The sequence below is a fragment of the Pieris napi genome, chromosome 17, assembly GCF_905475465.1.
Source record: "Pieris napi chromosome 17, ilPieNapi1.2, whole genome shotgun sequence".
In the NCBI taxonomy this organism is placed as follows: domain Eukaryota; kingdom Metazoa; phylum Arthropoda; class Insecta; order Lepidoptera; family Pieridae; genus Pieris; species Pieris napi.
Window position 1 is genome coordinate 11,785,648 of NC_062250.1, and position 123,878 is coordinate 11,909,525.

A 123,878-nucleotide genomic window follows, 5' to 3' on the forward strand; every position below is an offset into this window, starting at 1 on the left:
TATTTTGGAATAGTTTTAATTTTGTTTTAAAAGATGCATACTTTTAATAATAAAATAATGAGCAAACTCATCATCTTAAATATCATTCGATATTAAATTCAGCTTTGGAAATAATTTGGCTCTATTTTCGTAAAAGCAAAGAATTTAAATGAGAAAATCAAAAAGTTATAGCAGTGGGCGTATTTAGGCCTTGGACAAAACTTTAAAATTATTGAAATTTGTATAACGAACTCTATTTTCTTCTGACCGACCAAGTAAATATCAAAGCTTGAAAATTCTTCTAGAAATACATTTTATTACACCAACATTGGTATTAAGTCCATATTTAAACAGACGTATTCTACCTAGTGTTTTATACCAATTTTCCAGTGGATCCAGTCCATTTTGTCGCATTCCTCGTTGGAACAAGTATTGACTTCGTCCACACCCAAAACTATGAGCACAAATTCATTTAAATTTTCATTATTATTATTTTTATAGAACAGGGGGCAAACGGGCAGGAGGCTTACCTGATGGTAAGTGATACCGCCGCCAATGGACACTCAATGCCAGAGGGCTCGGGAGTGCGTTGCCGAAAAAATATATATTTAAAATTACATAAAAATATTCGTTATATTTATTTTATTACAAAGTTTATTCCCGTTTGAAATATTAAAATATTCTAGAACTTTTGAGTTTTCTCTGTCTGTTTAGGTGAGCCATTACTCAATTGTTTTACAACTAGCCAAAAATATAAGCGATGAAATTTTGACGAGGGTCTCGACATCAGGTATGCAAGGATAATACTGCATATTTAATACCTCATCTCAAATACGGCGTTTAACTGAATATGTAGAAATTCTAAATTAAAACTAGCTTTCAGCTTTTACTGTATGCAATCTTATTTAGAGTCCTTTAAAGTCAAATTAATCTTTAATAATGCAACATTTTATTATTAATACATTGCAATGGTCACATTAAGACACCTCTTATCTCAATTCGTATCTCTTTTCACAGCGTACAAACAGAAAGAGACGAATGAGAACTTTAATTAGAAAAATGTACGAGTAAGAGTATGGTAAGTGGCAAATTTAAATAAATTTAACTTCACAGCATTGTTAAGTGCTTGTATTATAGGCTTCATATAAATAATTGATTTAGACTCAGCCAAGTCTAGTGTTTTTCAACGAAGTTTACAAAATTTTCAATTAAATATTATTTTCAATTGTAAAACTTTAAGTACAATTCAACCTTAATTTCAGGTTAGATAAATCGCTTTGCAATAAGACACAAACGCTTCTATACACTTTACAATTTACACTACATTCATGAATGATAAGAAATACTGTAAAATATTAATTAACACTTCGTTGCCTTAGGTGTGCAAAACAAGCACCTGCAGTAATTAGCAAAATAAAAATACTACAAGGACTTGGACTCCAGTCAAATCCACGTCCCTATTAAATATATTATAGTATATTTCAAATTATAAGAAAAAAGAAGAGCTACAATTAGTATAAGTATGTGAATAATGTAGGCGAATAATGTTTGTCTCAGGAGACAAAAGGGTCCAAGACCCAAAGAAGATTTTCTCCAAACTATCAAATCGGATAACCATAATAATGAAGGGTTGGATCGCTTTGTAATTTATTAATAACGTTATAATTTTCTAGTTCTCATAAAAAAATAACACAGTAATAGGGGAAAAAGTTATACGCCTTCTAGTATTGTTTCATAACACAATTATTCGTCCATTATTTTAAAACCATTGTTTTCTCATTTAGTAATTATTTTGTTGAGACTTGTAATTAAACTCTGGCTTGCTATTGACGTTTCAATTCGATATCGAGGCGGTCTTAATTGGAATATAATTAATTCTCATAAAAAATAGAAGAAAGTATAATTATATGCATTTAAAATATAGTATTTAACGATCATACGGGAGAGTTAATTATTTTATTGGCTAGCATTAGAGATAATACAGCTCCTACTACCATTTCGTGTTTGATTAAAAAGTGAATTATAAATGCAGAATTAAAATTTAAAATGAAAATATAAGTATATAAGAGCTTTGACATAAACATACTATTATTTTGGACGAATTAAAAGCTTCCCACTCGTTAGAATTTTAGTGAGCTCTACGACGTTTTCCTTTTTTCAACTTTCGCCCTTTACAAGAAACAGGCCATTGGCAAGACATGGCATTATAAATATTAATATAACATTAAGGCTTTACGGGTGCGTCGAGTTAACAGCCGCAGGTGGCTTCGCTCTGCTAAGGAGAAATAATTTTATTATAATGACAACTTCATAAAAAGCTTTCTCGGTGCTATGTGTTTCTGTATTTACTCCATTTAGGCAGACACATAATTAATGGTAATGTTAAAATTGCTTTCATTATTTTCATATGTGATACGATATACTTTGTATATCTCGTATGGCTGCGAGCGAAAAGCCCACACGCGCGTGAAGTCACATTTTTTTAATGAATATTATATCTTGGCTATGGTAAGTCAAGTTCCTGAATTATAACGAAGTACATAGTAACATAATATAACATCGTGCAATAACGATCTTATATGTTAATTACATGTAAGAATGATCGATCCATATCTGTTCTATTTTTATTACATAACTTATTTAAAATACATATTCATATTTATCTATATACATGACATAATTTTATACTTAATGATATCTTATTTATTTAGAATAAGGAAAACAACACGTAAACTACTTTTCCTTTAAGTTCGTTAACGATGTAAATGTTCTTAAAATAATTTGAGGAAGTTGAATTCAATCTAATTATTTTTTAATAAACAAAGTTATAAGTGTTATTATAACTTTGTTAAGGCTTTTAATAGCTTACATTAAAGATTGAATACTCTTATATAAAGAATTAACTAAATACGAATGGGCGAACCTAGGGTATTTTTTTAGGATGGGCCAGCGTCTATTTTCTTAGGTGTTTGATTAGAATTTTTAATCCACACGTTCCTGGGTCGGGTCAGTACCTAGTGATAAAGCTTCAGCATTCAGCGGATTTTGTTTTTTATATATTTGTTATTTGTGTTTTTTTTATTATTTTAAAGCAAAGAATTGTATCAAGTGTAGTGTAACGAGATGATTTAAAGCTATAGACCGTTTTCCAGCTGAGCGGCTCTCAGGCACTTTGAACGAAACAGGGTGACCAAGAAATTTTCAAATAAATCAAACTTCATGTCTTGAAATGTACCAGATTTGTTTCGCGCTCATACATTTTCTCTTTTATTTATTTATTCATTTTATTTTCATTATTTCGGATTTTTACAGTAACTTAATACTAATACAATAGAAAACTAAACTAAAAACCTAATATAAACATAACATGTAAAAACTTAAAACCTAAACCTTTTTATAACTAATTATAAATAATGCAATTCTTGTGAATTCAGCCAGTGTGCAACTAAATATATCCGTCTCACAAGCAATAGTGTTTAGGGTACGCAAGACACGCGTAAATGGTGCTTCTCTGAGTAAATTCGTACGCGCCCGAGGCACTGTCAGCAATTGCGACCGCTTACTACGCCGAGTGTGGTTATTTGGCACACGCAGCCCCAGTCTTTTCGCATTATGTATTTTCTAAGGACCTTAAAACTTAATCTTGTAAGATTTATAAAAAATAACCTGATATTTCTCTGTCATCTATAAAGAAAGGTTAAAGGTCAAGTAGGTACTTAGTAACAAATTAAACAATCTTTCTTGAGACTTATTAATTAAACGAAATTTTATCAAAAATAGGATTTAATAACATTGTAAGTATTAACAAACTTATGGGCCGATGGCTGGCCATGCGTCATACTCGTGTACGGGTGCCACTTGTGGTGACTGGTCGTACTTGAATTCGTGTATGCGGTGATGTTAGTCATTTCGACTATGTATTTGCGTGTTGTTCCCACGAGAATGTAAGCTCTTATTTCACCATGCCTCCTGCTGATAGAGGACAGGTCATTGTTTTTTATTTATTTTATCATTATTAATTACTTAAGATGTAAAGTGAAACATGGTGTAATGGTTGCAGCTCCTTACAAACGTTGTGTAAAAAAACATGGCGATTAAAAATAGTGGCGGAGAGTTTATTGCCAGTTTCTCTCTTCCGTTCTACGCCCTTGATTTGAGAACTGGCATTAAATTTAAAGTTATGGCATTTCTTCTTTCTTTCTTTTTTGACGTTCATAAGTGTACATTGTGTTACCTATATGAATAAATGATTTTTGACTTATGATGTCTATATAAATTGTAAAATACTTAAAGAGCATGTTTTTAATTTGGACTAAAATATGGTAACCATTTCTTGCCCGCATCTCTTGTCCATTCTGATATCATTTCAAGCGGAAAGAATTCATGTTGAGCCCGACTCAAACTTATTTGATATCAAACGAATATGACACTTAATTTATAGATATTATGGCGTATATTTCAGTGGATAAAATACAGAGAGTTGACGAATTGCAAAAACGTTTGTGTTATGGCTGATTTGACAGCGACGTCTTATTCAAGATTAGCAGTTTTGGGTTCAAAGTATTGGGAGATTCGGATAAGTTTCAGGGCTAATGATTTTTGGAGTGTTTCGTATCACTAACATAATTTGATGAAGTTAAAAGCTGTTTTAGGTATTTGATACAGGAATTGACACTAGCACATTTTAGGGGAAACCATATCATATGTTAAGTAGAAACCGCTTCCCCATATATATACTTACTCGATAATGAAAGTCGGCTTAAGCTTATATTAATGTGTTTAAATATCTTTAACTAGTCCATATTATACTGCGGAAACAACAGTAAAAGTAAACATCGCAAAAACTAGTTAGACCCAAAAAACGACGCTTATCAGGAACAGAAACCTAAGCTATAGAATACAAATTGGCATAGAAATAGTTGCAATATGCAATCAAGACTGGATTCATTAATATTTTATAGAAATAATCTGGTCATAATCATTGATCTTCGTCTTTAAAATATGTCGGAGCAATGGAATTACTAGTTAGATCTATAAATTTGGCAATTTATCGTTAGTCAACTGACGTTACCCTTCTTAATAATACAAATGCCGTTCTATATTATTATATATAAGGTACCTACAATATCTACTAGTTTTCAAAAACGCCATTTCATGAATCGTATTATGTCTACCCAAAACCAATTCGTACAAAATAAAACATAACCTCGCACGGTCCGTAAATGAATAAAAAACATCATTTGTATTTGTTAAATTTGAATTTCAGATATCAGGCTGAAAGCGCAATACTTTTTCATGATATTTGATCGAGATTTAATGTGTTTTTGATTATACTATCTCACACTTGTAACTTCGTCTGTTCGAAATAAAGAGTTGGGGTTTCAAGTCCAGTAAGTAACTTACCTATGGAGGAAAGTTTAGAAGGAGGTAGGTAGGCTTTTGCGCTAACCCGTACCCAAACTTACCACGAAGCTACGACATAGATCAGCATGCAGTAGATGATAATAAGTTGTTTATTCATTTGAATATTATGGGTTTGTTCTCGCAAGTATAACATACATTTAAATAAGACTTCCATAAATAATAAGAATACATTCGCGTTTATATACGTTACATAATAATAAATGTTAAATAAAATAAAATCGTTGAATAAGGAGATATGCGTTTTAACTAAAAGATAATATTTAATTTTAATTAAGTAATAACTGTTGACCCAATTAGGGCTATCTCGCTAGCTTGCTCTGTACAGTCCACCCGGAACAGCTACTCGTATATGTTGAAAGTCAGAAAGAAAAGAAAGTATGTAAAAATGATGCAATTATACCCTAATATTAATTATTGTGTTGGCCTAGTGGATTCAGCGTGCGCCTCTCATCCCTGAGGTCGTAGGTTCGATCCCCGGCTGTGCACCAATGGACTTTCTTTCTATGTACGCATTTAACATTAGTTCGATCGGTGAAGGAAAAAATCGTGAGGAAACCGACATGTCTTGGACCCAAAAAGTCGACGGCGTGTGTCAGGCACTGGAGGCTGATCACCTACTAGATTTAAAAACGATCATGAAACAGATTCAGAAATCTGAGGCCAAGACCTAAAGAGTTTGATGTTGTTGAGTTGATGACTGTACATATACGTAGAAACGAATAAAATAAAATGATACCCAACTTAGATCGCTTATAAGTACAAGTTTACAGTGATTTTACATCTCGAATGTCTAATAGAAAAGTTAGCAAAACAAACTGAAGTTTGGATTCGAGTAAATCTTATTCCTTTGATTTTCTGACGATCCAACGACTTTGATTGTTCAGGATCTTGCTTTTTATAGCTTTTTAATTGTGTTTCCGGAAGAAGAAATCTGAAAAATTAAGTTTTAATTACTTATTTTAATTTATTAATTTTTGTTTTACAAGTGACCCGCTGGTTTGGGTTCGAAAAACGGATAGTTTATAATAGTAATAAATCGTTTATTTGCAAAGAATTTGGTACATTCAGATGGATTAATAATTAAAACACTGCTCAATCAGCCATATAAAAATTGTTATGCAAATTTCATATTCATTATTTATTAATAAGAACAGGTTAAGATATTTATAATTGTTGTCAAAACTTATGGTGTAAATACTGTCCCATATTATAGAGGCACCTTTTTCTATCTAATCACATTCTCCTTGAAAGCAATACAGGGCAGTGGTCTATAACTTCTGCGAAGGTGATTAGATACTTTGATAGCCATGGTGTAACATTTTTTTAAATACATCGTGGTGTTACATGCAAGCATCCACAGCCGTGTTCGATCTCTCGGTAGATACAGTCAAATTTCTTTAGGTAAATGTTTTTAATTGCTTTGGATGGTTTTTTTACAGTAAACTTCTTCTAGGATATATAAACTTGGTACTGTAAAAAGACCCAGTTCGTAAAGAAATGGCCTACAGATTTTAATTAGTTTTTGGAATAATAATATTATTTTCCTTCAATTAGGCAAATTTTGGCCGATATTGCTAATATTAAACTAACTAACCACTTAACTGAAGTTATTTTTTTTGGTGTTTGGGTAATATTATAGGCACATTATGTTCTCCTTCTACAAAAGCTATAGCTTTTCAAATTATAATTTTTAAAATGGATTCCAGAAGATTGTCCAACTGAATAAAAAAAATTATAATCCATTAAAATGGGGGAAAATTCACGGGATTAAAAGGTCTTTCTGAAATGAAAAGAATTAAATTAAAAATTAAACACAGTTCCGATAATGGAAAATGAGGAAAACCGCCCAAATTGTTTCGATTTCCCTTGAAATTGTCAAAGCCTGGAAAATCGTTATTGTCAAAGAACTTTACGCTAATGGCTTTGTGTGAAATCTTTGAATTGTATTTGAATTAATTTAATTCGATTAAGAGTATAATATAACTAAAACGTGTTAGGGGTGATGCTGAAACAAGAAACGTCAATAAGGGACCTGGGAGTACAACTGAGTTTTCGGGATCACTTAGTGGAAATTTGCAAGAAAGCATACAAAAGAATGGGGTTTGTGCTTCGAAAGGCAACAAGGCCATCTCATGCTTGTACAACGCAATGGTTAGAAGTATGTTACGAGTAGATTGTAACCCGTCTGTTTTGGCTCCGCATGAAAATAAATACCTTTTTATGTTGCATACAGAATAACTTTACACGATTGCTTTACAGACTGTAATACTAGAAGGATAGACTGGCGTCTATCCCTACTATCCCTTAATGTACCCAACATTATTTGTCTTAGGGATGGTGGGGTACAATTAATTAGGAACCACACGGGACTTAGAGTTGACAGTTGGGCAACCCAAGTGTTCTTAAAGAAGGTCTCTTAGGGGTTATGCGCGATGGCGAAGGCCGAGGTTGTTTGCGATACCAAGGGTCAGAACCAGTCTGTTGCACAGAACCCCCGTTAGCAAAAACGTTGCGCCTGAATGCTTTTTCCACACAATCGACATCTTTATGTATTCGAATAGTAAGTTCAGAGTAGCGATATTTTGTATATATATTAAATATATTTTCGACATTATCGTATTGGCTTAGTACTATCAGGATAATGTTTGTATTTTTGTGATAAATAAAAATGATTGTCATTTAATAACTTGAAGCTGTCTCAAATTGATAAAGGTCTAAAGTTCATAAACTACGTAAGTTCATAAACTATTAAAGGTTCTATCTAAAATTCCAGTAGAATATTGTAAATCGCCACTTCGAGGCAATGAATGGCGTCAATACATCTAGGCTCTTATCATAATATCGCATAGCTATCTGTCACCTTGGTGTGACAGTCTGCTGACCATGATTGCTAATATACTAATAAATAATATTTTAAAGCCGTTAAATTTTTTTTTTGTTTTCTGTTATCGTTGTCAAATGTAATAACGGCCTTTTAGGAGCATTCGCGCGTAAACAAGATTTGAACGGTATTATTCAGAAACCATGGGAGCTTTTTACCTATATGGGTTTATTTGGAGTACAATAGCGGCGTGATTAACGGTTCCACATGAATTCCTGATTGCAAGGAATGCTTTTATGTTTCCAGTCAAGTATTTTTCTTCACACAACTAAAGAATTTTTGTCGTATTTCCTGAGCATTATTCAAGTTATTATGATTGATGATTGTCTATGAAACAAATCAAAATAATATGTTTTTATATAGATGGCTTTGGAATGGACATCGCCCCCTCACCACATTGTAAGGTGAAAATACTATGCCGTAGTATTCCAAATACACATCTTAGTTTTTTTATATTTAATTTTGCTTATATTCTAGTTTAACCGTATGTATCCATCATAATATTAATCATTGTCAACTGCCAGATCAACAGAATAGGATCGCAGCAATATCACTTATCGAATAGCAAAATTGCATATTGGCCTGCCAATACATGGGACAGCTGGCACCAGCGGACACGTTCCGTACATAAGTAGTTAAGTTTGGTGAATCGAATTGGCATATATGGCAACAAAATAAAATGGTTATATAATATCATTATTTAATTTTAAAAAACAGCATTTTCTTAAAAAGTAAATAAGCTTTTGACATGCTTCACAATTTGTATAAGAAAGGAACAACGCAAGTTTTTTAAAAGTAATTTTTGAAAACCAAAGGATTTCACTTCACGAACAAACACAATAATTTGAAATGACTTTTCTATTTCATTGCACTGAGACTCTTTGAAACTCTTTAAAAAAGGAAAAAATACGCCACCTCGCAACGGCTCCATTGAGGACGCGTTTATTACCTAAAGGTACTTAACTAAAGGTAATCAGCAAAGCGTTTTTTCTTATTCTTTTTCATTTACTTCAATACCTATTTAGAATATAGACGCTGCCAATGTTTCGTCAGCGTAGGAGGATGAGAATGAAATGGTTTGACATCTATTATCGATAGATATTTTAATTTCTTGCTTTAACTCTTGTCAAGTTTCTTGATAAAAAGTGACTGAAATATTTAGCTTTTGGAGAATAATTACAGAGCCAAATTTTCCTTTTACATTTATTTCTGTATAAAAATCGATATATTTTTTGTAACATTTATGTTTACCATAATTGGTCATATATTTTAGAAAAGATGGTTTGTAACATATACTATAGATATAGGTTTATTGTATAATGTGGCGAACTAAAATAAATAAATTAATTAAAAAAAATCTGTAAATATGATCGATCAGTTTAAACAAAGAGGCGTGTCGATTAAACACAATGATGAGTTTAATCTTGTATTTTTTTATTTTAATTAATATTAACACAATCATAACATAACTTAATTATGTTGAGCTCCATTAGCATCACTTAATTAAGACTAAGCACCTCTTCAATTAGACGAAGAGTAATATTCCACACGCAACAACAAAGCAAGCCTTTCCTTTAATTCACTAAATATAAATTGAGGTTCAAATGTCTAACATGTCGACCGGAAGTGTCCACCCTTTCATTTCCGCCAGCGCTATCTGAATACCTTTGTTTGCTTACCTTTGATGTAACGGTCAGAACCATGATTACAATTAACAGAATACAGAAACATTTACACAAGTTTAATTAACTGATAGCTTACGTATCATTAACATACGACGTTGCTAAATCAATTATAAACATGGTAGCACCTACTCTAGCTGTTATTTTTAACAACTGTATTGACCGTGGTGAGTTTCCTGATCTTATGAAATATAGTAGAATAATACCGTTATTTAAATCGGGTAGTGCATCTGACCCTACTAATTATAGACCTATTTCAGTGCTACCTACCTTTAGTAAAATTTTTGAAAGGGTTATTTTAGATCAACTGCAAAGATTTTTTAATAAACATAAATTATTACATAACAAACAGTTTGGTTTTACAAGGGGTCGTTCGACCACTGATGCCGGTGTTGAACTTTTAGGCCATGTTTATAATGCATGGGAGGATAAATGCGATGTTTTGGGCATCTTTTGTGATTTGTCCAAGGCATTCGACTGCGTTCTTCATGAAACATTAATCAGGAAACTGCATCACTACGGAATCCGGAACGCCTCTCTGGATCTCCTCACTTCTTACTTAAGTGATAGGATTCAAAGAGTTGATGTTAACGGGAAAAGATCACCCGGATCCATAGTAACAATGGGTGTCCCCCAGGGCTCTATTCTGGGCCCGTTTTTGTTTCTTATTTATATTAATGACTTGCCTTACCTCATAAAGGATAACGTCCATAACGTGAATTCTAGAAACAAACACAAATTTGTTGTCCCTACAACCAGGCTTAAAAAAATAAGTGGTTCGTTTAGATGCCAATGTATACGTATTTATAATAAACTACCTAGCCACATTCAAGAACTAAGCCTTAATAAATTCAAAAATAGTATAAAGCGGAAACTTTGTCAGAAAGCCTTTTATACTGTCAAAGACTATATTGAGGACAAAAAGGCTTGGGATTGAGCTGCTCCAATAAATTTGCACAATTAATGTTGATTTAAATACCTTTTTACATACTCTATGTACAATTAAATGAATATTTACTTTGTAAAGTATTATTTATACAATTTTGTATTATTGTGAATGTGAAGACTACGTGGATCATTGTTTTTTATTTATTGAATCCTTTTCTCAGTTTTAGTCATAGTCTGACAGTTTGAGTAATTTTTGCGGCCTACCCAAATGTCTTGTCTTTGGACTTGACAGGTCCACTCAATCTATGTGGTTCTTTCCTCAAAAGACCATTTCAGACAACAATCTACATGGTCTTCACATAATCTTGTTAGTTATGTCTGGACTTTAAAAGAGACTGTGACCTCTGAGTTTGTTTCGGCGTTTCTTCTCAGAGTAGTCAGATAGGAAACGTCGATCTCATCTAGTTTAAAAAAAAAAAATGTTGGACGTGTAAAAGTGTTTGTAAAAACCTACTTACAGAAATAAATCATTTATCATTTATCATATAGAATCTATTCTAACGTAGCATATAGTAGGCTATATTATATTATATTCACCTTGTAATTTTCTCTTATAAGTTAAGTATGATATGAAATCTCTCAACATTGAAATTTTTTTAAGCATGCATAAGATTCACGCTGGTGTTTTTAAAAATGTTTATATGATTTTATTTACACTTTGCACTGCTGAAATTGAACGCACGACCTCAATCTCATTATACTGTATTGGCATAATAATACTATATTGGGATAAATCTGATTAGAGCAATATTCATCAAAGGATAATAGTTAAATACAATAGAACTAAATAACTTTTTATGATTAAAATAAGTAAAAATATTTTTCTTTATATATTTTGCTTACTATATTATTTGAAACATAAACCAAATTAAGGAGTTAACAACGCATGCATCGTTGCATTTTTTTTTACGGTTTCGCGATAAAAGAGGGACAAAGGAAATGGCTAGCCTCGGTAAGGTACTAAAAGTGAATGGATCGGACAACGGAAGAGCAGCCGGCAGGGCATTTTGTGGGCAGTACTCAATGCTTGATATTTATACGGCTAAAACATATTTTAGATCCTATAACTGCCTTAAGAGTCTTAGTATACTGAAACAGACTTATTTAATTTTAAGACTAGTATGTATAAACCAAGAGACGAAGCACTGTAGTAATAAATTAAAAAAACCTACGTGTCTTCAACAAAAGATAATATTGTATTGTCCAGGAACTTTTTTATAACACTTTCGTTTGTCTGTATGTTTACTTTAAGCCGTAAAAGTACTCAACGGAGACATATCACTTCTTATTACTATATATATATATACTGAAGTATTCTAAGTAAAAGTAAGAAACATTTATAAATTTACAAACAGTAACTTAGCTCAGATCTAATAAATTTTGTTGCAAAAACTTAACTCCATCCAGTATTATAGCGCAAGACTTTCTGGCCTACATTTAACGATACTAGCTACTAAATGAATGAGTCTGATACTTCTTTTATTAATTCGGCCTCCTGACAAAAGCATTGTCTTCGATTGTATTCATATAAGGGAAATGAGCATATATTTCAATTATATGTATTTAGGGCTTTAGACACAATCGCTCCTAGCTCCCAAGGAGATCTCATTAATTGATAGGTGAAGGAGTTTGTGTAAATGTCACATGATTGGTTTATCTGAGTTGTCTGTGATGGCAGCTCAAGCTCTTAGATTAACCATTTAGACGTCGTGGACTCCTCTTGTGAATGTCATAAGCCATAACAAATAGATGTCGAGCTGTTAGAATTAATTATTACTATTTTATAATATGCCTATAACGCTATATCCATATGAATGTCAGCTTTAGATATCTATTTAGACAAGCACGTGATACGCCTTCTTTGCTTGACACCTAAATTTTTGGGTGTAGGTGTTTTCCTACACGTTTTAAACAAGTATTCCCACACAAAATTCGGACGGACGCTTGGATTATATTAAACATTTTCCATTCCAAGATAAAAGTTATAGCAATAGAAATGCGATTCCAACGGTTGAATAAACACAAAGTAGAGGAAATTGTCTACTTAGAAGATATTTATATAGATGGATATTGTCTAATAACTCTGATAAGGAGTAGGAAAGGTAAACTGATAATGTTAATAAATAAATATTTATATTTAATATTTTTCTCAATTATTTGGAGATTCAGAATGCTTTGTATAATTTAACGAAGTGAACCCTCCTATGCCTCCATTTTACTGTTTGAATTATCACCCACGTTGTCCTGGAATGCCAGGCTGTGGCTAACCACCTCACAGAAATCCTTGGCGCGTTGAGATCGCTCTGTGAAACATTCGAAGTCCCCAGGAGACTTCTGTGCTTCTGGAAGGAGCTAGGCTGGCTTAGTTAGCCAAGACTTTACTCACAACGGACGTAATCAGAGTCCACCAACCTTTAACCTTTACTGTATGAATTGCATTTTACTGTTGTTGTATTGTACATGTCAATCTTTGTCTGTGAAGCTTTGGCAACCCTATGCATGAAGAGAAATAATAGAGTACAATTTACAGCCAAATCCAATAAGTAAAAAAGATGAGTTGAGCGAATATAAGGGACTAGTCTCTGGGGCCCGAGTGATTTAACGCAGACGATTTAGGGACGCCAACCTGTCACACCTAAGCGGGCTATTTAACGAGTTGGATGCAACATTTGTAAGGTGGGAAGTGGCGCAAGTTAGGGAATCATGGAAGTGCCTAGTTTAGAAGTAACATACATATCTTGTGTCCATTATTATGTAACACTCGACAACATAATTATATGCAGGTGCAAGCCTAAGTAAAATCCCAATAAATATACTTTATTAAAACGTGATTTCAACATAAATATATTTAAACGTCATTCATGAAACCTCAAACCTGTATTTTCTATTGAAGTCCTAAAACGCGCATAGATCCTTCGTTTGCATATTCCGATGGTTTTTCATTGAAACGAGCCGAGGTCTTTTTGTTGAATGTTAAAAGAATTACAGCACTGGAGGTAGAGAATTCTCGTTTACAATTTCAGTGCTGAAAGCACGCTTTTGAGTGATTTGTAACTTAAATCTTTTGACTAAGATATTTGCTGAAAAGTGTATTATTTAAATAGTATTTGTCCGATTTTTATATTCACTTCTTTTTACCAAAATATTGTGCATAATGTTCTCGACGCTGCGTTCAAAACTTCAATGCCACCTGAATGGGCAATAAATTTGGGGATTCCGTGCGAAGTCAAGTAAATAAAATAGTTAATTTTACGGTGAGATAGGCGCTCAGTGACAGCGCTGAGCTTTATTCTAAGATTTACGCATATAATATTGCCTCTTTCTAGCCTGAAAAGCGATTTACATTCTATGTTTACGATGACAATTTTAGCAAGAATATGCGGTAAAGCGTTGTGTTTCTTATGTTAGAATATTAACTTTACAATTGTTTGTGGGTATAACCTATGAACTAGTTGCGGAAGGTATAACTTCTAAATATAAAGGATGTAAAACAGACCACAAATCTCAAATAATTAAAGCGAAAATTAAAAATGGTAAGGGTTTAACAGTTTTTCCTTCTTTCTCTTTTCAAACTCATTCCATGAATGAGGGTTCTCGTCGAAAACAGGTTTCTTTCATCGGCTTTCTATGAAGCGTCGTTTCAATTGGTTTAAGACGTTTTAATGGCGCAATTTAATAACTATATTGTTTATTAATAATTATTTAAATCTGTTAGACGTCTTAATAGAAAAACTGTGTCCAGTTTGTGTTTCCACCACACTAGACACTTCTTTTTTATTTAAGATATTGTATACAATAAAAAAATAACTAAATAATTAATGGTCATAAACTAGAAGATACAGAAGCTAAATTTACTTATTATATCGTATTATATGTTCTAGTTTCATGTTATAAAGATCTCCCATTTTTGGTCAATAAAAATAATCATTTGCACGTATTTCTGACTATTATGTACTAGATAAGACATTATTTAACAATATTAACTTAAAACAATTTAACTAACTATATTACTCTAGATTTATTCAAGATTTATATAACCCCTAATTAAAAAGATGTATGTGATTAAAACTGAAGGATATTCCGTATACTTTATTGTCCTCTCACATTAGATATATTGCCTAATTAATAAGTTAAATTACCAACAACCACAGAGTATACAGTTGAGATGTTCTTATTTGTACGCAAACATTTCCTATTAATTAAAATTAATGTTTAAATAGTAATAAAATGTGTTGGTTAAATAACAATTGTTATTTTGAATTCACGTCATTCACGAAAGCGTTAGTGTTGATAAATGATAGCATAAGTTGTTATTCGAGAAAATTATAAATGAACATTTATTAAAGTTTTGGTTCACAATTGCGTCACTTTTCTAATAAATAAATATGAAATGAAAATTAATTAAATTCAATTTCATTTTAAGTAAAATAAATCATGGAATCAAAAATTATTTGAATTATTTTTCAAAATTTTATAAGGTATAATACCTGTCGATATTGATTGGACGGTTTGCTATAGAAATAAATAATAGCTACGACTTTGCGTTGCCAGCGATGAAAAGGTCTTAATTAGGTGTTAAATTTGTGAAAGATATCGTATTATTAAGATTCCATCCTCGCAGCTTCTCGTATCTCCAGAATAGGCTGGCTGGAATCCTCGCACGCAGGAGCCCCAGAACCATGCCTTTTGTTATGCCAGAGTAATATAAAGACACAGACTAGGCAGATGATCATGAAGAAGACCAGCATGAATAGGAAATAGAGCTGAAACATTTTATTTAATTCAAGTAAGTCAAGAGTGTTTTACAAAGATTTGTGGACAATTTAAGTTAAAATGGCATAGCTATCTGTATTGAAAATAATGAGTAAAGCTAAATTGTGTATTATGGTATACAGTTTTGTTTAGTACTATGAAAGGTATACATTTAATCAATAGTAAATTTAATCTTAATTTCACCGAATATAAAGTCGTTTGTAAGTCATAATGTATTATTTACTATAAGTATTTGATCTAACTTATTTTTCCACTGTCTGCGTAAAGTTAATATTGAGGTTGTTCTATATTATTGATGGAATAAAAGGGAGAGCGGTAGAGAATTGGAACTTGGTGGCGTGGACGAGAGAAAAGTGGAAGAATTTGGAAGAGGCCTTCACTCGAAGGTCGTGTACTAATGTCAAGCCAAGTCAAATCATTTATTTAAATTAGATCACCTAAAATACCACTTTTGAACGTCAAATAAAATATAAAGATGATTCTAGTTGCTCCTTCCAAAAGGTTTCGTGTGGAGAAGAATGGGCAAGAAACTCAACGCTTACTCTTTTACAATATTTTGTATACATTAGTTAAATAATTATATGTGAAGACAATGTTCTCCTAGAATAAAACTACTATACTAAAAAAGTTTGTATATAATATGTTCCTCACATATTTATAAATATAGAAACCGTAGAATATTATACAATAAAGAGTAATGTAAAACATAATGACATGGAATTAATGTAATCCTGATTAAAGCACTCGAATAAAGGATATTTTTATTTTATTCTTTGTCATAAAAAAAATTATATAAGCAAAGCAAACACACAGAGAGAAACTTATAAATTGATCATATTAATTAGGATAAATGTACCATAGAAATGTGTATTGCGCATGCGCGAGGACCTGCTTTCTAATGATGTCACTCATTCAGATATTTGTTTGCTCAGTAAACTTTTATGAGGCCATGTTTGCTAGGAGTAGTATAGACGTCGAATAGGCGTTGAATAAAATCAGAACATTCTAAAAGCACACCTACTATCTAAGCAATGTTTTTAAACATTTCATACGGATTTTTGTCATTTAATACGGATTTAACACATACACTGTAGTATAACCTTTTTTTAAATAATATTATGATATAATGATCATTCAAAGATGTGAATCTAAAGTAATTTTAACTACTAAGCATGAAAAAATAGCGTCAAAGCTGTTCACTATAAGTGCACTACGCACTTTCCCCATTCCTTGCACATGAAGCCTGCCAACATTCCCAATTATCAAAGACACGTACCCCAAAGTAAACCAATAGTTTCTCGTAAGGAGACATGGTGTCGGTCGAGACATCGATGGTATACTGCCGGTTTTTAGACAAACAGGGCGATCTGCCAAATTTTTTCCCCTATAATGTTATTATGTTATACAAGATGTACCTCTGGGATATTCGCCATATAAACAATGAATCAAGAAAACGTGAAAACGCCCTTTCTATTGCTCAATGCATTTTAAAAAAAAAACATTGGCGCTACAACCTTTGAGGTCTGGGTATCAGATTTCTGTATCTATTTCATTTTTTTATTGATAAAAGCTTGCCAACGCTCGGCACACTGATACATTGGTAAAACATCCACAAAATACAATTTTTAATGTGATAAGCACTTAAAAGCAAACACAACATACATGTAGAGATTATACAAATATTAAACAAAACAAACATTTAAAAAAGAACATTACTAATCAAATAAATTAAAATTACAAAAAACTAAACAAAATTCGATTTTATAGTGTGAGGGGAGCAACTATGGATATCCAGAGCTAGCTCGTTTATCAGAATCCTTAATCTGGATATCAGTGAGCTTTGACCAAAACGCGTTCTACGGAAAGGAGGGACAAATTGAATAATGGGATGCCTGGGGTATAGAGAGGGTACACGATACTTAAATTTAGATAGAAGGTTCAGGCAATCAATCTGATTATTAAATATCTTAAAGGCAAACGATATATCAATTAATTTTCTGCGATTCTCTAATGACCACATCTTAAAATTCAAATTCAAAAATCATTTATTCACGTAGGTAACACAATGTACACTTGTGATTCATTAAAGAAATACATATTACCTAATGCTTCTAATTTTACATTTACTGCCAGTTCTCAAAAGTGCATCTTAATCTTAAATTACATGATCATTTATTAATAGCTGAATGCATTTACTGATGTTTATACTAGGAGTAAGATTATAATTGTGTTGAACCAGATTGTTGAATATTTTATAATGGATCTGGGTGTATGGCAGAATTATTAAGTATTAATTCACTTGAAAATATGCGCTGATCGCCGTCAATGCATCTGCATTGCAGGTTTGGTGTGCGTTTTTTTTAAGCCTTGTAACATATCAGATTGGAAATACCTCTGTTGGCAGTTGGTATACATGTCTCATAAGTTGTCTGACTGTACCTAAACTGTGCAAAAGATTAGAACTTTTTGGTTCTAAGGTAAGCTGGTTTGCTCAAGTTTACCTTTACCGTTCGAGCCAATGTTAGATGCCATAAAGTCCATTGGTGCACAACCGGGGACCGAACCTACGACCTCAGGGATGAGAGTCGCACGTTGAAGCCACACTGCTATATTATTTATAGCTAGTTTAAAACAATAATCGTTTATTTGCAATGTAAGTGGTACATTTAGATCGATTAATTATAAAAATCTGCCCAATCAGCTATATAAAAATATGTAGGCAAATGTCATATTATTTTTCATTGTCATTTAATAAGAACATAATGTCATAAAAATAAGTTGAGTTACTTATAATGTTTATCAAACTTATAGTCTAAATACTCGCCCACGCTGTAAAGGCACCTTGCCTTAAAAATTTAATGACCTAAAAAACTTTTAAAATATAGAAAAACTTAAAATATTTTAAATCAACTTCAAGACTGACAATTTTATACATTCGCATGCTTTATGGCCTTCGTGGCTGATATCTTCATGCAGGATTGAAAACACACGTCGCATTGGCATATAAAATAAACATGTTGTTCTTGTTACCATTTACAGTAAAACCTCCTTATTCGCGAAAACGCGGACTAAAAAAATGCGAAATTATTCCTATATTCGCGGCTAAAGATTTCTTTATTCGTGGATCTAATCAGTACATACATAATAATCCTGATATGAATGTTATGGAATACCGGAAGAAATCTAATTAAATTGACATAGCAAAATGCATCGTAAACACCAAATAATAATTGGAAGAACTGAACACACATTGAAGTCACGCTCGAAAAAACTGTGGCCTGTTCTGATTGCGGAAATACGAAGAATCTGTGCAAATTCAAACTTTGACTGCAAACATAGCCGAAATTGTCCATTCGCAATTTGATAAATAGGACGAGATGGGTTCGAACAGATAGAATCAAGTGACATTCAGGAATTGCTTGAATCGCAAGATGAAGATTTGACTAAAACCGACTTCGAATAAATGTTTAATTCACAGCCCATTGAAGAAGAGGCTCAACAAGCACTGGAAACGTGACAATTAATATTAAAAATCTTAGTGATGGTTTAAGAATTGCAAATGAGCTTTGTGATTTCTGTATGAAAATTGATCCGTCTATCTTATTTTTAAGAGGCAAATTGCCATACGGAATGGTAATTTTTATGGGATACACTCCTAGGTGAAAAAACAAAAAAAAATCAGTGGTGCTACAATCTCTTTTAGGTGTGGGCCTCAGATTTTTGAATCTGTTTCATGATCATTTTTCAATTTAATTGGCAAGTAGGTGATTAACCTCCTGTGCCTGACACACGCCGTCGACTTTTCGGGTCTAAGACATGTCGGTTTCCTCACGATGTTTTCCTTCATCGTACGAGCAAATGTTAAATGCGCACATAGAAAGAAAGTCTATTGGTGTACAGCCGGGGATTGAACCCACGATCTCAGGTATAAGAGTCGCACGCAGAAGCCACTAGGCCAACACTGCTAAATGGTGGAAAAACAAATATTTAAAAAAAAATGAAAAATCATCCACCTAACGTTGCAAAGCCATGATTTTTCCTTCTACCAACACGCTGTTTATCCTGGATTTTACCCATTATCTTTAATGGAAGGACCACCGTAGCGGTCATAGCGTGGCCGAAGTACGCAGCTTTCCGTTGTTTAATTTTCTGCATAAGTATTATCGACTCACATATTAAGTCTTACTTAAAGGCCTATCGACCAAGTTAAATATCTCATGTAAATTAAATATATTTGTATTTGACGTCATGGGTTTTTTTATCTGCCTTACATTTTGTTTAACTATTGTGCATCATGTTCCGAGCAAAATTTTATAAGACAAAAGATGAGATAACCTAAAAGGTTAGACCTTATCTTTAAAATTTAATATGAAATACAAAACATAATTAAAAACTCAAAGTTAAGGAGAAATTCTTCAACAATGTCAAGGGCAGTGTTTTATTAAACATCTTATTTAAATTCCTCTCTCTAAAGTTTTGAGTTATGGTGTATTAGAACATACCTTACTTTGTATTTAGTGTATAAGCAATCATATATTGTAATGTAGTCACAACTATTTGGGTTTCAGCTATTTAACATCGAGAGGAAACCGGCATGTTTTAGAATCAAAAATCGGTGACATGGATCAGGCACAGAGGGCTGGTCATCTACCTGAACGAAACTAATAACTTTGAGGCAACTATGTTTGATAGGATAATTAATAGTGAGATACGTAAGCAGTGTGTGTTAAAAGAGGACTTAATGACAAGGATACTAAAAAGAATGCTTAGGTGGTATGGTCATGTAGTAAGGCGAAGGAGCTCATGAGTAGGAAATACAAGGCAAGGCGATGGGGAAGTCGGGTTGGGTAGGCCTTGTCGTACTTACCTGGAGAAAATCCAGGACGTACTAGACAAGTGCTATGTTAAAAGTACCCATAGCTGAGGACCATGCATGGTGAATGTCATGAAAGTTAATAAAACAAGAGAGGTTATGACAGGACGCAAGTGGTGATGGTGTCTGCCCACCCCTTCGGGAAAGAGATGTGAAGTTAATATACATTAATATGATATGAAATAATATGATAATGTTCGTAAATATATGAATGTTAATTTTAATAACAAAAATACAAAAAATCTATTCCCAATAAATCGATTATTCACTATGTACTTATAGAACCTTTAAAATAGTAAACGAATTAAGCTTCAAGAGGTTTCCTTTTAGCGAGGAAACGGCCAAATTATATAGCGAGTGGACGTCCGGAATTTTGGGCCCAAATTACTGGAATTTAGACCTTCAATGTATCCAGTTTTCCACTTGAAATACGACATTTTAAATTCCTAATAGTCAAATTGAAATGAAATTGTTAAGCAATGCGAATTGTTAGCCCCATATTTGATTCCCTTTTTTACATAAAAATCCTCTTTATCTGTTTATGAGTAAACGACGGAATAAATGCAGTAGATGGCTCCACTCCTTCTATAAGTCTTCAAAAAAAAGCTCCTCTGAACAAGCGATTTGAGATTGAGTTTTAATTGTAAAGAACGAATGTGAATTTTTTTTACAACATTATACCCTCGGCAGGTATCCTTTCGCTCTTTAAATTAATATTTAATTATTGTTTTTTGTCCTAAACGATGTTGATTCGAAGTCACATAAGAAACGTGGCAATAACTACGTTTGGAAGCACTTAACTACTGACTTCTATGCTTAAAGCATCCGACTCTTTTTGGACCTAAAACATACTAGTTTGTTAATTGCGGGTATGTAAAGACAAACCATTGATGCATTGTCGGGATTTAAACGCGCGATATCATAGTTGAGCGTAACACGCTAAACCAGCTTGCCAACAAACCGACATACTGCTAATAATTATTGCTTTCTATACAACATTTAAATAAGCTTTTATAGCTGGTCATAGCTACAGTAGTATAGCTGGCCAGGCGTTTCATACTAATATCTAAACAGACTCCAGGATTCAACCGCAGTTACAGATATGTAGACTAGAGCCGGGAGTCGGGACTCAGTCAATCTCGGCTCGTCGCGGGAACTCGTCGCCTGCTGCCGCCCAAAGTTCGGGAGCGTGTTCCATTTTCAAAGTAATTGAAAACTTTAAGCTTGTTTAATTTATACATTTTATTTATTGAGTGAAATTGAGTGAAGTGTTGAGATATATTTTGTGACTTTGGTGAGAGGGGGGATGTAAGTACTAAAATTAGATTTATATAGCTTTTATATTTTATAGTAATGATGTGAATCTCCGTGTCGGAAAGATATTGAAATATTTTATTGAAATTTCACAGAAATATTTCTAAATATTAAATACATGTAATTTAATAGATGTAATTAATATTATATAGTAAACAATTTATTTTATGTTACTATTTTTACGCAGCAAATAACCAAAGTCACCTGTTGAACTCACCAAGCGATGTTTGATAGCAAACCTTGATTAACAAAAACAAATTATTTTTCATTGTGATTAAACATTATAAATTCACTTAACAAATTTGTTTTTTTTAATTTATTGTTGTAAAAAAGAGGATATTATGTCATCTTTCAAATCAAATTATTATTTAAAAAATCATCTAAATGGTACTTGTAAATTTAGTAAACAAATTGTAATCCCAGTTATTCATTTCTTATGTCTGCGTAGAAAAATAATACAATCATATTTGGTTACTAAATTGAAACAAATTAATAAATGTATAAAGTATTCTATATTATAATTATTATTTCTAATCAATAAAATAATTATAATCGACGCAGCCATTACATGGGTAAGGAGCAATATATCTCTCTTAATATTATAATTCCTCCGATATTTGAGTATTTCGAGTTTAAGTAGCGGCAATTAGCAATTCCTTGTTTTGATGTTGAAAACCTTAAAATATAGAATTAACCGTATCTAAAATGGTAAACTAATAAAACAAGATTTATCTTGTAAAAGCGAATTTATACTGTGTTAAAATAAATCCTTTTTTATATAATCTTAAAACGGTCTTTCTTGTTAATTGGCTTCAAAAGCTCATTATCCGACACTTGAGTATTTGATTAAAATTAAATTAAATATCGCAAGACCAGAATAGTCGTTCTGAGTTTGATTAAAGTCCTGCCTTGTCTGACAGGAATAGCCAACAGACAGCTTAAATATAGTACTTTAATTAAATGAACTTATGTCATACCCTTCATGTGTTACATAGGTTTCCGGCGATAGGAGCATTCGCTCGCTGTCAGAAGTATTGTACGCTCTATAATGTACTACAGAGCCTACGAAATATTGAAGTAAGAATCTGTAATATGAACCATTTCTGCTAAATTGCGTAGAAATCATCACGATACATCACAGTATTTTTCAGTCCCTGCGGCATTCTTTGTCTATGATTTATTTAAGGACATACGTTAGTATAAAAACTAATATGTGGGCTCAATAAGAACCTAAGTAAACGATTACAAAATCCTTATTATATATGCGTAAATGGAAGCTGCATAATAAAGCCAAGTAATCGACGAAAAGTTTTCCATGGCGATTACTGTGCTATTCGAATATATGCTTTGTCAGATTTAAGTATGTGAAAATAAATGATTTTTATGCTGTTTTATTAACGGACAATGTTAATCCTTTGTAATCTCAAAGCGTTAAACATTTTTTTTTAAATTTTTTTGTTGTCAATAACTGTAGGTTACGTTAAATTTATTTTTTTGTTTTAAATTGGTACTAACAAAAGTGAACGTGGTACATCAATTTAATGATAAGGTATTCATTCAGTAGTAATCATTTAAACATTTTCTTTTAAATATCTAACTACATAAAAGGCAAAAAGTATTTATACAAATTTTGTTTCTCTTATTGTATGAATATTGATCATCAATATATTTTATGCATTAAATAAAAATGTATTACTGTAATTGCTGTCATTGTAAATTCCGGAATACGACATCCAAGTGTAATTAAATGAAAACAAAAGATTTTCAAGGACCCTTCATATTATTCCAACTTGAATTTGAATCGGAAATACCTTTTTGTCCGTAGCTTCGCAATTAAAACTTGGTATTTATAAAAAAATATTCACATTCTTCAATGACAAAGAACATTTTATATTTTTTTAAATAAACATGATCCAATTTTGATTAATTCTACAAAGTCCCACAGAATCGTTGAGATAGGAAAATATATATATTATGTTGCAATGTGTTAATTTCTACAGAATTTTTATCAGCGTGATGGAGGAAGTACATATCTGAGTTTGATTAAAGTCCTGCCTAGTCTGACAGGAATAGCCAACAGATAGCTAAAATATAGTACTTCAATTAAATGAACTTATGTCATACCCTTCACGTGTTACATAGGTGTCCGGCGATAGGAGCATTCGCTCGCTGTCAGAAGTATTGTACGCTCTATAATGTACTACAGAGCCTACGAAATATTAAAGTAAGAATCTGTAATAAAATACATAAACAATAAATTAGGTACAATAAATTCGAAAATTCACTTTGAACTTATATAAACAATCAACCTAACGAATCAACAACATACAATTTATCATCTTTTTAAAGGCATTTATAGAAATCTTTTTTTGTGTAACAGGAGGCTCACCTGATGTTAAGTGATACAACCGCCCATGGACACTCACATTGCCAGAAGGCTCACAAGGGCGTTGCAAGCCTTTAATTATTTGTACGCTATTTTCTTGAAGGATCCTAAGTCGAATTGGTTCGGAAATACTTAACTGGGTAGCTGGTTCCATAAAGTAGTGGTGTGCGGCATAAATTGCCTTAAGAAACGCTCAGTTGTGGAACGACGGACGTCGAGGTGATATAGATAAAGTCTTGTCCACCTATCTCTTAATACATAATGTATAATATATAAAGTTGTTTATTTTATTAAAATATTTTGAACCTATTATAAATCAAGATGTATCAAATGTCACAAAACAGGAAATCTGCATCAACTCCAACACATCCGTGTGGAACTTGATAACTTACCAAATATTCCCCGCAAAGTTTTCAACTTTATTCGTTCAGTTTCATTCTATATAGGTCAAACTCAGACAGGTTCAAATATATACTTTATTTCGATGAAACAACACATGTGTCATATCAAATGACTACGAATGTTTGTTTGTTATTTCCATTTCAAATAACCTGATTCCTGTTTAAGTTACGGCAATTAACAATTTCTTGTTTTGATTTCGTAATTGAGAACCTTAAAAAATAACCGTGTCTATAATGGTAAACTAATAATACGGTGTTAAAATAAAGTCGTTTTTATATATATTAAAATCGTCTTTCTTGTTAATCGGCTTCAAAATCTCATTATCCTATGTAACAATACCAGTCTGGAATATAAGATATTACTCCCAATTAAGTCTAAATTACCCAAAACGCCATTTTAACTTTAAGTATACTGTAGTTCTAGCTTATTTAATAAAAAGTTACAGTCTAACATAAAATACTAATATCATATCATAATATACTTTCTTTCAATAGTTTTAATAATCTATTTAAAGTCCTGGAAATTGTAAAGTCTTTAAAGAATTGTCTTACGAGAACACCTAGCACTTATATGTTCACAATATTCACTGTACCCAAAACATCATGAACTTGGACTTTCAAAATTGTAGGGTTCCTTGATTCTATCTTTATGGAAAAAAGCGAAGTTTTGCAAATTATATTGCTCCTGGGATATCCTTATCAAGGATATCCTCAACATTATTGTATATATACAAACGGGACATACTTTTCCCAATCACCAAATAAACTTAGTAAAGGGTGTCCCAAACGGCTTTTTTATGGGCATTACAGAGGCGTGGATTGTCTTTCCCATGAGATATGAGTCAAAGATAAAAGAGTAGAGGGGACAAAATATTCAACGCTATGTACTTTAACGCTAGTTTCCTTATCTTAATATCCCAATAGTAAAAATAATAAACCTTATTATTTAGCCCCAATTCAGCGGATAACATTAAATAGGTAAAAAAAAATTAAATTTTTATCATTAGGAAATGCGCAGATGATGTTCATCAAAATCATGATCTTCTACAACCACTGGGAACCAACCTCCTTAATGATGTCGTCAGTCCACCTTGTCGGTGGGCGGCCGCTCAGGCTCTTTTTCTGCCGAGGTCTCCATTCAAGGAGCCTACAAGCAGATGATGTTACATCATCATAGATAGTTTTTTGATTTAAGATTTTTTCGAGATACAATAACTGTAGAAAAACGTTTGGCTAATGGTAGAACATCAAAAATAAGTGTATCGCCTATAAAACAAATGTTAACAACGTCATAATTAAGGCGTCAAAGATTTTTACGAGTGGTAATGAATTGTTATTTCTTCGAGGCAATAAATTCGCAATGATCGACTTAGGGCTTATACAAACACTGAATAGTCTGTGGAGCTTATAGCTGTGTAATCCTCACTCAAATGGTTTAAGAGTTAAAAACTTTTGTTTGGGTTTGAGTCCAACAGCTGAGGATCAAACGATTATAATCAGTAATGGTAAGTTATATACATAAACGTGATTTGGAACATTTCCGGTTTTTGTACACCTTACTGTGAAAAGATAATTTGGATTTCGCAGTGGCGCTACAACTGGGCAGATTTCTTGTATCTTTTTCATCATCGTTTTCTAATGGGCACGTAGGTGATCAGACTCCTGTGCCTCATACGCCGTCGACGTTTTTGGTCTTAGGCCTACGGGTTTCCTGACGATGTTTTCCTTCACCGTTCGAGTGAATGTTAACATTGAAAGAAAGTCCATTGTTGCACAATCGGGTATCGAACCTACGAACTCAGCGATGAGAGTGGCAAGCTGAAGCCTACTAGGCTAACACTAGTAAAAAAAAAAAATTACAGTTTTTAATAAACATACCCAACCATGTGGATTCAGCGTGCTACTCTTATCCCTTAGTAGGTTCGTGTCCCACCTGTGCACCAATTGACTTTCTATGTGCGCATTAACTTTAGCTTGTACCGGCAGGAACCGATCCAAAAAGTCGACGGCGTGTGGCATGTGTCAGGCACATAAGGCTGATCACCTACATTAAGAGAAAAGGAATGATCAGGAAACTAATTAATAAATCTGATATCAAAACCGTAAAGTTTTCATAGTCTAAAAATTATATATCAACAAATATATCATTAAACGTTCTTTGCGTGGCTTTATGGCAATATAATCGTCTCAAATTAACTCATTCTCTTGACACCACAAACTACCAATTTGTAACAGAAGTAAATTCATAATAAATGTGCTATTTTATTGCAGCGTACTTGTCATAACATCAAACGGCGTAGAATAAACGAGTCCCATCTGTATGAAAGAGGCTTAACCGTCAATTTTACGAGGAGACAATTTTAAGAGGCGCGAGTAATGAGCTTCGAGTTACTGCCGAGAGACTGTCTGCAGGTTTTACTTTCAATACTTAAGCTTGCTTTATTTCATGATTTTATAACGCGGTGTCCGAGGGATATAATCTTAATGTTGAAAGGAAACTTTATTACTGAGTTGTAGCTCACCGGTGTTGCTTAAAATGTTACTTTCCTTTAATGGGAATATTCGTATATATCGTTATCAGAGGAGTTGTTCGGACGATTACCCACAGCTGAGTTTCGTTGTCGGATGTTAAGGTAGAATACGAAATTCCACCCGTATCACCTCGACGTCCGTCTTTCCACAACTAAGCGTTTCTTAAGGCAGTTTTTGCCACCACCTCTATGTGGAACCAGCTGCCCACTGGAGTATTTCCGAACCAATTTGACTTAGGGTCCTTCAAGAAAAGAGCGCACCAATTCTTAAAAGGCCGGCAACGCACTTGCGAGCCTTCTGGTAATGTGAGAGTCCGTGGGCGGCGGTATCACTAACCATCAGGTGAGCCTCTTGCCCGTTTGCCTCCTGTTACATAAAAAAATCTATTAGCAATCAGCAAGCTGATCTAAACTACAATCAGTTCATTAAAGTAATAAAATCATTTATAAACTCCATAGAAATCGAAATTGGGACAGTAAAACAACTTTACGTTACGTAACAGATGTTACATTGATTTTACTTAAAAGATCGAAAGTCAATCTATACCAATTTATCCCTTAGGTAAATCACGACAAGATACAAAGAACGAGTACAAATTAGTTAATTCTATAAATATAAAAATAAATTGCTTTTCGTCTCGCTAAAACTCGAGACTGATTGGACCCATTTGGCTAATTATGATCTTGAAATATTTGTGGAAGTTCAGGGAATGTTTAAACGGGGGGAAATTTAAAAAAAATGAGTCAAGTACTAAAAACTACAGTTGGATTTTCCAATAAAAACTGTTTCCAGCTGGGAAATATTTGATTCACTTGGTTGTCATATAATAATGCCATCAGATGCTTTCGGAAATTGGTGTTTCATACTACAGCTAGTCAGTCAGTCAGTCCGATCTCTTTGGTCTGTTTAAAAAAAAATATTTGACACAAATATATGTAGGTGACATGATAATGTAGTATATATGTAGTTTAACGAATCATATAGTAAAACTATATATTATAATTATTATGAATGTCCTTTCAGGTGTATCTAATAGAAACTGTAAAAAATAACAGGTATTTAATGAATTCAAAAAGGAATTGAGGACCACATATTCTTAGCTCAGAATGAAATAAATAAGCTTCTTTTTCGGTTTATTCGAAGTCGGTTAAAAACTGTACGACATATTGAAAGTGACCATGATATTTTGACTCACATTCACGCCAAAAAATATATCTGACTTTAATTGTATACTCAAGAAACATTTCTAGAATGTATTTATCGTTGCACTTTGTTAGCTTAAATAATAGTCTTATAATAATAAACTGAATCCTTTGACCTTAAATACTTTCCAACTAGGCCGCAAGGAGTGCCAGAAATAGGCACATCACACATGAAGTAATTATAAGCTAAAAGGAAATAAAAAAATATTATTACACACAGCCTTAAGCTAATTCGAATCTTACGTAAACAAAACGGGTTCAGTATTTTGAGGATAGTAATATAAAATCTGGGCACGTTCCTGTCTAATATAATTGTTTAGGCGACGGAATTCCAGATTATATTGGGCTTGAGCTGTAGCCATCAATAAGAAGGATATGAGCCAATCAGCGACGCCGATCGACAATACGCTCTGAGATGACTGATCAAACACATTCATAGCACATTATTGGTACGTCTCTATGATATGATTATCTTTTGATGTCTGATTGAGCGCTATAATTATGGTTGTGTATTACTAACGCATTTTTAGTTAGATCGCTAAGTAGATTTGAGCACGTAAATAATTTGTTTTTCATTTTATCTAGATTTAGTTTATTATAATCTCTAATCACACATAGTATAAATGTTCAGTTTGACAGCACCCGTGATTGTTGTGCGTTCATAAACCTGATTTTATTTTTCGGTGAGTTGTGTACATACGTACTATGTAGGTTCTTTATGAAAGGCAAACTTGAAGGTAACTACTGTTTTCCCCTATTAAGTTATAGACTTGGGTAGTACTATAATACAGCCTCGGTAAATACGTTAAGCTATGCAAGGTTGCAAATATATAATTACTCAACGTGGGTTATATAATGCTGCTATATATTTCATCAGAAGAGAGTCAAGTTCGGTGGCGGTTTTTGTCAAATATATAAAGTCGCACGCTAAAGCCACTAGGGCAACACTGATTCTCAAATATATGTTAAATAAAACTCTTTGTTTAAAGCTGGGTATCAACTTGACTTATTGAATTACTATTATATTCAATGGTTCTAAAGTCTATGTGATACTTATGTTACCTATAAAAAACATGTGTAGTTGACTAATTGGACATAATAGGAAACGAAAATTCTCACTTTGGCTTCAAATGTGCGATGATTGCTAACATTTGGTTTGTGCTCCTAATTATTAACTAATATATGTAACTTAACTAACGTTAGGTTACATTACTTTTTCGCAAGTTCGTTTCACAGCCTGAAACGAACTTGCTTATAAAGGCCTGTCACACGCCGATTATTTTTTAGTGCTTTTTAAATTCTAAATACATCTTAATCAGGTTCCATCAAAAAGTTCCATCTAATTCTAGAAGCAAATATTTTATTAATTAAGCGATATCGGCTTAGTTTCGATCAAGGGCGTATCATTAAGTAACCGAAATGAGTAAAGTGCTCACTTAGTACAGACAGGGTGAATTATCATTATTGACACCAGCTAGTACAGTTAATGGATTTTTCCGAGCGCTTATCACGTTTTATTAATCAGAACTTAATTTGCTTTTAACGGAGATAAATGTATAATGTATGTAATGAAAGAGCTTAAGCTGGCGAACCTCTTTGTTTGAAGCTGGGTAACAACTGGCTTTAAGTGTTTGAAACATATGTTTTTAACTAACATAAAATTAGGGTTGCGACGCTGGATTAACAAAAAACTAACTTGATCTACTGAAAACTATCGGAAACGACAATTTTATATTACATTTATGAGTGTAAGAGAAACCAAAGGACTCATTTATGACTAAACTGACGTATTAGCATTTATGAGCTACAAGTGCAGGTTGATTGCTAACATTTGGTTTGCGTTTCTAATTATTAACTAAAATATATACCTAAACCGCCACGTGTACGAAGTATGCGTCGAACGAGTTATCTTGCATTACCTAAGCTGTATAATAAACTACCCACAGATATAAAAAATATTACTTCTATCAATTCATTCAAATCGAAGCTAAGTGAATATGTTAAACAAAATTACTTTTAAATTCATTTCTTATAATTACTTTTAATTCATATTTCTTTGTTTACTTTTATTTTTAAATTTATTGCATGTACGGCTATATTTTATTGTGATTATTTTAAGAACGACTACAATGTTATGTTATCTAGAGTATTATTCTCATGTAAGTGACATTTATTGTCTTTTTTGAGAAATAAAGTCTTTAAACCTGTATAAATGCTTGAGCTTGCATACTCAAGGAAGAAAAAAACCACAATCAAACTCATTAAGAGCGTAATACACAAAATTGGTAAATAGGAAGATTGTTGTAAATTTGCTTTGGATATTAAAAAAACTACACCGAAATTGAGTTTCATCATTAGGGTCCTAATATCTAGGGAATAATGCCAATTCATTACTGATTATTAAAGAAATGATCAACGATCGTTCTTTCAATGGATATAATAGCTTTAACATTAACAACATTTAACATAGCAAGACGTTTTTGTCTCATTTATATAATTTTAACAAACGTATACATTAAAAAAAGTTTTATTAACGAATTACGTATAAGGGGTGTCACCGTAAAATTGTTAATTCAATTAAAAATAAAATACTAACGGCCCGTCCCGGCTTCGCACAGGTGGACATTTATTTTTTAAACATTTTTGTAGATATTATGTTCTTTAATATTGTGAACATATTTTTGTTCTATCATCATTCGTTTTTGCAGCGCATGCGATGCAAGATATTTTATGGGCATTTTTTTTACACCTTGGGTAACATTATTGTAATTTTAGTAGGGATCCTTATTTTTCTTGCAATTAAAATATCCTATATTATTCATTGATAATGTAGCATTCAAGCGGTGATTTTTTTTTAAATCAGTCCAGTCCTTTTTGAGGCAATTTGTTACAACCATACTTACATACAAATCTTTCCTCTTTATAATATTAGTATAGATAATAAAGGTACAGAACTCTATACTCTGTCACTCTGTCCCCCCTCTACCCAAAAAGGTATCCATTGTAAAATCTTTTGTCTTGCATTGAAATGAATTTCACTCAGTTGAAAGTCATTGTTTACCCTTCTAACTGTAACTTCTAAAAGGGTAAAGGTGATTTACCTGACCCTTACTTAAATTTCAAAGGGACTAAATTCTTTAACGGGTCAAGGTACACGAATTCAAATTCACCTCTTTAAATATATTGAACAGTGCTCAACTCAGGCGATTTAGTTACTAGTACCTACATTGTGAAGTAAAGCAATAGCAGTGAGTGACCACGTTACACTTGGCACCAGTTAAAATTCCGGCTGCACGACAGAAAAAAACATTAGGATACTAATTGTATTTCGCGCACTTAACGGCAATTTAGCCGCAGCTTCATAAACGGTACAACACTTTGGCGATATTCTCGTAAGTCCTCGTGCGGCCAAATTTTAAGTGCTTTATGCCTTACTCTTGCTAATAGCGTGTATAATTCACAGTCGACTGGTAGCAACCCAATTGGTTTTATAGGGTCATAGTTCGCACTAAGTCTCGAGTCTGAAGTAAATGAAATTATCGCATCGAAAAAATGAGTCTCACTTACAATCGTAACATATTTACTACCAGTAGGAATATGAGATAGGTATAGTCTATAATCGCATTTTCCATATAGGCAATAATTGTTTCAATTGGTTCCCAATTGCAGATTTAAAAAATGTTTCAATATGTAAGCTATATGGGATTTGCTCAGGTTCAAACAAAGAGACTGTATGCGTTACTCAACTTTCTATAATGAGAACAATTTTAGTACTTATTCCCCAAAGGAAAGACGCCAAATCCCTACGTCACTGTCGGTTCCATTATTTTTTTTCGGCAAGTAATTAATTACCATTAAATATCTGACACCAGTTATGTAACCTAACAATAGTTAAGTTACATATATACATATTTTAGTTAATATTTAAAAGTGTAAAAAAATGTAAACAATCATCGCACACTTGAAGACAATATGAGCTCTTTAGTGTTTACCACACTCATAAATTGTAATTTAACATTTTCGTTTCCGATAATGTCCAATAACATAAGTGTCACTTAGCTTTACGAACTATTCAATAATCAAGTTAGTTTTTTGTTAATACAGCGTTGCAATCCCACCACCCCTAATGTTATCTTAGTTATAAGCTTATATTTTAAACAATTAAAGCCAGTTGTTACTCAGCTTCAAACAAAGTGTTTAATTTAACATATATCTCAACATATCCATACAATAACCACCACCAAACTTAATTGACACTTCGTCAAAGTTGGATTTAAGTGATATTGTTTAAACCTTAGAGTTTAGACGCACATGAAAACTGGGGTATTTAAATGAGCTGAAGTAATAAATGTCACACAATTGAGAGTAAACATCATAAAAATATTTTCGTACAAATATCCCGAGATAATCCGATCCAACTACAAAATATCTATCCTACAGGATACAATCCGTCTCCCATTGTTATAATAACAGCTGTACCATTTCAATATCTTATTGAATAGTCAATTGGTAGAAGAGCTCGCCCGGAAAACATCTATTTACAATAATAAATCGACCTTCTTTTGCATATTGTATATGTCGGAGCAACGGCGCTAATTTCAGCTGCTATTGTCATTATATGTCAAGAGAGCATAAATTAACAAAGTCAAAGACTAATTAGTTTATAATAGACCAGTGCCGATAATTTTTGAAACCAAAAAAAATTACAGTAGGATGAAACCCATTAGAAAAGCAGGGGAATATGATCAAAATGAAAGGAAAAATAAATTACGGTCGATCTGAGGTCGGGAAGGGGTAGGGGGGGAAGGTTTAAGGGTAAAAAACTGTTTATCTCGATTTCCGGCAAAACTAAAAGTCCTATCGAAGAAAACCAAATGGCAAAGTTGTAGGTCATAAAAAGATCTACAACTTTTGTATTCACACATTTTTCACATAACCTCAAAATTTATGTGAAAAATTCAAAAAACCAACTTTTTGGTTTTTTATTTCTATCTTTTACAAAAATTTATTTTTTTAAACGAAATTTGGTCAAAACTTACCTTATTATGTCCCAAATATACTGTAATTTATTTGATTAAAAATATTTATTTTTTCACCTTATTTTGAATTAATATCGAAAAAACACCCTAATTTTCAATCGAAAATTCTGACGTCAAAATTTCAGCTTTTTTCAAAAAGTTGGTGTGCTTTCAGTTCGTTGATATCTCTACTTTCCTATGGTAAAAAAATATATATATATTACCATAGTAAATCTTCTCAGAAAATGCAAAAAACCGTATGCAGTAACGCCCAGACCCGTCATCACCTTCCCTACTTCACTATGAAATACGAAAATTTTAGCCCATCTAAAGGCTAAAAATTTTTTTTAAGGTCACTCAGGTATATATAAGTTATCTTAAAATAGTAATAAATAGGCATCTTATTATAATTTAAAGAAGATTCATAGTGAAGTAGGGAAGGGGATGACGGGTCTGGGCGTTACTGCATACGGTTTTTTGCATTTTCTGAGAAGATTTACTATGGTAATATATATATATTTTTTTTACCATAGGAAAGTAGAGATTTCAACGAACTGAAAGCACACCAACTTTTTGAAAAAAGCTGAAATTTTGACGTCAGAATTTTCGATTGAAAATTAGGGTATTTTTCCGATATTAATTTAAAATAAGGTGAAAAAATAAATATTTTTAATCAAATAAATTACAGTATATTTGGGACATAATAAGGTAACTTTTGACCAAATTTCGTTTAAAAAAATAAATTTTTTGTAAAAGATAGAAATAAAAAACCAAAAAGTTGGTTTTTTGAATTTTTCACATAAATTTTGAGGTTATGTGAAAAATGTGTGAATACAAAAGTTGTAGATATTTTTATGACCTACAACTTTGCCATTTGGTTTTCTTCGATAGGACTTTTAGTTTTGCCGGAAATCGAGATAAACAGTTTTTTACCCTTAAACCTACCCCCCCTACCCCTTCCCGACCTCAGATCGACCGTAATTTATTTTTCCTTTCATTTTGATCATATTCCCCTGCTTTTCTAATGGGTTTCATCCTACTGTAATTTTTTTCACTTTTTATTATTTTTAAAGGCTATCTGCACTGGTCTATAACCGTTAACAGTGGTTTATTATATTACGTCTTGTTGATAACACGGGTCAACACGAATTTTGAGTCCGCGTTCTGTACCGCTGATTTTGATCACTTATGCCTTATTAAATTAAGAAAAAATATTTTTATCTATTAAAGTTTGCTTTTGTAGTTACTACTACGAAATTTATTTTTTATGAAAGAGCTCTATTTTTTAATTTCAATTATTACATGTAAAAGGAAAACAGTTTTGAATTCACATTTTTTTATTGACTTTAATTATACAAGACGGCATATATAAACACACAAATACAAAAAATAATACAAATAAGACTTTAAAAATGAACAGACTTGGTATTTCTTCTGTGTAAGTTGGAACTTTTTCGTATGAGCCCCCAAATGTAGTCACCCATCATGTTTTCATTATATTGTCCTTGATAACGCTTTCCAAAGTTTATTACATCTTGGTGGAAACGTTCCCCTTGCTCTTCCAAATATGCACCTAAGTTGTCTTTAAAGTTATCCAAATGAGCATGTATCATGTGGACTTTCAATGACATTCTGCAACCCATAACTTTGAAGTTGTGAAGCATATCAGTAATAAGCTCCGTGTAATTCTCTGCCCTTCTGTTGCCAAGAAAGCCATTAATCACTGCTTTAAGGCTGAGCCACGCTTGTTTTTCGTGGGTACTGAGGAGCTGTAGGAATTGTTCACTGGCCATTATTTTCTTTATTTGTGGACCAATGAAAATACCAGCTTTAATTTTAGCCTCTGACAATTTCGGGAAAAATGATTTTAAATATTGAAAGGCCTCAGAGTCTTGACGCAGAGCCTTTACGAACTGCTTCATCAGACCTAATTTAATGTGCAATGGAGGCATTAAAATATTATCGGGCTTCACAATCTGTTCATTTTTGACATTATGTTGTCCTATTTGAAACTCGCTCCGTTGTGGCCATGAGTGCTGCTGGTAGTGAAGTGCATCGGCTCTACTGTCCCATAAACAAATGTAACACGGATATTTAGTGTACCCGCCTTGCATTCCCATCAGAAATCCAACCATTTTGAAATCTCCTATCACTGGCCAGGCGTACTCTTCATATTTTAAAACTTGTAGCAACATTTTAACGCTCTCGTAATTTTCTTTAAGCATTACAGAATGAGCAAGGGGAAGAGATGGAAATTTATTTCCATTGTGAAGCAGAACTGCCTTTAACAGTTTGTCACTCCCGCTACACACCTACAGCCCCCCCTCCCCTCTCCTGTATCTTCTATGCAACGGCTCCTAAAAAAACTGCTAAAACACTATAATATTCGTTTTACATTGTGTAAAGGTACAAAAGCAAACTTTATTTATTATAAATAGAGTTTCTGCTTCTTTTTCGATGTATACAATCAGAAAATATTCACTAAATAACAGACTCAAAGAAAAATATTTTTTTTGTTGACTTGTGTAATCTTTAGCAATAGTAATTTCATAGTCATTATTATTAAACAATATTTATCATGACGGAGCAATGGCGTTAGTGTCAGCTTCCATTGTCATCGTTAAGTGGTTCATTTGATTTGTTAATGTTGCTAGATCTATAAATTAATGACTTTTCAATGGTCCATAATAATAGTGACTCCGTAGTCATTATTATTATAAAAAGTAATTTATCATAACTTTAAACCTTCCAGACTTAAACAAATGATTTGACATTCGTTCCTACGACTGCCGTTTGACTTTGTAGTCGATTCAAATTCTGTCGCGGGATGACACGAAATATCACGAAATTTGTTTATAACAAATTCGAGTTGCCCTCAGTTCGACTGAGCGGTCGAACCATGTAGAAGTCTTTAAAAAGAACCTAATGACGACGTTAAACTGCTGATGCTAATAAACTAATTTATCTAATATATCTCGTGTCACAATGTTCGTTCCCATATTCCTCCGAAACGACTCGACTGATTCTTATGAAATTTGTTTAGTATATTCAGTAAGTCTGAGAATCGGCTACTATCTATCTTTCAAACCCCTAATTGTTAAGGGTGATCCATTTTAGTTTTATTTTTATTTTTTAGATAATTTTGTTTGTTTTTATTTTTTTATGATACAGCATCCAAAAATACATACAACCCTTAATTTTCACCCCTCTACGATCATACCCTTTTTTATTTGTTAGTTAAAATCTTATGACTTGAAGTCTGAGGTTTATATAGAGAAATTCACAGAAAAACCTAAAACTTTTCATTCTGGAAAACCGAACAGTCTCTGGTGTAGCATAGCAAAATGTTCCATGTTGGTGTGTACTAAAAAGGTATGGCTAAGTAAAATTACATTAAGGAGAAACAAAGTTCGCTGGGGCAGCTACTTGATTTATAAAAGATTATGTTAATCATTGCTGACGTCAGTATCTCCAATAATTTAGCTGCAGGGCCTGTTTTTGTTATAATTCAGGTCGTGCTTCTAGTCATTGTTCAGGTTCTTATTTGCTGTTTTGTCTACAATCGGTTCCTGTTTGTCTTCCTGTACTTAGACGACAATATTCATATCACCGATTGTCAGTTGCCGATTACTTTCTACCTTCCCTTCTGCACTCGTAATCCTTGAACTTCCTGCACCATTATTTAGGTGCTGCCCTCGTTCACCTGACTCCGAGTCTTTAATTTATTTCTTTATAGACTTTTAAAAAAAAATCTATAATAGGTACGCATTATTTTATTATATTACTTTGTAGCCTACAACACACTTATTTAAATCAATTATTTTAATTACAGACTGAATAGTTATAATCTGAAATAAAATAAATATTATTATTATGATTATAGTAGTATGTTGAATGAAAACAGTCACATTTTCATAGTTTTAAAATGGCATGTTATTTTTGTAAATTTCCCGCTCTCGTAGGTACATCTAACATCACACAAGCTAAAATTTTATTCGATTTTTCACTCCTGGCAATCCTATCTTTTTTCCATTTTGCATTGGATTGGCAGTAGCTACATAACAAGTTTTGAAGGCATTATCTACATACGATCTGTTTCATTCAAATTAACTGAATTTTAAACCAGGGTTTAATCCCTTGCGATATGCACTTAAATGTTGGTCTGTTGAAAAAAAAGAAACGTATTTTATAATATATACAATATTTTATTACGATTCTGTACGTAGTTTCTGAGTAAGCCGAGGCCTCTGCCCTGCGATTCTGTAACTCACTTTCGAACTCACACAGATACTGATAAACAATAAACTACAAGCTCCCACCTTTTCAGAATGCCAAATCATAAAATGACTGCTTCACGACTGATTTGAGAGCGACCGCCGATGCAAAAACCGCTGTGTGAGTTCGGAAAGTGAGTTACAGAATCGCAGGGCTGCTCCCTCTAAACTTCCGTTGTTCTTGCTTATTGCAACCGGGCTTATATATTTTGAGAAAACATTACTTTATCTTATATAAAACAAATAGTTAATTTGTTATTAATTCATTATTATTTGAATTTATATTTAAAACTTTGATCCCCAGCATGCAATGCCCAATGAATATGTTGCTTGTTCGATGATTGAAACCGGATGTTAGAGACCCGGCCATATTTCAAAATCTAATAAATTCTTGACATCCTGGTATATATATTAATATATTTCCGGCAACGCACTTGCGAGCCTTCTGGCAATGTCAGTGTCTATGGGCGGTGCTATCACATAACATCAGATGACCCTGCCCGTTTGCTTCCTATTTAAAATTAATTGCCTCCTATAAAAATTCATACATTTTAGACCAACGTCAGAGATGTGTTAGGCCTCATCTATAAAAGAATAATAATAGTAAAACAGACGCATATACGTATTACTCATTCGGAAACTTCATAGTTATTTTTCCTATCAGTTTAATTGTATTTCCGTAAAAGGAAATCTCCCCTAACCATGTACTTCACTATTCGCCCAATCGCTTTGATCGGGCGTGGTGCCGATTGTACTTTTAATTAAACTCGCGTCTAGAGAGCAGTATTATTTGGCTGCTCTTTATTAGGATGCTTTAATAAGTCCAATTGTGGTTCTAATTATTTTTTGTATGTACGTGGTGTAATAAACTAATTTTTAAATAAATAATTCTGAATATTTTGTATTGTGATCCAAGGATGGTGTATCTTTTAAATCGAAAGATGTCCGAGCTAAACGCCTTAAGGGAGCTAAGTGCGTGACTAATGTTTCCATAAAATTAGTCTCTACGATAATCTTATAACTGCATCACAAACTGTTTAAAGTATGATACATCTTACTTAAAAAGAGAAAGAAACAAAACCATAAACTAGCAGAGTAACAGAGCGATCATGCGTACAATGACGTCACGGCCACTAATTATGCGTAAGCGATGTGCTTGACATATGTCACGCCCATAAACCCCAACGCATCGTTGAACACTTGCTGCCAATAGGGAAGAAGGAACTGTATCGAATAAAAGATACGGAAGTAAACACTTAAAATTGTATCATTTAAATAACACCACTTGGGGGTCTGAAACAATCCAAACTAAAAACAGTAACTTAATTCATTAAAGTTCCATCTAGGGTGTCTGAATTCTAGCTAAGCCTGGCCGAAGATATAGAGCTAGGAATTGCAAACAGTGTAAATGTGTATAAAATAGTTTGAATTGTAAATGACAGCTCTGACCTTTTTACTCTTTAAGATTCCTTGAAGCCAATTAGGTTTGATGGGTGTATAATGGCCAAAAATAATAAACCTTGTTAGCGATTAATCAAACAATTGTTTTGTTCCCGATAATTGGATGGCAGAATTGTTCTGCCAATGTTTTCTTCGTTGCTATAGCTTGTTAAACACAAAGAAAGTGTCAGTCAAAATAATAAGGATAAAATGTTAATATTTATTTATTACTTTCTTTCAGTAGTAAATATTGGATCACAGCTAAATTGTATATTTTCTGAAAATCAAGAAAAGTAAGTTATATTGAATAATATAGCATATGTGAAATATTATATAAAATGAATGAATAATCTATATATAATAATAATAATAATAATATAATAATAAGTCATTTAATCATTTAGGTACAATTTGTACTCTTATGCATGTCAACTCCCCATCTTACAGCGGCACTAGTGCCCACACATTGTCATCGTCTATAAATTCCCGAACAGTGTAATATCCTCCCTTTGTTAGGATTTTCTTGATGCAAAGCTTAAACAAAAAAAATATATGTATATATAAATGTTATGTTGGTTTGTGTACGCTTCAAAAACTCTGCACCGATCGAGCTGAAATTTTAGCATGATTATAATCCGCATCAAGGATTGTTTTTATCTATCTTTTTAATCATTTTTTTTGTTTATTTTTTATTTTTTCCACAAGTATTGCAACATTAAACATATATGAAATGTTTTATTTGTTTTGTTTCTCATTTCTCAACCATTCAATCACAATGTGCCATCGAGAAGCGTGGCAGGGAACAGCTAGCTTATTATAAAAAATGAATGAATATGAAGTGCAAGTGATAACAACAGGTGACAGGCAATAATTAATTAAAAGTATTATTTTATTATATTTTCTCATGTTGGAGTCTTCCGCGTTATTAGAAAACTTTATAAAAGCAACTCTAAGTGACCTGATTCTAAGTGAATTACAAAAGTATTCCAGGTAATAACTGGACTGAAAACAATCCACAAAGCATAAAGGAGTTATGTAATAGCTACTGATAAAGTTTCCGAGCCACGTAGCTCTTGAAGGCTCTTTCAAACAATTGCATTTTCTCCTAAGATGACAATAGTCGACTACGACGAAATGTTTACGCGACAATTGTCAATTATATAAACGCTTTATTTTCCAAAGAGTTATATAATTCAGTTGAGACATTATTTGACGTTATGATAAGAAGAATGTTTATGCCTCGATCGAGTGCGATCGAGTCATTTAGTGAGTTCAAAATCATATACATATACATTTACCTAAAATCAGAACTGAATACCGTCGCAAACATATAACCTATTACGTCTTTGCAACAGCTTGCCTCCTGAGATACGGGGAATAGTAAGCAGTCGACCCGTTTCGAATACGCCTGCTAAGTATTTTGGTAGGTGGACTCTAACGCAATACGACGCGACGCGCGCGGTGGCGTGATATAATTTACTTTGTATGTTATAATATTTTTTTTCTCTTTTTCTGTTTTTAAATTTATTGTTATTTCAACATTTATCATGATACGATAAACTAATGTGTAAATTACGATAAAGTATACTCTTAAGCTTTGAATTTCTTAAAACAACTACAATAGTCCAGGGCTTTATTAGCAGACACAAATTTTAAAATAATAAACTGTATATTAAAAATATTTCATATCCGCAGTAATTAAGCACTGCAGTACTTGTTAACCTAATTTATACCGTATGACATCGATTTAAGGTTTATTTCAGCGTACTTGAAATAAATTAATATTTCGTAGACATTTATAGTTTTACGAGTATCTCACGTGACACGGAAGACTCAAAGGTCTCATTACGCGGGTTGTAGTATAAGTACAATTTCCATGTATTTTTAAGTTTGGACTTTGATTCTAATAAATTAGTATGCTTTATTTAAATTTGTAACATTTGGTCTTAAATTATAGAAGAAATTTTGCGTTTTAACCGTTATTTCATAGAAAAATGAGCCATTGTTAAGTAAAAACAGTCAAATAAAAGTGCATTTCAATTGTATCACTTTAATGCATACTTCGAATATTTTGTTGGCCTTTCCTTAATACAAATTAATGTTATTGACAATTTGGTGAAATTTACCTTGCTCTGTTAATAGATAGAATTATTGAATATGTTTAACCCGGAGATTAAATTTCCGGTGAAACATTAATTAGTTCCGGCATTAGGCTATATATTAACAGTCGTTAAACAATTTAATCTTCCTCTTAATTAAATATTCATCGTAGAAATAAGAATCTGCATAAACACCTTATTGTTTCTTAGCATTCATGATCAACGCAAGTACTATAAAAACTTTTGTGTGTCCAAAGTAACGACGACCTGTATATAAGGTATATGTGTATAAAGACTCTTAAGATTCATAAACTATTATTATTATTATTATTTATGTATTTATTAGTAAATAATACACAATTTGCTGGCCTAGGAGTTTCACTCGTAACTCGTTGTTTTGTTAAAACTTCACATACAAACAAATCAAAATAACTTTTAGCTTAATCTTAATTCCTCAAGCTTGTAACACGATAATTCCTTGGAGTAAAGTTAGAGCGTATCTTTATTTAAGTTCCGTTAGCTTTGACACAAACAAAACCTTTATCAACAAGTACTTTAACTTTTAGAAGGGATAAACTTTTTGGACTCACTGCCATTAGAGCTACTCTACGTACTAACTACTTTAATTTAGTCAACAATAATAGCAATCTAACCTAACTGCATTATTTAATTTTTTTAAAGGTTAAATAAACTTTTAACATAAATACTGAGATAACTATAATAATAAATAAATAAATAAATAAGGTTTGAATTTAAGCTTTAAAAAAAAGCCACGTGTCATGTTAAACAGCCTGTAGCCTGAAGGTGGAATGGTGGTCTCAGCTGAGCGTGCTCCAGGGTGAGGACGCTACCCAACTTGTGAGGGTAGAAGTCACAAGCGCGGATAGTCACGACACGTAGGAAATCAGCGATTCTGCGAGGCCAGCATGCGTCAAGAAGAGGTGGAGATCTCTCGCGCTTTGTAATCCTCGGTACGCAGGCGTTTCAACGGGGTTGTTCCCCCGGTCCATATGTCCAAAATAAGGGATGCTGACGCACCCTTACAAGCATTGCACCCGACTTCCCCCAATCTACAAATCAGGTTGAATGGGAATTTGAATGGTCCTCGCTGTGCCAAGGCGATTGCTTAGCGGGATGTGGACATGTGTGTGTATCCTTGATACACTATTACAGTGTCTCCCCTCGGGTGATTGCTGGAGGTGCTACTTTAATGGGTATGCACAGAAGCGAGTCCCACATAACCCTTCACAAAATCTCTAAAGTCCTACTCGAGAGTTAAAAATTATTACCCTTCTTCTTTTAGCATGCAAATCATAGAGTTAACATTCATTTTTACATTTTAATTTATTAGCATTTAAGCTTTGTTGTACGTAAGTGGACCATCAATAGTGAATATTAATTATTTCTTTATAGCATCTTTCAAAGCCTTGTATATTCTTTTATGTATCTGACACTTATTACCAATAGAGATATAGTGGTAAGCAGTGTTGGACTAGTGGCTTCAGCGTGCTATTCTCATCCCTGAGATCGTAGGTTCGATCCCCGGCTGTGCACCAATTGACTTTCTCTCTATGTGCGCATTTAACATTCGCTCGAACGGTGAAGGAAAACATCGTGAGGAAACCGGCTTGCTTTAGACCTAAAAAGTTGACGGCGTGTGTCAGGCACAGATGGCTGATTACCTATTTGCCAGTTAGATTGACAAATGTTCATGGAACTGATACAGAAATCTGAGGCCCAGACCTAAAAAGATTGAAGCGCCACTGATTTATTTTTAATAGAGGTACAAAAGGCCTTTAATTTTGCGTCGCACCTTATCTTTTAACTCCGACAAAACATGCCCGCAGCCTCCATTTACCGCTTCGAACTTTTAACATCTAATGCAAACTATTAACACAAAGACAAGTCCCAACTTTAAGCTATTACAAAAGCTTTTAACCAAATTTTAAGCCATGAATTTCTATGAAAAGGTTGTAAATTTTCCCTTGAAAAATGTTACAGTGAACATCGTTTATTGGTCTCAGGGCAGCTTTTACACGAGTTAAGTTAAGTTTCAGAAGGGATTTTCATTTCGATTGGTAAGATTATAATGGTATTGCTCAGTAACATGTCATTGAGTTATTTAATTTTTTTATAACAAAAGCAATATTTTACTACAAACTTAAATATTAATTTCTATTAATACCAAACTTCTGTGAACCCAGTTACTAGTAATTCTTATTATTTCTGTTCCCTGCAACAGAATCTAATAAAATGGAATTAAAATACAAGCTAAAAAAATACTTAAAAAGCTACTCTTCGTTCTGGCACGCTACTTAAATAGCTCCATCGCGTTTTGTTTCAAGTTCTTGATTAGCTGCCATTATTTCGCTTAATTTCCGTACTTTGATTGATTACGACTGACCGTGCGCGATTATTAAGGAAATGTGTTAGTTGTTACGAAGCTTTTACGTAAAACATATTGTATTTTAATGGCTTTTATGTCAAGGTACTTTATCTTAAAACTAGATATAAAATTAATCTTATCAGTCAAACTTATGGAGGCGGATTTCATATTTTTTCGCAGAACGTCCTTTGAAATCAAAGCTTTCAGTTCTTCTAATTAGTAAGTTTCTTTTGAAACTCAAATTCAGTTTGAGAGTCGAAACATTAATGATGTCAGATAGGGTGTCCACATTGAGATATACCAGCCATGGTACCGTAAAATAGTTATATATTTGTTTAAAAATCTTTGTTATTGATTTATTTAAGCCTAGAGGCTAAATAAGTGATAATTTCTTGATGTCGGATTATAATTATAAATAGTATATAGTTGTAAATTTCTCATAATACATTTATTTATTTTGTCTTGATAGATATCCGTAAACAATTACAGAAAGTGCTAATCACACCTAACGTCTCATTTTAGTCTCGTCATATCGTTAAACCGCGAACATATTGATAAATTTCTCAGAAACAATTCACAAATTAAAGCCAGGCTTAAATAATGTCTTTAAATTAATTTTCACTAATGTTAGAACAGTCATTTTAGCAGCTGTCAACTGGCTAAATATTTGGAAGTGATTGCATAACCACACCGCTTGGGACACACATTAAATTAGTGCGGGGCTCTGTTAGGCTAACGAGAAATGTAACCGCCAGCTTAAATTCGCTTTGACGAAACTGTGATTGGTTGCTGTGGTCTTCCAATCATCAAAATTGTTTCACTGCAGTCATTAATGACTTTTAAAGACTATCAGTACATATACATTTCTGATATGCGATTTAAATCTCTGTTCGACTATTTCGAACGGTATTAGAAAAGTATTTTAAAGCATAGATTTATTTAATTTATATATGTATAGTGTATACATCGAACACAATATTTCAGAAATGAAAGTTCAATATAAAACAGTTTGTAAATATGTTTTTTTAATGTAACAGGGGGCAAACGGGCAAGAGGCTCATCTGATGTTAAGTGATACCGCCCGCCCATGGACACTCACGTTCCCAAAAGGCTCGCAAGTGCGTGTGCGGCCGTTCAAGAATTGGTACGCTCTTTTATTGAATGACACTAATATAATTATAGTTTCCATTCCATATAGTTTCATGCGGGTGACTCAACTACATTATAAAAGATTTTTACCTCCAGTTGAATTCAGCTTAATTAAAACGTATTCAAAATATGCAATGCTTCAATAAAATAAGTATTAAAAAGTATTTTAAATGTCCTGTGGCTGTGAAGTACGAAAATATATTATGCATAAAATGAAAAGGCAAATTCGAAAACTTTTACTATGTTAATGAGGGAGACTCCTACAGTTAGAAAAGCCTGAATTTCGACATGTTTTTCACATATTTTTCACGAGTTTTTCTCTCAGTTTGGTAAACAATATTGTTGTAACCAAATAAATCTGTATTTGTTTACTCGTTCGAAACTATATTGCTGATTTTTACATCCCATACTCCCGAACTTTAAGTAAAAGAAAGTTAATGCAAATGATACCAAATTAATCTTATTCACATATAGAAAATTTCTTCATCTACATGGCGATACATTTACCAGGAATGGAAAGAAGGAAGGAAGGCCAAGGAATTTAAGAAAGCAGTCAAAGTGATTAGTTTTTGTTTAACTAAATGAAAAGAAATGGCGAACATTATTGTTTCGTCCTTTATTTACATAATGAAGTCATAATTTCATTATTTTTAATTTCCCGTCTTTGTCCGGGGAAGTCTTTATCATCTTTAATTAAGAAAATTTATCTTTTGTATAAATCTTGGTTTTATAAAAAGCTTAGAATTTAAATAGCAAAAGGACATTGACTACTACATGTAAAATACTAAAATGGTAATGAAATTTTAATTAATCAAGATTTTATTAAAAGAATCAATTTTAACCATGCCAAATGCTATATTAATTTTATTGCTGATTTTAATTTTAAATCATGGTAAATTGTATTCACTAATCAAACGTAATTGTGAATTGACCAAAATAATGTAGCCAGTAAATTTAATAAAAATAATGAGTACAATAGTAGTTTATAACGCTGGTATATTTGTAAGGTCGAAGTATATATATATATCAATACTACACAAATAAATACATGATTATATAAACAAAAGTGCATTTCAATGGCACTAAGGCGATAAGGGAGACATAAATCACTATGCTAAATTACTCAACATAATTTTCCATGTATGTCCCGGATGACTCACCAACGCGAATTCAAAACTACAAAATCAAAATTTACGCAGTAAGCGAATTTTATGACGCCCGTTTTTTTGTCAGTGCAAGGCCGCAACTCATTGCTAGTATGAAATTATCACGTACAATATTTTCCATTTTAATTTACCTGGGCCGGCTATTACACGCAAAGTGGTATCAAAAGCGCAGTCATTAATAAGGTCCAGTGATTTATTTCCGCCCCACCGTGAGGGGGTAGATGTGTGCGACGGAAGATTTATCATACTAGCGACCGAGAAATAAATTCTTCTAGATTAAATGTGAGTTTTTTTATAATTTCCGCACGCAACTTTATCTTAGTCTTTTATATTCCATTCCAAATATAGACATCGTTGAAAAAATATTTTTGTAAAAATTTACGAACACCGCGAAAAGTTAAAAAGTCAAAGGTTAAAAATAAAATAATTCGCTGGCGCTGTAACCTTTTTAGGTCTGGGCCTCAGATTCTGATGATGAAACAGATTTTGTCATTTGTCAATCTCATAGGCAAGTTGATCTGCCTCCTGTGCCTCCTCACGCCGTCGACATTTTTGGGTCTAAAGAAAGCCGGTTTCCTCACGATGTTTTCCCTCACCGTAGAAAGAAAGACCATTGATGAGAGTCGCACGCTTAAGCCACTAGGCCAACACTGATGTATGATATTTATTATCATATTTTTATAATAGAAGTAAGCATAGCATAAAATACTGTTCCTTAATATTGTATAAGTTGACTGATAAGCTATTTGTATATACGTAATAGTATTACTATTCCATTTAATAAAAACTAGACGCTTTCGTTCTAAAGCTTCAAATCTCACTTATTGTTTCAAAACTGCATTTGTTTAAACATAGAAAAAATACAATTTTAAACGATATAACATACAAAATTAATAGCTATCAACTAGATTGTTTAGGCTTCAAAGTGAGAAATAGCATTGGAGTGTAATGACGGATTTGTTTGCACACAGCGCCAAAATTAACTGCAGCCAGTTTACATACAGATTTATATTTACCAAACAGACTAAACCACTATACATTTAGCAATTCGATAAATAATCAGTATACATTTCGTTTTATTCGACCTTTACAAACACTTTCTCACTTTTAATCTAATTTTATCATTACACACATAGTGTTGGAAATAAATAATATTTCATACAAACATTATTTAATCCATATTCCAAATGGATATCCGTTCTAACTTTTGTTTCATCAAAACTTGTTCACTATTCACGCCTTTCTAGGGGAAACAATTATCTCCGGTTTCTGAGAGTCGGTAAAGTAGTTTTGTTGCCGTTACTGAAATTAACGTTACATGTATCTTTTGTCTAAGCATAATAAGTGTTGGTCATAATAAGATCAGGTATAGCCAACAGACAAAATGTTGATATTTGAAGTTGTTGTTGCAATATTTGAAGATTTGATAGGAGGTACAATAGTAAAGAACACGCTAATCCTAGAATGTGAGGTGTAGCGATCATCAATAATAATACTTGTCCGGCCCACAGCCATTAGTCAAACGGTAATGTGCGGCCAATATTACCTAGCCTAGGGCGTTTTCTGCTCACTCAACTAATAGATGATTCCGCTAACATTAAACTAGTAATCATTTTGATATCCCTGTATAATTGTGCCCGAAAGAAAACGAGACACGCTGATTAGATGACGTATGCAGACATTTATATATTTTTGTATTTTTTTATTCTTAGAAATTTAAATTATGGACCTTCTAAGGTCTTTTTCATCAAATGAATTTAACTATTTTGTATCTGTTTTAATATCTACAGTATTAGGAATGACCGGAAGGTTAGGAAGAATCGGGTAAAAATAAATCGCAAAGTCAAAGTCAAAGAGCAAACTACGAACAGTAATTAGTTGGAAAGTTTATAAATATGCGGGTTGTTCGTAACTTTATCAATTATCCTGAAGGATGACATTTTGCAAAATAATTATGTTAGCAGTTTGTGGTTGTGAAGCACGACAACTGAATAAAACTATTCATTAGTTTGGATTGATGTTTTAATGACATATACCAATCCGGAACACAACAACTGGTGGGGTTAGCACTTAAAATCGAGATATTGGCGTAAAGGAGTATAAAATCTCTATTTGGAGATGTTTTGTTAAGCTTAGGTACGTGAGAGGAGATGAGGTCTGGTTTTTTTAAGTAGCAAGTTTGTTGCTTTCCTTTAAGGAATGGTAAATTGGTTCGGAAATACTTAGCTGGGTCCCACATAGTGGTGCTGCGCGGCAAAAACTGCCTTATAAATGTTCAGATGTAAAACCACGGACGTCGAGGTAATATGGATGGATTTCGTGTTCTTCCTCGACGCTCGATGATAAAATTCAGCTGCAGGTAAATGCGGTAGAAGATGCAGAGAGACTTAAAACTTCTACGCAACGCCAAGGGCTTACAAATTGTATAATGAAACAGTGATCAAGCATGCAACTTTGCTCCATAGTATCGTAGGATCGATTCGTTTATTTCGATATTTTCCTTCTTATCGCGAAATTTACGGTACGCTGACGGAAAAAATCGTAGTGGAACGGCATGTTGTTAGAACTTAGCCTATTAAGACAAATTATCAATAGAACTAATTCTGAAATCAGATAATTATTTTGCATAAAGCTAAAAGGTAAGCATTTTACCCTTATTTTAAACAGAAATTAATGACTAATTCTTAAAATTATGCATGATGAAAATTTTAAGATATTCAAATGAATATGTATCAGGCAACTAGTAGGATGGAAATAAGGTTTTTCTTTGAATAAATTTTATGCGCAATTTCATCGAGATAAGAATCTTTGAAAATTTAATGCTATGAGTAACTCGACATTGATAGACGACTTTACACTTTTACAGACACTAGAAATTAAGAATAATACTGTTATTTACATTTTTTATATATAACATGGGGCAAATGGGCAGGAGGCTCACCTGATGTTAAGTGATTCCGCCGCCCATACACACTCACATTGCCAGAAAGCTCATGTTACAAAAGCTATATTCAATATATAATATAGTAACAAATCTAAATTTCTTATACATAAGTTGCAAATATTCATTTTTAAAACTGATTTAAATTGGAGACTTAGATATTTTTATATAGAAAATGCTATATGCTAAGCTTTTATATATAACTGTATCTTAAGGATACTAATCGTTTAGCCATCTCAGTCGTTTCTAAAAATCAATACCTCAAAGAGCCACCTTAAACTTTAATTAGTCAAATGTTGGAAAGTGCGGTGCAGACGGAAGGAAAGTTTTTCGAAAGTCTAGCATAACGTAGCTTCTGAGAATCAATTTGCGTAGTACCTACGGTGTAGAAATTTTCTACGCCACTGCCGGAGGATATTAAAGGGTTTTATTGCGCTAGAAACATTAATATTTTCTTTGCGATGAATATGAAAACAAGCTCGAGAGGAGCATGCTGCAGATTCAGACAAACATTTTCTAAAAATAAAAGAAAAGATTTAAGAACAAATAGAATTCACCCACATGTCTTGATACCCTCACAACCACACAGGGTTTGATGGAGTTTTTAGGTACGGGCTCACCTATCTGCATGAAATAAGATCATCAATAAAAACCACTGACTGCTTATAAAGTCTACACGGTCAATGTCCGGATGCAATAATTTCATTGAATCGTACGATAATTGAAACTAATATTGAAATCGAATTGAAGTTTAAATGAAGTTCGTTAATTAACTAAATAAGAGCTTGTTATTAAATGAGGTTCGTTATTAGTTCGGTAATAATTTGATTATTTGTGCACGAGTAAGAGGCAAGTTGCGCTATTACCGGAGCAGAGCATATGAAAACAGTTGGCTGTTTATGTTCTTCTACATGTTTTAAGTCAAGCTGTTTGCTATTAGAGACTAGGTTTATGCTGTATTTTATCAGCAGCCGTAAAGTTTAAACGTATTGATATATATAACTATATATAGGAAACATATAATGTCTATTCGTCGATATATAATTCACGCGTAAAAAAAACACTTTAAGTATTACAAACAAATGCCGTCTTCATCTACAATATTTTTTGTAATAATATCTGCTTTGAATTATAATAAAACCGATTTATATTAAAATTCGAGTTTTTCAATTAAAATAAAGATCAGTGAACCGAAACAATAATCCCGGAGCAGATGCCAATAATTGTAAGTTTCAATTTTGTGCGCCAAATAAAGTCGAAGGCTTTGAGGGAATAAAAATAAATGGGCCAGTGCGGAAGCCTGGTTGCCTCTACTATTTTATTAAAGTGAATTATATTGGAAGTCCTTTATTTATATTTACACTAACCCATTATGTACTCTTCAAACGAAAATATACGTTTCTATGACTTTGTATATTTCATAACATTGCGCAGTTTACGACAAATATAATTACTCACTCGTGATTTGAGATACATTTTTTAAGTTTCTATTGTTAACGATCATGAAAAACAAATGTTAATTTACATTAATCACACTTTCTCTCTTGATTTTGCAGTTAATAACGACGTTACAAAAGATTTTAAATATAAGAGAAGAAAATATAATATACAGCGTGTGAGGGAAAGCTGTTATCTGTCGTAAACAATCAGATGATTTAAATTTTCAGAATGGTGCTACAAAATACGTTCACTGTTCCGGACCTACTCTTTAAATTGCATTTTCTATTTCTAAAATAAAATGAACGTTATTTGCAGACACTTAAAGAAACGTAAATAATTATTTTAGAGATTAACAGGTGCTGTATTATTTCTCCATATCTGGTCTTATATTATTGGTGAATGCATAAAAATCTTGCTACAAAGAAGACAACGCTTTTGTATTGTATTGTAATCTAAATAGTAATAATTCAGTGATGCTAAAACCTTTTTAGGTCTGACCTCAGGTTGCGCACGTAGACAGAAAGTTCATTGGTTGGGCGCAGCCGGGGATCGAACCTACAACCTCAGAGATGAGAGTCGCTGAAGCCACTATGCCAACACTGCTCTATTGTATTGTGATCTAACTTTCGATAATAATATATTTGTATAATATATTAATATATTTGATGAACAGCCGAAACCTGAAAATAAAAGTATTTATATAAATGTAAAACTCTTCTACACTAATAACTTTTACTCAAATAATGCAAAGATTAAAAAGCATTTCAAATAATATCTTAATTCCAAATAAAGCAACAACATTAACTAATACTTATTTTTATTGATATAAACATAACGAATTTGCATTGTCACTGAAGATCAAATATTAATTTAACTTATACCCAAACGTTGTGACAATGGCGAAGTTTGAGTATTAATTTCGTTCGGAAACTTATTAAAATGTGGTTACCAAAGTTATAATGTCATAATAAATTTTCTCTCCGTTATATTACGTTATTCTTTAGTAAGTTATACCAACTGGTTTTTAGTGATAACATTAACTTTTATTTCGAGAACAAACAGTTTGATCATACATTTATTGATAGCTTTTGATATTCTTTATTCTCTAATAACATTGTTTATACCCACTCTCTCCACCTTTTGAGAAGTTATCAAACTATTACAAACCCTCCCACTTGAAACTATTTGTTATTTTACTGTTTTAAGAATGATGACTTTCAAGTAGTACTTAAGTTAATACTGCTAATTATATTTCAATGGATCAGAGTCTGAAATAGCTTTGCTATGCTGATGTTCATATTCGTTTTATGTTTAATAAAATACTTTAAGATGTTTTATCTTGGTTGAATAATACGAACATAACATAAAAAAATAGCTTAAATTCTTCTTATGTTTAAAAACCTGTGTGCTCCTAAGGCATATAATATTTTAGATATTTTAAATAAATGAACCAGTAAATATAGTATTAAGAGCAGTGTTGGCCTAGTGGCTTCAGCGTGCGACTCTCATCCCTGAGGTTGTAGGTTCGATCCCCGGCTGTGCACCAATGGACTTTCTGTCCATTGGTCTGAGTCCCAGACCTTAAAAGGCTGAGCGCCGCTTATTTTATTTTTTTAAACATAAATAACACGATAGATAAAAGATATTTAAACATTTATGAAGTATTTCTTAATGTATTATACGGTACGTAGTTTTTATATCAACTATCACATATATGGGACACCCATTGTTGGTACCACAAAAAATGGGTGTCTATGGGCTGCGATGATTGCCCTTTTTGGGCGTCCCATTGTCCCTATTCTATTAAAAAAATATATAAATTACTTGTAAAACTTGAAAATATCTAAGTATGTTATTATAAGATATAATGTGTTGCTATTAAGATTCGTGAATCATTCTGAAATGTGTCTAGGCCACTTTAACCACTTTTGTGAACAAAAACTTAAATCATCGTAACATAAATGAGTTAATTTTTGGTTTTTGTTTTAACTAATGATAGATACATAGGTATAAACGTTCCAATTAAACTTTTGAACTAATGTTCTCTTCAGTCAACTGACAAATTGTATTTATACTGAGATGAAAAGAGACAGGAGAGTGCTTTATAGAAAATGGTGTAATTAGGCTAATTTAGTTTTATGCATAAGGGAAAACCCCTTGTTTAAAATAATGTATTATAGAAATTCCGAAAATCGGCTTGCTCCATCCAATTTGCGAAGATAAGAGCTTAAGTCGTGTAGGTACTTTTGTATTAGGAGGTCATTACCAAAATATGTTTCATCTTGAATAATAAAATAAAGCTCCATTAGGATATAATTGAGTTCTTTAAAAGATGACTCTTTCCCAATAATAATAATAAATATTAAATAGTTTATTTGCAAAGAAATGGTACATTCAGACTGATTAATTAAACACCGCACAATCAGCCATATAAAAATAGACATGCAAATGTCATATTAATTATCATGATGACATAATTACAAGAACAGTCAAGTTATTTATAACTGTTGTCAAAATTAATGGTCTAAATACTCTATAAAAGGCACCTTGCCTTTAAGAATTAAATCACCATTCCCTTCAGCATTACATGGCAGTGATCTATAACTTCTAGGAAGGTGATTAAAAAGTTTGCTAGCCATGGCGTAACAATCTTTAATAGAACGTGGTGCAACATGCAGGCAGACACAGTCGTGTTGGATTCCTCCCTCCCACAAAGCTTTGATAAAATCATGAACCAGTTACCTATAAATAATTCAAAGTAATTTTAGAACATTAATCACAAAGTATGCAAACAGCAATTTTATCTACAGCGCTGGAGCACTCAAAAGATTTTTTGTAACTAACAATACTCTGGAGCATTAAGATGCCTCATAATTATATTTCCACGCTACGTTGTACTCATTTTTCATTTTTCTCATTTTATATCTGGAAAGGTTGCTTAATTTTCCTATTTAAAGGTTTAATTACCGCCATTTTGTCTGTCTTCGCGAAGCTCTAAATGAATTAATTAACGTTGTTCTCATTTTATGAAATGTTTTTTTCATTCGGGTTTTTTAAAAATGTTTTTTGTAAAGTAATATGCCTGCTTTTGCAAATTAAATAAAGAAATGCGATTTTGATAAATTTCTTCCATATGCTCCATAAAATGGTATATCGAATAATAGGTATAGAACTATTCACTACTATTACATAATTTTATCATGCAATACTCTTTTGATACATCATATTCAATAGATGTTGTAACAGGCAACAACAGTTGCATGGTAGTACGAGTGCTGTACCTAACTTCTGCTATCTGTAAAGTTTCAATGTAACAAAGCCGCATACAGCTCAAAAATTTTAAAATAACAATGTTTCTTTCTTATCAAGAGTTTATTGACATAATATTAAAAAAAAAATCCTAAAAACTTTTGCTTCGAAATCTTGACGTCTTACTAATAACTGTATAAATATTAAATATACATTTTGTATTACGCTCATTAATAGTACTATTTTTGGGTGTGTTAAATCTAATATTTTCCCAATTAAAAGTTTTCTAACGCTAGTTATAAATTTATCAGAATTTGAGATTTGGTCTTTTTATTAAACTTTTGTTCGATACGACTTTTTATTAAAGATTTAACGAAGAGTTTTTGAGGCTAATCATCATACATGGAAGATTTCATTGCGACCATGAGATAACCACATGGCGCCACATCCAACGGGAATATTGTAGCTGCTAATTTAGGTTGGTCGACATTTCGAGACTAAAGTAACTATTTATTCAGTATAATCTACGTTATATACGCCTGTTATGTCAAAGCTATACTATTAATATGCTCAACACAATACACTTAAGCATAAAATCCAATTAATATCATGAAGTTACGTCGTTACCCCGACACCTCATTCTGGCTATATGCCAATAATGTAATCACGTGTTACAAGTATTAAAAAACAATGCAATAAATTTTTGTGATGCAATTATTAGTTGAAAGCCTCGTGAATTTAAAACTATATTTTTTGAGCACGATTCAATCATTTTAATTCGGGTTCAAAAGTACATAAACCTTTATGAGTCTCTTTTGTAGCGGTTCCACGCCCCGTTTACAGAAATGCAAAGTCAATCAAATTAAAATAAATACATTACTGGCGCTACAACCTTTTTTTTATTTTATTTTTTTATTTATTTACACTTCGGCAAATAAAAGAAACACAATACATAAAAATTATAAGGGATGCAACGGGTGGCCTTATCGCTAATAAGCGATCTCTTCCAGGCAACCCTTGTTAAAGAGGAAAAAAAAAGTTTTTTGACCTTTTTAGGTGTGGTCTTCGGATTACTGTATCTCTTTTACGATAATTTGTCAATCTAGTCTAATAAGGAAGTAGGTGATTAACCTTCTGTGCTTGGACAAACGCCGCGCCGTCGACTTTTAAGGTCTATGGCAAGCCGGTTTCTTCACTGTTCGAGCGAGTGTTAAATGCGCAAATAGAAGGATAGTCCATTGGTGTTCGAGCCGGGGATCGAACCTACGACCTCAGGGATGAGAGTCGCACAGTTGTTCCTGTTCGTTAAATCCAAATATTGTTTGTGACAAATGTCTTCGTAAGAAGTACGTATAAATAAACATAACAATATAAATTATAAGAAATAAGATAGGGATTAAGTATCGCTTTCCAACAAAAAATGTTATACAGAAATTGATACGGCCAGCCGTCTTGGATGTCTCGATACGTCTCCGCTGAGACAGGTCCAAATATTTGTCCCGAAACGAAGAGGAAATTCAATTTGCCCAATGAAGTGTTTGAGTAACAAGATGTTGGGAGCAAATGACACGAATCTTTTCGTAGATAATAAATAATGTTTTTAAGCCACATACACAAATATTTTATCACGATACAATAGCTACATATTATATTCCCGTCTATAAGAGATAAGAAGAACACACATATTTAAACACATTTATATATAATTCAAACAAGTGACGATCTTTCACTGCTCGAATCATTGCTGCCCTAATGCTGTCATCATTCCCTTACAGAATTGCGATGATCTAGATATTTAACTAGCCTATGCCTTTTCTTTCCTGTCTATTCTCTCAATATATCTGTAGTATCAATATATACGTATAGAAACATGAAATAATGTGATGGAGCATGCTCTTAACCCCATACAAATTAATTAAAACATCATCATTTGTGAAATTAATGAAAGAATATACAATTTTTTGGCTTTAATCTAACCTAACCTGATCACAAACGCCACTTAGAATAAAAAAGAAATAAAATAAAAATCGCCGAATGAAATTCACTGGAAACTGAGATAATATCATTTACATTATGCGTGTAATAAAATCAGTTTCTTTTTTCATTTTTTTAAGGAATCCAAATCCGTGCGCCTCCTTAATATTACTAGAAACAAGTCGTGATAGAATTTTATTTAACCTGTGTTAAGGTGGAGCCGTGATTCCTCAAATTGGAGTAATCCTTAATTCTAATTATTCATATTTAAGGTTCATGATATAGAATTTATTTAAGTCCCAAATATACAATTCAACGCTTTGGCAATATTGCATTTCCTATAGCTGAGTATAGTTGAAGTTTGCGTGCAGATTGGAAATAAGCAGACAATAATTATTATAATTTATTCTGGCGCCATGAACGGGTTACTAGTTTTAACGCTTAGCGCTCCATCATAGTTGAGATAAAATATTAAAATAAACTATAAAACTGTTAAGTCGATTGCAATCGTTTTTGTTGATTGTCTTATAAAAATGGTTCGTGTTTTGTTTGCACTTTGACCTATCAGTATAAAATATGTTTAAGTTAATTGTGATGGATGTAACTTTATCGAGAAAGGTACCATAATGTCACCAAGTAAATAACACAGATGACAACCAGTGTATTATAAAAATGAGCCTGCTATTTTATTTATATGAAAGTCAATAGTCAAAAATCATCTATTCATGTAGGTAACACAATGTCTACTTATGAACGTCAAAAAAGAAATATATATTAAATGCTTCCAATTTTACATTAACTGCCAGTTCTCTAATCAAGGGCGTAGAACGGAAGAGAACAACTGGCAAAAAACTCTCCGCCACTCTTTTTAATCGCCAAGTTTTTTTTGTTTTATACAACGTTTGTAAGGAGGTGCAATGAATAATGTAGTTTATATTGCGAGGTATTTAAGGAATATAATTCTATAAATAGCCATAACGACGAAAGATATTATTATTAGTTTGTTTAATATAACCAAAACTAGTTATATTTGAAATAAAACATTGTAATAAATTCTTAGAAATAACGTAATGAATTGAGAACTATTGCGGCTTTGAAGCCTCACGAAGTTTGATTCAACTCAGACAAACAAATTAAACTCTATTGAAGTTTAATATTCTTTAAGGGTATATTGAACCCACGCGTAGAAAATAAATTGATTTACCTCAACTTCGTTTAATTACAATTTATTTTACAGCGAAAGTCAAGTGATACAAACTGCCACGTTTTTCTTAATTATTTTCTATTTCTAAATGCTACTAGACGTCCACGACGTCAGTCGTGACATGATAGCTAACAAATGAAGGTTAAATCACTTTTGAATTCTGTTTCTTTATATATTCAATCTCAGATTCATATAGAATGTATCGAAGTAATATGCACATAGTGCATTGAGTATCTGTTAAGTATTTATATATTTATTTCCAACACACAAATATAATAGTATTCACAATCTACTATACCTGCATAGTAAAAATTGATAAATAGAAAAAAGTTTGGTCCCGGTGTCAGTGTACCTTTAATGATAGCAGCATTTCCTTAAATTAATGTAATGTAAGAGAGGTTCTATTTCTGTAATCATTACCATTAAGAAAAGTAAAAAATATTACTTTTCTTCCTTCCTTAGTGTGTCACTAACTAGGTATTGTCTAGATATTTTAAAGTATTTTTCTGTAACATAAAATTGAATGTTAACAGATAAATTCTCCTATCTTTCGAAACTGCAATGCGTTTTGGCAACTGCAATGATGCTGCAGCGTTGAGGGATATCGTTGATCCATCCTTTGGGAGTAAACCTTGATTATACCCTGTGTTGAGTTTTATTTCAGTGCTCTAGTATCCCTAGTTAGTATCGCAGATTCAAAATCTGTTTTAGTTTCACTGATATATAAAACATTTTTTGTGATATATTTATGTGATATTATATGTAGGAGACATATAATTATAATAATATATTCTAATAATAGTATATATTCTATATCCTGGCTACCTTCAGTATCGTCGATCGGAACCTCTTCACGGGTAAATACCTCCATCTTTTTCCAACTATCTATGTCCATGGATTCCTTTCTCTATTCCCTTCCTGCTAACGCTTCTATTTCTTCTATTCACCTTTTATTGGGGCGTCCTCTTCTTCTTCTTCTCCTTGTTCCTTTCCATATAGTTGCCTTTAAAGTCCGCCTTTTATCTGTGCATCTTGCTATATGCTCTAGGGCATAATAATCTCCAATTGTGTACAGTTCTCTCTGTGTGGAGCCTTTAAAATTGTCTGTTTCCATGAAAACGATGGCTTCATTAGTCTTGTTAAAATAATTATTATATGAACTGATGTAAATTTAAAGTGCTATAGAAAAGTTGTTCAATTTGAAACATTTTTTAATTTTACGCTCCATTTTTCACGAGTCGTTTAGGTAGAAGCTCAATAAAACGTAGCTATATTCATCCGTAAAATTTTAAGGTCAGCTGATTTTGTGATGTCTTCCTTCTTGCACTTTTGGTTAGAGTCTGGGCAATCTGGCTGGCGGTAGCGGTTGCGTTCATTGGTGCGCATCCTATCTGCCTATTAGGATTTACTTAAAATTCGTGTGTCTGGAAATTAAATCTGATTTCGACTGAAAGAAGTTAAAGCGCCACTAGACTATACTGGCAAATTGAGCGTATTGAATGAAAAAGATTAACAATAGCAGTTAGTACGATGCTACTGTTTATTATTTCCACTGAATAACAACAATCTAAAGAAATATTAGTCTAGTCGACAAGTTGAAAATGGAACAAAATAGAGATACTACTCTTAAAATTATGTGCGATAGCTCATTGGATCCGGAATGACGTCTAGAAAAATGTGCTAAAAGCGTGTATTAGCACATAAAAAATTGCAAAAGTTATAGACCATTAAAGATGAAAAAATAATGGCATTTAGTTTTTTGCCAATATTTAATAAACTATTAATATTTAAGAAATTTCAAATAAAGATTCTGAAAGAGGAGGAAATTTCTAATAAAAAACTCCTGACTCCCAGAACTCTATCTCCATTGTTTATAATGTTAATTTAACGCTGAAAATAGGTCTGCGGTTGACATTTTTAGGATTCGCGCGTGGCGTCAAAAGCGACTACGGCACATTAATTAATTTATTTAAGGTATTGAATATTTTTTTTTAAATTTGAAAAAATTATGGTGTGTTCTGAACACTATAATTAATTTATTCCCGTTGAAAATTTTACTTAAAGTTAATTTTTCAACAAGTTAAATAATTGTTAACTAACGAAATTTTCTCGAACGACCGTCTTAATTGTAAGTGAAAAAAAATGTTTAAATAATGGTCGTAAAAATATTTCGCTTCGTAGAGCCTTTCTTACATACATACTTAACAAGATCGTGCCATAAAAGTTAAAAAAATATTTACACTTTGTTTATAACAATTTTTTTACTTAAACAAAAACTTAAAAATCCATGTAATGATGTTAAAAAAAAAAATTTTTTTTTTCTACATCATCATATAATCGTTTTTTTATTAATGCAAGATATTTATTGATTTGCAAAAAAAAAAATTTCCGCCATTTGTTGATAAATTTTTTTTAAACAAATTGATTAAATCAATATTTTTTAAAAAAAATTTAACACAACTTTATTACATTAAAAATTTTATGATTTTTAAAAAAAAATTTTTTCCTTAATAACAATTTTTAATTGTTTATAATAGTTTTTTTAATTTTCTATTGTTTAAATAATTAGTTAAGAAATTTTTTTTTTCCTAAAAATCATAATTGACAGTCTTCTATAAAGTAACAGAAATTTTTTTTTTTAATCAACAATTCTATTGTTTATTAACTTACCAATTTGTTATAAACAAATATTCAACTTTTGTTTATTTTTTCTAAAACTTCTAAAATTAACAAAAACAACCATATATAACAAAGTATAATAAATACAATGTAAGAAAGGCTCTACGAAGCGAAATATTTTTACGACCATTATTTAAACATTTTTTTTCACTTACCATTAAGACGGTCGTTCGAGAAAATTTCGTTAGTTAACAATTATTTAACTTGTTGAAAAATTAACTTTAAGTAAAATTTTCAACGGGAATAAATTAATTATAGTGTTCAGAACACACCATAATTTTTTCAAATTTAAAAAAAAATATTCAATACCTTAAGTAAATTAATTAATGTGCCGTAGTCGCTTTTGACGCCACGCGCGAATCCTAAAAATGTCAACCGCAGACCTATTTTCAGCGTTAAATTAACATTATAAATAATGGAGATAGAGTTCTGGGAGTCAGGAGTTTTTTATTAGAAATTTCCTCCTCTTTCAGAATCTTTATTTGAAATTTCTTAAATATTAATAGTTTATTAAATATTGGCAAAAAACTAAATGCCATTATTTTTTCATCTTTAATGGTCTATAACTTTTGCAATTTTTTATGTGCTAATACACGCTTTTAGCACATTTTTCTAGACGTCATTCCGGATCCAATGAGCTATCGCACATAATTTTAAGAGTAGTATCTCTATTTTGTTCCATTTTCAACTTGTCGACTAGACTATATTAGCGTATCTCTAAAGCCGTGATATTGTAAAACATATTTTAAATGCCAAGATTTTTGTAAAGTGATAAACGAATTCTTTAACATAATTTTTTACTATTTTTGTCATGCTTTAAAGTATTATATTTCTCACTGTCAGTTTGATCAGTAAATCATTGAAACATTTGCGGAATTTCGTGAGTTTTTTTTAGATCGTGGAACTGAAGAAGGCGTTCACGATACTATTTTTATAAAATGAAAAATGAAGCATCGCGCTTGTGTTGTAACTTCGTTAGAGTTAACTATAATGATGTCACTTTGTCTAAAAGCACAGGTGTAGTCTGTCTCGGGAACACGTGTAGCTAGCTATTCAAGGCGTTATTAATATATTGTATATAAGCTTTTACTATCTGCTTCATTTGCGTTCAAAGAAAATTTTAAAGAACTTCAATCTAAAAATAATGAAATAACTATTTTGTTTTCAAAAGAATAAGACGCATTTTTCGACTTCAATTTTTACGCTTAAAACTACCGACTACGTCAAATATTCATATTTATATCAGGTTCATAAGTTTTTTTTTAAATTAACAAGACTCCCGTAAACGAAATACGAAATTACAAAAATCTTCTGTTACTCAAAGGGATAGAAGGACAAACATAGTACGTTCATGTTTATGCAGTGTCATTGAATACACTTTGGTATAGTCATACAATTTAAATAATTAACAAGATATTAATAGTTCTTTATTGTACCTTATAAACTACTTTTTTAGATCACTGTTGGCGTAGTGGCTTCAACGTGCGATTCTCATCTCTGAGGTCGTAGTTGCGATCCCCATTTAACAATCGCTCGAACGGTGAAGGAAAACATCGTGAGGAAACCGACATGCCTCAGATCCAAAAAGTCGACGGCATGTATCAGGCACAGGAGGCTGATTACTTAACTTACTTACTTACTTAACTTACTTGCCTATTAGATTGACATATCATGAAACAGATACAGAAATCTAAAACTCCTACCTAAAAAGGTTGTCGCCACTCATTTAATATTTATTTTATTAACTACTTTAACTGTTCATCCAAGCCCCAGAAAACATTGAAAAAAATTGGTTTTTCGATATACGTGGGTAACACTGAAAATGTTTAGAAATGGCCAGATAGAAACATTGCTAATGAAAACCTTTTTTTGAATTCCAATTTTAGAACTCTTTGGTAACCTAATGTAGTATATTGCATTATTTTGTCATTTATTTTTGTGAATTGGCGGCAAATCTAAAACTCTATACGTGAAAATGAACCTAACGCGAGAAAATTTTCAGTCAATGATTTATTATGACTTTCGTTGTGGGCTTACTCAATAACGAAGCTATGATAGGCTCCGATTAGCATTTCTTAATGAAGCCCCATCTCGTGCTACTTTTTACAATGAGTACTATTAACTAGTTTATAAAATTATTCTTTTCTAAAAAATATAACCATAATTGTGATATTTTTTAGAAAAGATAGCTAGATGGATGTAGATATAGCATTATGTATGATGTGGTTAATTTTAATAAATATATACATATAGTAATTACACCAGACGTTATAAATAAACATTCAACCCTCATTGCTAGAGGCAAAAATAATACCAACTCAAACTACAATAATTGACTGTAACACTTACAGTTGGTAAAGTTTAACCATAAACAACGGTTAGCTTAACCCGATCCGCTAACTTAGTTGCAGTTTCTGAGGATTTATGGATAAAATATCGAGTTGGGATTACTATAGTCAATTCGTAAGTTTATCTGTTTATTTGATTTGACGAAACTGTTTCGTCATTTAAAAACTCATGTAATTTTTTAGTTAATTTTCCCACAGAACATTAAAATACTAGTCTTTCTAGGACCACCCTTCATTTTACTCCGTAATTTCTGTATCTCTTTTTTTCTTAATCAACTTGTTTATAGGTGATCTTTCTATGCTTCTTATTCTTCTTTCGATATCTTTCATTCCTTATTTGTTTGACACACTCCACGATTGAGTGATACGACCTCCAATTGTCTAAAGTAAGAGTATACTCCTTCCTCAAAGGCCGGCAACGTACCCACTAAATATGGGTGTCCATGGGCTACGATGACTGCTATTTTTGGCGTCCAGTAGTCTCGTTTATCCTATTCCGTAAAAAAATCATCTGTGAATGTTAGGCGTGTAGGTTTGCTCACGATGTCTTTCCTGTCCATAAAATACTTAGATAGTGCAAAGCTGGGGCTCAAATGCAAGATGCATAAGAGTCACGCATGTACTTTAAAGTAACACTGCTGCAAAGATTTATGCGTCGCACATAATTTAAACCAAATTTAAGAATACAATGCAGAATACAAAATACTATCCGTATCACCACGACAGCCTTGGGAGCCTTCTGGCAATGTGAGTGTGCATGGGCATTGGGCGGGTATCACTTAACATCAGATAAGCCTCCTATTACATAAAAAATCGGTTGTCTGTAAAGTCGGTTTACTGACGATAGTTGAACGTGATAACGTCAACAAGAAAATACTGATATTCCATCAGTCGGTTTCGTTTGGTTGCATTTTTCAAAATTTTAATTTTATTTGTTTGATAGATATTTTGTATGGATATAGAGGAGGTAAATGGACATCACAATTGAATTGATCAAGTTACATGTATTTGTACGCATAAATACAATTATGTCAATTTTTTGTGCCTCTTTGTCGCTCGTTCCGCGCTCGCGCTTGCATTTCAAGCCTTAAATGGAACGCCTCAGAGGTAACGCCGCGCCGCGAGGTTACTCCGCATGAGTCATGTTTTTTCGTGCGTGCAGCCGGCTCCATCGAATTATAAGACGTTGTCACGTCAAAAACAAATTACAAATATATAAAGCCTTTTGATTTTAGCCACGCCTGGGTATATGTGCTATATTTACGCGTCTCTTCATTTAAACATCGCCGGGGGAAAACTGTGAACGTACGAGTTTTCCAACAATATCACATAAATTTATTAAAGCAATGCAACGAACGAGATGGCGTCCCCTTTTAACTGATTTTTCTTCGCTTGTGTATCGAATGACATCTTTCTTTTAAAAGCTTCGGTTTCTACAAATAAATTATGTTGGTTTAAGAAGTACAAATACAATTTCCATTATACTATTTGAAGAATATACCAGTCAATATACTACAAAATAATTTTCAAAGAAACCTTTATTCTTTTCTGTCAAACCCTCTTAAATCAAATGTCAAGGAATAAAATTACGTATTCAAAAGAATCTATCAAGTTATTGAACCATCAGCACAGGTATTGAACCATCAGAGTTTCAAAGTTAACTCGACTTTATGAAAAGTTAGCATTCTTATTGAATGGAAATCTAAGAAGTCGGGGTCCTTTGAATGTATTGAAATCAAAATATTCATGGAATTGGTCTGTTGTTATAGTGACTTAGTTGGTACTGTCATGGTTGTGAACAAGATAGGAGATAATGTTTTAAATAAATGGTATTTATCACCGCCAATTAATGTATTATTTTGTTATTAATGGCTGATTAAACATAATATGTTTTAACTTATATATCGAAACAATATGGCTACGAGCTAAGGGATCGGATAAGAATCGCAAATAAGTTGAAGGGTTTATTTTAAATTAATCAAGAGGAATTTAATTGTAATAAAAAGACACAAACTACGCGAAGAAATGCGCTAGAAAAAAAACCGTCACTAATTACTTTAGTAACCGCGCACTTAACAATCTCAATTGATCACTTAACACAATATTCGTACTTTAAACTCTTCGCTCTCAAAACGGAATTAATTGGCCGCGTTTCAGCCCGCATACATATCCCTGGGAATAATCGTGAACGATATTCGAGAACTTTCAAGTCAGGAGTGGTACTAAGTAGCTGGAGTGCTAGCATTATCGTACAATTCTAGAACGTACGTTCTCTTTATCTCCATATCCCACATCGCACGTCGCTCTAGAATGTTCAGTCTGGCTTCGAGAAGGTTCCAATCTTCCCACTCTTTCGCGTATCATTCCGTCCTTGCCTCACTCCTAGCAAGTTCACTGAAGAATATTCTTTCATCAAAGGGGTCCTGAAAACGGGTTTATGACAACTGTACCACTTTATATTGCTCTTTAACAGCGTGAATAATGTTTCATCTTCCTGATAACGACGTAAATTCTAATTATCTTGTATGTAGGCTCTCTTGAAACGGTCATAAATCACAGTTTGCTGAAAACACCTCTAACTTGTAGTTATTACAAGTATTTTATATATGTTAAATTATTAGAAAATGTGTTAAAAATGTTTAATCAATAGGTAGTTCTATAGGATTTCTGAACATTCAAATTGTCACTTTTAACATAAAATTATTTCGATTTATTTTTATTTTATTTCATATGACCTAAATAATCTCTTTCGAGCGTACCATTTGTTATATTAGCTAAACACCTTTTTATGCAATTTGTCAATTGGTACTTGACAATTGCTAAATGTCAGACGATTAGATTCGTGACAAGTACATATTTTTTTCGTTTGTCAGTAGGAATGGAATATATCCTCCGTCAATTAGTGCCAAATAGTATTATTTTTATTTGCTAGAAATGTAAAATAGTTTTGAAATTAACACAGGAAAGAAATTGGCTCGTGTTAAAATGTTACAAGAAAAAGGCGGGAATTTGCAATTCAGCCCTTTGACATTATGTCGCTTACAAGTGACAGCGCGTTGACGTCTCCACTTACATTTTACATTTTTATTAAAAAGGACTTTCTGTCTTCAAAGGGAAAGGCAAATATTTCTTAGTGTACACAAAGGTAGTTTTGTAGATGCCTGTGCTTTCGTCCGCTTAGGATAATAAAACAAATAATTTAAGTAAAAAAAAATATAAATAGTAAAGTAACATAATTCTAGGCTTTTATGATTTTAAAAGTACATTTTTATTTATTCCTTCGAATCTGTTCGACTAATTTCGGTAGGTCACGGCTGTCAAATAGATATATTATATGTATAGATGTCACTTTTATGTATGTGAAAGAATGGAATTTCTATATGTATGTATACTGACAATTTTTTTCCTTTATAATAAGTATCGCAATACAGCGAGTAAATGCTGCCAGCATTAAAGGGATACTGCCACAGAGACCAAACTTTTTTTTTGTTTCCTATTTATTCACTATTCATTATTATTCTTAGTATGTATAATATTGTACATATATAATGTTAAAATACATTGTCGCTTTTTCTTATACCACTTAAGATTGTACGAATCTTGTGTATGAAAATTTATACATCACAAAAAATGCACATCTCCTACAAATATTTTCACCTAGCAGAAGAGTAATCCCAACAGATGCCAGTTATAATGTAAGCAGCTTAGTATTCAAAAAGCATAGGTGGGTGCAAAATTCATTTTAATTTATGATTATTAAAAATTCTGTCGGCACCGCCTATTAGCATAACGTGTATTACGAATTTTTATTCAGAGCGAATCCAGATTGTGCTGTTTTGACTAAAATGTACGAAATTGAAATGGAATCCGAATAATTATTATTCGCCTGTTGAAATTTGAGAACGATGTTATGAAAAGGCTTATTCCAAAGTGGGCTGGAATAAACTACATCCTACGTATGTGATTTGCGTATTTTAGTTGTATATTATATGTTAAAGAAGTTTTGTTCTTTATTTATTTAATAGTTCTATAACAATGTGTATGTGTCGCAGCCAACTAGCTTAATTAGCCGTTCAATTAACAGCCTAGCCGTTCAACTAAACGGTGCCAAATAAGGAGTTAAAATACTAACCATATTTCATTATAATACATACTGAGTAACTTTACAGAATTGTTTCCTTGTTTATTACATAAATATAAGCTAGCGTAGGTTGTTTATCACTGTAGGCGATGCGACAGATCAAACCAATCAATTGCCGTCCACAATACTCTCGTAATTAATTGTCTATTTTTATTTTATCGCAGGCTAAGATACTAGTACGTATATGCACTCACACTCACAGCTATACAATAATATGTCATACAATACTTTACGGCACTGAACCTTGATGTTCTTTACTTGGATTGGCTCTCTGGTGAACTCTAAAACCCTTGCTAAACTAAGGCTTAAGTAACGTTAATTCTCAAACAACTCTAAGTACGTCTCATTTATTTAGGCCCTAGATTTAAAACGTCTCTTGGTATTTGGAGAATGTCTAAGTCCCTATTACAAAATATGCAACTATTGCTTGCTTATGTGAGAAGTTCTGGACATTGAATAAGCGGGGCTAGTGAAATGTCCCATCAGAGTTGAATTTTTTACCTCGCAAGAAGTTATCCAAATTTCGCAAAAAAATGGTAATCTGTTGGAGCAAGGTCCGGAGAGTACGGTGGATGTCTCAGACCTTCCAATTGAAGCACCTCTAATTTGGTAGCAGTCAGTTGTGCGATGTGTGGTCAAGCGTTGTCGTGAAGTAGCAGTGGCCTAGAGAGAGTAGGATATATCGAAAATAATATTAGAAATGGGATGTAAGTAATAGGGTATACTCGCCGACGTATAAGATTTCAATAAGTGCCAACTTTTATGTCAATTGATATAAATAAAAACATCCCTTAAAATTTACTTATCTTCTTTTCTTCATAAATAGATGGAATTCAGTACAATAGGGGTGGTTAGCATGGTGTGTAGTTGTCATCTGAAACAAATGACTTTATTGATAACTTTTCTTTATAAGCAAGTATTTACTCTTAAATATTCAATATGTGCTTTCTAACATGAATAATACATTTGCCGGAAAGTGAATCCAATAGATACTGCAAACTAAATTATGATTCAGTACATAGTAATTTACGTTATAATTTCAAAATATAATAAACAGAGCTAAATTAAATCGGCAAGGGATCTCCACATCAAAGACTGGAACTTGATTATACTTAAAAGTAATTAATGTAATATTCGATATTGGAATGAATACGTCGAATTAAAATTAATTAAATTTAAATTACGTTTTAAAGTAATATATTTCCTGCCAAATATATAACAATATAGTTACTTGATTGTAACTATCTTAAATATAATATATAATAAAATCTTTAACAATAAAGTTTGTAAACGTGTTCTTTTGTTAATAATACAATGTTTAAGGTGAATTAAGTGATGACACAGAATCAAAAGGATAATAAATAAGCTTTACTGTGAAGTTGAATATATCAACTGAACTTAACCCATTAAGAAAACTTGAAAGTTGCAGTAACCAGTTTTGAAAACCGCTCCGCATGTTAAACTCTTTTAGAAGTAACTGTCTGACTCATGCTAGGATTCCACTGCGGAAGTAAAAGCCGGAAAATTATTTTCAGGTTAAGAAGCAAAATGTCCCCCTCGGTTGGCACTGAATGTAAATGAGTGGTTATTAATCGTCTAATATAAATTACATTAAGATATCGGGATGCTTTTCAGCTTAAGTCAACAAATCTTAACGCTACTAACCGACAAAAGATGGCATTACGTGAGTACTACAAGCGAAGACTAGCGTACCTTTATAATTAGACGTTGGCACATCAAAGTATTAAATATTTTTGTAATAAAAATAATTATTTATTTGCAAGAAAATTGTACAAAAATATTATGGTGGTACAATCTAAACTAGTACTTTTCTAAAATTACTACGTATATTAAGTCGATTTTTAAAAACTCTAGTAGGAAGATCTTTGAATGTTTTTGGTAAATAATTGTCTTCTGGAATTGTTGTAAGTTTGTATGTTAATCTTTAAGTTTTTCATAGCTTGAATCAAACGGCGCTTTAATATTTGTGCAAGCAAGTGCATTGCCAGCCTTTTAAGAATTGTTACGCTCTTTTCTTAAAGGACCCTTTTCTTAAAGATATAGCGATGCTTTCAAAAAATCCTTATTGTACTAAGCGTCACAAAGATGTGGTTTTTTATTATTAAGTAAGTAATACAATCCTTGCACGATTAGCATGACAGATTATTAGATCTTGGGCGTTGGCACATCAAACGGACGTACTCATGGTGGACGTCCTAATAACCTAACAAGAAATTTCATCTTTTGCTTAGTATTCTGGATACTCTATGCGATCCACAAGGCGCACGCATCACAGCATAACCATCAAAATTATATTATACAAAACATAAATTCAGCCTTTTATAATATTATCAAACCACACAGTCGAATTCCCTTCTGTGATCGTATAATCTGTTAAAACGTACCTGAAGTTTATAATCTAGTTGTAATCACTATAAACTCTTGTACTTGAAGGTATATCTTTAAAGCTTTAACATTGAAATATGATTTATTAAACCAAAATGAACATTGGTTTGGTTAATAAATAAAGATAGCCCCTTGACCTAAATAACTTTAACTTGAAGTATTCGAAGGACCCTTACTGATTCGTTTTATTTTTGTAAATACTTAATTAATGTTTGCCATGGAAATGTAAACTTTGTATTAGATTAACGAAATTTTCTGGTGATCGTGTTCGACCGGAGATCCGAATAATTTAAAATGTAATAACAATTTTTCTTAGGAAGCTTTTTGCAGCTCTGGATTAGGAATTTAGCGGTGTTTGAATACATCTGCCATACGTCATCAGCCTACGCACTCCATCTCACACGCAGCCACGAAATCGGTCTTGAGGACTTTTAAATTTTATTAACGTGAAATCATATTTCTATCAAGTTATAAAAAAATATTTATTCGTTATTATTCATTGTAATGCATTGTTTATAATTTTCTGACAAACATAACGAACTTTTCCACAACAAACTTAATAGTACATTTCAGAACAATATATTTAGTTATACGATAAATCGGGCTACCCAATACGTGTTATACTTTAAACAAAAGAAACTAATTCTAGTGCAGACGCGGTCGCGTAATCAGCAATTAATAATTGTTTTGACATTCCATAATGGTAAGCAAATATGGAAATCGCTTGTGAGAAGCTATTTTAGGGCCTCGCAAGAAAACTATAAACAATACCAGTATTAAATATTAATAAAGGTTCGACCCAAACTCCTTGGAATATCAGTTATGCATGCTTTAGGATTCCATATAATTTATGAGAATTGCAAATTAACTATCTGAAACTCAAACTCAAAATATCTTTATTCAAGTGGGTAACCAAGTACACTTTTGAATTGTCAAGTTTAATTAACTGTAAATTTACATTTACAATCGCACACAGTCATTATCAAATTCTGCAACGGTAGAAAATTTAATGAACTGCCGACTTAATTACGCATAGGTATTAATTATATAACATGAGAAATAAATTAAAAATCAGTGGCGCTAAAATCTTTACGTCTGGGGCCTGGGCCTCAGATTTTTGTATCTGTTTTATGATCATTTGTGATCTAATAGGAAAGTAGGTGATCAGTCTCCTGTGCTTAACACGCCGTCGACTTTTTGGGTGTAAGGCAACATTTCCTCACGATATTTTCCTTCACCGTGAACGTTAAATGCGCACTTAGAAATAAAGTCCATTAGTGCACAGCCGGGGATCGAACCTACGACCTCAGGGACGAGATGTGCACAGTGCTCCATTATTTTTTCTTACATAACTTATAAAAAACACTTCAAAATCTTCAGTTCATTATAAATATATTGTACATTTAATAAAACAAATTTTCGAAGTTACGTAAATATCTTGCAAAATTGTCGGATAACATAATAACAGTAGGTAAACAGCACATGATTGATCAGAAAGATAATTTGTTTTTCTGAGAAATGGTATTCGATATTGAAATATTAAAGAAATAATTGTATTCCAAAAGAAGCAATTAAATTCTCTATACACTGGATCGAAAGGTCTAGTCTAATTCAAGTGTTTATTAGTATCCAATAACATATGAGTAATCATAAAAAAATATCAAACAATTTCCCAATCTTTATACAGACAAATGATTCATTTAGCAAGACTGTTGACGAAAGTTAATAGTCTTGTTAATTGGCCGCGACCGTTTACGAGTAGTCTTGGTCTAATGTCTTCAGCGTGCAACTCTCGTCCCCGAGGTCGTACTGGGCGGATGTGCACCAATGAACTTTCGGTGCGCGTATAACACTCGCAAGTACGGTAAAGGCAAATATCGCAAGGACACCGGCGCGGCGCATCTAGAACTCCAGACGTCGACGGCATGAAAAACAATCACGAAACTGATACAGAACAGAGCCCAGACCTAAAAGGTTGTGACGCCACTGTTTGTTTTTCCTATTAATGCAATAGGTTTTCTACGTTTTTAAAGTACAAAGTAAAAAAAATATATATATATGTATTTATAAAAAAAAAATATATAATAATAAGTAAAAAGTTTAAACTTTTTTAAAAAGTTTAAATTAGTTTTGGTTTCGAGGTTTTCTTGACAAGACGTCTACAGCCGCCACTACTTCTCTTTTAATCTACATATTTTAAAGAGTTATACATCAAAATTATTACCAAATTATTATTATTAATACGCGTTTATTTTACAAATCGCTTCCCTATTACCTATATCTATGAAGAATTGTAAATAGTTTATTAAAATAATCATTATTAAGTATTTATTAAGGTCTTTTGCTTATTTTTGCATGACTGTGTAATGTGTTTAAAATCCTTTATGAATGTATATACATTCACCTAAAGAAAACTTCATTATAAAAATAACAGCAATGGAAAATGTTTTCCTAATATAAAAGTTGTGGACAGATTTGTAAACAAGAAGTTCACAGGAAAAGTATGTGCTCTTGGAATATTATTAAGAAAGATTATTTTTACAACGTAGATAATCCATCACCGTCCATTACCATTGATCTAATTTAAAAAGGTCCATGGAATACTTACTTGTTTATAAGTTTCTCAAGACTCAATATATAATACCTAGAACTACTATTAATTTAGTCAGCATCGGAATACTGGGCGTTGACATATCTAATGACGTTCAGTTTCGGTCATTCGGATGGGAAGGCTAAATTAACCTCCAAGGTGGTCCAACCTTGGTGGAGAAGGGTAGCTTCGCTCCGGGCCACCGCTTGTAACTACACAAAGCGCAAATTCTCACTGCTGGGCGGGAGCTCCCCAGTACCAGCTCCTTCCACTTGTCTGTATTTAACGAAGATTGATTCGAATCGTACACAACCAGGCACTTTCCGAGCTGCTCAATCCCCTAGCGTTGCTTAGAGTTGTGGATCTCTCTGCATCATCTTCCGCATTCCATGCAGAGTGTTCGATGAGTTCTTCAGATTAATGCCGTAATGGCCGTCGAGGCAGAATATGAAATTCCACCCGTCAATCGTTCCTCAACTGAGGCACTTTATGCCGCGCACCACCACTATGTGGAATCAGCTGCCCATTGCAGTATTTCCGAACCAATTGACTTAGGGTGCTCCAGTGGGAGTGTCTATGGACGGCGGGGCAGTATCACTTAATATAAGGTGGGCCTGTTACCCGTTTGACGACAGTTCTTAAAAAATCTATATATATTGTAGTAATTTTTGTCTTTAAGCAATGTATAAAATCAAATAGTGTTCGATTTCAGGTCACATTAAGTTAAAGCTATATACTTGCCTATTAATAAAATAAAAAATAAAGAATTTGTTTTAAAATAATACCGTCCTTATAATAAACCATTGCTTTAAGATTATATAATTCTTTTAAATACATAATTTATACAATTCCGGCATCATAAAATTAAATACAGCAACAAAATTTATTATATTAGCGGCTAATAGCAATAAATCAGTTTTATTTAAAGCACTTTGTATTTATAATTCAATCATTTAAATTTATTTGTCTGTGTAGAACTATTAATGTTGGAAATAGTTGATTCTTTACTTTGATGGTTTGGTATTAGTGACTGTTTTATAACTAGCGATACTAATACTATCAATACCTCCGATTCGCACACAGCACACACTCGCAGTATCCGAATCAAACTTTAGTCAAGCTTACCGTGGGACTTCAAAGGGGATTCCGTTCCGAATCCAACTTCATTGAGTTTTCATACCACACTCCAAGTTTGCGACAATACCGCTACGGATATTGAAATAACATCATAATATTTGGGTTTTGTGCTTAGGTAACTTCATCCACTTTGTTTGGCAAATGCCTGTCTATTTTTCTATTAACTTTGAATTAATTAAAACGTAATTGTTTGTTACTGTATGTTAATTCTGTTTTCCTGGCAATGCAGATTTGCTTTTAAACCTATTATATGCCCTAATTAAATTGGCAGAAGTTTATAGATATTGCAACAATTTCAAAGATCTCGTACGAAAACGACAGGGAAAAATAATTATGTAATTGATAACGTGTAAGTAATATCAATCTAATAGGCAAGTAGGTGATCAGCCTCCTGTGACACACGCCGTCGATTTTTTGGGTCGGTTAATATATGTCGGTTTCCTCACGATGTTTTTCTTCACCGTTCGAGCAAATGTTAAATGCGCACATAGAAAGAAAGTCCATTGATGCACAGCCGGGGATCGAACCTACGACCTCAGGGATGAAAGTTAAACTACTGTTACACTACACTAGGCCAACACTGATTGTAATGATTGATGGTTGTAATAATAGTTTGACTAAAATAAACCAAACGTTGAATTAATTTTAATAGCAGTCAAGTGTAAAATATTTGGCAATTTAGATAAAGATGTCGGCGGCAGTAGAGTTATAAGTGCCCATTGGAAGCAATAACTTCTCATAGGCATCGTTGACGTTAATGTTCGTAGTTTTATTTGTTTTGATACTGACGTTTTTATCGTCTGTAATACGCATTAATATTGGGTTTAACCTTGTTATAATAATGTATCTTTTTGCCATAGAAAAGGGAATACAGTCTGCAAAATACCTAAAATAACAAATAGAATCCTACGGGATGACTCAGAGGTTTACGAGTTGGGATCTTTAAGCTATCAGGCAGGCTCACCGCGAGAATTATCCCTCAAAAGAGGTTTGTCAGTTTTAGTGTATGTGAGAAATAACCTGTTCAAAATAAACACACATTGTAGTCTGTATTTACAATATTCTTAACCTACATTGTTTTAATAATTAAATATTGAAAATTAAACATTTTAAAAGTTTGATCCCTGTGCCAGTGTACCTTTAATGCTGGCAGCATTTTCTCGCTGTATTGCGATACTTCTTTGTTGAGTGAGGAAAGCACCAGCTCCCCAGAGCTGGTGCGGTACCGGTACTATCTACCAGGCAACGGTACTATCTACCAGGCACCACCTTAGCGCCTATGCACTTGAACCCCACGGCCCAAGAGTGGCTCTACTACAAAATCTAAGTTGGAGGAAAGACTCTTATATATATACTGATTATTTGTGTTTTCGAAATAAATATTTAAAGAATTAACACATACACCGTTTGTTGTCAAGCAAAGCGTTTGTCAGTAATTTTAACATTTACCATGTTCAATTCGTCTGAACATATGTCTTTAATGCCAGTTAGTTGATAGAACGGTCTGCGCTATAAGAATAAATGAAACAACAAAATTATGGTTGTACAATTATTGTCTAGTTTCGTAACACAGCTTTCATGACGCCACCTATGCTTTGAGTACTAAATAAAAATAAAATAATAATACTTGATTACCTACATGAATAAAGATATTTTGAGGTTTTTTTTCAGGTAAACTTTAGTTCTTAAAACACCATTAAAGGATATTCTAAAAACCATTCACAATATATGACGGAGTGAGATAGGGAAACAGATTAAAGAGCGCGAAGTCAGAGAAACAAAGAACTAGGGCACCTACATAATTGTGCAGTAAGGTCTAGGATTACGCTTGAAGAAATGAAGATAGAAAATGAAGGATAGGAACTGATAATGAGTAATATGAATATTGTCTAACGACAGGAAGGCCAAGGCAGGTAACGATGGTCGACAGAGCAACTAACAATAACCTGAACAATTACTAGAAAAAAAACGACCTGAATTTTAACAAAAACAGGACCTGCAGATAAATTATCGAATATAATTTATCACTAACTAATTTGTAGATCTAGCAACATTGACAAATTAAATAAACCACTAGTATTAACAGCTGTTTCGATCTAATTTGACTTTAATGTTATTTAATTATAATGACAGCTGATACTAACGCCATTGCTCCGACATTATTTATAATGACAACGAAGTTACTATTACTGCAGACTATCAAATAGTCTGTTTATTTGTAGACCTAATATTGGCAAATCGAATAAACCACAAATATTAACGATTATAAACTGATAAGACTATGACTTTGTGAGTTTACGAGCTCTGTGACATATAATGACAAGTTGGTACCAGCGCAATTGCTCCGACAAATATATAATATTTTTTGTTGAAATATGTGGAGAGCTGATGGTATATGCATCGGTTCATTCTTAAATCAATAAATAAATTGTGTTAGTAAAAGAAAGAATGAAAAGTAAAGCAAAAAATACTGGCATAAACGCAATAACTCCATAGTTGATAACAGCTCGTGTACTAGAATGCTTATATGAATGCAATTTCGAGTGGACGTAAACGGATGTTCAATGTGCATGCCGACATATTGAATAGGACGTGTTGTCTTGTTAATTAAATACCACAGTAATTATGGACTTTTCAAACATTCATTCGAGTTAGATATGAATGCAATATAATGGGATCGCCATTGTTTGAAGTCTTGTATTGTTTTTTATTTTTGTATAATAATGACGCAAGTCATGGCCTTTAGATTATCTTCACTGTACAAGCGAGTCTTAATAGGCAATATAAAAAGAAAAATGCATTTGTGAACAGCCGAGGTACGAAAGGGTTATTCGTATGAATTTATAATGTGACATATATATCGTCGGTTTTTTGTATTGCTTTAACAACATATTTTTCAAGATTTTACTTAGGAATTATAAAAAGTGTTAAAAAGACCTACTAGATATATTATGTGGCGACTTTATGAGTTGATGGATTTATGTTAGTGCGTTTAAAATATGTTAAGACAATCATACAAGCCTCGATTGGTGAAAATTCTTAAAATTTTAATTTTATTTAGACAGAGCACGGGTTGTTCTTAATATTGTATACCTATAAGAGGACTGAGGTACAATAAGGTAAATTTTATTTATTTATTTATTTATTTATTTATAACAACACTCCTGCCCTAACAGGCGACCCCAAATTGACAAGAGTGAACAAAAGCTTACAGACGAAACAAAAAAAGCAAAAACAAAATCAATCAGGAACAACAAAATTACACAATAAAAAAAATTAACTAACTACTAGGTATAGGCACTAACAAATAATAAAAGTTTTGCCAGTTCACTCAACGGAGAATGAAAAAGGTCCGTTAACCTATGCAGTTCATTAACTAAACCAATACACCGAATCATATGTGCCCTTTTCAGAAGGTTAGTCCTAGCGGTGGGCACATGGAGTAACGGTGGACGATGTCGCTTTCTGACGTACCCATCAGGTACATTAAAGCTAATGTACTGAAGTACTGCCGAATTACTGTCCTTGCCATGTAACAATTTTATGAAGTACATCACAAGCGCGAATTCTCGGCGTACTATTAGCTCATTGTAGCCCACAGAACCAAGAATCAATAATGTCGGATACATGAGTGGGTAAAAAGGGTACACACCGTACATCTTAAGATAAATGTATCTCAAAAATTTGTTTTGTACCCGCTCCAACATCACCTTATACTTAATTTCATATGGAGCCCAAATCGCTGAATTATGCTCCATATGACTCCTCACAAGCGCATCATATAAGACTCTCACAGTAGTGATGTTCATGAAGACTTTGACTTGTCTCAGTACAAAGCCAAGTTTTTTATAAGATTTTCGACAAATCTGTCTTATGTGTTCACGAAACATCAAGTCCGGCGTAAACACAACGCCGAGATCTTTTACTTGCGTCACCCTTTTGATGGATTCCGATCCTATTGTGTAATTATATAGTATAGGCACGTTAGAGCGGGTAAAACTCATGATGGAACACTTTGCAGCATTAAAACTGAGTTTATTTAAAATACTCCAATCAAATACCTTCGAGAGATCGCTTTGAAGATGCTCGCAATCAGATTTTTTTTCAATATTTTTGAAAATCTTCAAGTCATCTGCAAACAATAGGCATCTGCTAGAACTCAGGACCTCCGGCAAGTCATTAACCATAAGGACGAATTCGAGTGGTCCGAGATTCGAACCCTGACTTACTCCAGATGGAGTAAAATACGGCGCAGACTCATGGTTTTTGTAGTCTACATACTGTTTTCTTTCTGTCAAATATGATACCCAGAAATGCAGCAGTTTTGGTGTACAGCCAAACTCCGCTAGTTTCCTGAGAAGAATGTCATTGTCCACCGTGTCAAACGCTTTTTTTATATCCAGGTAAACTACATCAACTTGACCCCCAGCATCCACTACAGGTATCAAATACATCATCAAGTCCAACAGATTCGTAGTCGTATTACGTCCTGGTCTAAACCCGTGCTGTTCATCGCGCAATTGAGCCGCTACTTGTGAGAATATACTACGCTGTATTGCTGACTCAAAAACCTTTGCCGGCGTAGACAATACAGCAATTGGTCTATAGTCACGTACATCCGGTCCCGGGATCCCCTTTGGAACAGGCGTAACCCTAGTGGTTTTCCATTGTGCTGGGAAAATACTTGACTTTAGACAAGTGCTAAATATATGGTGAAGAGGCACTGCCAGTAGTCTATCACAGTCCCTAAAAAGAAAAGGTGGTAGGCCATCAGGACCGGCCGAACGCTTAGGTTTGAGGCGCACCAGTGCTTCACTCACTTCCCGCAAGGTGAAATCATCTAAGTGAACACGGGCGCTGCTCGTCCCATATGCTGCTGCCGCATTCACATCAAGTTGTGGCGTCTCGGTACTGTACACACTTTTGAAGAACTGGGCAAATTCGTTAGCACTCTCCTCCTCCGTTAAATTTGTTCCATCTTTTACAATACCTTCCCTTTTTAATGGTCGTGTGTGATCCTTAACATGTTGCCAAAAAGACTTTGGATCAATCGAGAATTGGTTTTGTATTTTATCTAAATGGAATTTATATGCACTTTCTATGCTATTTTTTACATCTTTTCTACATTTAGAAAACTCCTGGTATTCACACGTCGTTTTGGTTTGTTTGTATCGTTTGTGGAGTCGAGCTTTCTTTTTGATCAGGTCAATTAAGTCTTTGGTATACCACGCTGGATATTTATATCTTGAATTTCTGTTCACCGTCAAAAGAGATTTTTTAGGTACACATTCATCCAAAATACCATAAATCACAGTGTAAAAATATACAACCATCTCATCCACGTCGCTCAGGCTGTATAGCGTACCCCAGTCTACTGATAACAAACGCGTGTATAATAAATGATAATCTGCTTTATAAAAGTTCCATTTTGACCACTCATTACCAATTCCAATGTGTCCACCAGAATATGATTGTGCCGCCCCGGTCGTAGAGGACACTACAAAGCATGCATTGGAAATAAGGCCCAAGCTCACCGCCAGTGGTGGGTGTTGCACGTCTATCGGCACCAACGAACCATCCGCTTCTTCTACTACAACCTCCAGGCGAGAACCCGCGGCCAGAACCAAATCCAACTGCCGACCTATGCAATTAGGCACAGTATTATATTGAGTGAACTGACAATAAGACATTTAGTAACATTCATAATAATAGCTAACATTAACAGGACATGAATACATATTGAAATCGCCAACTATAATGACGTCTTTATATTTAGTACATAAGTCTTCGATTATTTGAAATAATAGCATATAGTCATTTTCCGAACTATTCGGAAGGATATAAGCTACACAACACAAAAATAATACATTATTTTTAAGGCATACATTTGCACAAACAAATTCAAATGGACAAGAGTCAATTGATACAAACGGTGTATGTACTTGTCGTAGCTCGAATCGCTGCGTACTAACGAGAAGCACGCCGCCCTGCTTTCGACCATCGGTACGGTCACTGTGCACAATGTTATATCCCATCAGTACAATCTCAGTGTCGTTTATAGATTCTTTACAACCGGTTTCCGTAATGGCATACAAGTCATAGCTCAATACATCCAAATTGTTTTTAAACTGATTTAATTTTGTGCGCAGTCCTCTGACATTTTGGTAGTATAAACTAATTTCTTTAATTTTTTTTACTTTGTTTGGCTGAGTTACGAAACCAAATCCATTCACTAAATGCAGCATTAATCGGCCATATTTCCGACTGATTTAAAATATCAAAACAGGCCTGCGATACGCTTATAATGAAAGATGCGTACTGACGCTCCGTTTTATGCTTGATTTTGTCAACTTTTATGTCTGCATTCAAACTACCACACACGTTTTCTACATGACTTTTGACATCTTCCACACTGGTGTCCGGATGCAAGCGCCAAACATGCAAGAACTTTGTGTGCTCAACACCAATAGACAATAGACAATCAGTGTTTTTTCCTAATCCTACTACGTTTGTCTTGCTGCGAACGAAGCCCTTCTTTCGTCCTGTCACCCGATTTTCTTCCTGCTTATCATTCTCTCGCTGCCGTGGCGCAGATGTTGATGGGGAGGGACTTTTAACCGCGGCTGAGTCGGTTGCCAAAGCAATAGAGATAGTAGGTACAGCAGACGTGGTGGAACGTGGGCTTTTGGACGACCCCGATGTCTGTTTCCTTTTTTCCATTGATTTTGTTACACTATTTACAGAGATAACGTTCGAATTTTGACTTTGGTTTGAAATGTCAAGGTTGCTATTATTATTCATCTCTGGAGAAAAACTATTGGCCTGTCTAGAATTAATTTTTTCTTCTAATGTAGTAAGGAATTTTAATATAATTTCTTCTATGTTAGAACTTTGAACCGGCATTCCTACCCCCGGTTCTTCTAGCAGAGTAACTCTCTCCTCCAGTACAGACAACCTTACGTTAAACTCATTTATATATGTAGAAATCCTGGCTATTTCATTGCGAAATTGAGATAATTCATCCCTTAACAGTCCTATATCATCTTGACTACTATCGTGGGATTTTGGTGTGTGCGGACTTTTAGGCTTATCAGAAACTTTTTTATTTTGTCCCTTACATTTAGTACAGACCCATTTTTTTGGATCAGAACCCATTGTTAGGCAATGCTTGTGATACGACCCTGAACATTTCACACATTTCACCCCATCTATTGTGCTGTTAAAGAACTTGCTGCAGACTTCACACTTTTTTTTTTTTTTTTTCCTTTATGGCTCTGGCACGGTTTGTGCATTAGCCAGTGACTTCACACTTATTAGCCATATTGACTTTTATTGTTCACCCGCTACTTGTCAATAGATGGCGTTAATAACGTTACTTGATTTTTACTTGGACAAATATCTTTTATTATATATTGTAATTGTAATATAATAATCACAAATTAAATTTGATTTTTTAGTCACAACCAGTTATAAATCTGTGTGCTGTAGCTCCATAAAACACACAAGCAACGTACTCGCTTAAAGATCGCAGTCATGCGTTGCACAATAATTTTGCGTTTTTTTTTGGCTTGTCACTGAACAGTTTCTGTTGATAACACTTCACGCTACACTGCGCCAAAAAATAATTAAATGTATATACTCAAAAAGACTTTTAAATAACTATAAACATTTAAATTCAATCACAAAATTTTTTTTCAATATTGACTCGGTACCGTCATCTACGACGTATATACGACGGTCTAAATGAGCCTTAGACCCTAAAATCGAGTGAACATCAATCATCTATAGAAATCTGAGGCCCACGCGAGGGTTGTAGCACCACTGGTTTTTATTCAAATTCAGGTGAGAGATTTCACATTACGAATAAACCGTAACTACAAATTTAAAGTTTCTTACATTTTTTTAAATGTCGACAAAAATATTTTTAATATGAAATTTCTTTTTAACTTTTAGTTCCAGCATTTTCTCTCTACACATTACAATTTAGCCTGAGCAAGAACTCAGGTGCGGAATTTTTAATTTCAGTTTTCCGTTTTTGTTTTGTTTTTTTTTGTGTAATTAAATATATATAATGCATATTTTAATGTCAAAATATATTAAAAATAACTTAATTACAATTCTCAATTAAAACAATGATAAACCGTGGTTTTATTGCTTCAAAATGCTTATCTTTTAAATTGAGCTCAATTAATTATAAATTTAAAAGTTCACTTCACTTTCAGTATAAGAATTATGAAGCAGTTAATTATGTTAATTGTCATTTTGGATAATCTGTACCGAGTTTGCAAGTTAGCTACACGTACGTCGAAGTTTTGACATTCAAGTTCTATTTCGAGTAGAAATTAATTAAGCAGAACAGGAATTATTATACTCTTCTTCACATTCATTTAGAACTTTCGAAGAAATATATTTTCTAATTTAAATATATAATACAGAATCTTAATCTATAAACATTGAGATCTTAAAACAATTCTTGCTATGAAATATGTTTTATTAAATTATTTAATGGTTTGTTAATTAATATGCGTGATTAAAGCATGTCATTTATATATTCGGAATAACACGTGCAGCTTTACGGTGAATAAAAACATCAAAGTTCCACACAAAAGGTTATTTATCTGCCTATGAACAAAACAATGAGGTAGATGTTTAAGAAAAACACGGACCTTAAATGTCATATTGATTGCAATTTATAAAATGTTACGGTTCAACGATCTTAAGCGATTTGCAAAAATTTAATTACATCTGATAAGCCAAACACAATAAATTTATTAGTATTCACTACATACAACATGTTGTATGTAGTAAATATACAGTGGATAGTTCCCATTGACAATTTTAATAAGCGATGTTGGCGTTGAAGTATTGTTAAAGTAGGTATGCTAGGCAAAAGACGCCGCACGGCGCGAACGCTATTCCCTGCCCTGCCCTACATTGGTTACCCTTATTTAATGCACTCGTATTAATCCTTTGTCTTACGAATAAAGAAATTGTGATTTATAAAAACACAATATGTTTTAAATAGTGATGTGATAATAGTGGTCGTAGAATAAGTACCGATGAATAGAAACACCGATAATCTATAACTAAAGTACAAATATATGTGAATTAATGTTTGCTCACAACAGATAGTCTTTTTAGAAATCACTAAAAGTTAACCGTTTAAGTTAATTTTCACAAAAAGAACTAAAAACCTTTTCAGAAATAGCAGTAAGTTGCTTAAAACCTTAATATTTTATTAGTGCATTTTATTCTAAAGACGATTTAAATTTTATGTAACAAAAACTCATGCATCTTAAAATGATAATGTCCATACATAAAATATTGTCGTACATAAAGTAGATCGACCCATTTGATAGGTTATCCCATTATAAAAAAATTATAACATTGCTCAAAATTCTTTGATATCGCCGACAGCTCTAGTTCAAATCTCGCGCACCGTTTCGTGCACTTAATTTACCGTTCTTGCACCCCAATAAGCGGCCATTTTTAACCGTCTAGTATGAAATAATGTTTTTCTATACATATATGTTTGTATGAGAAAATAGGGTTTTTAGTAAATACATTTTCCTTGTACTGTTACGAAAATATGGATATTACACCTATATTATAAAAACCCATAATGATTTTACTACGTTGTAGATATATTATTGGACGCTTTATAATCAACTTGTCGTTACGTAAGCTTAATATAGTTATGTATCACTCATTAGCACTAATAATGTTATGGCAAAGGTGTATTAATTATATGTTATAGCGGTAGAACCGATACAACTAGGTATGGGATACGGTTGAACGCATTCGCAAAGGGTGGGCGGCACAGGCCATTAATTATTACGCGGCACCACAATGCAACAGGACAAAGTTTTTCACGTGACGTCACGTCATTTCAGTTTGTTAAACCAATTTTAATTATGACTTAGTTTGATAACATACATTTAGTGCGTTGTAATTTTTAGCTTCTAGCATTACAATTTTACTTGATATGTGATAGCTAGATATCGAGATAATATTCATTTTGATATGCAGGATATAATAGAAAGATGTTTATTTCCCTCGTTCATATGTTACATTATGTCTTCAGGTCGATGGTGTGTTCGGCCTGTGGGTGGCTACTTACAGTCTACCTATGTTTGTCTTAGACAGATCTGTATAAGTGTCGTGTAGTGTGTGCTGTGAGCTTGTTAGTGTGTAGGTACAGAATAAATTTATATAAGTTCATAATTTTGTTATACCTGATGGTATTTACAGCTATGCAGAATAGCAAGGATGCTGGATGACCGGTGGATGTAAAAATGCTGTAATTCTTAAAAAAATATGTTCAAAGTCTTGTTAATTGATGTAATCCTTTCATAAAGGAATTTAATTCTAATTACCCATCGTGATATTACAATGTCATGTATACAAATAATATAGACATATCATCAAAGTCTCCTTTTACTTTGTTCTTATGTCACGTAAAAAGACTTACACAACAAATATAAAACATTTTCCATTAAACAAAAAACAGAGAGATTATTGTGAATATTTAAAAGTAAGACTCCTTTCGAGGCACTTTTGTTTTCCCAATTTTCAGTCGGTGAAAGATTTATGGCGTTCGTTTGAATTTTCATTATGTCTCTTGAGTTAGGCACATTTGCGAAACTTTTTTGTATTTCCTCAAAATATTTTTGCGAATTAAATTAGTTTCTGGTTACATTTATTCAGATGTTTGCCATCTAAGTAGCTTGGTGAGTCTTAGACCCAAAAATCTGTGTTGGGAACAATACAATTATCACCAACTAATAAAAAATATCAAGGAAAGAAAATTGTTGCCACTAGATACTTAGACATCTATTTACATTCGCAATATTGCTTCCGTACAATTATTTACTAATGTAATTAATGTATTACCTTACACAAGAACAAATACTACCTTTAATTGTAGCTTTTAGAGTAAAGGCGGGGGTGTTAATTCTAAATGAGAACATGAGGACAATTTGCCAACTTCAAAGGACATAAGAGTCTTAGAATATTCTTTGGGAACAAAGGGAAACTCGGGTCAAATAAATATTACACTTTAGACACAGAAAAGAGAATGTAATAAGCGGCTTATACCCATCCTATCCGAAGATTTCCGGTTTCATGGACGCCTTTGACTGCTAATCCATTTACTAAGTAATTGAAAATACAGACAAAAACTGAGTTATTAGATGCTTGAAATTTAGAAAGAATGTGACTTACATTATGTAAGTTTTTTTTTATGTAACAGGAGGGAAAAGGCCGCACATTGCCGGAAGGCTCGCAAGTGGCTTGCCGGCTTTTTAAGAATTGGTGCGCTCTTTCAAAACCTACATTTTTTTTTTCAAAACTTAGAGGGAGTGAAAAAGGAAGATATGTTAGAAATTTAACTGTCATTAAAATATTAAAAATGTCGAAAATTAATACAAATAATACATTTAATTTTTTTAATTTATTTCTTCGATAATAAAAACACGTGGCATTTTAATTTACAATTCATCATTTCAGATTGCAATAAATTATTTTGCATAAAATATAAAATACTAATATTTCATAAATTCTCTTAACTCTATCTACATCTACTTAACTAAATCTTAATTTTAAAAATAGAATTTCTATAAGGTAATTCGCCCTTCTCACTCTGTCTCTCAATCGGTTTCAATCACTCTCTCCCTTTTCTGCGACAAAAACGTGACATCGTCGTGACGATCCGTAAAAATTTTACCCTCATGCGCCAAAAGAAGTTTCACTTCAATAACTCATATTAATTGGAAGACCACAACTAGCAGTATGAGTTGTGGACGTTAAACAAGCCAGTGGGCTTGCAAAACCCTTGTTTAAAAAAAATACTGATTTGCGAGTAAAAGTCTAAATAAATAAAATATGCATGACGTCATGTTAGAAGCCAGGGAGCAGGAGCAAACGCATTCACAAGCTTCGGGAGCCATGCATCGCGGCGTCAATAATAGCTAAATTATTCATTCGGCGTCAGACTATTTGCATTTTAATGAAGTGCGGTCTTGCACAGTTTGGAATTGTTTGCGGCGGTATAAATATGATAGGCGATAGCTACCTACTTCATACTGTTCGAAATATTTGTAGAGTATTTGATACGTCAGTCATGCTTTGCGTATATGATGAATTCTAGATGATAACTAACAATGAGCAAACTAATGAATAATGGACCAGTTCTTAAAAGGCCGTTAACTCACTTGCAAGCCTTCTGGCAATGTGAGTGTACATGGGCAGCGGTATCACATAACATCAGGTGAGCCCCCTGCCCGTTTACCAGCTGTTCCAAAAAAATTCAACTTCGAACATAAAGAGGTCATGTACTAAAATTGTTATTAATACAGATAAAATATCGCTTCTTCTTATAGTGGCATCTCCTGTCGAAGGTTGGCGATCAACATGGCTACTTTAATTTTGGATGCCGCGTTTCGGAACAATGATATTGACCAAACCATTAACTAAGATTCTTCAACCAAGGATTTCGACTGCGCCCAGGTCTCCTTCTACTGCCTTGTATGATCAGTAGAAGGAGCTCGTATTTTTTGTGTTACGTAAGATGTGTCCGAAATATTAAAGTTTCCTTTTCTTAACCGTCATAAGCACTTCTTTGTTCTTCTGAATTTTGTCCAGCACGGTTGTATTTCGTATGCGGTCTGTTCAAGATATTTTAAGCAACAAGCATTTCGTTTAAAAAATAATAATAACGGAATGATGATCGTTTTTATTAACGGAAACAATCATACTATGTTAATTAAATAAAAATATTGGATGAATTCTGAATGAACGCATTTTTGTTCGTGAAAAATTGCTTTCATAAGTCGAAAATGAGTTTTTGAACAATTCGATAAGAAATTCATTTCCACGCGATCGTTATTCACATCAAGTGAAAATGAATTGTTAATAACACAACTTGACTACGCCTTTGATATGAGATGCTTTTAAACTTGACATGAATATTACGAAGAAATTCGTTGATTAATTCACTTACTTTAGGTACTGGGAATATATATATTTTTTTATACAAACGGGCAGGCATAAGTCGAATTGGTTCGAAAATACTTCAGTGGGGAGCTGGTTTCACATAGTGGTGGTGCGCGGCCACTGTCTTAAGAAAAGTGGTGATACGGGTGGTATATTTTATTCTGCGGTGACGTCCAGTGATGAAGATTTATCATTTAAATATAACACAAAACGCGAATACCTATAATACATAAATAAACAGTTAATTGTATGTCCTTTCTTAATACCCTATCGATAAAAACCGATTAGTTAGTAGTATTTATTTTTATAAACAAATAAGGTTGATACTACGTGTGGCAAGTCGGTTTCCTCACGATATTTTCCTTCACCATTCGAGTGAATGTTAAATACGCACATAGTAAGAAAGTCCATTGGTGCACAGTCTGGTTTCGAACCTATGAGCTCATGGATGAGAGTCGTACGCTGAATCCACTTTTTTTTTTTTTTTTTTTTATACGAGGTGAAAATGCGCTTACGCAGGCCCGCATCAAGGATGTAGAGCTTGACGCGGGGACTGCGGGGCACTCAAAACTCTCTGCTATTCAGAGGGGTAGCGAGACCCCACCCACTAAAAACACCTCAGCCCTTCACATGCCCTTAATATGGGCCCTCGGGGTTCACTAGGCATTCTGCCCAAGGGACCAGGGCTTATATCCGACATAGAGGGCTCATTCAAGACCTGCGGTTCCGGGCCACTCGAGGTCGAGCCCCCAGCCTTGAAGTACCGGTCAGTCTACGGTCATCCCCAGACCTCTCCCTCAATCGCTCAGCTGCCTCCTTCTGCAGCATTACATGCTCACAGAAGGTGACTATTGCACTCCAGGCCTCCTCACTTCCTAGCATAGCTAAAATAATACCCGGTAAAGAGAGGTCCGACCCTATGACCGATACCAGGTCATGATGCTCCCTTGTCCAGGTGACACACTCAGCCACAGTATGCTCCGCCGTGTCATTTGGAGCGCCGCAATGGTGGCACAACGGATGCATCTCCCTTCTAGGCACCTTATGCAGATACCGCCCAAAGCATCCATGGCCAGACAGTACCTGCGAAAGCCGAAACGTCACAGCACCCCAACGCCTATTCACCCAGTCTTTTAAGACTGGGCGAATTGCCCCTATTGTCAATGCACCAGCGCGGGGCGCTGCTAGATCGTCAAACCACCTTTCGAAAAGAATTTCTCTGGCATGACGCCTCATATGCCCCGCAATTTCCCCCCACGTGACGTTTCCGTTAACTATTACCTCGGCCTTCGCACGGTATAAGCCAGCGATAAGTTCTACCTCCCGCTCCCAAGGAGGAGTACCAGCTAACACACAGGCCGCCTCGAACGATACGGTACGGTAGAAGCGAGCTGCCCGAACCGCAATCACTCGTTGCGGCCTCCGTATAAGGATACGGTTCGTCCGCCTGATCAGCGCGTCGTCCCAAATGGGGGCCCCGTACAGGGCCATACTGCGAATGATTCCGCAGTACAGCCGGCGCACGCTCTGGCATGGGCCTCCAAGATTAGGCAAGAGCTTGCCAAGTGCTCCTGCCGCCCTCACAAGTCTCCCCTCGAGAGATTTAAAATGGGGCTCGAAATTCCAGCGACCATCTATAACAAGACCAAGATACTTCATGGAGGAGGCCACTGAAATCCTAACGCCTTCAACCACCAATGCCGCCCCCGAAGGAGGACCCATCCTCGGGCCATGAAATAGCAGGGCTTCCGTTTTGTCAAGGGACACCCTGAGACCCAGGGCCTGGATCCGCCCAACAACGCTGAATCCACTAGGCCAACACTGCTCATTCAAATCATTATCTACTATACAGAATAGTTTCGATCAAATGCCAAAAATCTTAACTTTTCAATTTCCTTTGAATAAACCTATAACGCGTCTCGACAGTGACACTCTATCAACTAAAGTATATCTTTTATCAGATAAGATCTTAAAATATTGCTAAGGGATCGCTATATATCGTGCTCACCTTACCGAAGCATTGATAGGTACGTGCGGCCCCTATTCTTTAGAAACTCGTATAATCTGTCACCCATGTAAAAATTGAGAGGCTAATTCTGATACCCAGACTTTGAAAATATATTCATTTACATATTTAAATGACTCATGAACCGGATTTGAAATGTTCTTACGTCGAGATTAGACTAACGTCTCTATCTTGTGAAAGGAATATATTATATATTTAAAGTTATATCTGTACAATTTCGGCAAACAAAAGCTTAATATTTTAATTGGGATTGTGATAGAATTAATTAAAAAACTGTTTGAGTCTTTTACTTGAGTGGTAACGTAACTTGGTAACGTTAACGTTAAAAGACATTTACCTTAAATTAGATTATCTAATTATTTCGCTGAAGTTTAATTAAATACTGGAAATAATTACGCTTTCGCGGATATTATGTATTATATAACATACGGGAGTGACTGTTGGGTTTGGCATAGAAAGAATTAAAGTAGAATAAATGTCGTGGAATGCCGTTAAGAAGTATGTGTGGTACATTGCATGATAGGATAAGTAATAGTCTGGTCGTGTCCACATGTTACGTATAGGGACGGCACCGCTTTTTATATTTTTGTTTGTATGCCAATTTATATCATGTGTTTGTCATAATTTTGTGGTCCAAATAAAAAATAAAAAAAAATAGTTAAGTAGTGTGGGGTTAAAAGGGGACGTTATGACAAGGATACTAAAAGATGGTTTGGCCAAGTAGAACGGTTGAAAGAGATCCGGTTAACAAGTAGAATATACAAGGCAACTGGTGAAATCGGTTGGTTTGGATTGTCGTACATACTTGGATCAAATCAAAAGTACTAGAGAAGGGACAAGTTAAAAATATCCATAACCGACGACCATACATGGTAAATGTCATGAACTTTCGTGATGATGATGAAGCGAGAGATGTATGTCAGGGCCGTAGCAAGTGAAGATCCGTGGTAAAATTAAAAAAATATATTATATGGAAAATCTAGAACCATACTGTATTATTTGTTAGATGACTATATAAAACTAAATCCAATTAACTTTCAAATTGAGTTTGTACTGCAATAACAAAACGTAATCAAACACTTAATACATTGGCTTTGTCATGTTTCAGTAATTTGATCAAAATATAGTTCTATTTCAAATCGGCCGATATTTTTCATCAGTGTTTATTAAATTAAAATGCGTAACTATTAGTGTTGTATGAATGACTTACCAAGGAAATTATATGTTATGTTTATTTAAAAAATGAGGAGTTTTGGGTACAAGTGCTATAAAACGAAATATAGTTAAAAAAAAATATTTATGTCGAATTTTAAAATATCACAATTTTTATAATCTGGTAACCGAGATTTATTTTATTAAATGATTTAACGAATGTAATGCCTTCCCTGTCTGCAAGTTATTATAGAAATAACGATAAATATCGATTGTCGTAATGTTTCTTCCCTGAAATTGGATAATATATCTTTGCAATAATACTATGTTTTTTTTATATATTTAAAAATAAACAAATCCTGTTGAAAACGAATGTATTATAATCTGTGCTTCACAAATTTGACAGTTGACAATTTTTATTGCGCGCTTGTCAATTTGTTTGATCTTCAGTATATTCCGTAGATAGAGTATAGAACTAGATGAGCTTCTAAAATAACAATAATAACTAAAGAGAGAAGGCATTAACGTGAAATACTTAAGTGCGAGTGAAACAGAGTATCAGTTTTTCTGTCTCTATTTGCGTATCGGGTTTTATTTATTTACCACCGAGCCCTTGGTGGTAAACAAGTTTCCACCGCTTACTGATAAATCTGTAAAACCCAAGTCAAACCCATATTTTAAGACTTTATCCTTATAAGAGGTGTATTTAAAGTGTCAGTCATGGTGAATTGTTGCATAATTGGCTGTAAAAGCTATAGTGAACGTAAAGAACCAAACATAACCTTTCATCGGTAAGTAGCTTATTTTGACGACTCAGTAACTTTGTTCAAGAATTATTCATTCGAATGTGTATTTTGGTCAATAATAAGCAATCTTCGATGAATTAAAACTGTAAATACGACATATTATGTCGATCATTCGCTATCTCACACGCTGTACGCTGATGCCTGGTCTATACCATAGTCCGCCTACGGTATATTCTCATTTATATTATTGAATTTATTAAGAAAAAAACAACTCTTGACATTTTACTACAACGCTTTTGGTGTTACCACTAACAAATTGTGTACCATCAGTGAATAAGTGAATCGTGAATTTATATTGTATGGTTATTTATAATGCCATGCATTTCAAATTCCTTAAATTCAAGCAAAATTGTCGAGCCGAACTTAAAGTTCTTCTTATAAAAAGGTTTTGTATCGACACAAGAGGAAGTTATTAAAAATATTCGCGTGAAAAATCCAGTCGAGAACAAATGTTTTTTGAACTTTCTGTTGTTCCCTAAGGATACTTCACATTGTTTACGTATTCGGATAAAGTGCTATAGCACAAAAAGTCTGAGAGTTTGTAGCACAGATACACTAATGATTTAAAATGTAATCTATTTACAATACAAGACATAGAGAGTATACTCCTCCTTTAAAAGCCGGCAACGCAACTAAAATTGGTTCCATGGGCTGCGATGACTGCCCTTTTTAGCCGTTCCTTATTCTCGTTTGGGGGACAAATACTATAAAAAAATCTAGTTTCGTGCCTTTAAACCTAATGTAACACTAGACAACTCATCAGAAGAATATGTTGACCAAGTTCTAAGTCAAGACCTTCAAATGGATCTTCCCCCTAGACCTGTGTCGCCTGCAGAAGTCATAAAAACTATCAAATGCCTGGACAGTAAAAAGGCACCAGGTTACGACCTGATAACTAAAGAAGTATTGATGGAACTACCGAGAAAGGCTATGATCTTCATCGCTATACTCTTCAATGCTATGTTACGAATAGGCTACTTCCCAGTTGCGTGGAAAATTTCAGAAATCATCATGATTTATAAGGCTGGCAAACTGATGACCGAAAAAACATCCTACCGACCAATCAGTCTGCTGCCTACTCTTTCAAAGGTATTGGAAAAGACAATACTTCGTAGAATTGTGCCAAGCCTTGTGGAGCGCAAAGTAATACCAGATCATCAATTCGGCTTCAGACAATACCATGGCACAGTGGAACAAGCTCACAGAGTATGTGACGCCATAAGAAAGTCCTTAGAACAAAGGGAATACTGCTCATCAGCGTTTCTGGATATCCAACAAGCATTTGACAAGGTCTGGCACAAAGGCCTACTATGTAAGATCAAGCAGAATATTTCCCACTCTTACTTTCTAATATTCAAATCTTACCTAGAGGATCGCATATTTTATGTAAAAGAAGGTGACGCCACTTCGGAATTTCAAAACATTGCTGCCGGGGTACCACAGGGATCTGTTCTCGGCCCCATGCTCTACACGTTGTACACTGCTGACCTACCGCTATTGCCAGGAATAACCACAGCAACATTTGCAGATGACACCGCTATATTAGCAAGCAATAAAGACCCAGGACTTGCATCAGAGGACTTGCAGAAGGGCCTTGACAAAGTTAACGAATGGCTGCAAAAATGGAAAATAAAAGCTAGTGCCGCGAAGTCAGTACACGTGACCTTCAGCCTTAGAAAGTTGGACCAATGTATTCTGCCCCACAGCGATCATGTAAGATATCTTGGCTTACACATTGATCGTGGATTAACGTGGAGGCACCACATCAAATGTAAAAAGCAGGAGCTACAACTAAAGTACAACAGCCTTTACTGGATGCTAGGAAGAAACTCAAGACTTTCTCTAGATAACAAACTTCTTATATATAAAGTCATCCTAAAGCCCATTTGGACATATGGCCACCAACTGTGGGGCAGCGCAAGTGATACCAACATAAATATACTCCAGCGACAACAGAACAAGATCCTAAGAGCAGTTGCAAAAGTACCATGGTACATAACCAACAACGAAGTTCACGAACACCTTAAAATTAGAACTATCAAAGAGGAAATCCGAAGACTGGCAGCTTAATACAAAGAGCGGTTAAGCTGTCACCCGAATGAACTTGCTCGCCAACTCAACATTAGACAGTATGTGAGTCGACTAAAACGTCACCATATTCTAGAGCTAGAAGACCGGCAGTAGCTCTAGACAGAAGATGAGTAGATGCTTCCAATGGGAAGTCACTCCACATGACAGCACCACAGAAAAAATTCGCTCATAGCCTTGGGGCTGATTGCAAATAACCGCAGAAAAAAAAAAAAAGTTTCGTGCCTACATTTTCATCTTTATATCTATTTTAAGTGTTAACATCGTTTATTTATTGAAATGGAGCTTTAAATTGGAAAAGGATACATTATGTAACAACAAAGCTATATTTTATATTTATCTATAAGTATTAGCATATAAATTGTCCCATGTCAGAATATTTTCATATGAAACAATGTTTTCTATAAAATTAATTATAAAAAGTAATTATAATTACTTTTTAATATAGTAATTTATTTATATACTTCAATCAGTTAGACCTTTGCATAATAAATTTGTACAAAAAAAAATTCATTTATTATATTAATACGTATTGATTATCTTTTTTTTAATAAGGTGGTGCAGGTTACTAGTTTATGTTAGTAATACTACATATCTTTGTAAGACTAGTTTATATTAAAATGCTTAATACTGAGTCTCATTTAGATTTCGAATTGTCTCGCATATATTGAACAATTCGTAATACCGTACACTTAATTAATAATTTCCTCTTGTTCAAATATAATTTTAAGGACTCTAATCCCAAAGGATTATTAATATCCAAATATGAGAGAGGCTTCCAAAACTTTATACCAATACTCTTGATCCTCCCCCCCTGACGCCCTTTTCAGAAACGTACAAATAGGTATTTTTAACGACATGGCATGCCTAGATTTTTTTATCACCGTTTACCATCCGTATCACCTCGACGTCCGTGTGTTTCTTAAAGCAGTTGTTGCCGCGCATCACCACTATATGCAACCAGCTGCGCTCTGAAGTATTTCCGAACCAATTCAACTTAGGATCCTTCAAGAAAAGAGCGTAGCAATTCTTAAAAGGCGGGCAACGCACTGGCGAGCCTTCTGGCAATATGAGTGTCCATGGGCGGCTCTCACCTAACATCATGTGTGCCTCATGTCCGTTTGCCTCCTGTTACATTAAAAAAAAACAATACGTCAGAAATGATTGGTAGCTTAAAATAAAAACGTAACTCTTAAAATAACACCCAAAATGTGAATACATTGTAAAATCAACATATTATTTTAGAAACACCGAGCAGTACAAAGGAAAGTTCGCAACAATTTTTAATATCAACGTAGACAGTATTCTTTTAGGTAAAATTATTATTACAAGCTGGGACAATATTTTAGTTATTCCTTGGAATTGGAATGTAATTTTAATCAACATTTATTACAATCTCCTATATTATCCTATTAATTTCATCTTCTTATTGGATTACTTTGTCCTATTTATAGAACGTTTATTTGGAAATTCCAAACATCGTGTTTGAAAATTGTACTCAAAGTATACATTTGTTACAGGTAGTAACTTCATGCTGAACAAGATCATGAACTAAGTCATCATGGAGTCTACAGAAGACGAATTCTACAGCATATGCCTGAATTTGACCAGCGAAGAGATCGCAAACATCGGAGGCTGTAACTACAGTGCCGAATTTGAAAATGGAGAGCTACTTGAGAAAGTCGTTTCTAGGGTTGTGCCAATTTTCTTTGGTTTCATCGGAATCGTTGGCCTCGTTGGCAATGCGTTGGTTGTTCTCGTAGTTGCTGCAAACCCTGGCATGAGATCTACCACTAACCTCTTGATTATAAACTTGGCTGTTGCTGACCTACTCTTCGTTATCTTTTGCGTTCCGTTCACGGCTACAGATTATGTCATGCCCAGATGGCCTTTCGGGGACTGGTGGTGCAAAGTCGTTCAGTATTTCATAGTTGTCACAGCTCATGCATCAGTTTATACCCTCGTGTTGATGTCTTTAGACAGATTCATGGCAGTGGTGCACCCCATAGCGTCTATGTCAATAAGGACAGAGAGAAACGCGTTACTTGCAATTGCTTGTATATGGGTTGTTATTTTGACCACTGCAATCCCCGTGGGCATCTGCCACGGTGAGAGAGAATACTCCTATTTCCACAGAAACCACTCTTCTTGTGTGTTTCTTGAAGAGCTGGGTTATAGCAAATTAGGCTTTCAAATGTCATTTTTCCTTTCATCATATGTTATACCTTTGGCCCTCATTAGTGTTTTGTATGTATGTATGTTATCGAGGCTGTGGAAGAGCGCTCCTGGAGGCAGAGTATCTGCGGAGAGTAGAAGAGGGAGGAAGAAAGTGACCAGGATGGTGGTTGTCGTAGTTGTAGTGTTTGCGGTTTGCTGGTGTCCTATCCAGGTAATACTAGTAACTTAATATTTTTGTCTATGCCCAAAATTGTTTTAATGTCATAGTAGTGTTAAAGCCATAAAAATATTAATTCTTGACACTTTATTTATTTACTACAAGTATTTATTGTCTTAATACGAACAAAATAGTTAAAACAGACCAAAGAGGTCGGACCTCGGACCTACAGCTATGAAACACAAATTTCTGAAGTTATCTATAAATAAGTCACCTAGTGACAATTTTTGACGTGATAACGTCTTTAAAATCGTTTTAGTCGGGTGACATGTTCAGAAACTTGTGTCACACCAAAACCTCACGAGCGCGATCGCAGGTATAACGAGAGAGAGACGGACCGATCTCCCGTCTCATCTCGAGCGCTGCCAGTCATTCCGTGAATGTATGAAGAAAAATGTATATCATAGTCGAATAAGTAAACTTGTCATTTTACACCCGAAATTTATCATCAAAAGTGTGAATAAAACGATAGATGTAATTTAAAATTTGAAAAAATTGTTATCTTCATTAATTCCTTACTTCCCAAAAACTTATATCACCAATAAGACGTTATCACGTAAACATCTCGATCGTAAACCTACTTTACAAACAACCAATATTTTTTATTTCTAAAAAGACTAAAGATATCAAATATTTCCCAGCTAGGAACAGTTTTTATTGAAAAATTCATGTGCCGTTTTTAGTATTTTTTTATACATATTTAGTTTCCCACCCTCTAAACCTTCCCCGACCTTGCACAAATATTTTAAGATCAAACTTTTTTTTCGGTCCAGCCATTCCCGAGTTTTAGTGAGACAAACGAACAGCAATTCATTTATGTATGTAAGCTAAGTAGATGATAAGAATACTCTGTGAAGGAATTTCATTCGCTTCAAGTTTCCACTTTGGATAGTAAATAGATTTTCATACCTAATCGACTCCATAAAGTCAATATTGAAGATCCGATACTCCTTGTTACTTATACCAAACAAACTTATAAATTAATTAAAACACTCCCGACTTCATTAATTTATATTCATTGATCCGTGATCGTTTGTCTACCGTTTTAACCAAAGTTTCATTATTTAATTGCATTTGGCACATTAATCTTCTAAGCATTTACGAAAGTAAACTGTCACTTATAGACATTTAAATATTTGCTTTATATTACAGATATAGAAAGTACTTAGTACTTACTTATTTAATATGGAGTAAATGTATAAATATTCTTAACCGACTAAAGTTCACTATGGATTTTAAATATGGTCTATTGTATATTTCATGCAATATTTACCTTACTTAAAAGTGTATAATTTAAGACTGCGAAGCTAATAAAACGAGACTTACCGTTATCTTAAGCCAACACCTGATTCATTAGATATTCCGCTAATCCTTTATTATAAAACAGACTGCTTAGTATTAATCTTCGCGCCTGTGCCGTGCTTCTGATAACAGTTTTAATATTAATTGCTTTCACGTCTATCACCTTAAGTATTAGTTAAATATATAATTTAGGATTCGTGGTTTATAGCTTACATTAGTTATTTACCGATCTATTTAAAAGCTTTTTATGCCTACTACGTATAAGGATTATCTACTAAGCTTTAATTCTGAGCCAGCTTAATCCATATAAAGTAAAGGTGATGGGCTATTAATTTTCATTTTATACAATAATAATTTACAGATAATACTGCTGGTAAAGGCGTTGGACGCTTACAATATCACTTACTTTACGGTGACGGCGCAGATCGTGTCACACGTGCTCGCCTACATGAACAGCTGTGTCAACCCCGTACTTTATGCCTTCCTCTCGGAGAACTTTCGCATCGCATTCAGAAAGGTAATTTTCGTATGAGTCTCTGTTATGAATAGTCTTAGAATACTCGTAGCGCGATTATGGCTCTACGACAAGACCCTGCGTAGCGCTACAAGTATTCGTAGAACTTGTTTTACATTAACATATAATATTAATAAATAATAATTTGAAATTATATATAAGTAGGAAATTTTAAATCATTAATAAGGTATTTGAGGCATAAAATGAATTTATAAATAACAATAATATATGTTATAAAATGCGCTACTTCGAAATGAGTAAACACAATCAAAATCAAAATCAGTTTCTGACGCCCTAGAGATAAGTTTAGCGTCGGTTTGAAATTGTTTTTTTAAATGAAACTACTTTATTCAGTGTGAGATTTAACAACTGGCTATAATTGAAGCTGCTGGACACACAACTATTGTGTGCCACTGCTCCAATTTTGTCAAATCGGTCGTAGCGAGATATTTCTCAATAAGTGGACGTCGAACACAAAAAGGGCGCGTAATCAGCGCGTACTAAAACAAGTTCTTGGGATTTACAATATCAATTTAGATTTTAAATCGCGACTCAAATCAAATTTTTCACAATTAAATAAATTTAAAATGAATATTTTAGTTTTAGTAACTATTATTATCAGCGTACGATGGCTCGATTTGATCATACTTGCAGAATCAACCTCGAAACGGAATTTTAAATGTTCAAGCGGAGCAACAACAGTATAGGGCGAAACAAGGTTATGGCGTACGTCTACGTATTAAACTTCCATTCCATCGAAGAAATTACAACGTTAAAAATGATCACGTAGGTTGTGAGTGGGCAAATTTTTACGATTTTACATTCGTCTTAATATCATAAAGAAATAAAACCATTTAAATTCAATGAAAGTGTATTTTCTTTGAAAAATATCTAAAGAAGCAGACAACAAGGCGTTGGAACGTACAATGCTCGGCATCTCCCTTCGCGAACGCGTTCAAACGAGGTCATTCGTGAAAATACCGGTATAAGCAACGTAGTAAGGGCTGTCGCAACATCTAATTGGCTGTGGGCAGGTCACACAGCGCGCATGGACAAGAACCAATGGACCCACAGGCTCCAAGAATGGAGATCTCAGCAGAACAATCGCCCCATCGACTGGAACGGTGGACTGACAACATCGTCAAGGAGTATGGCTCCTAGTGGATACAGAGAGGCGAGACAGGGCGTACTGAAGGGAAATGGAGGAGGCCTACGTCCAGAAATGGACCAAATAAAGATGATGATGATGTGCTTTCTTTAAAATATCTAAGGTGACAACAAAAAGTTTACCATTGAGGTCGTTGCTCGGATTTATTTATTATCCAGAATATAGTTATAAAAATCCGTCTTTATAGTTTTAGGATAATGGAAACAACTCACACTTACTGCCAATAAAGAATTTCATTTCACTCATCAATACAGTTTGAAGTACCTCGATATTGTACAACGATAAATTTTGTAAAAATAAATCCATCTTTTGTTCTTTGTTCGCGTTCCAATGTTTATACGTTTGGAACGCGAATTTTAAAAGTACCTAATTTATCAAACTTCAAAGAGAATATTCTATTTATTAAATATGGTAAAATATATTTGTAAAAGAATGAAACGTGATAAATCAAACTTAGTTCAGTCTAAAGCAAGTTTGTAACAATATTTTTAGATACATACATTTTAGATTGATTTTATTTTAATGAAATTGTTTTCGCCTTCAATAAACTTTTAGCGAAAAGGATTCTTATTTGACGCAAACGAGACAATCGGCTCCTTGAATAACTTAGCCGAGGTTTAATTAAATGAGTATAACCCGGATATCGGGAATTCCTGGGTTCTATTTCTGGTGACACTTTAATTGTATTTCTCAGTAAAAGAAGGTAAACAAAATCATAAACAAGTGTAAACAATTGCTTTTTCTTTAAAGTATAAATACTTTCAGACAGATTTCATAAAATTTCATTAATAAAATTCATTGATTAAAAATATTAAATAACCGTATTTAATTAAATGACGTGGGAGTATATAAATATAATTTGATTTTATTTCGATGTTATTAGCTTTATTCCCACAAAAGACCAAACTGGATAAATATCTTTATTTGGATAGTAAATAAATATCGTCTTATTTATTAGATTGATAATCTTTCGATGTTATTTTTTAACGATCATTTTAGCTTAAGGCTAAAGGATTGGATGGCAATCGGCAGAATAAATTTCATATTCAAATGAATATTATTGTTCCTTACTAAATTTTATTTCTTAATTGGTAATAAAAGGTTTGTAACTTAATACAATATTATTACACCTGTAATAGGATCAATTATAATAACTACATTGCTTTATCTTGTTTTGAAAGATATAATCTCCAGAGACATCTTCTGTGTAACTCAAGTGTGAAAGAACATATTTTCAAACAAAAGAACTCCCATTACCAGTTAGGTTATATAAGTTTAACTGACCGTTATACTATATGACAAGATAGGAGATTAATCTTCTGTGTCCACGTCATTAAATATAACATAAAAAATCCAAAGTAAATATATAAAGCCCATTATTAAAATTTCGTTACGCTCAAAATACTACCGTATCGGAATGTCGAATGTAGAAACTAGTATTGATAGCCAAAGGATGTGTAAATACCAGCATAATATGTAACATCTAATAACTTTTTTTGACATATCGGTGTCATACTCAGCGCTATGAATCTTAACTACAAGTACAACGAACAAAGTACACGAAACTTATAATATTTTTACATCTGGAACCGTTTCTACCACAAGGCCGTGACTGGGCCCTAATTTATTTAAAATCGTGATGATTAATTAAAGCCCCTCTTAATTTGATTGCCCTGATTAGAAGAAAGGTCAAAGCCTCTAATTAAACATTAAAAGGCTTCGCTTCTAAACACTGAGTTTCTCTTTACTACGAGTAATATTAGGTTTTATTTGAAATATTACATAATTCCTAGTAAGAGTATTTCATAAATTTGTACGGGACCGTTGAATGGAGCTTTATGCTTTGAATGTTTCCCATTAGTTTGAGCACGATATTCTATACTAATAATCTGATTTCGAAATGTATTGAAATGGTAGTAAGGCATATTATCACAAGAGAAATATTTTTATATAAAAATCTTTTATATTTCGATTTAATAACGATAAGATAAATAACACAAAAGCGGGCACGGCCGAGGAGCAGGCGGAAAATGAAATTCGGCTCAAATATAAGAGTCTTTCCTCCAACTATATTAGTAGTTAAGGATATGCTATATAACCTGAGACAATTTGATTCATGAAATAATTATAGGATTGCTATGCACATGCTCCTTAAAATATGATCAGTTATTTATTAATAAGATATCAAACTGTCTTCTTCATGTCCCATTTTTAGGTTACCTGTCATCAAACATGTCTAGTAATCTATCATACTATACACACACGTGGAAACTGTAATAAATGTGGTTGTGAGACAATTTTAAATACCTTTTGAATTAGAACATATAATTTTAACGTACCGTTAACCCCTTTATAACACGGTACTCTTATAACGCATTTTCATATTACGCGATTTCTACGGGTAATCTACCGTATAACGCGGGGATTTCACACGTTTTATTTCTGTATTGTATTGATTTGTACATAGTTTTTTTCTTAATATTCGGTCCCCTATCGTTTTAATCCCCTTTAACGAGAAAAGTTAAACGTGCATCATTGGTACATAACGCGTTATATGGAGCCATACGAGCCTTATACGAGAATACTCCAACAACGCGTTTCCTATAACGCGGAACCAATCTAGCGTAATATGCGAGGGATCACTGTACATAGATGTTGCCGAATTCAAAGCTGTACTTATTAAACTCATTCTCCTTCCTCAGGTAATGTACTGCCCACCCCCTTACTCCGACCGGATAGGGCGTGGTCAGCCCACTAAGACAACACGGACTGGAAATGGGAACTCATGCCATGACATCGTGTGAGAGTCGTTGCGCAGTCGCACGCATATCGCCGAACAAGCGACCATCGTTTAAATGTGCGACTGTTTGATTGACTTTTATATTGAAACCTTCATTTATATTACTCAGCAAACGTTAAACATACAATTGATGTAACCGTTAAAACATAGTCAGATTGCTTTGTTAAAGAATAGCTGTTAATAGTTTATAGTCATTTCTATAATTCTATGTTATCGTCTAGGAGAAGAAAATAATTGTATTAGTGTTAAGTAATTCGTTTGTTAAACTAATCTGGGTCGCTAGAGGTCGCTACGTACAAAGTTTGGAGTAAGAAGCTCACAAACTTTTATCTACTTATCGAAACAGCTCTCATCACTAAGACCGTAATTTGTTCAAAATGACAGTCTATATTGAAATGGAGATTATGTATTATAAAGCCAATAATACGCTTGTGAATTAGATGTATAAATGTCTGTAATTTGTAGGAAATATTAGATAAATATGTTATTTGAATGTCCGTGTAAATAATGTGTAGATATTAGCTGATAAGTTGTGTAAATTGTAAATATATTAACTTGAGTCCATATTTTGAGCCCAAATATGGATTTAAGTTGAACATGGGTAATGTTATTACGTAGATTGTGTAGCTTACATCGAAGTAACTGCTATTGATAGTAAACTTTGCAAAATGTAGTATATTATGCATTAAATGCGTTTTAATAGGATTAATAAATTAGTGTTGTATAAATTACATCTTAGCTCTGTTACATTGTATCAAATTTAAATCTATTAAAATTTATTGAAGAAGGTGCACGGAATATCTGTTACAGTTTCAGTTGTCTCTTATGTATATATTTGTTGAAGTGGGTACAATGATGTGCTTAACATAACATGAATAATCATTGTAATTGAAAGCTTTGTATAAATTAAAATGCACAGTAAATGTTTCAGAATGTTTTTATTTATCGCACCCTTTTATCTGATAATTTTGAAATACTAGGCAAACTCTGTTGTTATAAACGTTTTAAACACAATCAAAATAAAGTATTTGCTATGATCACAATTATACTATAGTCGAGAAAGCTGTTATGGTAGAAAAGTCAGTTTCACACTTACTATACACCTTTTACAATTACAGTTATACAACTACAACGCGGTAAACCCGTACCGCGTTATAAGAAATCGCGTTGTAGAAGTATTTCTTAAAACCGTATTTTTTTAACAATTCAAAAAGCTAGAAACCCGAATTTAATAAAGTTATATGGTTTTATTTTATAAGAACAAAGGTACGCTAAACTCTTCTCTAATTTCACACTACAGACATGTTACTTGAGAAATCTCCGCGCTATAACGTTATATGCAGGACAGAAATCGCGTAATACGTAAACGCTTTATATAGAGGATTTCTGTACTATAGTTAATATATTAAAAGAAAGTACATACATACTTTAAACATACAGTAAAAAATAATAAGGTTCAAAAAACCACCACAAAGAATAAATTGAAACAGACGTAAAAGAAAAAAGCTCTCTCAACCGGAGATGAAATCTCAGGGAATGCTAGAATCATGTCAAAAAGTGGTTGCTATCACCCCTTGGGGGGGGAGGGGTTGCGATTCATTTCCTACGTGCCGGACGATCGCTCGTTAACATTCTATGTCCAGACCAGCAACCCAAGAATGTTTTCAACAACAGAGTTCTAAACTCAACTGAAACAAATATTATTTTTCAAGTATCAGCCAAGAGCATGAAATAATTAGGTACCTTTCCAATTTTCTTAAATCAATTTCGTAAGCAAATTTGAAACCGAGTGAAACAATATCTTATTTTCCCTCCAATTTATGTGCAACTCGCTATTTCAATCTAGAAATCCTAATATCAATGTCTTTCAATCCAGATAACCAAGGAGGTGAGTGGGCGAATGCTTTATATGCACAGAAAGGTTATTTTTATAATTATGTTATGGTTTCCCCCGTTTATTTATTTTCAAACTACGCGATTCATTAAAAAGTTTAATTTTAACAAGCTTATTTCTTGTTTTATTTATTTTTGTGGTTTTTATAAAATAAGGTTTTGTCATAGTAGGGCCACAGCATAATAATACCTAAACGGAACACCATTTTTTCTCGTTTTTCCGATGATAGATTTACGATTATTGCAAAATGTGTTTAATATTGCATTCAGCGATCGCAGCGTAGCGTATATTTTTATTTTACTTTATGGTTGATCGTATGGTCGGATTTTGTATGTAGGACAATTTATTTTTACTACCTTATAAACCAAAACCGCAACGTATTCTGCTAAAGATTAGAATTAAAAGTGGTTTAATTATTTTGTATTCAAGAAGCATAGCAAGCAAGCTATACAATTAGTTACAAAATGTTTTTTTCTACACAGGATGATAAGATTAACCACAATAACAGTTTGATAAGCAAGCGTGTTTTAACGCCGCTCAAAGGACGGCAACGCATCAATTGATAGTTATAAAAAAATGGGTCAACGGGGGCTGCGGCTTGTTTCATGTCTATTTTATAAAAATAAAATAATGCCAAATTATGTGTTTGACTATTTACATGTATTTTATAACAATGTTAAACGATATAGTGTACATAGGTATCAAACAATAAAATAAATAAATCAGTGGCGCTACATCCTTTTTACGTCTGATTTCTGTTCCTATTTCATGATCATTTGTAAATCTAGTAGGCAAGTAGGTGGTCAGCCTCCTTGGCTGACACACGCCGTCAACTGTTTGGGTCTAAGGTAAGCCGGTTTCCTCACCATGTTTTCCTTCACCGTTCGAGCGAATGTTAAATTGCGCACATAGAAAGTCCATTGGTGCACAGCCGGCGATCGAACCTACGACCTCAGGGATGAGTGTCGCACGCTGAAGCCAATAAGCCAACACTGCTGATTATTATCTATCATTAGGTATCAAATAAATACCTACGTAGATCCTCTTCGCGTGGCACAATATTATGATTATTGAAAGCGCCCTGATCGCTCTTTTCTTAAATATTGCCAGTAGGATATTTTGAATTACATGAGTAGTATTATGGGAATCTAATATAGGAAAACTAATACAATAATATAATAAATACATATCAGAAAAGTAAATCTTTAACGTGACAGATTTGCCAGAAATCAAAATATCTTCAAACGTGTTTCTAGATAAAAAGTATTATATATAAATTTAAACTTTCACAAAGCATAATTATAAGTATGTTTTGGAACATTCTAGTGATTAATTAGTTTTTTGTTACTAAACAGTATAAAAACTCCAACTATGCACCAATTGATTATTCTTTCTATGTCTCAAATAAACATTTTCTCTAAACGTTTGTATTTATATGTTTAATAGCAATTTTAAAACGCAACATTTTCCACATTCTTGTTTCAGATCCCTTAAGCCGCACACAAGGAGATGTGAAGTTCTCGGTATTGATTCAATAAGTATTACAGAAATATGATAGACTTCATATTATTTTTATTTCATGAAATGGAATTGAGTTTATGAGCAAATATATTTAAAATTTTATGGGATTTCATGTCAACTTGAAGAAGGTATAATTGTAATGATTTGAATTAAAACACGTCCAAGTCGCCTTTCCTGTGGTTATGATAATAACCGAATTTATAAAAAGTTCCAATCTAAAGGGTCCAGAAGACTGATTATTTCCTTGCCTCAAGGGAAAACACACAAAATACGCCCTTATTTGCGTCATAAATTATAATTAAAAGTAACTTGTTTTCGGAGAGTTTATTGCCAGCTCTTCTCTTCCATTCTACGCATTTGATTTGAGAACTGGCAGTGAATGTAAAATAAGAAACATAAGTGTACATTGTGTTACCTATATGAATAAACAATTTTGACTTTGACTTCGGCTGATTTCATCAAAAGCAGAAGAATGGCTTGCCTATCTTCCCGTGATCTGCGAGAGCAATGAACCTACGTATATCATTCTTCTTGAAGAAAATGTTGCCATTATAAAAGCTTTTTTATTTATACAAAATTGTTAAATCTAATAATAAATAACAGCTTATTGAAATACGTAACCACAAATGAGGTTTTTAAGCCCCACAAAAGTGTGTGGGCGTTCCTTTGATATTTCACCTTTGAACCTCCCACTAACCTTCAATACTTATCTTGTCTGTTTAAACAATGTCTAATTTCACACAGTTTGCTTTCATCTATCAGTTCGGAATGAGTATCAGTAATTATTCTTTTTTTTTAAAACAATGATTCAACTGCTTTTCATGTTTCTTTATAAGAAACGTTCAGAAACAAATCTGCTCTTTGCCACTTTCAAAGTACTACACTTACACTCATTTAACATTCATTTCAACATTTATCCATTTTTAGGAAAGTTTTGTATACAAAAATAATTATATTTTTTCTTATAGAATATAGGTCTCCTCCAACTGGTCCCATCTTTCTCTATCTTGAGCATTTTTCTCCCACTCTTCTCCACCTTCACCTCCAACTTCTTTAAGCTCGTCAGCTGCAAAAGGACGACTCTCTTCCTTTTCCCTGGTTTCGTTACCCTGTTTGTCCATCTGCCATTGTTCGTGCGAGCGGTGTGGCCCGTCCACTCATTTAAGTTTTTTTACTTTCATATATTATATTTAGCAATATTCATAATACTTTGCTACAATTTGTGTATTTCATTGTACGAACAAAGTAGCAAGCAATTACAATGTGTTCGGCAATATTGACGTGTGAAGTGATTAACGTTATTTAATGCGATTCTAATGTGTTCGAGTAAAACGATGTGTGTGTTATGTGATTGAAGATTACAGAAATAGAATTCAGTACTGTAAGTACTGTTTTCTGTTTTAAAAATATAGATGTTATTCACGTACGTTGCTTGCTAATATATATCGAAGTATATTATCATTATATATTGAAAACTTCATATAAAATGTTTGTCTATGTGCACATTTAACATTCGCTAATACAGTGAAGGTAAATATCATAAGGAAATCGGCATGCTTTATACTGAAAATTTGAGTCAGTGTGTCAGGCACAAAAGCCTAAAGTTGTCAAAAGCCATGACTCGTAGCAAATATATCAAATTCCCCTAATGGAGCATATTCAGACACATCTGTCAAATCGATAACATTCTTATGGGCAAGAAGGTAAGCTCTGTGTCTGACAGACGTCGTCGATTTTCATATGCGCAATTAGGCACATAAACTTAAGAATAATTATAAGTAATAAAAATAAGTGCACAACCGGAATTCATAAGTAGGTAGGATTCATAAGTAAACCCGATTACACTTGACCATTATGCTAAGACATTTTTAAAACATATCCTACGCAGCCAAAAACACTCATTCAAATAAGATCTCTATACTCAAAAAACAAGTCTGGCAACGCCGTATCGTAAAAAAGTTGTGAGATTTAATACATGTAATACCAAGTCGGTCAATTTATTCAGTCCCTACTTAAAGGACCTTCTGTCATAAATTATTACGTAATTAGCTGACCTGACAACATCTTATACTCAATTTAGTATTATTACAAATCTTGTATGTTTTTAATTTATACATTCACATGGCCACCGCATGGTAACACAATGTCTCACAAATAATACATATTATATTAAATAAGATTGTTTAGTGCGATTGCCAAGTCAATCTAAGATTTGTAATATTGATGGTCACTATATCTTATATATCTCTCGTATAAAATATAAAAATTAGCTCAAATGGTTGAAGCATAAAATTGGGATTTTACGAGTGACTAAACGATTGTAAATAAAACATAACAGATAGGAATGGATATTCATTGCACTCGAGTCTAATTTCGTATGTAAACAGGCGTAACTAATGATGTTTAGTTAACTCTAAACTAATTCACGGCATCCTCTTAATTTTCACTTACGTCAGAACTTTAGCAAGATAATAATTTTTAGCTAGAAGAGCTCTATACTAATTTAATGAAGTTAAAAAGTTTGTTGTACTGATAACGCTAATATCAGGTATAATATTAATACTGGTTCGAATTTAAATTACCAAATATATATATATATATATGCTAAGATTAGTACTTTGAACTGTTATGATCTTAATTAATTACAAGAAAGGATAATTTGTGAATATTAGAAAAACATTAACGTTGTCGTCTCGTATTAATTTCCAAGGTTAAAAATCAGCAGAATTTTACAAATACCGTCAGCAAATACCAACCTAGAAGTTGAAGCACCTCTTTTTTCGAATTCTTCGCTATTATAACAGAACAAATCCGGAGCTGGATATATTCGGTAGTGGGCTGATAAATTTTAAAGAAAGCATTCCTAAGTGCCTATCCGCTGTTTTGCTGTTATTTTTTTTGCATAAGAATTAAAGCAAAAAATACTAGTATTTTAAATTTTCCTTTAACATTTTTTGAATTTGACATATATATTAGAAAAGTTAGCTTGTAAAATATACTATAAATTTAATATGATGTGGTAAACTTCAATAAATAAATAAGAACATGGTTTGGTTTGGTGACCACAAAAGAACCTGTGAAGCTTCTAAATCTGGGAGGACCGATAAACATAATACAAGTATTGTAATACATATAACGCATTAAATATTTATATGTTCAGAACCTATTGATTGAGTTAGGTTAACCTAATTAATATTCACATAGTAAATTAGTTGCAAGTTCAATGTTTAACTAACGTGTCGCTTCATCACTTGGTTTTGTCCATACCTTTGAGGCTTCGATATCTGATCTCTTCTTATTAAGCGATTCATAACATAATGGAAATGCAGTTTTATAATATACAGGTTTTACTAGTATATTTAAACAAAATTTTCGACAAACATTACAATATTTAAAATCGCGAAACACAGATGAATATTCTACATTTGCAATGGATTTTAAAACTAACAACAAACAAGTTTTAGCTAATCTATCATTAATAAGAGTCCCAGATGAAAGAAATCGTACGCGTGTTGATTTATCTCTTGTTATTTATATACAATGAGTACTTCGATTTGAATCACTATAAAACTATTTAGAACGCGCATTCAGTAATAAAAATAGCCAATTTTACGATGGATATGAGATTCTTGAGAATTTACGTTTAGTACCGGAATTTGAACTGACAGGAAAGTGTTAAATTACGGTAACATGTAGATACTAGATACTAATGATAACTAACATTTAAGGTCCTATGCAGGGTCAAGACTTAAGCTAAGTACGACCCCAATGTGTCAACGTGTTAGATTTGACATACAGAAGTCTGGATACTAAGGGCCGATTTACATTTTCTTAAGCGCTAGTACTAACTTGCATCTGTTTTTTATTTATAGACAAAAAGATGATCTGTTCCTGACACCCCCCTCTATAGTTTTTCCTTCTCCATACAAGCAGGAGAATTTTTACTGCCAGAGGGATACTGTATATCTATTTAGTTTCAGATCAGTTAAAATTATTAAAATAATATAACTTTGTTTTAAACGATCTTAAAAAGACATATTGATGTCTTAAATTGAATAAGTCCTATGAACTGGAAACAAATGAAAATTTGTTGAATTCAATTTAATATTTTTGTTTCAATCTATAAGAAGGTGAAATTTTAACCTCTTGGTTACGGATAAACTAAGTGTTTTAGTACAATATTGGTAAAACCCTATTTTATCTTAAGAGTAAACTCAATCTTACAACGTATATTCTCCGTACCTCGTAAAGAGTGAAGTTTAATAAAATTTAAAACGAGTTTAAAACTCAAATTGACTGAGTATTCAATAATTCCACCGTGTTATTTTACTTTGTTGAGTTAATGACTCGGAAACAGCCAACAATGAGTTTGTTTCAAAATTATTCGGTCGGTTAAAATTATTAACTTGTTTTACAAAATTTGATGAAAAATCCATTATATCCGCCTCATTAACAATCTAATTTGTGGTCGATGTTTTATCTGATGGACTTTATTGGTTGTGGCAATTACGCTTTATTAACTTTTGCATATTTGCATAAAAGTAACATCACCGCATCAATGATTTATCTACACTATAATATGATACACTTCCAATTTAAATTTTTACCAGTAATTTACCTAATTTTAATATAGTAAATAATGCAATGAAAACTAAAATGACAGTAACAGACGTAACGTACAGGTATAAATTTATTTTATTAAAATACTGCAATAAAATGTGTCTATGTCGGCCTGTCTTGGTTGGGGGTATAGATGGTAGGACTGTTGAGGAAGGAAATCGCCATCACTGAGGCGTTCTCAACCACTCATCTTTTATGGTTTTTATATGGACACAAACGTGTGTGCATAAGCTCAATATATATATAATTCATAATTTGAACAGACAGATTAAAAGGATAACCGTTGGTAGTTATAATACCGTTAATATCTACCTAAATAAACAATATTCCTCTGTTATTTATGTAAATAATGCTCCAAACTGCGTAATTACCTCATGAAAAACACTCATAACACAAATAATATGTACTGCTCAATACATTGGGGTACTATCAGCAAAATAAAACGATTAGATTTTTTTTCACTGCTTATTTTACTTCTAAATTGTAAATTAATATAATTCTTGTTTATGTGTATATATATCACTACCCTCCAACATAATTAAACTATTATAGTAGACCCATCAAGAGCTCTTAGAAAGGTAGTGAAAAATGTATGCACAATACGGAATTATATTAGTTATAATACAATTTGTTTGGGACAGTTACAATGTTAAAATGCGCCTAATTAGGCTAAAGTCGTGAGTTTGGATTCCGGCTTTGCTTCAATGGATGTTTCTTTCTAAGTAATCAATAGTTGCTGGTAAGGTTACAGAAATTATGGTAACGTCAAGTCTTAGGTGCATAAAAAGACGTACGTCGGTAAAATAGGATGACTATCTATCAAGAAAACTAATCAAACCTATAATTTATTTCATATTTCACACTGATACATTGGTACAAGAAAAATAAAATACAATATTTAATGCACATAACAAACACAAGGCGTGAAAAATAAAATTATAAAAACTAAGGAAATTCGATTTCAAAATGTGAGAAGAGCAACTATGGATATCCAGACCTAGCTCGTTTATCAGAATGCTCAATCTGGACATCGGTGAGTATTGGCCAAAACGTGTTCTTCTGAAAGGAGGGACAAATGTATACGATTAATGGTTAGCACCACTAAATTATTAATAAATTAAACACTATTTTAATAAAAAAATTATTCATGCAGTTACTGAAAATTATCTCTGTATTACTGTTATTCAAGTTTTGCTGATAGTACATATTATTTTTATTTTTGTTTTATTTAACATTCAAAATAATGACGATTCTGTGCGCCATGAGTTTATTTTGCATTTTCTGTGTTTAAATTGTTTGGTTATCGGTATGGGAATAGTTGCTGAATTATATATATAAATATTTTTAAATTAGTTAGCTGATGATTTCTTTTACAAATTATTCCATTGGTCTTCTGGTTATCCATGTTTTGTTATCATGATGATATTATTAATTACCATGCGAGTGAATATTGATTGCGCACTTAGAAAGAAAATTCGTTTCTGTACGGACTAGAAGGACCTTTGAAAGCGATACAACGATTATAGTGGTGATACTATTTTTCGTTTCTGTAGTACAAAGTCACAGTCAAAATCATTTATTCATATAGGTACACAATGTACACTTATACACATCGAAAAAGAAATACATAATAAATGTTTCTTTTTTTTTTTTTTTTATAAAACAGGGGGCAAACGGGCAGGAGGCTCACCTGATGTTAAGTGATACCGCCGCCCATGGACACTCTCAATGCCAGAGGGCTCGCGAGTGCGTTGCCGGCCTTTCAGGAATCGGTACGCTCTTTTCTTGAAGGACCCTAAGTCGAATTGGTTCGGAAATACCTCAATGGGCAGCTGGTTCCACAAAGTGGTGGTGCGCGGCAAAAACTGCCTTGAAAAACGCTCAGTTGTGGAACGGCGGACGTCGAGGTGATACGGGTGGAATTTCGTACTCTGCCTCGACGTCCGATGACGAAACTCAGCTGCAGGTATTAATCCGAACAACTCCTCTGAACACTCTCCATGGTAAATGCGGTAGAAGATGCAGAGAGACCCCACATCTCTACGCAACGCCAAAGGATCAAGCCGCTCGGAAAGGGATTGGTCGTCGACGATACGAACCGCTCTGCGTTGAATACGGTCAAGTGGAAGGAGCTGGTACTGGGGAGCCCCCGCCCAGAGGTGAGAGCAGTACTCCATGTGGGGCCAAATTTGCGCTTTATATAGTTGCATGCGGTGGCCCGGAGTGAAGTACCGTCTCGCCTTACTGAGCACACCAAGCTTTTTGGAGGCTAATTTAGCCTTTCCCTCCAAGTGACCGCGAAACTGAACGTCGTACGATATGTCAACGCCAAGTATTCCAATGCTGGCTGTGGCTTTAAGAAGAGTGTTTTCGAAAAGAGGAGTAGCGACAAAGGGTGTTTTTTTAGCGGAAAACGCGCAAACTTGTGTCTTCTTGGGGTTAAATTGGACTAGGTTTAGTCTGCCCCAGTCTGAGACTCCACGTAGAAGAGTTTCGACTTCAGACACAAGTTTGTTCCGGTACTCATCGACAACTGCCCGAGAAATACCTGCCCGGCCAGTGTAAAAAGTATCCCCAGTGCTGTCATCCGCATAGCAATGAATGTTGCTAAGTTGCAACATATCATTGATATGCAGAAGAAACAGGGTCGGGGATAGAACACAGCCTTGTGGGACCCCCGCGTTCACGGGTTTAAGGTCGGAGCATGCTCCGTCGATGACGACCTTGATGCTCCGATCGGCCAGGAAGCTGGAGATCCAATTGCATAATTTCTCGGGTAGCCCATAGGCTGGAAGCTTCGAGAGCAGTGCTCTGTGCCACACCCGATCGAAGGCTTTCGCTATGTCCAAACTAACCGCCAGCGCCTCCCCCTTGGACTCAATTGCCTCTGCCCATCTATGTGTAAGGTATACAAGAAGGTCACCAGCCGAACGACCACGACGAAAGCCGTACTGATAATCGCTAATCAGCTGGTGGCCCTCTAGATACCTCAAGAGCTGGCAGTTAACAATGGATTCCATTATTTTGGAGAACAAGGAGGTTATGGCTATTGGGCGATAGTTGGACGGATCAGAGCGATCGCCTTTTTTAGGGATCGGATGTATCGAAGCGGTTTTCCAGCACTTCGGGACAGTGCCAAGCGAGTACAGGTACCGGAAAAGGCGCGTTAAGACCGGAGCCAACTCAGGAGCACAAGTACGCAGCACAATTGGGGGGATACCATCCGGCCCGCTCGACTTATGAATGTCCAAGGAAGATAGTGCTCTGCGGACAGCACGTTGCCGGAATGTGATTTCCGGCATCGAAGAATCACACCGCGAAATGGTCGGTGGTGATCTTCCTCGGTCATCCAAAGTCGAGTTGGACGCGAAGAGACAGCCTAAAAGGTCGGCCTTCTCCTTCGCAGTGTGGGCCAGCGAGTCATCCTCCCTGTGCAGTGGTGGAATAGCGGGCTGACAAAAATTCCCTTGGACAGCTTTGGCGAGAGACCAGAAGGCTCGAGTACCTGAAGGGAGTTGGGCCAATCTCTCGCCAAATCTGGCAATGTGCTCTGACTTTGCCTTAGTGATTTCCCGTTTGAAGGACCTGGAGGCTGAGTTATATGCTTTTTTAAGTTCGCTGGTATTGGCATCACGAGATTTCGCCGCTTCCGCCCATGCCTTAAAGCATTCTCGCTTTCGACACGAGGCCGCCTTGCAAGAACGTTTAAACCAGGGCTGAGACTTGCCACCGATCGGCACCGCAGAAAATGGAATAAAGAGTTCCATGCCCTGTAGAACCACTTCGGCGACAGAGGCAGCGACGGAATCTGGAGCTTCCGACGAAAAGCACATAGGCCCCCAAGGGTAGGACGCAAAGAAAGACCGCATCCCGTCCCAATCTGCTGACTTGTAGTGCCAAATACGGCGACAACCCAAAAAGCGGGGCCGTGAAGGGCGCGTAGAAGGCACAATACTCCGGACCACACAATGATCTGATGAACCCAATGGCGGGTCAACAGAGACTTGATAGTTCTCCGGATGTGAAGTCAGCAGAAGATCCAACAAAGAGGGTTTATGACCATCCACATCTGGTATTCGCGTAATCGCAGGGACCATTTGTGTCAGGTCGTAGGCTAAAGCAAAGTCGTGAAAGGATCTTCCCGCGTGATCGGTGGTATCAGAGCCAAGCCAATCGGCATGGTGGGCGTTAAAATCGCCAAGTATCACGATTTCAGCGGTAGGAACCCTTTCGAGCAGGGAATCTGTAGCCGTTTGAATGTGCTCGATGAGTCGGTTAGTTTCGTCATTTCCGCTATGGGACCTATACAGGCACGCATAGAATCGCGGATGGTCATCGCAGTCTACGCGCAGCCAGAGGTTAGATAGGTCCCTTCCTTCAAGCGTCCCGAGGCGACGAGAACAGATATCCTCCAAATGAATGTTCCAATTTGTACCCCGGGTAGGAGAGGTAAGAAGTATCAGCCGGGGAGGATATTTGAGTCTCAGTAAGGAAGAATAAGGCCGGCTTCGCAGTTTCTAAGTAAAAGTGAACCGCGTTTAGGTTAGTTTTTAGCCCCCTAACATTTGTAAAGTCCACCGTGAGCGTGGAAGGGGTTGCCTTAGGTAAATGCTTCCGTTTGCCCCGAGATCGAAACCTATTAATGCATAAGTTTTTAGAGCAGTTTTTGCCCACCCCAGAATACGAAGGGCAGCCTGTGCATCCACCATCGAATACCAATTGTTCCGATGATGGACGCCCAGAAGGGGATTCTCCACAGCGTAAACGTGTGGTACCCCCCTGGGGTAATTTCTGTTTGAACTGCATCTTCATACTTTTGGGGGGGGGGGGGATTGATGGGCTCCGGGAGGCTTCTAGTGCCAGTTCACAAATTAAGGGCGTAGAACGGAAGAGAAGAACTGGCAATATACTCTCCGGCGATTACGATTTGTCTTTAGCCTCATATTAGACTTAAGTTTCATGATCACTTAATCAGCGCAAAATTTCGGTCCAGCGAGGATTCTCTTGAGGTCTGAGAACAGGAAAAGTCGCTGGGGGCCTAATCTGGGGAATTCGGTGGATTCTGATTTTTATGGTGTAATTTCTATCTTTGCCAATAAAAAATAAAAGTTTCTACGCATAATGCGCGTTTAACAAAAAGGTATTCATAATATTTAGGAGTTACAATTTTTAAAACCTTGAAGAAGCTTCGAAACACATTCGATGCCAAATAGCAAACGAAAGTGGTTCATAAAATTCTTTTAATCGCGTAAATCGTAAACATTTCAAACCATTTCCTCGCAGATAGACCGAAATAAATAATTCTACGAAGATTGTGTGCAATATTGTGTAAATTATGTATATTTATTGCTGCAAAAACTTAATCCCATTGCAAATAACTAAAGCAGAAATGGGCTGGCCACACCGCTCAACAATGGCAGATGGAAAAACAGGGTAGCAAAGGGCCTCCAGAGAAAAGAAAGAGAGGTCACCTTCTTGTACGGCGGGCTGACGTGCTTAAATAAATTGTTAGGGAATATTGGGAGAAAAATGCTCAAGATAGAGAGAGATGGAGTCGGAGGAGACCTATACTCTAGAAAAGGTCCTTGAAAAAAAATTACAATTATTTTTGTATAAAATTTTTAGTGTGTATATCTTTTGTAAAGATGGATGAATGTGTCAAGGAATAAATGAGGCTTAATTATTATTATTATTATGTATATCGTATAGCTTTCAGTTCTATCTATTGTATAAAACTATACCGCGTTCTATCTTATTATTTATTGTGTAAATTTGTTTATATCTTACAATTTTAGTTCCTATGAGTTAATGAAGTTGACTTTTCAAAATTAAATACCTATTCACGAATATGTGTTTTGTAAAAAGTTTTATCGTATAATTAAAACTTAATTGAAGTTTTAACGACACTAATAATTTGTCTCTTATTATCACAGTGAAACAATTTCACAGAAAGAGACGAAAGTGTACTTTAGTTAGAAAAGTGCAAGAGTGGTTAGACTCTTAAGCTTCCAATTCTTATATCGGTAACAAGCCAAGGTTCGATGCCACGTTTCTAAAAAGGGAACTTTAAAAATGTCATAGATACGGTAAACACAGTGTGCGATGCGTTTACGTGACGGGAATAGAACTGGCGACATCACGTACTGCGATCCCTCATTTGCATAAGAAGATCGTAAGTTGATGTTGACAAATGTTCCGGGTTTCGAATTACGCTGAGTTCGAGAAACGATTGTGTTATGCAACTGTACTTGTACTGCACCTGTTATTATTTTCACAGTCTGTTATATGCTATAGGACATACATGTGCGTAAATGTTTCTCAGGCCCGATACTTCAGTAACACCTTCCAATAACGACTTCGAAAGCCATCTTCATGTTATGCGCGCTTGTGAGCCTTCTGGCAGTGCGAGTGTCCATGGGCGGCTTTATCACTTAACATCAGGTGAGCCTCCAGCCCGTTTGCCTCCTGTTACATAAATTCAAAAGTCAAAAGTCAAAGTCAAAGATCATTTATTCATGTAGGTAACACAATGTACACTTATGAACGTCAAAAAAAATATACACATTAAATGCTTCTAATTTTACATTTACTGCCAGTTCTCAAATCAAGGGCGTAGAACGGAAGAGAAGAACTGTAAATAACTCCGCCTCTCTTTTTAATCGCCAAGGTTTTGTTTTAAATTACATGGATGGTACATCGGCACTACGTCATTATTAGGGAGTGCCAATATCAGCCGATTATAATATGTAAATTAAAATTATTGAAATACGCTTTGGTTTACAGAGGTGCCTTTCCCAGAATCAGGTTTGTAACATTCATTTAAGTTAAAGTAAAAAGTTTACTAGTATAGAAAGTAAAGTCGTAAAAAGTAAATTATGTCTCTGTGGGCATAGAACGTACCACAGACAGACATTTGCGTGAGATGTGCGCTAACTTTAAAATAATGTATTTAGCAATCCAGCAAGCAGATGTGTCAATCTAGCATTTGGCAGTTTGACAGGTAGAAATACTGGTGTATACATTTGAGTGAATCATTTTATATTTGGTCTTGGTTTTTAATTGATAATGTTCACGTCAATCACATCGTCAATCGGACTGATAAATGAGGGCCATACTGGGTACTATGAGCATTTATTATAATATATTTGAGTGGATTTGTTCGCTCTCGCTTAGAGCGATATTCAGAAACAAAACATAGCGCGAACTATGACTCCCATCTGTAAAAATCCCATATATTTTTGACGTACAGGAGTCACGTTTTTGAGTCTTATCCGTAGTCTACAGATTAGGTTATACGTAATCCCTCCTATAACGCGTTTTCGTATAACGCGATTTCCAACCCTCAATTAACGCATTATATTTATGTAATGATTTGTCAACTCCATAATTAGTTTTGCGTACCTTTGCAATTGTGTTGTTATAAAATTAAACTAAATATTATAGTAATAGTTTTTCAATTGTTTAAAGAACGGTTTTACGTAATGCTCCTACAACTCGATTTCGCGATCCGAGTCTACCGCGTTGTAGGGGGGATTCGGTGTCAAGGAAATTTAAGCTAGACATTTGATAGATAAACTAACTGGTTAGGTAACTTAAGCTAACTAACATCATATTTGCATTTTTTAAAGATTTATTAAAATATCTGTTCTTTAAAAACATCTTGGTCACTTCGTGAATGATTATGCTGTCTAATAAACATACTTTATCCCATCCAGTCATAGTTCAAGGCCACCCTTTGCCTTCTATGTCTACATCGGGCAAATAAGTCCACAAACATCTACAACGCCTATACGTGACACAATATCGTATCACGAAAATATTGCTCACACGTTTTCTATTAAATCCACTCACTGTTTACCATTCAATATAGTTTTCTTCAACCTTTGAATATATACAGATTCTGTCATAGCATTATGTTTATATGATTACGCTTTCATTACACTCACAATTTAATTATTTTTGGGTTTTAGGTCTTATTTTGTTGTTGGTTGTGTCGCTGTGTAACATTAAAACTTTATAAAGATGACTGGTTAAAAACATTCTAAATAATAAATCAATTTTTTACTTTAAACTTGTCCTTGGTGATCCCGTATTTTACGAGCACCTACGTGATGTACCTTTTCTAGGACTCTGTCGTACTGGCGCCCCCTTACCATGGTTTCAGTCACGGTTCGAGTTCTACCTCGGCCTAAAGAGTCGCAAGCCTAGCCACTAAGCTAACCGCCTAATAAACCTGCATAAAAACGGTTATAAGCATGTGTATAATTCAAAAAGCAAATGATATCAGCCAGTACACGCAGTTTGGATTGTAAGTGAAATCTTTTTTTAAATATAAAGTACAAAAAATGAATACAGTAAATCTGTCGAAGCGGAAAAGTATAATATTCATCAAACGTGTCACGGGCAGGTCGAGGGCGGGGCTCGGGACTTCTACACGATTTATTGTACTCGCGATATCAACCAAAGATAAATTAATAATGTACTGAGTTGGGTGAAAAATTGAAAAAGGCTATAAAGAATTCAAATCCAATATGACAGTTCAGTACTTTGTTTTATACTATAAGTAACAATAATAAAAGCCAGTTTAGCTTAGCTTTGATTTGTTATATACAATTTTCTCTTGTTATCCTAATATCCTAGGTTTCTTCAGTAGTGTTGGTCGGAATCCCTTCACTAAAGGCTTCCTCCAGCTTTGTCCAAATATCTCTAACGGTTCTGTTACTTTAATCTACCTTTTTATACAAAGTAATTCAAGTGGTGTACGTATAAATTAAATTATTTTTACATAAAATTGAAGCTATTCGTTGATAATTAATATAAGCTAAATTTTTTTATTAGAATATAAATGTTTCATTATATCAAACACAGATTTCTTTCCAAATACGATTACTTTAAATGTAGAAAAAATGTAAAGTAAAGTAAGAAAGTACTAAACTGTTGCCCAGGGTACAATTAACAAACTAAATTAAGCCGGTTGTACATGGCATAGAGTGACTTAGTGCAGAGAGGAATAGCGAGATTTAGACCTTCTCTAATGATAATAAATATAAATGTGTTTAACTAATAGAAAAACTGTCTCGTTCATTAGTATTTGTATTTACGACAGTAAACGAACAATCACACCACCAACATGTTTATAACATATAAAATAATAACTACGCCTCGGTACAACCTTTTTTGGTCTCTAGACCTAAAGATAAGTATATCTTAAAAACTTTCAGAAACTCTTCTAGTGCTAGTAAACTGCAAGTATGTTTATCGACTAATCTATTACACAATATTTCAATCTCGTTCTGAAGTCAAACTAGTATAGAATAATAATTAATAATTTCATATAAGATATGATCTGGCTTTTCTGAATGTATAGTGCTTACGTTTACCATGCAATTACAATATACAACAATTTACGACAATTTATATTGCGTATGCGTTCATGTTTGTTATTAATGACTATTAATTATGAATCGTGACATTGCTAACGTTACGTTTGCGATTCAGGTCAGAAAATCATTCAAATCACAATACATTTTATCTTTCTTTTTTTCCGCTATTGCTGTGGTGGATTTTCCAACAACTGAATTGAGACTTCATTACCGCATCCATTTGATAGATCCATTACTATATACGCTAATAATTAATACACTTTCCGCGCCGGCAACCCATAGCGATCGTTCCTAATGAAACATGTTTAACTTAACAACGAATGCGACAATACATATAATTATATTTGATATTGATAAAGTAATAAAACTCATTACAATCAGTTAAGTGATATATAGGCCTCCTTAAAAACTTCACAGTTTCTAAAAGAAATCTGAACTCAGTAGTGTCTGGGCGGATAGTGCTAATTAAAACTGTGGAAATAAATAAAACTCGGTGTCACTTACACATATGACATTTGTATAATGTTATTATTATTACCAAACCAGACCTCTCGGGATTTTATCTTTAAACTCTACGGATCATAAATTTCAATTAAGTTATCAAATTGATTAATGACATTGCTGTTTACCGAAAATTATGAATAAATTTTCACGAGTTTCCCATCATTTAAGATACGGAATAAATTACATTATCATCAGTTATATAAAGGTTTTCACAAACAACTTTTACTTATCTCATATTTCTTTCCATTTCGAGCTTAAAAACAAATAGCTTAAAAAGTTATTAGAAATAAATATTTTTAATACATAACATTATTTTTACCCGTTTACAAAGTTAAAAAATAAATAAAAATATTTATTATGTAAAAAAAATAGCTATCAAAATCCGAAAATTATGAATCGCTGTGAAGGGATTGGTCGTAGGCATTCTAGACGCCTTAGCGCTTCAACAACTCTTTGGAAAAGCTTTGGCATTTACTATAATTATAATAATAATAAAAACAATGAAGTTTATTCGCCCCTTTACAATATTGCATTTTACGGGTTTACATGCTACAGGTATTGACCATCTTTCTGAGAGGCTAGTGCCTATACTCGTAATAGGACTAGAAAAGTCCTGTGGTAGCAGATCACCAGCCTTCCATCGCGGACAGAAAATATATAAAGAGAGAGAATTAAACGTGTGTGAAAGAATTTAATTTAAATTGTCTAACTACATCAATATGTTTTGGTCTACATTCCAAAAGAGAAGTAAAAAATATGGAAATGTTTTTTAAAATAAAATTCCGTTAAATATTCTGTACTAAACGATGTTAGGCTAAAATTTAATTAAAAGGTTTTATGTCTAAACAAAGTAAGAACCCATATCTGTACGTCTCTGACCCTTTCAGGACGAAATTAATAAGATCTAATCTTCCAGCTGATTATATAGAACGCTGATTCATCTTATACTACCCTCCCTACTAGCTAATTCTTGTGCCTTTCTAAGTAAAATAAAACGCCGTGACAGCAAGTATGTACTGATATTTGTCACTTATTTCAAAACAATTACATATTAGGTACATTTAATTTAAGGAATTAAAACATCGTCGTATGTAAATAGTCCTACGAATAAATAAAAAATATCGACATCTTTATATGAATTTTCGCAGCGTGAGTTTACAGTAGAAATATTGTATATCTTAAATATTGTTTTTCCTCGACATTATCGTATTGTTTTGGTACTAATTCGATAATGTCCAAACTAAGGATAGTGTATGTATTTTTTGAGTATTAATAAATCAAATAAGTACGATGATTCTCTAAGATTCGTCATTTCTGTTCGGAAGGCACAAATGGCCGATCACGTTCTTACCTATAAAGAAATATTATCATCCAAAATAGATACTATGAAATTCTCTTCAACATGTTTATGTATTATCCAAGTGCTCTATGATGTATGAACACTCAAAGGATATTATGATTCCTTGTTAAACATTCGCTTTTCACGTATTAAATTTCGTGGTGTAATTAATAAGTCATTAAAATAAGACCCGTATGAAGCTTTGAGATTATAGCGCAAACTGTGGAGAAAACTTAATATCTGAGGAATCACATTGCGGGATTTTATTACATCCTATTTCTTTGGAATTTAAGGAACAAAAACTTAATTGTTTTTTTAATAATGTTATCAATAAAAAGGAGGACAAATACTATATGAAAAAATTATTAGTTCATTTATTTCCTATTAAGTCTCGGATCTTAAAACTAAAAAATATATATAAAATACAAATTGGTTTAAAATGACCGTGTTTCCAGCCCACATCAAATTTCCATGTAACATGTTTTGCGAATGACTGGTTGAATTTGAGATCGGAAACAGACTTATAATTTTTTCTTATATCAGTATCTTTTAAAAACTACTTATAATATACTTTAGATTTTTAACAAATTTTTTGATTTGTAGTGATTACGAACGGTGAAATTTAGATGCAAGAAAATATTTTGTCGACGTATATGGACGTAAGAATACAACAGAAAAGAACGACTGTCCCAAATTATTAGTTAAATCGGCACGTATTGTGTTAAATATAAAATTATTTTAGTTTTGTCACAATGCTGCGTCATATAATAACACGGAGTGCAAAAGTTATTTCTCAAGAGGAACGGCAAACCTTATTATGTCAGAAATAGAGCGAGTAATATTGTTAGACGTCAAGTAATAAGGTGGTTAGTAGACTACAGTATTCCTATATAATTAACGGATAGCCAAGGACCGCACGTTAACGCTTGGTTACAAATACAACCCGTTTTTCAGATGAGAGATCTCTAGTTCAAGAGTCAATCGTACAAGGATTACTTTATATTATAAGAATACTATAACATTAAATCTCTATTAGAAATTTAAATTAAATTGATTTAGAATGATCTGTCAATTATTATACAGTGACCCAATTAATGAGGCCGCAACGCGTTATACAGGCGGCTTTATTAATATTACAGGGATTATACAGGGGTAGGTAATCGTGTCAATATTGTGGTATCGCGGACCGCAGATAGGAAATGGTTATAACTTATACAGGGTTATGACCGCTGACAACGTTTAATAGCTGCCCTGCGATTCTGTAACGCACTTTTCGAACTCACACAGCGGTTTTCGCATCGGTGGTCGCTCTGAAATCAGTCGTGAAGCAGTCATTTTATGATTTGGCATTCTGAAAAGGTGGGAGCTTGTAGTTTATTATTTGGCATTCTGAAAAGGTGGGAGCTTGTAGTTTATTATTTATCATAAAATGACTGCTTCTCGACTGATTTGAGAGCGACCGCCGATGCGAGTCAAAAGTGAGTTACAGAATCGCAAGGCAGTTCGGACGAATGAGTTCAGCGATTTGTCCTTAGTTGAGGTTTGCGGCCCGTCTCTGTTTGGCGTTGACCGGATAGATCTGTTTTTAAGTGTACAGAGGCCAAACTCAGAGTCTACCTTGTTCTGTTAACTGAACGGTACAGACAAAGTGGATATATTTTTAGTCTTACACGATAAACGAATAGTAATAAAAATTAAAACGAACATGTAACAGCACAAGTTTGAATTCATAACAAGTATTTTTTTGAATTAGATAATCTCCATTAAAATTTCATTATAAAAAGAAGGCGAAATAACAAGTCTAAATGCGAATTTATCACATTATTTAAACGACTTTTCCAGTGCATTACATCCGTAGTGAAATCAAGACATAGCCACGTTGTCAGTAACAATTCAGATGATAATAATAATAACTTTTGTAATGCTATTAGCATTATTCATATTTCGTCGATCGCGAGATCGTTAAACCTGTAAGTTTTCGAATTAAACTACCTATTAGTTCATGAAAAAAGCGTACCAATCCATCAAACCTCGTAACTCACTCATAAGCCTTTTGACAGGGTGTCTCCATGGTATAAGGTATTATTTACCCTCTGTTCTATAAAAAAAAAAGTGCGTGCGTACAAAGTACACATGTCAGAAGTGAAACTTGTTTGGCAAACGAATTTTGTTCTTTTTTTTTTTTTTTTTTTTTGTTGTATCTGCTTCATGGCAATCTGCTATCCAGCAATAAGCCACTTGTTTGTTTGATTATTTACTCAGTTCTTATTTATAAAAATCTAAAACTTTAGATTTCTGAGACTTAGAGGGAGGAAAAAGGAAGATATTTTAGGAATTTAACGCATTTAATTGTCATTAAAATATTAAGTGTCGAAAAGTAATACAATACGATAATAAAAACACGTGGAATTTTAATTTACAACTCGTCATTTGAGATTTTTAATAAATTATTTTGCATAAAATATAAAATAGTAATATTTCATCTCTCTCAATACTGATATTTCTTCATTATCTCTTTACGAAATTTTAAAAATAGAATTTCTATAAGGTAATTCACCCTTCTCACTCTATCTCAATCGGTCTCAATCGCTCTCTCCCTTTTCTTCTAGAAAAGCGCTGCACATCTTCGTGACGTTCTGTAAAAATTTTACCCTCATGCGCCTAAGAAGTTTCACTTCAATAAAAAATTATGTTTATTTATTTAATTCAAAATTATAATTATGCTGAGATGTAAATGCACAATATAATTAATATACTAATATCATTGTAATACAGGGAGTATTATTATAAAGCAGTCATTTGATAAAGTAAATATTAACTATTTGTATCCAACGTATATACTCGTAAATAAATGTTGTTTTGTTTATGCTGTCTAAAATCAGCAAAATCACGTGTCAGGCGAGCATAAAGCAGGCTGTGAGGACAAAACGAGTACAGTCCATTAGGCGTTAATGAGCGCTAAGCCACCGGATGGCGACATCGTTACGTCACTTCCGACGACACTTTAAACCTTCTTTTAAGCGGAAATGTTTTGTATCGTACTTTGAATAGACATTTATATAAATCTATAAAAACCTCTATACGTGTTTCGTTCTACAAATGTCAATACTATCCCTAAACAGTTAGAGAAATTGCTCATGTCTAAAATTGGGAATATTGCTTCAGCCGTGTATATTGGACTTTCATTTTAAAAATTGACCATTATTACTAAAAAAAATATATTTTCTTTATAAACGGTTATGACTGTGTTTATTCAAATACACAAATTCTTTGTGGCTCAGTCGGGCAAGTTTTGATTTATCTGTGTAATACCTCCGTGTCTTATGAACTCATCATAACTAATATACTGTTTTTTTTTCAATGTGCTAGTTTCACATTACATTCTTTAAGTATTAAATATACGTTTTGAAATATTTTTTAAACGATGACTCGAGAATCGTATTGAAAAGTAATACTTAAAAAAGTTAAATGAATTTTTTAATCAAAGATAAATTATATACAGGACAAGGTCTTGCCTTTATCGTACCATTACGTCAATGGGGACTCCATCGCATGAGTAATAAAAAGAGCCGTAATTCATATTATGAAGTCAAGAGTCCTCAACCCAACTTGTACCAATTTATTAAGACCACTGAATGTATCCCAAAATTTGGGGTCACATTCATTCGGACCTTTTCTCTCCTCCCTCTTGCCCCACTCAATTCTGTCTGCTAATTGATCTAATTATTCAATCACTTCAATTTAATGTATAGTCTTGGCTGGATCTTATTAATTTAGATGATGATGTGTAGAATTTTATTTAATCAGCATCACCTTGATGGCTGGAAGTCTTCCACGATCCGCTTCACAAGACACTTAGAATTAGCGAACTGTGGAATCGACTCTCCCCTGCGAGACACGACCTCCAATTGTTTAAAAAAAGTATACTCCTCCCTCAAAGGCCGGCAGCGCACCCACTAAAATGTGTGTCCATGGGCGTGTTGTACGCTTGTTTGCCCCCTTATACAATAAATAAAATATAATTAAATTAAGAAAGCCCCCCTAGAGTAACTGAGAGTGCCTTACTTACAAAAAAACTATAAATTTAACATATCTATTATATACGTATATGTCTGTCTCTTTAAAACACTTCTTCAAAGATAGCAGAAAAAAAATCCTGAACTTTATTTGCATATATTGCAAAATGAAGAGAACCTATAAATTATAAGGAGTTTCAAGTGAGTTAGACAAACACCTTAATCCGATCGGCAAAGAAAAATGATTCCCTGAATAACAATGGATCATAGGTACGTTTGCATTGACAATGACAAATGGTTGCCGATCGACTAACGGCCGGGCCATGAGCGATCTACGAGGAAGGCAGAGGCTCTCATACTATCCGACTATTTAAAAAATCTATCTTTAAATAAAATTACAACTGTACAATCAAGGCCGGCAACGCACTTGCGAGCCCTATTGCAGTGTGAGTGTCTATGGGCGGCGATATCACTTAACATCAGGTGAGCCTCCTGCCCGTTTGCTTGAAGTTATATAAAACAAAATCTATTAAAAGTCAAATAATATAAAATATCACAGAAGATAGCATTTATTGTTAGTAACTGGTGTAAAAAAACATACATATTAAAGATATATTAAGCTGTAAATAATCTAGTTCAAATAGCCATATGATGGTAGTGTAAATAGGAGGAACACATAAAAGGTATCTCAAATTGTATTCGACTAATGTCTCATTATTATTACTATTATTTCATATGAATTTACCTATTGCACTTACTGAACAAATCAATATTACTCGGTACGAAACTTTAAGTCAAATTAAAACTAAAGTCATTGCCATGTTTAAACAATCTAATTCCGTACATAAAGCTATTGTACCTATAGGATATTGTTGGCCATTGGTTAAGAAGAAAACACGGAGGAAAGTGCTACTCTTCCTTCTGGGCCTTCCTGATGGGCCTTCACCGCTCAGCTCGGGCTGTTATGGCTAAGCGTAGCACTTTTTCGCAATTCATATGAGGAACACATCATTTCAATAGTATTTTTTTTATTTCAGGTTATGAAAACCAGATTGACTTTACAATAATATCCTTTGTCTAGAACACTATTATCATTTTAATAATACAGCCTGTTAAGGCTGGTGTCAAAATAAGTTTGAGAAACTGTGCTTACCCATTGAAATGTTCCGTCAGCTTTTTAGACTGGTAAGTGTGTCAATGGATGCTTTGACATATGTGTCGTTGGGCAAATCAGCGAAATGTAGCAACGATGTTCTTTGCTACCGTATCTTATTCTAATGACCAAAAAGTCCTTTGAAAATCTAGGGATTGTAACCTCAAT

At 33.7% G+C, this 123,878-nt stretch overlaps 2 protein-coding genes across 2 annotated transcripts; one reads left to right on the forward strand and one right to left on the reverse strand.

Moving 5' to 3' along the window:
- The first annotated feature begins 21,681 nt into the window (after positions 1–21,681).
- On the forward strand, positions 21,682–100,208 carry LOC125057824 (allatostatin-A receptor). The gene is made up of 4 exons (XM_047661736.1): positions 21,682–21,868; positions 92,622–93,490; positions 95,160–95,315; positions 99,183–100,208. The coding sequence occupies exons 2-4, from the start codon at positions 92,663–92,665 to the stop codon at positions 99,282–99,284; spliced, it is 1,086 nt and encodes a 361-aa protein (XP_047517692.1). The 5' UTR covers positions 21,682–21,868; positions 92,622–92,662; the 3' UTR covers positions 99,285–100,208.
- On the reverse strand, positions 72,715–78,042 carry LOC125058122. The gene is made up of 3 exons (XM_047662162.1): positions 77,968–78,042; positions 76,778–77,677; positions 72,715–72,836 (listed from the first exon to the last, which is right to left on the reverse strand). The coding sequence occupies exons 1-3, from the start codon at positions 78,035–78,037 to the stop codon at positions 72,715–72,717; spliced, it is 1,092 nt and encodes a 363-aa protein (XP_047518118.1). The 5' UTR covers positions 78,038–78,042.
- Positions 100,209–123,878: the final 23,670 nt, after the last annotated feature.

Coding starts and splice junctions, on each gene's coding strand:
- LOC125058122 (XM_047662162.1), bottom strand. CDS start 78,037: ATGGTCGAAAGCAGGGCGGCGTGCTTCTCGTTAGTACGCAGCGATTCG. Junction 77,678..77,967: donor CTACGACAAGTACATACACC/GTTTGTATCAAT, acceptor CTAATTGCATAG/GTCGGCAGTTGGATTTGGTT. Junction 72,837..76,777: donor ACCTTTTCTTTTTAGGGACT/GTGATAGACTAC, acceptor TGCGTATTACAG/ACGATAAAAACGTCAGTATC.
- LOC125057824 (XM_047661736.1), top strand. CDS start 92,663: ATGGAGTCTACAGAAGACGAATTCTACAGCATATGCCTGAATTTGACC. Junction 93,491..95,159: donor TTTGCTGGTGTCCTATCCAG/GTAATACTAGTA, acceptor AATAATTTACAG/ATAATACTGCTGGTAAAGGC. Junction 95,316..99,182: donor TTCGCATCGCATTCAGAAAG/GTAATTTTCGTA, acceptor CTCCTTCCTCAG/GTAATGTACTGCCCACCCCC.